General features: G+C 37.6%; 1 protein-coding gene across 2 annotated transcripts; it reads left to right on the forward strand.

Annotated features, from left to right (window-relative positions):
• Positions 1-23,948: 23,948 nt before the first annotated feature.
• EXT2 (exostosin glycosyltransferase 2) lies at positions 23,949-90,660 on the forward strand. 2 transcript variants are annotated; one of them, XM_070936008.1, is made up of 14 exons: positions 23,949-24,041; positions 29,525-30,089; positions 31,713-31,802; positions 39,194-39,310; positions 41,580-41,775; positions 42,934-43,073; positions 44,318-44,411; positions 65,505-65,636; positions 73,326-73,515; positions 79,676-79,842; positions 84,173-84,316; positions 86,135-86,263; positions 87,331-87,413; positions 89,857-90,660. In XM_070936008.1, the coding sequence occupies exons 2-14, from the start codon at positions 29,554-29,556 to the stop codon at positions 89,993-89,995; spliced, it is 2,157 nt and encodes a 718-aa protein (XP_070792109.1). In that variant the 5' UTR covers positions 23,949-24,041; positions 29,525-29,553; the 3' UTR covers positions 89,996-90,660. The 2 variants fall into 2 exon arrangements, with proteins under 2 accessions (XP_070792109.1, XP_070792117.1); XM_070936016.1 differs by lacking the exon at positions 23,949-24,041 and adding an exon at positions 27,758-27,790.
• Positions 90,661-112,090: the final 21,430 nt, after the last annotated feature.

Here is a 112,090-nt window from a genome sequence, read left to right on the forward strand (position 1 = left end):
ATAATTAACAATAATTTCTGATAATTATTATTCTTTCTAATAATTTCCAAAGATGATAAATGTATGTTAGGGTTAGTGTCTTCTGGGAGATACGTTTAGAGAGACTAGTCTTAGGATTCTTCTTCCTGCTCCTAGAGATGAGTTTCCACCCATTTTTGAGTTATGGGGTAACTATACTGCCCTTACATGGTTGCTGTTGCTGCTATTGGGGGTTCTTGCTGCCTGCTTCATTCCCCACCAAGCTTGGATATTGGTTTTCCACCAAGAAACACGGTTGCTGGCTCCAATAAGCAGCAGCAAGTTGGACCCAAGTCAAGTAGGTCCATCCAAGGATTGTTGTTGGAAGTAGTGGCCGTGCTCTCCAGCAATCACAGATGATCAGGACAATGCGATAAAGGGGAAAGCAGCAAGGAGATGAAAAAAAAAATGGTCTGTGGGTAGAGATAATACCAGCCTCATGGAGGGCATCCATAAATTGTTATTCCCTGACCCCCACACTCCCCTCCTAATAAATGACTGCTGGGTAATCTACTCATCAGCCAAAGAAGAAATAGCCATGGAGGCACAGAACCTTGGGGATGGAAAGGAGATGGGATGATCTCAAAGCAGGCTTTAAATTTGATCTTGTTTCATCCTGCCTTTGTGCCAGGCTGGCATTAAAATGGAGACTATGTTGTAAAGACCTATCCTCAATAAACAATAAGCAGCTCATCTCAAACCCAAGGTAAAGATGGTGTGGGAATGACCATTCGTCAAGTCAATGGATACTTCAAAGGGATGATTTGAAAATAGCATTTCCTTGAACTATACATTATCATTGTCAATCCATCTCCGCTGATAACTAGCTAGGAGTTCCTGCTAAGCTCTGTTGTCATTTTGCTGTCCCCTCCGGCATCAGCTTTGTATAATAAATATTATAGAGCACCAGTAAGCAGGAATGTGTTGGCTGCAGAATATGAATGAACAGCAAGAGAGTAATTGGCTTCGAGCTGAAAATTCTTCACTTGTAATCTAAAATTAATTCCCATCTGCCTTATGCTGCACATGAAAGATCAAAATGGGGGGGAGGAAAGCCCTGCTCTGACGTAATTATACAAATAAATAGCCTGTCACCTGAAGCTGTGAATAATTGTGCAGGATATAAATGGCAAGGCAGAATCTAAAAATAAACTGGTTTGCTGCATACTTGCCTGCCTTGACTGTACTATGAGAATACAAACAAGCTCTCTTCTGCAAAGAGCCAAGAAAAGGTACATGCTTATATTTTTAAAAGATGTCCTTGGAATTAAGTGCCATGGAAAGCAGTATTTACTGAATTTACATTCTAGATAAAATTTCTATTTTATCTCAATAACACAATTGAATGAAAAACCTCCTTTGAATTGTGCGTGGCTCCTACTGATTTCATGCAGACATTCATTTGTCCTTCCTTCTCAGTTTTTTTTTTTTAACTTCCCAATCTAACCTACAGTCCTAAAATTTCTTGGTGATGTCTCATTATTTTATTTATTTTATTTTATCATATTTGTATACCGCCCTACTCCCGAAGGACTTAGGGCGGTGAACAGCCAAAATAAAATACAAAGACATACAAAAGTTAAAAACTATTAAAAACAGATTAAATAATTTAGGCTCAAAAAACAAATTAAGACATCCAATTTATCTAAAAAACATTTAAAACCCAATTTAAAAGGGAGAGTTAGGCCAGACCAGCCTGTTGGAATAAAAACGTTTTTAGGGCGCGGCGGAAGATGCGTAAGTCTTGGATCCTCCGTATCTCCGGGGGGAGCTCGTTCCAGATGGCAGGTGCCCCCACAGAGAAGGCTCTCCCCCTGGGGGCCGCCAGTCGACATTGTTTGGCCAACGGCACCCTGAGGAGCCCCCCTCATGCCAGCACTAATCAGCACCTTACTTTAGGTTTTTTTCTACATCAGTTCAGGTAGTGTAAGTGCATTGATTTCTATCAATACTCAATTATTACTTTTGGAATTAACCTGATGCAGTTGATAAATTTGGGGAAAAAGCACAGACACACCCTGGATTAGATGTAGTTTATTACTTGGAGACAATGTGGAAGTAGGTTGAAGGCTGGCATGGAAAGCAAAGAAAGAAAAAAGAAAAATTCTCCAGATGCAAGGCACATCACTTCTATACTGTTGTAAAGTAAATGACGTATGCATTTATGTAGTCACCAGAAATTAAGTTCAATACAAGAGAACACACAGTGTTCCATGCACCCTGGAGTATAGTAACACTGGCCACATGACCACTGCAGACAATGCTGGCTTTCTTGGCTAGGAAACAGAGATGAGCATTGCCCCACTAGAATTGGATAGAACTGGACAGGGCAAACCTTTACCTTTTCATTTTACTAACATAGCCCTTGTAAATTTTATAGCGATAAGCATGTTCAGCTGTCATGACCTATATCTTGTAGACACTTAATTTAACTCTCTTAGCATCGTTCCAGAAGTGATATGATATTGTACTAAATACAGAGATTGCTTTAGCTATGCAATAAGTAATATCGTCTTCCACTGAGAGGACAGTCAGTGAGAACATGTTCCCTTAAATAACTGGATATGATTAAAATGAGCATTATTAATACAGTAGGGCAGCATGAACACACACGTTCCCAGAGAGAAGTCCTTGTTTCCCTAACTGATTTGGGAAAGAGAACACATGGCTAGTTGAGCCAAGCAATTGGTTCATCACAAGCTTCTTTGGAAATACGTTCCATTGTGTTCAACAGAATAAATCTAATCCAATTAAAAGTCACTACATTAACCCCATCAATGCAGCAAGATGGCAGCAAATTTAATAAAAAGTAAATACTAAATATAAAATATTGAATGAATGGGTATTCATGCAAAACTGAAAAAACAAATTAAATGCATACGACCATCCCATCGTTTACTGAAGGGATAAGCAAATTTTCCATGGCCAAGAGCCATTACTATTATTTTGAGGGAGTCTAAGGTCACAAAGGGACTGTTTTGGGGTTTTCTTTCTTCAATTATTTAAGGCTTGCACTTAAGGTTTGTTTCTGTGTTTTTGAAATTCCTGTGTCAAAAGAATTTCAAGAGCAAAAGTTTCTTACATTTCGGTTTACAGCCTTCAGATAATTCAGTCATGCTAATTTAATCCAATGCATGCATACATGGCAGTATTTCCCAATTTAGGATTATTTCAAGCAAAAAGCAAAGAAGACTGTAATCTAATGTAAACTTAGGTGTGCCTAACTCTCCCTAATCTATGTATCCATAAAGAGAGATGTCTTGCAATTATGTCTAAACTGTCCAGGTTAATCATAGATCTCAAGCGCTGTTCCACTGAGATAATGGTATATTGAAAATTTTTAGGATTTCCCCAAATCTGCTATTTTGCTACCTGGAATATTTGCAATTGAATGCCGTATCCCCCAAATCTTCTAAATATGTGTATATTTTAAATAGTTTTCTAGATTTCAGTGATGTACAATTTTACTTTTGAAAAAAAAATGTAAGCAAGGTTAATAATCATATATTGGGGATATATTTATTTATTAAAGTATTTACATGTCATAACATCCACAATCCTGAAGGATTTACTCATTAGTTTTCAGTTGATAAAACTGGGCATAATGATTCCCCTTACTAGTCAAAAACAATAAAGACATAGATATTGAAGTACAACCAAGAAATCCTTAGCGGAATCAACATTAAACAATTCTTTATAAAGTGCTCTTCTGTATTCAAAATTACTTCACCATGAGATTTTCCTCCTTTCCATCAACCCTCTCCACCTGATTTGTCCATGAAGATTTTGAAGAAAATTCCCTTAAAAAAACACTAAAAATGCTCCTTTCATTTATGCTGAATCACAAATCAACTGACAAGATATTGGAATTTGCCACACTCAGTTTGCTTAGCAAATTCTTCTAGGCTTATTGATTGCTTCGAGTGCCTCTGTATAGGTTAGGGTGACCATGTTTTATTGGAAAAAAATAAAGGACAATGAGCACATTTGAAAGAGGTTCATAAAGATAAAATAATGTTTATATGTTGCTTTATAAAAGAAAATTATAGAGCAAAACTAAGAAAAACTATACAAAATGGATAGTTTAATAAAGATCATATGGCTACTGTAAATAAACTCTCTTATTTTCTCCAGTGCTTCTATTCATATATCCTTTACCATAGGTAAAGGTAAAGGTTCCCTTCGCACATATGTACTAGTCGTTCCCGACTCTAGGGGGCGGTGCTCATCTCCGTTTCAAAGCCGAAGAGCCAGCGCTGTCCGAAGACATCTCCGTGGTCATGTGACTGGTAAACGCCAGAGGTGTACGGAATGCTGTTACCTTCTCACCAAAGGTGGTTCCTATTTTTCTACTTGCATTTTTTACGTGTTTTCGAACTGCTAGGTTGGCAGAAACTGGGACAAGTAATGGGAGCTCACCCCCTTACGCGGCACTAGGGATTCGAACCACTGAACGCCGACCTTTCGATTGACAAGCTCAGCGTCTTAGCCACTGAGCCACCGCATCCCTTGAACCCTTTACCATACCAGAATATAAATCTTTTCTTTCTTATTTTTCATACATCTCCGTGGTCATGTGGCTGGTAAACGCCAGAAGTGCACGGAATGCTGTTACCTTCCCACCAAAGGTGGTTCCTATTATTCTACTTGCATTTTTTTTTTTTTATTGAAAAAGTTTTTCAAATACAAGTTTTTCCCCCTTTTCCTCCCTTCTTCCCTAACCCCCCCTCACCACCCATCCCCCCCGTGACTTCTTCTTCACAACAATAAGCTAATTCATAATTAATTACATAATATTTTACCATGCCCTTACTCACTCCTCAAAGTACTGACCCTTAGCAAAGTATTCTTATAACTCCGCTTTTCTCCGCTTTTCACAATCTACCCTTTTTCTCCTCCCCCAAACTTATAAAATATTATTATTATTACAACAACATAACCTTTACTTTTATATATATTAATTTAACATTTCAAAGCAGCCTTCTCCAAATTTAACATTTGTTCAGTTCTATCCGATTCTTCCACTCCCCAAAATATATGACTTAAAAATCCTTTTTCTTAAACTAATCAATCACTAAACTAGCCTATTTCAACCCAGTTTCCTGCAAGATTACCATGCACTACAATTCTAAATATAATCCACTGCCCACTCTGCTAAAATATACATATGTCTATATATACATTCCATTTTATAAAAAAAGACAATAACTTTAAATTTATAATTCATTTAGTATCTTCTTTGATGTCTTTCCACTAGATTGTTAAATCCATCATCCATAATAGGGTAACACAGCATCCTGGTGCAACAGTTTATTCAAAATCTTCAGTCATCTTCTGCCCCCATCAATAATGAATATCCTCCTGAACCCATCCCTCCCCCTATATAATTTTTCCTCTTTATCCCTTTGCATTAAAATATTTCTAATACATTATTTTCAAATAAAAGCTATTTGATACTTTCTGGTTTGATATTTGTTCTGAACATATTCTATCCACCTTTTCCATTCCCATTCATAAGTCTCTTGTGAACAGTCTTTTAAATACGCTGAAATCTTCGCCATCTCTGCAAAACTGGCCATCTTCACAGTCCATTCCTCGATAGTGGGCAAAGCTTCATTCTTCCAGTATTTACCTATCAACAGTCTTGCTGCTGTTATCATATACAATATCAATTTTGTTTCACCCAGTGTAAAACCCTTAACTATACCCAATAAAAACAATTGTGGAGAAAACTGAATTTTTTTCTTCAAAACATTCTGCATGACCCACCAAATTTTTATCCAAAAAGCCTTAACTTTCCTACAGGTCCACCAAACATGATAATACGTAGCATCCAAACATTCGCATCTCCAACATTTTGGCTGAACATTAGGGTACATACATGACAACTTTTTGGGATCTAAATGCCATCTATAAAACATTTTATAGAAATTTTCCCTCAGATTCTGCGACTGTGTAAATTTAACATTCTGAACCCAAATTTTTTCCCATGTTTCCAACATCACTGGTTCTTCAAAATTTTGTGCCCACTTAATCATACAATCTTTAACTAATTCGGTTTCTGAGTCCCTTTCTAGCAAAACATTATAAAGCCTTTTAATATGCATTGGACCTTTCTCTTTTATGTGTCTAACCAATTCTTCCTCATGCAACATAATACCAGTTTTTTGGTCCTCTTTCCATCTCGATTGTAATTGATTATATTGTAACCAAGTTAGATTAAGTCCTTCATCCAACAGTGTCTGTAATGTCTTCAGCTGCCATCTGCCCGCATCTGTAAAAAGAACCTCTTTGTATAAAAACCCCCCGAGTGACATTATATTTGTATTCCACAAAGTATGACCAAGATCCAGCCATAGCGGTATTTTGTAATCCCATTTGAGTCGGTGCTTCTTCCAAACTCTCATCAAGGAATCTCTAAGTATATGGCTTTTAAATACTTTATCTACTTTGTCGTCATAAAATAAATAAGCATGCCATCCAAATTCAAGATCAAAACTTTCTGCGTTTAGTATTCCAGTCTTTTTACTTCCAAACCAATCACTTGTTAAAGTTAAAGCTGCAGCATCATAATATAACTGTAGGTTTGGGAGTTTAAGGCCTCCTCTTTCTGGAACATCTTGCATAATTTTCAGTTTCACTCTCGGCTTCTTCTCGTTCCAGACAAACTTATTCACACCAGACTGCCAAACTTTCAATTGTTTATCATTTTTAAGCACCGGAATCATTTGAAACAAAAACAGAAATCTTGGCAAGGTTTATATATTAGTGTTATTAGTTATGAGTATGTAATAGGGAAGTCTGGGGGGGGGAGGGTTAGGGAGGGTTAGGGAGGATGGGAAGTTTGGGGAGGGAGGTGGGGGGTGAAAAAAGGGGTGAAAATGTAATTGTAAAACTTTTGCAATAAAAAAAAATAATAATGAATATCCTCATGTATATATAAAAATAAAAACAACCACCCGAGTGACATTATAATTATATTCCATATAGTTGTAATTGTGGTTTTCATCAGGATTATAAATCCCCATCATCTTTGTGGGTAACAGCCAGATCTTCTGCATGCCCCAGCATGACTCTCTTGCCTTGTAACTCAAAATAGTTATAATATATTTATCGGTAAGAGAAATCCAAAATAGATAGTTCAAGTTCAAATCCAACAATGTAAGGCTCTTTCCACATCCCAAAATCACGGCATTGCAGAGATCTGCCACTTTCCTCAAGATAGTATTAAACAATAATTCGCCTCCAATATCTTTTCACATATTCATTTATTTTTTTTTTAAAATCCCTGGCTTCACTGTTGCTTGGTTTAGAAACTACTATTTCTACGAGATCTGTTTCTTTTCTTTTTCTTTTGCGGGTTGCATTTCCATCCAGATTTCCTTCCTACAAGTTGTGTATCAGCTGATCGGTTGTCATTCTGCTTTGTAAATTGATCTTGTTGGTTTTGTTTTATTATCTCATATGTCTTTTCCTTCACTTGTATATCAACTGGTTGATTTACGCACTTGTCTGTAAGTTGATAGTTCATCACATTAATATCAGATGACACTGCTCTCAAATTTATAGACAGTCCAGCTGGGGTATCCAAGGAGTCCAAAGACAGTTTATCTATCACAGCCTCTGTAATTTGATGTTTTCCCTTTATTTCCAACTCCTTTTGCTTGTCCTGTGTTATGCCTAAAGATGTTAAATTTATTTTTAAAATTTTTTGATAAAATTCTTCCGCTTTTTCGACTGTATCCAGTTGGTATCTTACTCCTTGGTGTCTCAATATTAAACCAACTGGGACGTCCCACCTAAATAGAATATTCCTTTTTTTTAACTCATTCACTAGAAAACCAAATTTCTTCCTCTCCATTAACATCTTGGGCGGGAGTTCCTTAAAAATCCAAATCTTTCTTCCACGAAATTGCAAAGCAGAGTCATAAGAATTCTGGACAATATTATTTCTAATTTCTTTGTCTGTAAAATAAATCACCACATCTCTAGGCAATTGCCTTTGTTTTGCCAACCAGGAGTTTATTCTATAAATTCTGTCAATCCTGCAAAACACTTCATCAGGTTGAACCTTTAAAATCCCAGCCAGAATTTCAGAAGATATCTTCCTTAAATCATCTCTGTCATCTTCCTGCAAACCTCTCAGTCTAATTGCATATTCTGTAAAATTGTATTGGATCATTAAAACTTCTCTTTCAATCCTCTGTTGTACATTTTCTTCAATAACAGTCTTTTGATCAGCCTCCATTTTAAGTTTGTCTTCTGAACTATTATCCTGAATGTTTGCCAAATCCTTTTTAATTTTTTGGATCTTGTCATCCAAATTCTCCTCAGTTTCTTTCATTTTAGAGTTAGTATTTGCTTCCAACTGAGTCATAAAGTCTGCTAAGCCATTAGCTACTTTTAAAATCTTTCGATCCAAAAAGCCAAACTTAGATTTCACCAGTTCACCAATTTCTTTGATTTCCAACTTAAATTTTTCACGTTGCTGATTCACAATCTCATCCCTTCTTACAATCTCCTCAAGAAGAAATTCTATTATATTAAAGTCAGGTTTCTGTGACTGGAGAGTTAAAACTTGTTGATGTAATTTATTAATGGGGGAATCCCCCCCCACTGCCTGTTTGTCTAGTTTTATAAGTCTCAGTGCCATTTTTCCACGCAGACAAAATTTACTGGAAAAGAAAGAAAAAAAAAACTTTTTTCCAACCAAGATCAATATCAAATCCTCAAAGAGAAAAAAGAAAAAAGAAAAAAAAAACAGAAATGAGAGTGAGATTTTGCCTTCAGTTACAGCCAAAAGTATTCATTCTGCTACTTTGTAATTGAAAACGGAAGGAGTTTCCCTTTCAGCCTCTCTTCAAGCCGCAGCAGCAATCGCCATTTTAAAAATAAACTTTTTTCCCTTCACTTCACTTCTTAGGCAAAATAGAATAAAAGGAATACTTGCGCTTCAGGATCAAAGATCCAGCTCATATCTTCTTTAATTAATTTATTTGACAGATTTACAGGCTTGCTTTTGCCCCCTAGCTCTGCATGTAGCAGAGATTTCCCAGAGCCCGGAGCGTCGGCTGGGGATACGGGGAGTCTCTTCCGCTCCCTCCCAAAAGTAAATAAAAAACTTTTGGGATTAGGCAGAGGACTCTACCCACCCCAGCCGGCTCTATCTCCGTTTCCTAATGGAAACGGAGTTTTTTCGAGCCGCCATTCCGCTGAAAAAGGCGGCTCTTACAGGCAGTGGGTTCGACGATCCCAGAGGAGCGTCCAGCGGGGACAAACAGCAAACAGGAAGTCCTCTACTTGCATTTTTTATGTGCTTTGGAACTGCTAGGTTGGCAGAAGCTGGGATAAGTAACTGGAGCTCACCCCCTTACGCGGCACTAGGGATTCGAACCACTGAACTGCCGACCTTTCGATCGACAAGCTCAGCATCTTATCCACTGAGCCTCCACATCCCTTGAACCTTTTACCATACCAGAATATAAATCTTTTCTTATTTTTCATACTTGGAAATAATTAGGGGGGGGGGAATCAAACCAGACAGTTCTAATCACTAGTGAGATCCTGATAGTCAAGAGAAATTTATGCACCTCCTTCTGTCACCATAGAAGGGCATGCTAATTGATCTGCTTAGCTTTGGATGGTCTACTTCAGTACCTGCAAAGCCTCACAGGCCAGGTTTTTCTTTCAACAAGCATATAATGTACTGTACATTTTTAGATTTCAGTGGAACAGCACTGCCCTCTGCTGTTGGAGCCAAGCCTTCAAAAGCGATGTCTTTGAAACATGGACAAAATGATAACCTTGAACCCTTATTTTTACTTCAAGTATATTGGCTGAGTTTATTACTGTGATGGATAAGACCTAGACAATACAGCTGAAATGTGAGACACTGGAAATAGCAATAAATTCTGAAAACTGAAAGACAGAGACATTGTTTCTAAAAATAGATGGCAGAGTCTTAATGTTAGGGAAAAGGCCAAACAGAGAAGCAAATTGTAGACCAAACAGTCTGAATGGAAGTTGTGAATTATTAGAATGTGTTATGTCTCTGTTGCTTGTTAAACAAAAGATCACTGCAATCTGCCTGCACCCTTGCAACTCTAGGCTCTACAAATCCCACATTTGCTATTTTAACACTTCAGGGAGTGTTTCAACTTGTTTTACTGTGAAGATATGGTTAAAAAGTAATTTTAAAGAATTTTTAAAGAAAACAAAAAAAAACCCCAAAGATAATAGCAATAGTAATAGGTGCCTTGGAGGTAATCCCAAAACAATTGGAGCATCACTTGAACACCATTTGTATTGACAAAATCAAATTGGTCAATTGCAAAAGGCAGCTTTACTTGGAACAGCTTATATCCTATGACAATAATGTTAACATCATTGGACATCTGCCTAACCCAGATCCTTAGGAAGGATTCAATAAGTGGATAAAAATGTCAAATTCAGTCTAAACATCTGGCTGTGTGAGCAACTATAAGAATAATAATTAGCCATATTTTTATCCCACCTTTTTAAAAATATTGGTCAATTCAAGGCAGCAAACATATCCAATATTCCTGCTTCCTATTTTTTTCTACAACAACCCTGGGAAGTGGTTTGTGCTATGACATATGGTATAAGAGCCTTGGTGGCACAGCAGACTAAAGCACTGTTAAGTAACACCAGCTGCCTGCAATTACTGCAAGTTCAAATCTCACCAGGCTCAAGGTTGACTCAGCCTTCCATCCTTTCGAGGTAGGTAAAATGACCCGGTTTGTGGGGGCAATAAGCTGACTTTGTATAAAAAAGAACACCGCTTAGGGGGGCCCCGAAAGCCCTACTAAGCAGGTATATACAAAAGTATGAAGGCTATTGCTTAACACCTTGTAAGCCGCCCTGAGTCTCCGGAAAAGGGCGGCATATAAATCGAACCAATAAATAAATAAATAAATAAAATGACAGGGTGATTGGCCCAAAGTCACTCACCTAGCTTTCAAACCTAATATGGCTGTGCACGCTGCAAAAATTCCTTAAAGAGATTGTGACTGTTTTAAAAATCAAAATTACTCTAATTCAGTGGTTCTCAACCTTCCTAATGCCGCGACCCTTTAATACAGTTCCTCATGTTGTGGTGACCCCCAACCAGGGGTGGGTTCTAAATTTTTTTACTACCGGTTCCGAGGGTGTGGCTTATTTTGTGGGCGTGGCTTGGAGGTCATGTGACTGGGTGGGTGTGGCTAGCTGGTCATGTGACCGGGTGGCCATGGTTATGTGTATAGGGACTACTCAGAGGGCTGAAAAAAGTCATTTCTGACAGGTCCTCACACTTTTGACTGGTCCTCACACTTATGACCATCCTCACATTTATGCCCATGCAGCATTCTTAACAACCATGTCACTCATTTCACAACTGCTTCTTTTCACCATGGTGATAAGATAGGGCAAAAAACGTAAAATGTGAGGATAGTCGTAAATTCGAGATCTGGTCAAAAGTGCAAGGACCAGTCAAAAATAACTTTTTCAGCCCTCTGAGTAGTCCATGTGCACAAAAGGACTACCCAGAGGGCTGAAAAAAGTGATTTCTGACAGGTACTCGCACTTTTGACCGGTCTTCGCACTTATGACTGGTCATCATTTATGCCCATTGTAGCATTCTTAACAACCGTGTCACTCATTTCACAACTGCTTCTCTTCACCATGGTAAAATGTGAGGACAGTCGTAAGTTCGAGGACTGGTCAAAAGTGCGAGGACCAGTCAGAAATAACTTTTTCAGCCCTTGAGTAGTCCATATGCATAAAAGGATACAGCAATAGAGAGGGATGAAGGAAGGGAAGGGAAATTAGAGTAGGAGTGAGGATAAGAGAGGGAGGAAGAGAGGAGGAGAAGGAGAAAGGAAGAGGAAGTAGGAAGGAGAAGAAGACGGGGAGGAAGAGAAAGTAAGAAGGAAAGAAAAGAGAGGGGTGGTAGGTTTGAGGAGAAAGATTGCTGTACAATAAAAAAGATGAAAGGGAAGAAAGCCAATCCCAAACAAATATAAAGATATTAAGATAAAGAATGAATTGTTAAACTTTAAAGAATAAAAGAGAACAAATATGAATAAATAGCAATAATTAGAAACACACATACAAACATACAATGTATTTTCTTTGAACAGAGTATTTGGCCGGTTCACAAATTTAAACAGTGTTTAGTCATTTCAATTAAATTTACAATTTCTATATGTCCTTTTTGCCATATTTATTCCTCATCTATTTTTGTAAAAAACCAATATTACCCTTCATCCTCATCTCTAATCTTAATCAAATTCAATTTTTCCCTTCTATTCTATATTATACCCCTTCCCATTGTCATCTATTTTTATATCCATCCTCACATTGGTTAATTATGTAATATTACAGTTGTTTAATATAAATTCAACATTTTAATATAAATCAATTAGTTATATAACTACCTTTTTTGTATATTAATCAATATGAACATGAATATTCCAATTATTTCCATGCAATCCAATTTCTTACAAATCAGTTAATTATATTTACCAATAATAATAAACCAAATAATTTTCCCCATATATTCCTCCAAACCACAACTTAACCATTTCTGCTTTCAACACAATATACAATTAATAGTATCTCTTTTATTACAATTCCCTAGTTAAATAGAGCTTTTTAAAATCTTGAACTCTCCTCTTTTTCCCTAAATTTCCCATTGTTTGCACCTACCTTTTTTGGTGAGGAAAAAGAAAAGAAATCTGCCTGCCTAATTTTCCAACGTTGTAGCAACAGCAAAGCCAACAGCCTGCTTTACTTTCAGTTTCATTTTTCAGCATAGCTAGGGGAAAAAAAATCTGCTCCAGCAAGCAGCAGAGCCCTGAGCAAAACAGCTGAGAGCAAATCAGTTGAGAGTCGGGAGCCGATCTAATCAAGGGCTAATTAGCCTATGCTGAAGCTCCGCAGGCCAATAAAATTACAAAAAAACACCGAACCATTTGTTAAATTGCTGGCTCGCCCACCCCTCACCCACCACTATTTATTGGCAATAAATAGTGGTGTGGAGGAGCGGGGCGAGCCAGCAATTTAACCAATGGTTCGGCCGAACCCCCTAGAACCGACAGAATCCCACCACTGGCTATAGGGCAGCCCTTTGAAGCCCCGCGGCAAGAATTTAAACAGTTTTTTTTCTTCTAGCCATCAGCTGGGACTCAGGAGGCAGCAATAGATTGGGAGTGGGCGGGGTAAGCGAACAGCCGGCGATCCAACAGCGCAGAGAGTGAGGGTGAGTGAAGGTGTGGGGGAGGCAGAGAGGGCTTTGGCGACCCCTGTGAAATGGCCGTTCGACCCCCAAAGGGGTCGCGACCCCCAGGTTGAAAACCGCTGCTCTAATTAATTATCTTCTTAAATCAGCTGAATTTTGTATAAGTTTTCTTCAAGTAGCTGCAGTGAATGCACCACAGAAATAAGCATCAGATTGCACTGGATCGCACAGCAAGGATGAACATGAGCCGAATATGGAAACGTCATATGTTTATAACAACAACAATAATAATATTTACCTATTACAAAAACTGAATTTGTTGCCTCTATAGTAGATGCTAATTGTTTTAAGATACTGCGTGATTAAAAAGGAAAAGTCAAATTTTCTTCCATCCTGCGAGCTCTGTTTAAGTTGCATGTTATAGAATATACTATTACTGTTCTTTATGACCACAATGAGGCATATAGCTAGTTAATGCCTTTTTTGTTCATGCAATAAACATGATTTCTATTGCTCCGATTACAACTGAAGATAAAAACTTTCAATCCAAATGGCACCTACCAATGTATACATAATACACCAATGTATACATCACACCTCATGAAACCAATATATATATATAAATCTTATATAAAAAGTCTGCTTCTTCGGTAACTTTAATATAGGTTCTAATATTTACTGATCATACAAACTGTCCTAATCTTCCGACTGCTATATTTCACCTGTGGAGTTCTACATGGCACAAATCCTAGGTTAGTTTAGAAACCATCAAGATAAGATTTTTGTCTCTTCTAGGTGAACAATAAACTCAAAATCACATCTTCATTTTTGTAATCCCGGTATTTTGAACATTTGCTGCCAAAATTACAATTACACTGTGTACACACAAGCAGTTATCATGCCATATGTGGTTGGGAAGGGTAATCCAGTTGTGTCCGTTTTAAAATATATATATATTGTGTGTGTGTGTACACACATACATAATTATAATTATAATTATATATATATATATGTGTGTGTGTGTGTGTGTGTGTGTAGGTCTTTGGTTATTCGGGTTTTCTCCTGCGTAAAATTGGAAGTGTCTTGGCGACGTTTCGACAAAGTCTCATTCGTCATCTTCAGGCTGATGTTTTTGGCTTCGTGCTTCTAGGAGCAATGTGTGATCGCAGCTGTTTCTTCCTTTTAACTGCCAGTGGGGGTGTGAACTGATTGGGTGGGAGCTTGGCTGTGTTCTGATTGGGTGGAGGTGTGTTCTGATTGGGTGGGGGTTTGGCTGTGTTGATTGCATGGGGGTGTGTTCTGTTTAGGTGGGGGCTTGGTTGTGCTCCAGTTAGTCTGAGTTGCAGGGGGATTTGAACTGGTGAGCTGCGTTGCTGTTGTTTGGCTTCACGTTCGTGGTCGTGCCACATCTTCATGGTGGGTATCAGTTTGCTTCATGTATGGATTGGAGGGGTTTAAAGCAGAGCTGTGGAGTCGGGAGATAAATGTTCCGACTCCGACTCCGACTCCGACTCCGACTCCTCAGTTTTTTGTACTTCTGACTCCGACTCCGACTCCGACTCCCCGACTCCGACTCCTCTGTATTAATATGCGAATGTATTTTATACATTCCTTGAAGGAAAGAAAGGCAACATACATGTCATTACCACAGGACTACTGGCTGGGAAGCCAACAGTCTACTGTATTGAACAGTTTAAGCAAAAGACAAACACAATGAAAACAACAAAGTTTTATTAATTTTTTTTATTAATTTAATTAATCAAGTTGCTGGATAGTAGCAGCAGGCATAAACATCAGGAACAGGAACTTTACCAGTTCAAAAATACAAACCACATTATTTGGTTGTTTTAGAACAAAAACAAAGCTTATCTATATGAACCAAAAACAAAATCTGTAAAACCTAGAAATGGTTTATATTAATCTTGAAATGTAGTTATAGGCTTAGCAAATGCAAATCAATTCAATGTAGAGTTCTAAGGAAGAGAATTGCCTCTGCCAGATCCTCTTTCATAGAGGCTCTTAAGTCAGACTTTATTATTTTTAGGGCTGAAAATAATCTTTCGACACTGACTTGGGTGGGTGGCATTGCAGTAACTATTCTGGCCACATCACTAACGATCTCTGGATAAACAAGGATGGCTTCTTCAACAGTAAGTTTTGATGAGCGATCATACTTTTCAACTTCTTTTAGTGCTTTATAAAACTCCTGTTGGAATTTTTTTATTTGGACATTTACTGGTTCTGTAACGCTTATGCGACGTCGCTTTCCTTTAGCAACTTCCATTTTGTCTAAGAAGGAATCAAAGTCTAATTCTTCGTTTGAAGAAGATGATTCTGAGTTACCACTATTGCTTAAAAGAACTCCATCCTCCTGTGGAGGTATTTCAGGTCGTAATCCCTTCATGCGAACTGCTACATCATAGAGGGCCTTTTTCCCAGTAGCAATCTGTTTACTGTTCAATAAAAGTCGGCTCATTGGGTCGACATAAATAGCCGCTAACAAGATTTCATTTTCCAGCAAAAGACTCTCTCTTTTCATCATTGAAGATGCAATGCCCTCAGCTATTAACCCTCCATTTTTGTTCAGGCGATATAACAGGCTCTTCCATTCCAAGAGGAATTTACCCGGGGTTAGATCATCACATTGCAACCTCTTGGTGACAGTGAAGGGGTGAGAAAGAAGGTTCTCCAGCTCTTTTGTTTGTGTCCACTGGCTTGCAGTTAATGCAAGATTTTCATTGTCCATTTCTTCTATGAAGTCTTTAAGTTCAAGCAAACGCTTCACCATTAAATAAGTGCTTCCCCAGCGAGTTGTTTGATCCAAAATGGCTCCTTTTCCTGCACGTCTTTTCAAAATTGCATCTGTTTTTGGGGCCCTGGCTGCAACAGTTACTTGCCGTAATTTGCCAATTAATGTAGCTGCATGGCGATCTTTTAATCCATCTCTTATGGCAAGTTGCAGTGTATGAACAGCACATCGCATATGATGAATAGTAGCAAGCTTCAATGCTTCTTCAACAAAGTTGTCTAAAAAAATGTCAGCATTCTCTTCAGTTTCTAAACTTTCTCTAATACTTGCAGAGCTGTCTTCCTCTAAGTCTAATATCTGTTTGATACCTTCTTCATCTGCCTTCATCTTCTCAATTGTGCTCAACATGTTAGAAGCGTTATCTGTCACAACACATAAAATCTGTTCCTTTTTAATTTCAAAATCTTCTAGAACACCCTCCACTAACTTCTGAAGGTAATCACTGGTGTGATGTGCCTGAGTGTCCTTTACTCCGAGGGTCCGTGTTATTGTTTTGTTATTTTCATCCACAAATCTAACATTAATAGCGAAATAATTGACTCTGTGACGTGTGCATGCATCCATTTTAAGGAAGACAAAACGTCCTTTCATAACTTTCTGTAGTTCTTCCTTTTTACATTTGGCCTCCTCAATTATAAGTTTCCTTATACTTTCTCTTTCCAGAGAAACACCAAGTTTTTTTGCCATTTCTCCATTTAGGCCTAAAAAGGCTGTCTGTGAAAAGAAGGATAGTGGTACACTATTCTTTACTACCATTTCAATAATGTGGTGTTTGAATTTTTCTGGTGTCATCCTTATGGTAACTTTGTCAGATATAAAGAATTTTCTTATCTGTGATTGTTCTCCAGTAGATTTCTGAACGTTTTTTGTCACAGAAGTAGATGCAATGTTTTCATTGCTATCTTTCTCATTCACGGCTTCTAACACTTTGGGATGAAAACGCTGTAAGTGTCTTTTCAAATTTGATGCTCTTGTAGGTGCATTTTTATCAGGCCCACTGAAACTGCTAATTTTTGCATCACATTGTTTTTCACCATCATCATCTTTTCTAATACATTGGCACACGTAATGTTTTCCATCACTTGATAATGCAAAGTGCTCATAAACAGTAGACTTTGTTGTGTTTGTTGTTAGCAGTCTTTTTGCCATTGTTTAGGATGCCTCTTTCCCTAAAATATAAAATATGTTATACTAACTGGCATATAATTAGATTTTTAATATCAACATACACAGTCTTGTAAGTTGTACGTACATGGCTTTATACAAACAAATAAGCTATATATCCCAGCACTAAACCTAGACATGATTTGTCCTATACAATATAAACACTTACAGTTGAATCCAAGAAGCTGTTCCACCAAGTTCTTCTAAGCCAGTGGTTCTCAACCTTCCTAATGCCGCGACCCTTTAATACAGTTCCTCATGTTGTGGTGACCCCCAACCAGGGGTGGGTTCTAAATTTTTTTACTACCGGTTCTGTGGGCGTGGCTTATTTTGTGGGCATGGCTTGGAGGTTATGTGACTGGGTGGGTGTGGCTAGCTGGTCATGTGACCGGGTGGCCATGGCTATGTGTATAGAGGGCTGAAAAAAGTCATTTCTGACAGGTCCTCGCACTTTTGACTGGTCCTCACACTTATGACCATCCTCACATTTATGCCCGTGCAGCATTTTTAACAACCATGTCACTCATTTCACAACTGCTTCTCTTCACCATGGTGACAAGATAGGGCAAAAACGTAAAATGTGAGGACAGTCGTAAGTTCGAGGACTGGTCAAAAGGGAGAGGACCAGTCAGAAATAACTTTTTCAGCCCTCTGAGTAGTCCATATACATAAAAGGATACAGCAATAGAGAGGGATGAAGGAAGGGAAGGGAAATTAGAGTAGGAGTGAGGGTAAGAGAGGGAGGAAGAGAGGAGGAGAAGGAGAAAGGAAGAGGAAGTAGGGAGGAGAAGAAGAGGGTGAGGAAGAGAAAGTAAGAAGGAAAGAAAAGAGAGAGGTGGTAGGTTTGAGGAGAAAGATTGCTGTACAATAAAAAAGATGAAAGGGAAGAAAGCCAACCCCAAACAAATATAAAGATATTAAGATAAAGAATGAATTGTTAAACTTTAAAGAATAAAAGAGAACAAATATGAATAAATAACAATAATTAGAAACACACATACAAACATACAATGTATTTTCTTTGAACAGAGTATTTGGCCGGTTCATAAATTTAAACAGTGTTTAGTCATGTTTAAAGTTTAAGCTAACAATCAGAGTTACAAGTTTTTATAGCCTTAGCTGAATGACAGCAGTTTTTCCAATGGTTTACAGCTTCAGTCTTGAACTATTGACCCTCCATTCCCTTCACTTATGCAAGTGTCTCTAGTCCTGCAAAAAACATATTTACTTAATCCCTTATCAGTGAGAGGCTAGGTTACCCATGGGCGCTGCGTTCCCTGTAACAGCAGAACACAACACTATGGAAAGTATAAGTATTGCCACTCCTAATTGTGCGTTGCGTGCCTTATAGTGAAGCACATGAAAAGCATGCTTCTTCACGGTCACTTAACGTGTTCATTTTGCGGTTACGTGAGGCACTGCATGCATTGGTCTTTATTCTTACAGTAGAGAAGTCATTAATTATAACTTTTTGTGAATTGGGACATTTAAACTTGCTTTTTTTAAAATTCCAATCTAAATTTAGTAGGAGTCGGAGTCGGAGTCGGTGCATTGTTTGCCGACTCCGACTCCGACTCCAGGTACCCAAAATTTCCTCCGACTCCGACTCCTCGACTCCGACTCCGACTCCGACTCCACAGCACTGGTTTAAAGTGGCTAATGATGCAGCTGTGGTCTGGCTTCTGGTTTAAGATCGTGCCTCATTGGTGTGGTTTTGCTTTTTGCGTGGATGTGTGGTGGTGACATCCTGTGTGGTTTTTGTGAGTGTGGATCTGGTGTCACTCTTTGTGTTAGGGACTCGTTTGTCAATGAGGGCAGGTTTCCAAATGGCTGGTAGGCGGAAGGTATCATCTCGTTTATTCATGCTGTGTGGGCGTTTTTCTATCTTGATGGCTTCTCTGATTATTCTGTTGTTAAAGTGTTCAGTTTTGGCGATAGTTCTGGTCTTTTTAAAGTCAATATCATGTCCTATGGCTTTAAGGTGTTGGACCAGGGAAGAAGTTGGTTCCTCTTTTCTGATTGAGTTCTTGTGTTCTTCAATGCGTGCACTTATTCTTCTGTTGGTTTGTCCGATGTATGTGGTGGGGCAGGCGGTGCATGGGATTTCATATACTCCTTGATTTTCTAACTCAATTTTGTCTTTGGGGTTTCTTAGGATGGTGGATATTTTTCGGATATTTTTCTTGATGTTGTGTTTGTGGAGGATCTTGCTGATTCTGTCTGTGGTGCCTTTTATGTATGGGAGGAGGGCTTTGCCGTTTTCTTGTTCTCTGTCTTGGATTTTAGTGGGGGTTTCTTTTTAGATTAGGTTGGTAATCTTATTTCTTTGGAATCCGTTGGATGTTGGTATGTTAGTGATTGTGTGTAGTTCGGTTTTTAGGTGTTTTTCGTCAGCTAAGCATTTTGTTCTGGAGATGAGTGTCTTGGCTATGGAGTTGATCTGTGCTGGGTGGTGGTGTGAGAGTGCGTGCAGATAGCGGTTTGTGTGTGTTTTCTTCTGGTAGATGGTGTGTCCTAGGGAGCCATTGGATTTCTTGTAGACTAAGACATCCAGGAAGGGAAGTTGGTTGTTAGCTTCTGTTTCCATGGTGAGCTGTATTTTGGGGTGTAGGCTGTTTAGGTGTGTGAGGAAGTTGTCCAGTTTTTCTTTCCCATGTGGCCAGATTATGAAGGTGTCATCTACGTATCTGAGCCAGAGTTTGGATTTGTGATCAGATTTTTCTAGAGCTTGGGTTTCAAAGTGTTCCATGTAGAGGTTTGCAATGACAGGTGAGAGGGGTGATCCCATGGGTGCTCCTTCTATTTGTTTGTATTTTTGTCCATTATAGATGAAGTATGTGTTGGATAGGCAGTGGTTGGTCAGATCTAAGATGTGCTTGGGGGGAGTTATATTTGTTTTGGATAGCTGTCAAGGCTTCTTTGATTGGCACTTGGGTGAAGAGGGATATGACATTGAAGCTCACAAGTAGGTCGCTGGGCTGTAAGTTTTGTTTCTTTATGATCTCTATGAACTGGAATGAGTTTTTTACGTGTGAGGTGATGGGTTCTGCATAGGGCTGTAGTTGTTTGGTGAGAAATTTGGCTAGGTTTTGTAGAGGTGAGCCTATGGAGCTGACTATGGGTCTAAGTGGGGTTCCTTCTTTGTGTATCTTGGGGAGACCATAGAGCTTAGGGCATCTGGATGATTTCTCTCTGGGAATGATTCTTTGCTGGATCTCTTCGCTGATGGGGGAGGCTTTTATTTTGGATCTAGTAGTTTTTTCCAGGTAGGTGGTGGGATCTGTGTTTAGGGGTTTGTATGTGGAGTCTTGGAGTAAGTTGGTTAATTTGGTTTGGTAGTCAGATGTGTTCATAACCACCGTGGCGTTTCCCTTGTCTGCTGGTAGGATTATTATGCTGGTGTCTTCTTTCAGGTTAAGTAGTGCTGTCTGTTCCTCTTTGGGTAAGTTGCTTTTGGGTGGCTTGCTGGTGCAGAGGATGTTGGTGATTTTGAGTCTGATTCTGTTAGCGTGTCAGGGTTGATTTTGGTCAGGCTGGTTTCAACTCCGCATACAATGGTTTCAGTGGGGATATGTTTGGGAGTGACTGCAAAGTTGAATCCTTTGGAAAGGACATTGGTTTCAGCTTTGGTGAGGATCCTATCTGAGATGTTATGCACTGTTTGTTTCATGTGTGGCTGTGAGGGGGGAGGGGTTTGTTTTTGGCGTTCTTGTAGACTTCGGAGTTTGTTGGTGTGTATGTCTGTCTTGAGGGTGGTCTGTGTTTCGGCTCTCCAGACGGCGAGTTGTTTGGATTTGTCTCAAAGTGCGGACTGGATCTTGTTGCTGAGTTTGAGGTGAAGTGTGAAGAGATCTTTATTGATTCGGTCTAGGAGGAATCTTTTTGTGTGAAGTTCATTTCTGATTAGGGCCAATTCTGTTCTTTTCAGGATGCGTTTGGTGGCTGCAGAGTTGGACTGGTATTTCAATTGGAAGCATGTGGGGATTAAATTTTGATCACGGCAGTTGCGTAGGAATTCGAGGTCACATAAAATGGAAGCTCTTCAAGTTTTTCGTAGGTCCTGGTCAGATGGTGGATATCCTCCCCATAGAGGTACAATATTTGTTTTCTGAAGTTTTCACGGGTGTTTGTATGTAGGTCTTTGATTATTCGGGTTTTCTCCCGCGTAAAGTTGGAAGTGTCTTGGCAACGTTTCGACGTTTCGAAGACACTTCCAATTTTACGCGGGAGAAAACCCGAATAACCAAAGACCTACAAACACCTGCGAAAACCTCAGAAAACATATATATATATGTATATGTATATGTATATGTGTATATGTATATATATATATATTTGTCTATGTAAGTTTTCATGGGTATATATGTGTGTACAGTTAATATCTCGGGTTTCTTCCCGTGTAATTGTAAACATATCTTTAAAAGGGTAGTAGCGACATTTTGACGAAATCGCATTCGTCATCTTCTGGCTAATGTTCTCGGTTTGGTGCTTATGGGCAAACTGTGTGATCGTAACTGTGTGATATATATAGCTGTCTTCTTAAGTTTTCGCAGGTGTGTGTATGTAAAAAGTTAAAATCTTGGGAGTTTTCCCGCGTCATTATAAGTTTGTTAGTTAAAATGTTTAAAATCCTGGCTAAGATCACAGCTCAGAATCCTCTAAATTCCCAAACAAACACCTTTTTAAGGTCTTTCAAAAACTCTGGTTGAAATCCTAACAAACACTTTAAGGTTAGGCAACGTTTCGACAAGCTCTCTACCTTATCATCTTCGGGCCTTTATTATCAGTTTAGAAGTTGTGGGTCATGCTTCATTATACTAGCTGCAGCCTGAATGTGTGTTAACGGTCCAGTTTTCTCTGGCTCCCTATTACCAACTGTATATATATAATACATATATATATTAAGAAAACAGACACAACTGGATTCCTCTTCCTGACCACATATGGCATGATAATTGCTTGTGTGTACACAAAATGCAATTGTCCTAAAGGTGCTTTTTCAGGTGGCAACTGGACTTTGGTTTTTTTCCCGTTGAAGACGGTTCGCATCTCATCCAAGAAGCTTCTTTAGCTCTGACATGATAGTGGAGAATGGAAGGATTTATATTCCTTGCAGACAGCTGGTCATTTGCATCTTTTTAGAGGATAGTTGAAGCACTTGGAGGTTTATCTGTGTCCTCAGGTCACCTGAGATCCTGTAGTCTGCAATTTTAATCCAGAAATCCATTCTTGCTCCCACACCATTCAAAATGTTCATTCCAAATTGTATATCAAATGTATGTAGAGATTCTCAGTCATCCAGGTCATAGTTGTCCCAATCCTTCCATTCCCCACTATCCTGTCAGAGCTGAAGAAGCTTCTTGGATGAGAAGCGCAATGTCTTCAAAGAAAAAAACAAAGTCCAGTTGCCTCCTGAAAAATCACCTTTGGAACAATTGCACTTTGTGTACATACAAGCAGTTATCAAGCCATATGTGGTCGGGAAGGGTAATCCCGTTGTGTGCGTTTTCTTAACATGTATGTATGTATGTATGTATGTGTATATCTATATATGTACATATCTCTATCTCTATCTATCTATCTATCTATCTATCTATCTATCTATCTATCTATCTATCTAAAATAATATCTCCCAATGGGCAGCTGGCTGCCAGAAAAAAAAGCCTAGAAACTAGTGGATTGTGATTTCACTGAACTAGGGCTGCATAAAAATCTTGGCTAAAGAGAAATACACATAAAGCCTACGAAAATACACACACACACACACACACACACATTGATATTTCGCTGATAAAGAAATGAAGAGAGAGTAGATTAGATCTATTTCAAGCTATTTAGCTCTCATCAGCTAGCCATACCTTTACTCGGATTCGAACTTGGGCTGACATAAATAGCTTGAAACAGATCTATACTAGTCTCCGTTTATTTTTTTATCAGCGAAATATAAATTTGATATAAAAAATGTTTGTTGTGAATGCGACTGCTTGAGGGCTCCTGGATTGGAGCTGAAAGGCGAAAGGGAAGCAGTATGCTCCCTCGCACATGTTGGGGTAGACCAGGTGCCTCGATAGAAAAGCCCTACTAAGCAGGTATATACAAAAGTATGAAGGCTATTGCTTAATGCATTGTAAGCCGCCCTGAGTCTCCAGAGAAGGGCGGCATATAAATCGAACTAATAAATAAATAATATTGTATGTATTGTAATATATATATAATTGTATTAAATATATAAATGTATTAAATATATATATATATATATATAATTATAATATTGTATGTGTGTAAAATACATATATTTTAAAACGGATACAACTGGATTACCTTTCCCGACCAATATGGCCTGATAACTGCCTGTGTGTACACAGTGTAGTTATACTTTTGGCGGCAAATGTTCCAAATACCGGCACTACTTAAGACAACTGCTTATGTACATAACACTACACACACATCCCCTAAATCTAGCGTTTGCCCTCTTTCGGTAGCGACCTTTGAGGGGCGGTGGCTGGGTCGCTGCCGAAGGGCGGGAAAAATCTCTGACCAGGAGTTTCGATAACGTGCCCTTCCTCTTGGCCCCCCCTCCCCGCCCCCTCCCCCTCCGCTCGTTGCAGTCGACTTTAAACAAGACTAGGCGGCTTCCAGATCTCGAGACGCTGTCACTCACGGGGGAACTGAATGCGCGCAGGAAATAACGTCATGCTCAGCCGGAAGCCGGAAGCGTCGGCCGTGGCTGGCGAAGACGGAGGGGTCGAGGGGGACGTCTGCCCATCGCGGTCCCCTCCGCCGAGCCTCCGTCGGGCGGAAGGTCCGCAGGTGAGAGAAGTATCCCCGGCGACTCGAGGTTGCTCTGGGCCCGGCTCTTACGGACGGTGCTTCTAACCCGGTTTCTCAGAGGTTGGGAGAGAGGTTCTGGGGGTAGGCAGAGCGGGGCGTCAGGTGCCCTAAGAGCAGCGAGAGGTGAAAGGCCCCCACTTCTCCTCCTTCCAGACCCCGAAACCGCCCTGCGTGGTGTCGGCGTCTGCGTGATAGAAAGGCTTACTTGGTTTCTGTCCTGCGAATGCCTTCACCCATCTCGCTTCTTCCTCCAGCCACGAAGTACTTCGTGCTTCTCTGTCAAAAGGGATAACGCATCAGTTCAGAAATACACTTCTGGGTAGTTAAGCCTCAAACCCTATAAACTAAGGGTTACAAAACCCCAGCAGCGGTTGATTGGCAAAGATTATGAGAACTCCGTTTTAATCCAAGGAAGAGTTTGAAATTGATCAACAAGGTGGAAAAACTAATAAAGATGGATAAAGCCAGCCAGCGTTTGTGTGTCTGTTGTCTTTTTTTATTAGCTTTATTTGTGCAACATATCATTGATAAACTATTGTTAACAAATTAACTAAGCAAAGCCAAATCACATCATGGCTTAAAATCATGGCTTGGCTAATACAGCACGCTCGATTTTATAGTTATTGTGCTTGGTGTAGTTTAGCCCTTGTCGTTGAAAGTTTATAGTTAACGGTTTAGCCTGTTGTGTGAATCCAGCTATTGAATTTCAGTGGCTTAATGTTGAGGATTTGAAGGTGAAGCCTTGAATTATAAATATGTACTGTGTTTTCCTGAAAACAAGACCCTGCCTTATATTTTTTTGAACCCTGAAATAAGTGCTTGGCCTTATTGCCATGCACTCAAAACCCGATTAGGCTTATTATCAGGGTAAGTTTGTGCCAAATGTGTTCGTTCCAACAAATCCCAATTATATCACTCCTCCCATACATGGTTCATACCACTTTCATCCTAAATTTCCAGATTAAGGTCTGAAATCCTTGAATGTTTCTGTGCTTGCATTAGCCTAATATGTTCTATGAACCAATTCTGGGTGGCTAGTTATAATGTAGTCTGAATCAGAACATTGAGTTAATTCGATAGACCATGGTTAAATTGCTTATCGCAGTGTTACTCAACCTTGCAAATTTAAGACAGATGGACTTCAATTCCCAGAATTCTTCAGCCAGGACAGCTTGCTGGGAAATTCTGGGGGTTGAAGTCCACACTTCTTGAAAGTTGTGGAGGTTGAGAAACAGTGCCTTATAGTGAAGTGTGATATGTAAACAAAAGTTGCAAATCTTTCATTCTAAGTACAACTGTCTGGTACTGGAAATTGCAGAAGCAGTTGTTGATCAAATTTCAGTCGATTTCTCCACTAAGTCCTTGCTGATATTGAAATAATTTGTTCAACAGTTTTAACAACAGTAAAATTCTTTTATATTATCTATAATTTGATTGATGCAGAATTCCATTGCTATGGAACTATACAATCATCTCTATATGGATTATTACTCATTTGTGAATTTACTGCAATAGAAGAAATCTTTTTCTTCTGTCCAATAATATATAGATGATTGAGAATTTCCATGACAGTATACTCAGAGGAAGAAACTATCTTCCTTAGCAAATTAAAATTTGTCTTGGATATCTGATCTTAATATGAAACCTGCTTATTCTACTGTGTATATGAATGAGAGAATGGGAGATTAGTTTCATTACTATGTTAAGATTTATAGTGGCAGGATATTAACTATTAAACAGTCTTCATGAAGAAAATATTGACAAGATCAAGGAGCTTTTTGGAGAAATTCTGTACTATATTAACCAACAGAGGTAATGATTCTGTTTTATAATTCATTTGATAGCAGACTGCAAAAATGTTTTAAAAAGGCGTAAGGTAGCTAGAAATATGATTTAAAGTTACTTACTAGCACAAATGTATCTTTAGTAATTTTACTTTGGATATGTTGAAGTTATGGGTAGTTTAGAAATTTCCCTATGTATCATGGAATTGTTTATTTTTTGAAAGAAATACATAACAATATACTAGTATGGAGTTCCTTTTAACACGTTTTTACAAAAACCACTTTTAACAAAGTTTGAAATCATCTTGTCTGGGAAGTTGAGTAGCAAATGTCTTTTAGGCTTTTCTTATAACATATTTCTCATTTATGTATACGATTTTACATAAATCTTGTTTCAAATTTATTTTCATTGTCTTTTGGGGGGGATTACACATAGTTCTGTGACTACAGTAAAATTTGATGGTTGCTGGAACAATCTAAATAGTTCTTCTTTTTCCCGAGTGTAAATTGAAAATTCTTGGGAAGAGAATAGAGTTCACCACAAGTAATTACAATGTATTTAATTGAGTATAATTAGAAAGTCTTAATTCAAAGCATGAATATTTCCTAATTTTAAAAAATGGCAAGACTCTCAAAGTAAAAAAAAATCCTGAACTTTTATTTTATTGCAAACCATTATTGAAATTCTAAATGACATAAATAAAAATATAACTGGGAAAATGTAATGGTTTGTGAGTTAATTTTATTACTTGAATTATTTAGAGAAGACATCTGTTTCAGCTCCTGAATATATTATACAAAATGTTCCCCATATGGTCTATTCATCCAGTTCTTCTGCTTTGCCATTTTGTATTTGAAGGTCACTTTGTCATCTAGTACCTGTTTTTAAGTACAAATTTTCATGCATCATATTGGAAAGATTTGTACAATATAATATTTCTGTTACCGCTTTTACAGTTCACAAGTCAAACTTTTGCTTATATATACTTTGGGGAAATATTACTTAATTATATTGATGTCCCGCTTCAAATATATAAATTCAACTTATATTTGGAAAAAAGTTTTCAGGTAAATGAAGCCTGAAAAATATTTGTAAGTTGGGACTCTATTTCTTACCTAAAACTAAAACAGTTTGTTTTTCTTAATTTAAGTGGCTAAAGTTCAAAACCTTTCCAAATGTCCTTATCCTTTCCAATATTTATATCCAGTTGTTTAGTGTTGTACTGTGTGGTGTGCAAATTCCTTAAATCTTCTTTTTCACCTCTGTAAATTGAGTTTTACCAACAGCCATAGTAACTCCATAATAACTTCATGAGATTCCGTATGCTAACAGAATAATAGAGTTGGAAGGGACTTGGAGGTGGTCTAGTCAAAGCTCCTGTTCAAATAGGAAACCCTTTTCAGACAAATGGCTGCCCAACTCTTCTTAAAAACCTCCAGGGTTGAAATACATAGAACTTCTGGAGGCAAATTGTTCCACTGATTAATTGTTCTAACTGTCAGGAAATTTCTCCTTAGTTCTAGGTTGGGTCCTTGATTAGTTTCCCTCCATTGCTTCTTCTTCTGCCTTCAGGTACTTTGGAAAACAGGTTGACTCCCTTTTTTTTGTGGCAGCCCCTCAAATATTGGAACCCTGCTATCATGTCACCCCAAGTCCTTCTTTTCATTAAATTAGACTTACCCAATTCCTGTAACAGTTCTTCATATGTTTTAGCTTCTAGTCTCCTAATCATCTTTGTTGCTCTTCTCTGCACTCTTTCTAGAGACTTAGCATCTTTTTTTACATCATGGCGACCAAAACTGGATTCAGTATTCCAAGTGTGGGTTTACCAAGGCACAATTAAGTGGTATTAACACTTCATGTGATCTTGATTCTATGTCTCTGTTAATGCAGGCTGGGACTGCTTCTGATGCAATAATTGTGAACTGAAGGATGTCAATAAGGTACTCGATAGTATGAGCTCCACCTCCTGTGATCTACAAGTAGTCCTCGACTTACAATCATTCATTTAGTGACTGTTCAAAGTTATAATGGCACTGAAAAAAGTGACTTGACCATTTTTCACATTTATTACCATTGAGCATCCCTATGGTCACGTGATCAAATTTGGACTCTGGCAAATGACATATATTTTTTATAGTTGTATTCTCTGGAGATCACATGATCACCATTTGCAACCTTACCGGATGGTTCTGACAAGCAAAGTCAATGTGGGAAACCAGATTCAGTTAAAGACCACATGATTCACTTAACAACTCTGGCAAAAAAGGTTGTAAAATAGGGAAAACTCACTTAACAACTACCTTGCTTAGCAACAGAAATTTAGGGCCCAATTGCAGTCATAAATCAAGGATCAGCTGTAGATCTATATGCCTCTTGGCTATTCCTTCACACAGATAAGAGGTTATCTGGATGGATTTGAGTAATTATTCTTTGAATGAAAGAATAGTTCCCACTACCTTGAAGAAAGCAATGGTGTGCCCTCTCCTGTAAAAAAAATCATGTTCTTGATTGTGTTGTATAGCTTTCACCTAGTATCCAATCAAAGTGAATAAGAAAACTATATGATTCCTAGTCTTAGAACTATTCCTTGGGAGAGGGGAATAACAGATTTATCCTTTTATTAACACATTGTTTTAGATTATAAATTGATAATTTATGAGCTGTGTAGAGTCTCTAAATAAGCGGGATGCCAATTTTGTAACAAATGTAATAAATCATCCTGGCCATGTGGGAAGCTATCTTTTGTTTCACTTAAATTTAACTGAAGTGGCTTCTATAAGTACAAAACTATTTTTAGTTCACTATAACTGTATGAATAATGTACGCTGAAATTATACATTTAAGCAGGTAGTCATTGACTCAGACTTTAACTTGGCCGTACATTTGCAAAGTGGCTTTGAGAAGGTTGCTATGTGTTAGCCTTGACCCTCCATTTATAATATGTGTAAAATAATTACTCTGCAATTTTCCAAGGAAGATAGTGTGTTGGTTTTTGAGCTATAGGACTACACTCCATATACTGTATCTATAGTATATAGTATATGAGAACCCACAGAAGTTCATAAGTTAGCTTGAAGATACCACAATATGACTCTTGTGGTGTTTTAATTTTATGGGGTAATTAAAAGGATTTTTGAGGAAATATTATTTATTAAATTTATATACTGCATATCTTGCCATTAAACACTGCACATCAACATATGTGTGTATTACTTGAAATGGTCTTAAATTAGTATGTGTTATATTGATAATTTATGTTTCCCTATTTAGGGTAGAAAATGGCTTATTTTTTTGGTCTGCTTTAGCAAAAAATCCTAAACTTAGATAGGAACCTCATATGTCCAGTATAATATTGGAATCAGAACTAAACAATAGTAGATGACAATCAGAATTTGGGATGTATACTTTATTAGGGTATATAGTCAGTAAATTCCATGTTGTTGCATATCCTGTTTGCTTTGTTGTCTGTTTTCCTAGTTGATACTATATGAGATAGAGTTCCAGAAAAATAGATATATAAAGCGAAATCAGAAGTGCTTTTTTAAAAAAGAAAGAAATTGGATAGGAGAATGGAAACATCTATGTAATATTTATTTTATCCGCAAACTTATTTTACTGGTTTAATAATAAAATACTCCCTTTTAATTTTTCTTTATATGTGCTCTATTCTACAGAAGCTTGTGGGAAGGTGGCTTTTTTCATTATGTGTGCGTCAGTCAAATACAACACTCGGGGTCCAGCCCTCATCCCAAGAATGAAGACCAAACATCGCATCTACTACATTGCTCTATTTTCTGTTGTGCTACTGGGGTTAATTGCCACTGGCATGTTCCAGTTCTGGCCTCACTCCATTGAATCCTCAAATGAATGGACCCTTGAGAAGCGCAGCATTCATGATGTACCTATAATCAAGATTCCTACAGACAGTGCCATTCCAGAACGGGGAGATCTTAGTTGCAGGATGCACACATGTTTTGATGTTTATCGCTGTGGCTTCAATCCGAAGAATAAGATCAAAGTCTATATTTATTCCCTAAAGAAGTATATGGATGAATACAACATGCCAGTCAGTCACACCATTTCCAAGGAATACAATGAACTATTAACTGCTATTTCTGATAGTGACTTTTACACAGATGACATCAATCGTGCTTGTCTATTTGTACCATCCATTGATGTTCTCAACCAGAACACACTGCGTATCAAGGAAACCGCTCAGGCTTTGGCACAATTATCCCGGTACCTCCCTCAGAAACCTTATAGTAACTTCCAAAACTAAAATAGGAATTCAAGAATAGGGATTATGAGAAACTGTTACAGCCAGGATATAAATATTGTGTCTTTTTCTCCCAAAGGTTAATAATTAAATCTATGATCCTGTATTCATACACTAGATATACATTCAATTGGATTCTTATGCTTGCTTAATAGTTTTGTATAAGATTGAGAACAGACTAATTATTAGTTGCTGCAGAAATCAGACAAATAAAAATAGCTGGGATATTTTAATTTTGTTTACCGCATTTTCCGGCGTATAAGACGACTGGGCGTATAAGACGACCCCTGACTTTTCCTGTTAAAATAGGAGCCTTGGTAGTACAGTGGTCTAAAGCACCCTGTTATTAAGACCAGCTGCCTGCAATTACTGCAGGTTCAAATCTCGCCAGGCTCAAGGTTGACTCAGCCTTCCATCCTTTCTAAGGTAGGTAAATTGAGGACCCAGTTGTGGGGGCAATAAGCTGACTTTGTATAAATATACAAAAGGATGAAGGCTATTGCTTAGCACATTGTAAGCTGCCCTGAGTCTCCGGAGAAGGGCGGCATATAAATCAAATTTTAAAAATACATATATATATAGGGTTTGGGCTATACTCGCCGTATAAGACTACCCCTTTTCCAACGCACACTAAATGAAAATTAAAAAACATCAACTGGCTCACCCACAATGTAAAAGCAGATGTGCTAGACCCAAAATGGCCCCTGCAACAAGCAGGAACCTCACACAGCCACAAAAAGCCCAAAAAAACAACTTTCACACTTTACACACACAAAATTCCACATACAGCTTTGTGAGATTTTGTGTGCTTGTGTAGTTAGAGTGAAACACTACAGAAACACACAAAATCTCAGAAAGCTGCACAAATATTATTTTATTTTATTTTTGTTTTTATATGAAAGCTAAATTTAAAACTTCCTAAACTTTAAATGGCTAGGTCTAAAAAAGAACAATTAAAAAAACTCCCAATTAACTATTTTTTTTAAAGCTCCCAAAGGGGAAAAAAACTTACCCAATAGAACAGGGGTCTCCAACCTTGGCAACTTTAAGACTTGTAGACTTCAACTCCCAGAATTCCTCAGCCAGCTTTGTTTTGCTGGCTGAGGAATTCTGGGAGTTGAAGTCCACAACTCCCTGCCTGCTTGATTGCAGGCAGGGAGTGGCTTGCTGATGGAATGGATTCAGGCAAGCGAAGCAAGGCAAGCATTGCGACTAGCAGCTAAGGTAAGCAAGCTGGAGGGGGAAAACTTTTTTCCTTTAACATGGCTCTGGCGATCCCAGCTGAGTTGCCTGATTAGCAGGCAACTCCGCTGAGATCATCAGAGCTTGGATCGCCAGAGCCATTTAAGGCTCGTCAGAGCCTTTCGGGCTGGTCTGCCTGGTTACAGGAGAACGACACCCGGCGTATAAGACGACCCCCGATTTTTGAGAAGATTTTCATGTGTTAAAAAGTTGTCTTATACACCGGAAAATACGGTAGCTGTTTTGTTGTAGAATTGCTTTGATTTTTGTTTTATGTCCAAAATTCAAGTACATGTTCTGTGTGGTGCTCAGATTTTTTTTTTTCATTTCCTTTATCTTCTTAGTTGGGATAGAGGCACCAATCATCTCTTGTTCAATATGTTGCCTGGAGGACCACCTGACTATAACACAGCGTTAGATGTTCCAAGGGACAGGTAGGTAATTTTTGCTGTTGTTCATGTCTTTTTTTGGTTAGGTGACTTATAGAAAGTTAGATAAAGAAGTGGAAGACTTCGTGCATATGCTTGGCTTGGGATATTCCATAAATGAGATGACTTTTCTGCTTGATTTTTTTCCCTCCACCATTTCTAAATGAAAAACTAGACATGGGACATATTGATGTAACTATGCTGCTTTCTAAAAACATTACTCTACCTAGATTTAAAGTATTTGTTCCAATTTACTGATGTCCCAAATGCATATTTTTATTAAAGATGAAAAGTAAAACTTTTCAAAACTTAAAGCCCCCTAGATATGAGTCATGGGGATGTCTAGTGCTAGCTATCCTTAGTATGTCATTATATTTATATAGATAATCGTGTGTTGTGGTCTGTCGGTGGACTGTGGAGCTGGCAGCAGAGTTGGACAGTGAGGAGGTTGGGGAGGAACATGGGCCAGTCCTGGAGTCTGGGGAAGGCTCGGACGAGGGCTCTGTGTTGGAGGCAGCCAAAGGGCCATCTGGGAGGTATGTGTTGCCTCTGGAGCTCCAGAGTCGGACCTCAGCGAGGCAGAGGAATAGCAGACTTATAATGCCGAAATTGATCTATCTTAGTCTCCCAATGGGCAGCAAAGGGTCTGCTGGCTGCCAGAAGAAAAAAAAGCCCAGAAACTAGTGAATTGTGATTTCACTGAAGTAGGGCTGTATTATATCTTGGTTTACGTAGGTAGAACCTGGCTAAAGAGAAATACACATAAAACCTATGAAAAAGGAAGAAAAACAAATATTGTACCTTTACAGGGAGGATACATGAGATGAGGGTGTGGCTAACTGATGAGGCCTTATAAGGCCGAAATAGATCTATCTTAATCTCCCAATGGGCAGCAAAGGGTCTGCTGGCTGCCAGAAGGAAAAAAAAGCCCAGAAACTAGTGAATTGTGATTTCACTGAACTAGGGCTGCATAATAATATCTTGGTTTACATAGGTAGAACCTGGCTAAAGAAAGATATATGTATGTATGTATGTATGTATGTATGTATGTATGTATGTATGTATATGTATATGTATATGTATATGTATATGTATATGTATATGTATATGTATATATATGTATATATTTGCTGATAAAGAAATAAAGGTAGACTTTATCTTTATCAGCAAATATAAATTTGATACAGAGGTCGACTTCGAGGTGCCTCGCATGGGGAGTGCCGCAGGGGTCGGTCCTCTCGCCCCTTCTGTTCAACATTTATGTGAAGCTGCTGGGTGAGATCATCTGTGGTTTTGGGGTGAGAGTCCATCTGTACACTGATGATACTCAGCTGTACATCTCCACCCCAGACCACCCAAACGATGCCCTTGATGTGATGTCTCGCTGCCTGGAGGCCGTGCGGGTCTGGATGGGGAGAAATAGGCTCAGATTCAACCCCTCCAAGACCAAGTGGCTGTGGTTTCCGGCGCCGCGATATAGTCAGCTGGTGTCATCGCTGACTATTGGGGGTGAGTCTTTACCCCCCACAGAGAGGGCCCGCAATCTGGGCGTCCTCCTGGACGCACGGCTGTCTTTAGAAGAACATATGAGGGCCGTGGCCAGGGGGGCTTTTTATCAGGTTCGCCTGATCCGCCAGTTGTGGCCCTTTCTGGACCGCGACGCCTTGCACACAGTCACTCACGCCCTTGTCACCTCCTGACTGGACTACTGCAATGCCCTCTACATGGAGCTCCCCTTGAAAAGCACCCGGAGGCTCCAACTGGTCCAGAATGCGGCCGCGCAGGTGGTTATGGGCGCAACTCGTTGTGCCCACGTGACACCCCTCCTGCGCGAGCTGCACTGGCTCCCAGTGGTCTTCCGGGTGCGATTCAAGGTGTTGGTTACCACCTTTTAAGCGCTCCATGGTATTGGACCTGGGTATCTTCGAGACCGTCTTCTGCCACCAGTAGCCTCCCACTGGTCAGTCCGCTCCCACAGAGAGGGTCTCCTCAGGGTGCCATCAGCCAAATTATATCGGCTGGTGACACCCAGGGGGAGGGCCTTCTCTGTGGGAGCCCCTGCCCTTTGGAATGAACTCCCCCCAGAAATTTGTAAAATCTCTGATCTCCATGTATTTCGCTGTGCCCTCAAAACCATGTTGTTCCGCCAGGCTGGGCTATCAATATAAAGATTTTAATTTGGTTTTAAATGGGATTTTAAATTTGGGGTTTTATAAATTGGGCCTATTATTTAATAATTTTAATTATTTTTAAATATTGTTTGTCTTTGTGTTTTTAATTAGGCTGTACACCGCCCTGAGTCCTTCGGGAGAAGGGCAGTATAGAAAATAAATAAATAAATAAATAAATAAATAAATAAATAAATAAATAAATAAATAAATAAATACATACATACATACATACATACATACATACATACATACATACATACAAAATAGTTGTCGTGATAGCTGAAAGGCGAAAGGGAAGTAGTATGTTCCCTCCCATATTGGGGTATACCAGGTAGACAGAAAAAACACTTCACACACACACACACACACACACACACACACACACACTAGTAAAAACTGAAAAAAAAAACTTTTAATAAAAAAAATCAAATCCTATGTGTAGCTGAACCATAGCTAGCCTGCAGAGGGCAGTCATGTATAATTGTTTTGCAGTCTTAAGGCCTTCAAGTGTTTCTTCTCAAAACCCCACTCCAATTTTCCTAAAAACAATCAAAGACATTAGTAAAGAAAATGTAGGCCAAAAGTCTTTGTCATATGTTTATTTCTCTTCAAGTATGGGTAGCCAAATCTTTCTAGCAAGTTTGTGATCAAGCGACAATGAACGTTTATGTCTTGTATTGTTTGTCTTCTACTTTTGTTAATTTGGCACTCACAAAATTTATATAAATAAAAGCACAGCTTTTCTCTCCTTCATCCCAAATATACTCTCTGGATGTAGTCCAAAGGTTTGTGGCAAATGTTGAGGATACCTATGAGTTGGTAAGGGAGGGGGAATCTTATGCCCTTCTTCTCTCAGAAAAAGTGTTAAATTTGGTGTCACCCACAGCTAACAAATTGTAAGTCTACTTTCTCAGAATGAAATTTTAAATCATCTTTTAAAATACCATAGAAAAGCTGAAGCTGGTGAAGTGGAAACCAACAGTTATCAGACTATATTTGATAACAAATATCTACTACTGCCCAGAGCATGAACAAAGCATCCAAATTACTGTTTATCTGTAAAAAATAGTATTTCAATTTTAGAACTTATCTTTAAGGCAGGATTTTGGTATATTGCAATCGGTTGACTTTTTCCCCATATATATGACTTCTGTCTTGCTAGCAGTAAAGCAACTACTTAACCATGTTGAGTTTATAAAACGTCTGTTATAAAAAACATTTTGAATGAGGGATTGAGTGTCTAAAGAATTGAGATTTATAGCCATGCCTTTAATAAAATCTCACATTTATAAATCTTCATGAATTTGTATAAATTTAAAATCTGTGTCAAAATGCTACAATGTGGCAACTAGATTTATGAATTGTGTAAATTGCTTAGAATTTCTAAGGTTAATTGCAGTAAAAAATTAATAGTCAATGGCTATAATAAAACAATAATAATGTGATCATACTAATTAATTCCCATTAACAATATAACTGTCCTGTGTGGAGTGACTGAAGCTTCCAAAAGATTAATTTATAGTAGCCACATATATGTGTAAAACACGCTGTAGTAATCCAAGTTAGAGATTGCTAAAGGCTGAGTAATTATTGCAAGATTACCTGTGTCCCATAAATTCAAACTTATTGGCTCAGTCTAAGATATAAAAAATATGTTGAGCCAGGTGTGATCCAAGGATAGTCTCAGTCAATATTCCTGATTCTGAAAGTGGGGATAGTAATAAAATTGGCAACCTGGGTGCCCTCCATATATTTTGGATTCAACTCCCATAACCCCTAACTTGTCAGAATGTTGGAGGAGCACATGTGAAAGATATTAGCCCACATATTCACTTACTTAGGCCAATGAATTATCCACACTGTTGATATTTTGTCTGCATTTAACACCTCTATTATTGCCATCTCGTCTATATTTTGTGTCAGTTAATTAGTCTTCCTTGTTTCTTTTTTCTTTTTATTATGTTTTTATAAATCGTCATAAATTATGTTTCCATACATAGATGTTCATTTAATACTCTGGTTTCTCTTCAGATCGTATAAATCTTTCACCGTGTTTCTGTAATCCTGCCCTTATACTGGTTCAGTGTGTACATTGCTTGAACTATCTAGACTAGAGCATGTTGGCGGAGAATTCTGAGAGTTGAAGTTCACACATCTTAAAACTGCTGAAATTGGGAAATGCTGATCTAGAGGGAAGAAATGAATGCATATTAGTCCACCCTCTCTAGGATGAATGGGAATGTTGATGTGTGGAACATATGGTATTCTTGCAGCAAACTGGGGAGAAATGATAATTCCAAAGCAGCCTTTTCTGTAACTCTTCAAATGTGTAGGAGATATAATATATTGCGCTTCAGGGGTGAAATCTAAAAATTGTTGCTACCGGTTCTGTGGGCATGGCTTGATTAGTGGGCATGGCTTGGTGGTCAGCTGACTGGGTGGGCGTGGCTTGTTGGTCAGGTGGGCGTGGCCAAGTCGACGTCACTTCTTTGCTCTTTTTTAACCTACAAAACACAACACAACACAACTGGCTCACCCACAATGTAAAAGCAGCTGTGCTAGACCCAAAATGGCCCCTGCAACAAGCAGGAAACTCACACAGCCACAAAAAGCCCCAAAAACCAACTTTCACACTTTACACAAACAAAATTACACATATAGCTTTGTGAGATTTTGTGTGTTTGTGTAGTTAGTGAAACACTACAGAAACACACAAAATCTCAGAAAGCTGCACAAATATTATTTTATTTTATTTTATTTTTATTTTTATATAAAAGCAGCTAAATTTAAAACTTCCTAAACTTTAAATGGCTAGGTCTAAAAAAAGAACGACTAAAAAAATCCCCAATTAACTTTTTTTTTTAAAGCTCCCAAAGGGGAAAAAAACTGGCAGGCAGGCAGGCAGGCAGGCAGGCAGGCAGGCAGGCAGGCAGGCAGGCAGGCAGGCAGGCAGATAGAACTGCTCACCGATGAGCTTGATTGCAGGCAGGGAGATTCAGTTGCTTGCTGATTCAATGGATTGCAGGGATTACAGCAAGCGAAGCAAGGCAGGTGTGCGAAGGTAAGCAAGCTGGAGGCTCGGGGGGGGGGAGGGATTTTTGCTACCGGTTCTCCGAACTGCCCGCCGCCATCACTGCCTACTCACCCGAGCCGGTCTGAACCAGGAGTGTTGTAGTTCCGTTGCCTGAGCCTGGGTTATCGACAGATGCAGACTCTGAGAGTGCGGAAGAGGAGTTGGCAAGGCCTCCCTCTCCAGGATCCTCCTCTCTGGCAATGCCTCCGGAGGAAACCAAAGGCCAAAAGATAGACTCAGAGCCAAGCACGTCCCCGCAGCCACAGGTGGACAGCGACGAAGGAGATAAGTGCTGGCTGGACCCTCACCAGAGGTGCAGGAAGAAGCGTGCGCAGCAGAGGGGAAGGCGTGCCAGAGATTAGCTGAGTCACTGGACCACACCCCACAGGGTATAAATGTGGGTGTGGTGGCCGGTCCAGTTTGTGACGAGCAAAAACTAGAAATAATCCATGATCTCTGCATTACTGGACTTTGCCTGCTTTATCGGACTGCATTTGGATTAATCCTTGTATTGTTGAAAACTCTGCCTGTTTTATCGGAATGCTGGCAGCCTAATCTTTGTTTTGTGTGAGTAAAGTCTGAATTGGCAGCTAGCCACTGGGTTGCTGCCAGCTTTATTTTCAAAGAATTTTGTCGTGTGGCTTATTAACTCCGGGCCATCTGTGGGGGTGCGTGAGTGGAACGGGGACAGAACAGGGAGCATTTCACCCCTGCTTCAATGTGTTCTCAGCAGTATCCTGGAACCATTAATATTTTTATTTATTGGTTTGTTTGTATCCCACCTTTATTATTTTTACAAACAACTCAAGGTGGTGAACATATTCAACACATCTTCCTCCTATTTTATTTTATAATATTTTATATTGAAAGCTGCTGAAATGTCAAAAAGAACTAGTAAATTCATTCCCCCTTTCTTTCCTGACACAAGTTATCCTATTAAGAAAATATAGTGATAACATTCTATTGTAATAGATGGTGAAGGCAGCCAGATTTCATATCAATTTTGGGGGACTCTTTATTTACCATTTTGTGTTTAGCATCCTGAATTTAAGATGAAGAACGTGAAATCCTCGTCTGGTTCAATTTTTAGACACTATACATATGAATATTAGTCCATTTACTGAATTTGCTTTAGAATTTTTTTGTAATAGAAAAGATAATTTACAAAACAATGGATAATGAAAAATAATGCAATTATTTAAAAAAAACTCTACTAAATTCTTTTCCATTAATCTAGCATACGTTTCGATTCTGGATGTATCTAGTGCGGAGTGGAAATTTATGTTGCAAAAGGTCATGTTATTTTCTTTCTTGAAAGGGACAATTAAAATATTTGCAAATTGGAAGTTTGCTGTCTTTTCATGCTCATTTACAAGTAGTTCTCAACTTATAACCACAGTTGAGCCCAAAATTTCTGTTGCTAAGCAAGACGGTTGTTAAATGGGTTTTGCCCTATTTTACAACCTTTCTTGCCACAGCTCTAAGTGAATCACTACAGTGGTTAAGTTAGTAACACAATTGTTAAGTGAATCTGACTTCCCCATTGACTTTATTTATCAGAAGATCGCAAATGGTGATCACATGATCCCAGGACACTATAATTGTCATAAATATGAGTCGATTGCCAAGCATCACAATATTGATCATGTGACCATGGGATGCTAAAATGGTTGTGAAAAACTGAGAAGTCACTTTTTTCAGTGCCATTGTAACTTTGAATGGTCACTTAACTGTTGTAAATCAAGGACTACCTGTATTAAACTACCAATATACAGCTTTTCATTTAAGTCAGGGGTGACAAACTCGCGGCCCGTGGGTCAGATGTGTCATGCGCTGGCCACGCCCAGTTTAGCAAAGGAGCAAAAAGTTGTGATACGTCACGTGACGACACTGTGACAACACGAGTTTGACACCCCTGATTTAACTACTATCCATAGCAGTTGAAAGAGATAGAAAATGTTCAGTTACACAGATACCTAAATTTCTGGCTTAAGTTTTAGTTAAATTGTCTTTTGTTGTATACTTATTGTCTTTTAATTAGTATTTTTCTGTCCTAAACTTTATCTTACCTCCCTGATCATCTCTAATCCTTTGAATGAATGAACATTTGAAGAAAACATCTGAATCTGGTATTTTCTTTCTATCATCCTCAGAGCTCTTTTGGCAGGAGGTGGTTTTTCTACATGGACCTATCGGCAAGGATATGATGTCAGTATTCCAGTTTATAGTCCCCTATCTGCAGAAGTGCAACTGCTAAATAAAGGACAAGGGTAAGCTAAGATGTTAATTGTGCTTTTGCTTACAGTGCTAAGAAATTCAACCAGCCAGCTCAGAATTTGGTAAAATTCTCTCCATATTGATACTCCTCCATTCATTTAAAAGCTGAAATATTCAATATATTCCAGACTTCTTAAATATTATGTCAGAATGACTGATTGTGTAAACTCTGGATTCTCTACCCGCCTTTGAAAGTGGGAACAGTATTTGCCTTTTATTCATTTTCCATGAATTGTCCAAGATAATATATAACCATTTGACTGGTTCATCAGCAAATTTCTATTGCAGTGTAAAGATTCAATATAGTTTTCATTATTATTCAATGGGATTTTTTAATCTAAAAAAATGCACCATGAAAGAAGGAATATCTGGCTTCTTTCTACTTGGACTTGCATATTCTGAGTGGTTCAGTTTTTTATTGGAAACTGAGCTTTATCTCTTACTCAGGGCAGGTTTGATAGATTATTTTGAAAAAGTGATTTCCATCATATGCCTCTTAGTTAATACTTGTGTTTGTAGCTCCATATTTTATTTATTATTTGTTTTGAAAATTTATGAGTTCAGTTTTATTTTTTTTTATAAATTTTGACTTTTAAGTGCCAGTAGCTGCAAACCTAATTTACTGATATGTTTTACATGAGTCCAAGTAACAAGACAGTGGCATTTAATAGTACAATAAAAAAGAAATTGCCTACAGGTGACTTATAAAGTTGTAAATTTAAGCAACAGACAGCTATTAAAGAAAGATGATAGAATAGGAAATACTTGATATCTTGCCCCATTTTCATAGACAATCCACTGTTACATGGAAAACTGATCTGGCTTAAATTAAATGAGTTTCATATGCCCGGAGGGAAGAATAGATGTCTTTTCTAGTAGACTGACCTGTCGTCTTTTGAGAATATACTAATATGTTGGTTTGTTTACGAAATTTATAAATCATTTCAATCTGAGCTAGTTTCTCAAGATGAATCAAGAAGCATACTATCAGAATGGTATGATCTCAAAACTGACAACAAGCTAAACCACTTTATAAGACAAACATGTGACTGCTGATAGTATTGTCATGTGGCAATGTTCTGCAAATTAAATTACGTTACTTCTAAAGCTCTAGTTTCCCATCTGAAAATTGGAACTTAATTTTTACTGTATTTGTAACTTCCTGTTATTGGTATTGGTTAAATATTAGAAACTCCCTCTAAGTATGAATTGGTATGTATTCAGTTTTAATGGTGATGATACATTTTTAATTATGTTTATAGATCGCATTTGCCACCTACATTTTTTGTTAAAAAAATAAATCGCCTGATTAAAAGTTAGTTTTTGGTTTTTGGAATAGAATTATTGCTGAACAAAACTGGGATAATTCAGCTATAACCAGGAAAACAACTTCCATCTTCTATTGCCCATATAATATTTACTAGTTGGTAACTAACCCAAAGAAAAAATAATAAAAGAGTTTAAGAGAAAGCGTAGAAATCCAGGGCTAATATGATGCATGTTATGTTAGTCCTTTCAAAACCACTTCTAAACTCAATCTTTACCATATTTATTGGAGAATGTTCTATTTATTTGAATATAGCTAGTTTTCAAATAATGGTGCAACCATAGATTGTGTTTCAGTGCATCCTTAAAAATAAGTTTAATTGAATAAATTGAGAATGACACCAGTAAATTCAGAGGGTGAGATAGTTTGCCTGCAATCCCATCATACTTATTCATGATTCATTGATGTTAGTGGCTCACATTGTGTTCAAGTCTGAAGATCAAATGTATGTATTTTAAAACTGCGCTACCTACTGCATTTCGCTTATTCAGCTTCTTTAATAATGTCTTCACAATTGGGTTGATACATAATTTTTCCAACTATCATATTGTTAGTGCACCAAAAACCAAAGAAGGCAAACAAATATATAAGACTATGTTTGTGTAATAGCAATAGCACTCAGACTTATATACTGCTTCATAGTACTTTACAGCCCTCTCTAAGCTGTTTACAGAGTCAGCATATTTCCCCCAACAATCTGGGTCCTCATTTTACTAACCTCAGAAGGATGGAAGACCCAGTCAACCTTAAGTCTAGTGGGAATCGAGCTGCCAAATTGCTGGCAATCAGCAGCAATTAGCCTGCAATATTAACATTGTAGCCACTGAGCCACTGCCATGCTCAAGTCCTTGGCAGCATAAAGAGAAATGTATTTTCAATTGCCTAATGAATACACTTCTAAACTTGTATGGTTCCAATTGTTGTGTATTCTTCAGTCTCCGCAGATATTTTCTCCTCTCCTCCCAAATTGCTCTTCATCCTGAATACCGTTCAGAACTGGAGGCTCTTCAAGCAGAGAATACAGAATCTGTGCTAATCTTGGACAAGTGTACCAACCTTTCAGAGGGAATTCCATTTATTCGAAAACGTTGCCATAAAAACCTGATGTTTGATTACCCTCAGGTCCTTCAGGTAATGCTGCATTTTGCTCCTATTCTTATTGGTTACAAGAGAGTATGATTTATTTTTTAAAATATGAGGGCTTCTGTAGATAAATATCTGAAGCATTAGATTTATTATACAGACTTTCACTGATTATACATGATGAGTTTGGTGCATTGTTACCTTTCTAGGAGTGTAAAAGTTTTATGGATGGGCAGATGTTTCTGAGACCTAATTAAGGAGTCTGGCAGAATATGGAATTGACAGGATCCTTCCAACCTAGTCTTTCTGTCATTTTTTATATTCTTATGAGGGATTCCAGCTATCTTCTGGAGCAGAATTTTGAGAGAAAAGGAAAGATTACTGAAATATAAATTTCTCCCAACTCCAAAAAACAAACACTCAATTGTTTTAAGTCACATCCTGAACTTCCATTAAAAAAAAATACCTCTGCTCTTGAGTCATTCACTGAGTAGGGTGAATGAGTCACGAGCAGAACTTCTTTTTTTTCCATGAAAGGTCTGGATCTGAAGAAAGTAATCGAGTGTTTGTTTTTGTACTTTCAACTTAGTTGTTGACCCCAGAGACTGCTTGGGATTTGCCATTGCCTTCTTCCTAGGGCTGAGAGAAGTGATTGGCCTAAGGTTATCCAATTGGCTTTATGCCCAGAGTGAGACTAGAAATTACAGTCTCCTGGTTTATAGCCTGACTCTTAACCTCTGCACCAAACTGCCTTTCTTATGTTTTCAACATTGCAACCCTGACTCAGACACTAGTATTTACGGTATGTGTTTAAAAATGCAAATCTACAGGCATCTTATGAGCTTTTTAAATACAATATGTTTAATACAGGAGAAACTGGTGTACATGTTTGCCATGTAGGTATGGGTTTTTTTTTCCTGGTGAGATAGGAGCATCTGAGAGACAAATGGTGTCACTTGAAGAGACTGAAATAATTCTGGAAAAGGATGGTTGGATTATTTGTTTAGTATTTCAAAGTTGTAATTAACATTTATCATAATTAATATGAAGAAGGAAAACCCTGTATGTATTTGAGATATATATATATATATATAATCATGAAATCCAGTTTCCTAACATAAGATGGTGAATAAACCAGGCATTAGTTTTAATTTAATAAGATAATACAAACACAATTGTGACTATTTTGTGGGTCTCTGTCCATAGGAAGCCACATTCTGTATTGTTCTGCGGGGAGCACGTTTAGGACAAGCTGTTTTGAGTGATGTTCTTCAGGCTGGTTGCATCCCTGTTGTCATAGCGGATTCTTATGTTCTTCCTTTCTCTGAAGTTTTGGACTGGAAGAGGTACATACATACATTTTTGTCTTTGTTGCTTGAAATTCTGGACTAGAAGATTTACATTCTGTTATTATCACTGTGTGGCTTATTTGGAGACTGCATGATTCTGAGAAAAATATCAAAAAATTATATAGATTGAATCCATTTGTCTTATTTCCAAGATATACCAGTACAAGAATAGTGGGTTGAGTGTTTGAGCAGTCAGGCAATTTTTGATAAAGTTGCAGGCTTCATTTAGACCACAGATTGTTCAACCCACTACAGCATAACCAACAGAAGCTATGAAAAGGAATACACTACCATACATTAAAAAAGAATCACAGAAACAGCCAACAGACTATTACTACCAAACAACATCACTGTACAACACAAACCAACTAAAACCCTCCAAAAGATTTTAAGTAAACCAAAAGATCAAGTAGCTCAAGAACAAAAAGCAGGCGTCATCTACAACATACAGTGTAAGAACTATAATTATGTTATATTATATTATATTATACACTATGATGTTTGTGTGTCTATATTTTTCTTGACTGTACACCGCCTTGAGTCCTACGGGAGAAAGGCGGTATAGAAATATAATAAATAAATAAATAAATATAACAGATAACTATGTAGGACAGATATTCTGAAGATTAGCAGAGGAATCCATTAACACCAACTAGCACTCAGAAGACAGACTCTACCATAGTTTCAGCTGGGAAACTAAGCATCTTAGACCAAGCTAAATCCAAAAATGCTAGGGAATTTCTGGAAGTTCATTTTTTCTGTGATTAAGAGATGCATAAAAGCAAAAGGTAATGTTACATTTTTGGATTTCTCTGTTATACCATCCAGATACTGAAAACTAATTTTCATCAACATTGTAGTTAAACAAAGAAAATGTTGTATTCTAGGCTTTCTCCTTTGTTATGTTAAGCAGGTACAAAAAACATTAGAGGGTCTGCATGAAATAGAAAATGTTTTGACATTCAAAACAAATAGATTCTGTACCAGAAGTTTTGCCAAATTTCTGGAACAGCTATGGTTCAGCAGAAGCAAAATCCAAATTATGGATTTCAGCCAGTATGAAATTTACAAGGATGGTATGTGCCAGCCTTGCTCTGCTGACTCCATAAAATAATAACAATGGTTTTATGGTGTGTACATGCCACCCCTCCTTTATCACCTCCTCTCAGCAGCTCTCACTGTGTTCCTGGCTTAAGTTTTCAAAGTATTTCTTCTTTTTCTTTTCCTATATCTACATTTAGAGCTTCTGTGGTGATACCTGAGGAGAAGATGCCTGAGCTATACAATATTCTACAGAGCATACCCCAGCGGCAGATTGAAGAGATGCAGAGACAGGTACAATTAATATTCATTAATCTGAAGAAATAGGTGTAATATAAATCATTGTTTTGCTGTGAGTCTAATGTGTGCATATATGTTGGATAACTTTATATGGGGTAAATGTTAAAATGTTTTGTACGTTTCTAAATGTTAATGGTTTCTTCAAAGGAGGTGCACAGCATTCCCTATTGGTAAATTATGCCATATAGGTACACTAACATTACACAAACATAATATTCTATACTTCTTTTGGAAAATGAAATGAATGATATGAAATGGTAAATGAATTAGAATGAATAAAAAAGACATTTGATTACTTGCTTATGGGAGTTCTGAATGATTTTCACACTTTCATTAAAGTTAGGACTCTCAATTAATGTATTTATATGTTTATTTTATTTATTCATTAAATGTAATTGCTGCCTTTCATCCAGGAATTAAAAACTGCATACATAGCCCTTTCTTCTCTAATTTTATTTTTGGCACATCTATGCAAGCTACCCCATTTGTCCAGGCCAGAGAACATTACAAAATAATATTGTAACCTATGACAATACTGTTTTTAATTTGATTATTGTTTAGCTTGATAATGATGGTGATTTTTAATGGACTTTGTTTCTTTGTTTCTGTACTGATTTACCTGTTTGAACTATGAGTAAAACATATTGGGAATCCAGTTAGTGCTCAGATGACAGACTTCTAAAAATATCAGGGCTGTAGGTTAGTTGGAAAATGTAAAGCTAACATGTAGAAAGAAAACAGTAGGAATTCTTTTCTATATTATTGTCAAGAAAACTACGTGGATATACTTATAAAGTTATGAGGAGTCAAACTTTACTTTGAGACCTTGGTCACATTACTTCACTCTGCTCTCCTCCTGTAAATTATTATTATATTTTTATCCTTTAAAAAAAATAATTCAAGGGGGCAAACATACCTAATATTCCTGCCTCTTATTTTCTTCACAACAACAAAACTGTTAGGTGGGTTGGGCTGAGAGAGAGTGACTGGCCCAAGGTCATCAAGCTGACTTTTATGCCTAAAGTGGGACTATAACTCCCAAGTCTCCTGGTTTCTAGGCCACGACCTTAACCACTACACCAAACTTGCTCTCCATAACTCAATAACTATGGACTCCTCTGGGAAAGAATGATAGCACAGACACCTAAATAAATGTTGGTCTGTATATTAAACAATTTGAATTTTGTCATGCTGAAGATTATTTTACATACTTTATTTATAGATTATGTAAAACAGACTGTGGCTTTGTTAGCATAGTAAATGAATGAATAAAAGATTAAATAAATAAATATAACACTTATAACACTTCACAGATACTTTTAAGAAGGTGATAGACAGCCATATTCTGCATTACAAAATGGAAGCCAGCATTTTAATGTGCAGGCAGTCTCAGGTTAAGAATGAGATGCATTCCTAAATCTGTCTTTAAGTTGAAATTTTATTAAGTTGTAACTTGAACTTATGAATGGGTTGCTTATTACTAATAATGGCAGATAGCATTCTGCTTCCTTTCATTAACTGTTGAAAACAGGGTATGCATTAAAAACATTCTGCTTCAGGTTTTCATGAAAACACCACACAGCTTCATTACGTTATCAGCTTGAAGGAAGAGAATACCATTCTTAGTTTTTAGTAATTGATAATCCTTTCGTAAGTACAAGTTTTCTATAAGTCAAACATTCTTAACCTGGGGACTGCCTTTATGTGCTATCCAAATTCTGGGAGCAGTGAGATACCTGCGTCTCTGTTTATCTTCTATATTTACGCAGACATGTTCTTATGACTGTTATTATTGTCTATACTAAGTGTTCAATGAAAAAGAGGAAGAGAATAAGTGAGTAATTATCTAAAAATGTAGATAAAAGGAAAATTGGGTAAATAGCAATAGCACTTAAATTTATATACTGCTTCATAGTGCTTTTCATCCCTCTCTAAGTGGTTTACAATGTCAGCACATTGCCCCAAACAATCTGGGTCCTCATTTTACCAAACTCAGAAGGATGGAAGGCCAAGTCAATCTTGAGCCGGTCAGGATGGAACTTCTGGTAGTGGGCAGAGATGGCCTGCAGTACTGCAAAATTGCATTCTAACCATTGAGCCACCAATAAATGATAAATGCATGTGATTTAGGAGAACTGATATTTAAAGTTCAGACATAAAGTCTGTTGGAACTTTAAAACAAGTTTGCTTCTTTTTAGAATGATAATCCAGCATTAGTTTTAAAATGTGAACCTTCTGTTTTGGACTGTAGATCAGTTGAATGCTCAAAATTTCTTTGGAAAAACAAAGCCTGGAACTTGTTTTAAAGAACTTTAATGAGGAATCAATCTATCAATCCTATTCATTATAAAAATAAAAAGTGTCTAGGGAATGTAATCAAGGTTACAAGGAGGATATTGAAGTATATGAAATCAAGCATAAATATCAGGAAAACTCATTCTGTAAGGTAAGGGCCAAATTTATGAGGAGGTAATAGTTTTCCTACTCAAGTCAATTGACATGAGGCAGTCCTGGAAACTAATATGGACTTGGATTATTTATGAGGTAATTAGATTACTTAAGTCTGAGAGAGAGATCCCACTGAGGTTTTTGTTTTGCTATGAATTTTTGCCAATATGACAAATAACCAGAAGAGGTCTCTGCTCCCTTGATTCATTATGATTTTCATAGCCTTTGCTAGACTCTCTATTTGGAGATTGTGCTACAATTGTGCTAGAAATGGTTAACTTCTGAGTACTATTGAAAATAGCAAAGAAGAGTTGATCTTAATGTGATCAGGTATCCATATTATTTAGCATTCTACTTTTTTATTATACTATTACATATTATACATACCCTGCAAGAGTAATGCATAGAACTGTAAATACATATCCTTAAATTTGTAATTATGTTTATAGATACTTCCCTTCCCTGTTTCTTTTCTTTTAGTCTATTGAGGATGCAACATCTGGCAAAAATGTAGGAATGAAATTAGAGCCACATCTGTCAGTGTTCTGAAATCACAGAATTGTAGAATTGGAAGGGCTCCAATGGTTCATCTAATCAACCCCCACCCTGTCAATTCCAACATAGGCTATTCCAGACCTGTGTGAGTCCATTTTTGAGCACTCTTTATAACAATGAGATTCCTCACCTTCCACATGTAATTTGTTCTTCTGCTGAACTCTTCTTTTAGTCTGAAACTTTTGTTCAAAACTGTTAGGATTTAACAAAATAATTTCTTTATTTGTATACTCAAAAGTATTATTAATGGGTACAACATTGCAAATGTTGATCTTTGAATCAATCTGTTACTCTTTTTTTTTGCAACATTCTTGGAGGGCAATATTCTGACTACTGTATTGTTCAATTAAATTTTTAGTTTCATTTTACATTGCAGGATATATATACTAGTTGAAGCTGCAAATAAGAGTATATTCTTAAAATCTTATTTTTATATATGGGTTTAAATATTTAAAGATTAAATACTTTCCTAAAAATTAATGCTAATTAATGCTAGGTTTTCTTAAAATAGTGAGTTTTACATCCTTTTCAGTAGCTTAAATATAATATTTCTTTTACTTGTATTTTGGTATATAATGCTTACAGTTTCATTATATGGTATTTTAAAAATGGATTATTAATCAGCTTAGTTATTTAGTCAGTAAAGAACCTTATTTACCTTTTTTCTAAATCAATATGTGCTAATTTGTTTCTACTGAAAAGGATAAATTAGTAGAATGAATTCTAGAGCATAGTACAGTCAATGTCAGTTGACTTGACGTACATTATAAAAAAAAACCCTCAGAATGTGACTAATTTTAGTGTAACAAAAAACTCATGAATTTTTTTTTAATGTTAATTTTTTAATGTTGTTTAACTTACCTGGAAATCACTGTATGGGGATTTCTCCTAAATTCTACAATAACTACCAATATTTGTATCTATGGATTGTCTTGGATTATTATTAATACATTTTTAATCTAGTTCAAAATTTCTAGTATTAATTAAAAAATTAAATCCCCATATCTTTGTTGTGTTAATAATATAAAGTAGTAGGTTTACTGAAATTTGATTTAACAGACTTCAGATACAGTATCATCCCACTGTTACTTAATTAACTAGAATCCATTAAATCAAGAGTGAATCTATTATTGGATATTTATTGAAAACAAAATCTTTTATGTCAGTGACACAGTTATGCAATTGGCTAAGCTGACACAAATTACTTAAATTCATATTAAACAGATTTTGGATTTAACTGATAATCCCTTCCCATTCCCATGAATGATCCATTAACCGAAGGTTTTATTGTAATTGAGTCTACTTTCATTTGGACTCCCAATATACTGTGTGTGTGTGTCAATATATCAATAAAGCCAAAAGCATATCTTTGAATACTTGTTAGATAGAATGTATTGTATTTTTTCTAGAATAAGTATTCTCATTTTATAAAGCATAACAATATATTCTATATTTTATATAACAGTATATAAAATATACTGGTTTGCTAAACATATCTGCTACTTCGTGCACAGAATACACACATTTCATTTATGATCAGTCTTATTTATTAATAAGATTTTATATTAAGGCATCTGTGGAATCTTAGAAGTGACATAAAGTTATTTGATATTTGTTAAGAAATACATATTCAGAAAAATTGTCTCCAGCATAGATATTAAATGGAAAAATAGTCCGTGGATGCAAATGTTTAATTTGTGTGAAGATGTGTGAAAACTTCTACCACCTGCTCAGCAGCTGTTCATTTTTTCTTTCTTTTTTCTGTCTCTTTTGCTATGGAACTAAATGATTGGTTAAAGATGGCCCTTGACACAGAGGTTAAAAACATACTTGTTTTCTATCTAATATGAAGTGGATGAGGTGAGGATAACAAAGGAAGTGTTATGGTTCTTTAGGCTATTGACTGCAGATCCTTGCTGGATTCTGTTCTTTCCTTTCATACTTGTCTTAGAAGAGTTATACTTCCTTGCTGTTGTGGAAGCATCCATGGTTAAACAAAAGAATAGGTTATAAAGCTTTAGGAGCTGAGTTGAGACAATTCATAACTTAAACCCGATACTTGGGGCTGGTAAGAAGCAAAGATACTACCGTGTTTCCCTGAAAATAAGACCCTGTCTTATATTTTTTTGAACCCTGAAATAAGCACTTGGCCTTATTGCCATGCGCTCAAAAGCCCGATTGGGCCTATTATCAGGGGATGTCTTATTTTGGGGGAAATGGTATTATTTGATGGAATGAGAACCCTTAGAGAAAATTATTCTTTTGTGTAGTTTTAGAATATTTTCTTCTATATCGTTTATGTATGTGATTTGATGTCTACTATATTTGTGTCCCCACTTCCTGAACTATTTTTAAAACTAATGTAATGTGCTTAACGTCCAGATATAACTTCAAAAGAAACATCATACGTGGCTGAACAATTTTTGAATTGCATCAAAATTTCATCCCTGCAGCAATGGATGGAAACTAATTAAGAAGAGAACCAACCTAGAACTAAGGAAACATTCCTTATAGTTAGAACAATTAATTTGTGAAACAAGTTGCCTCCAGAAGTTGTGGGTGCTCCATCACATGAGATTTTTAAGAAGAGATTGGACAATCATTTGTCTGAAATGGTCTAGGGTTTCCTGCTTGAGTAGGGGATTAGAAAACTTCCAAAGTCCCTTCCAATTCTATTATTCATTATTTTAGATTTTTCTGGTTCATTTAATGTAATGTAATATTTAATCTATGACATTATTTTCATGACTATTTGTGATTGGCTACAAGCAGATACGTTTCTTGGTTAGAACACAATTATTTGCACAAGTTTATGTAATTATTTTCAGTCCCTTGCTTCTGCTTTACTCCTCAATTTGTGCAAGAAGCAAAATAAAGTAGGAAACCACAGCTAAGCATAGTTGCCTCCAGAGATTGCTTTGTCTTGCTGCTCAATTGAAGGATAGCAAAAGACTAGCATGCACAGGCATGAAATTCACGCATATTATAACTTATTTATATTTCCATGTTCTGCTTTTTATTTTATTTTTTATTTTTTTATTTTTGTGGGAAAAAAGGAAGCAGGAATATTGAGTGTGTTCACTGCCTTGAGCTATATATAAAAAAGTGGATTAAATATCCTGCAACAATACCTTTAACACCATCAAACAAAACATTAGCCTATGCCAGATTCTTTGATAGGTGGCTAAAAATGTTAAATCCAGTTTAAATATCCGGTTGACCATGTGACCAACCATAATGATAACTGTATGACCAACCATAATAATAAGAATTCAAATAGACAATATAGCACCATGGATTTACAATTCTTGATAAGAAAGACAAAAAAAAGTCTGGATTGTGGACATTATAGTAACTGGAGTCAACAGAAGAGAAAGAACTGGAGAAAATTAGAAAATACAAAAATCTGCGAATAAGAGTATTATGACTCTGGCAAAAGAAAGCAAAGATAATGCCAATAATAATAGGCACCTTGGGTGCAATCCCAAAACAACTAGAGCACTACTTGAACACCTTCAGTATTGACAAAATAATCAGTCAATTGCAAAAGGCAGCTTTGCTTGGAACAGTTTGCATCCTGAGGCGATACACTTAAACACCATCAAACGACATCTGCCTATCCCAGGTCCTTGGGAAGGACTTGATAGGTAGACAAAAATGCCAGATTCATTCATGATACTGTGATGAATCATAATATTAATAATAAATATCTGGCTGACTATGTGATCAACCATAATAATAATTAATTTGAACAGGCAGTGAGCTTTATGGGAGAAGTTCTAGTGAAGCACTATACTTAATACTTTTAAGTTTTGAACACTGAAAACACAGGAAAAGCCACTGCCTGCATAATTCTGATCCTTGTATATATAAGGACATTTTAGCATCTAAATATTTTTTCTAAAGCCTTCATGGCTACTCTAACAAAGTGCTAGCCTGCAGCATATTTTTTGATTGCAGGCTCTTTACCCTTGTTGGTTAGGATAATTGGGCATAAGCCATTCAACATTTCAGTATCTTCATTGTGAATTCTAAGATTGGTGGTGTTTGTCACTAGTTTGTTCTTCTTTATATTTAATCTCATTTTTTCATTGTCCTCCGCTGCGCTTACAGAGTCAATCAGTCAGTCAGTCAATCTGTTTGCTGCCCATCTTGCCGTAATAATACTGTTCATGGTACTACTGTATGATTTGGGAAAGTTAAATGTAACACTTAACCGTATATCCCTTTGTGTTTGAGGTGTCATAATTTAAAACCAGTTTGATATTCCATTCGAAAATAGTATTTGATAATCCACATATAGTGTAGTATTAGAATACGTTCAAACATATGTATGTGCATGTTTGTAATATTTGTACTGCAACCATGTAGAGTAACATAGATTTAAAGCAGCTATTTGTGGCTATAAAATGCCTGAGAAAAGTCTGAAATTAGAAGTGAGTTATTTGCACTGAGATATGTTCTAATTTAAGCACTTTCTTGACTATTTGATGACTACTACATTAAATTTCTATAGTTCATACATTAAAACATATTGGTTCTAATGTTGAAATAATTTCTAAACTGTACTATTTTTGTTAAAATTGTTTTATATATTTTAAATGGTTGTGTCTCATAAACAAAAGAAACCTTTAATGAAGAAACAGCATAAATCCACACACACACACACACAAAACTTACTGGCAAAATGCTTTTGGATAGGTATATGAGTTTCTGCTGCTGAGGGAAAATGCATTCCATACTGTATTGGAACTAATCATTGCTGTTAAGATTGGTGTGCAGTATTTTCTCATGGGTGGACTTGAGTTGTTTAGAAGCAAACATTATTCAATGTCACCTCACTTTTGAGAGCAGCCAAAAAACACCTTGAAATCTATAAACCAGAAATAAGAAGCTGTGGTATTTTGTGATTTGAAATATTTTGTGGTGTTAAAATGTGGAAGGTGGAAGATTTTCTTTTCCTTTTCCTTTATCTCTGACTTGCACTGAGATCTTAAGCAAGTCCTACAATTCAGATTTTCAAATAGGCTAAACATTTAGCCATACAAATCTACTTGGAAATTTAATTACTAATCTACTTGATCTAAATCTGCCCGATACCCCACCACTAATTCTGCAATCTGATTTGTGTTCAGGCTTAATCCATGCATTTATGCCTTTAAAAGAATAAAAATATGGTGACCATGTGTGCATGAAGAGTGTAAATGTCCTTCTTCTGCCCCCCATCTCCTCAAACAAAGCTCCTTCTTCTAGTTTTACAGAAACCAGAGGCTTCTTCTGGCTTTATCTAGCCCCAGCAGACTTGCTGCTTGGAAGAGGCAAGAGCCAATTGAATTTAAGAAAGTTAAAGCATGCTGGCTGAACACATGGATATTTCAAGACCACCCCATGTCTGTTAAGAAGCTCTATAGCCAGTCTGATTTCTATAAAAGCCCCTTAGTAAGCATTCTTCTCCAACTTGCCCGCCCTTATGTTAAATCCACATGGAGCCTGAAAACTAAACTCTCGAGTATGCCTGAAGTAGTCCTATAAAGCTATCCTTAGTGGTGATGATTATCCCATAATCATTGTTTGACCTTTGTAAAAATAAAAGATCAAGATAGCAGGTATGCAAGAATACAAAATAAAATCTTAATACAAACTTTATTTGTTTTTCTATTCTAATATTTTTTTTCCTTCTTACAATAGCAACATAGGAAAACTAGTTAGGAAAACACGTTTTGCTTTTGCCTATTTTTTTCTTCCCATATCAAATTTGGCCCCGTTTTGTTTTTGGAGAGTTTTCCTTTTGATGGCTGGTTCTTACATATTTCTTTTCACATTTATTCTAAAAAGAATAAATAAAGATGTTCTGTGGTTTAAGAACTGTCCATAGTTTTCCTTTTTTTGATACTATTGGTATGTGTTGTGTTTTATAGATGTAAGACAGGTGGACAACTTTTTTAGACGAGCAGATTTGGGATTTTGAGAGCATGAACTGGATATAATGAGAACATTTTTTGCTATGGGATACTTGTCTGCTCACAAAGTAATCATACAGCAGGCGTGCTGGTCCCCAAAAAACTGGCTCTCTGAAGTCCAGTGGAGCCTAAAGAAATTTTCACGCATAATTATGGTGTGGAAGGATACGGCTTTATTTTGAGGCATGTCAGTTTCCTATGATATTTCATTCATTCAATTTTTTAAAATGTTGGATGGCTGAAGAGTCTGGTGGCACTAGCAAGTTGTCGGGATGCCCAATAGTGTGTCAGCACCAGGTTGTCTGAACCCAGTATGACAAAACAAAGGTCTGTTCGAAGTGTAGGCTTTAGTATAGACTGAATTCTCGTGAGAGAATAGGAACTATGAATTTTAACTGATGTTTTCTTGAAATGGGTACATTTTGAGAAGGAATTTAGAGGATACCAAAATGTGACAACAGTACATAAGGGGGTGGGGTGGGGGAGAATGGTACAAAGAAATAGTAGGAAATGAGTTAAAAGCTTTGCCAAAAAAACAGAAATGTATTGTTTTATCATTTCAAAGGGAAAAACAACAGAAGTGAATTACAGGCTGACTATGAGAAAAAACATAATAGTAAAACCAAAGCAGCATCACTGAAAGAAAAATTGTGTAGTTTCTGTGTGGGTGGTTCAGGGAATCATGAGACTTGAAGAAGTCATTCATCAATAGTGAGCAGAGAATAGAGTCTGAGAACTCCTATACACGGAATAACATGAAGTGTTACCACACATGAAAATATTAGAGAACAGCTGCAGAAAGGAGGAGCTGATAACAGGTTCCTAGAGATATATAGTATGAAGTGATTAAGTCTCAAAGATTCAAGGAGCATAAAGGGGGATATTAGTCTTTAGATACATTTGGTTTTATTATTTTGAATTACAGTAATTTATTGGTGAGCCAGAAGCGTTTTGGGGAAAGTGTATCTAGATCAGGATGGGCAGAAGCTAGTTCAGGTAATACTGCTAGACCGCTGGGCAATTTGCAGTAGTTTGGTAGTGATTTCTGGTTCCCAAATGTCTAATAACAGAAATGATATACATAAAGGCTCCCTCAGTATAACATTAGATTTGAAGACAGAATCAGGAGTGCTTCTTGATTTCTAGGTTGTATCTTTTCTTACCTGAGTCATTATTTTTCAGCAGTATCTACTTTATGGGCATAATGTATTCTGCAGTACTGAAATATGGCCACCTGTGTTATTTTTGATAGGTTTTTGGTTGATATTTAATCTGGAAATAGACAAATATTAGATTTAAATTGAAATAAATGGAAATGTATTTACCTTCCATCTAAATTGCTGATATTTGTTAACATCTTGGTTTTCATTGCTAAGCTGGGATAAGGACACAATGATGTGGAATATAGAAAGACTTCCCCTTATGTGCATCCCACAGTACTCTTATCTGTTCAGAGATGCTGACAGGCTCAAGCAGATGATGGAAAACATACTGTTATTTCATCAAGCATCTAATGAAGTGAGCTGTAGCTCATATAAGCTTGTGCTTTTTAATAAAATTGTTTAGATGGAAAAGGTACGACCAGATCCTGATTTGCCATCAGAGACTAACAGGGCTTTTTCCCACAATGTGAAGAACTATTTCAATAACATTCCATGCCATTGTAATATTTATTTCATTTGGGGGTGGGGGCTTGGGTGCATTTTGAGTAGTAGCAGTTGAATCTTATTTTCTAGTAGCCATCTTAACCATATTACTGTGCAATGAGCAAAACAAGCTGTAGGCTTTAATGGGGAAATAATTCCATCTTCCCCCTTCTCCTCCATCTTTGCTGTTGTTATTGTCATGCCATTCTCATTTTAATACCAAAAAGGAGAGTGAAGTTAGTGCTTTTCTAACCTTTTCATTCAGGAAAAAAACCCAAAAAGGAGAATTTTTACTTTTCCAAATGCTTCAACTCTGACCTCCAAGTGGGCTTCAATCTCCAGGTCAAAGCAGACATTTGCTGGAGTAAATAATATATGTATTTGTTTTTAATGCTACATTAACAGCATGAGTGACTAGTTTCTGTGACCCTTCCCCCTTTTAATTTAATGGGCTGCTTTTGGCTCTTCTTTAAAGAGGACTCTGCGGAGTAATTTTGGCTCTTATCAGTTTGCTGACAGCTATATAAGCTATTACTGGCTCCAGGCAATGTGCGCAGGCATGAGAAATCTTCTGTTTTTAAACTCAAGGGGGAAAAATCGTATTAGGTAGATTGTGAGCAAATCAGACTGAGGTCTAAGGGAAAACTATCTAATAGGGCTGCATACCAGCCTTTCTTTTGCCCTGTATGTAATAACAGGATTTACCGCTAGTCAGACTACAATGTATTTGATCCATGATTCTAAAAATGTAATTTTAAAAATCATTATGAGCAAATTCTAGGTTTTCAAATGGTTTTTAATTAGTATATTTGACTTTTAACCATCCATCTTTTCTCCTGAAAAAAACATGTTTCTCTCTGGGGGTTTATTAGAATTCTTATTACATTGAAAAGCACTTTTATCCAACTGCCATTTGTAGTATTTTAGTCTGTGTAACTTGAACATCTAACCTCACATTAATCCTTTCTAGGCTGCCTTTCTAGAATTCTTTCTTCGTTAATGTCAGGCCTTGACATTTTTTCCCCCAGCTTATCAAATATATGAAGCAGAAACCATTTTTTCCCATTCTAAAAGATCCTTAGCAGCAAGAAAATAGTTCTGTATTGGAAAATAGTTCTGATAACTGCCACTTACTAGGAAGATTTAAGTGGAATTGTAGAATCTTAGGCATTAATTTGGATGCCTTTTAAAAAGATCTATTAAACAACTGTCTTCTAGAAAGATAGAGCATTCTATATTGTGTTGTTCAGGTCACATCTGTAATTCTTTGTCCAATTCTGATATCAAACTATTACATAGACAAGGATAAGATAAATGGTTAAAGATAAGCTCCACAGAGCTCAGGGCTATCTCTGTTATTTTTTAACATCTGCATGAAACCGCTGGGTGAGATCATCCATCACCACAGGATGAGTTATCAGCAATATGCTGATGATACCCAGTTATATAACTCCATCATGGATGAAGTGAGTGATGCTATTTCATGGTGCCTGGAGGCTGTGGCCTGGATGGGGAACAATAGATATCTGCTGACCCCAGGTCAGCTGAAGTGGGTTGGCCTCTCTGTATCCAGGAGTTTTATCATCTTTGGTCTTGGATGGGGTTTGCCTTGCATGGAGATCCATGCAACCAGCCATGGGGCTGGTTGGTGCCCTGAGAACCCTCCCTTTGCCTTTTTAATTATTTTTTTAACAGAGTTCATCCTTGCCACCTTCTAAATTTTAAATTTTTAGCTTTTATATGGTGATTTTATATTTTAATATTTTTAATATTTTATTGTACATTGTTCAGAGTCCCTTTCTGAGGGAGATGGGTGGTTCAGAAATGTGAAAAATAAGTAAATAGATAAATCTATAAAAAAGAGTAGTGCAGATAATAATGAACTATTAAAAAACAATTATGGGAAGTGTTGAAAGTGCTGGATAGGTTTAGCCTGAAGGAGAGAAAACAAATACTTTACATTTTACAAATTGCTTAGCTTCACTGTCCTATAAAACAGTACCATTATCTATTGTCATCTATTATGAGAATTCTATTCTTTAAAACTAGAAGTTTATTTTTTAGAAAAGAATAAAATTTATATTTATTTATATATCATCTTTAAAAATTGATTTATAACCCATATTCTGAGTATTGATCATAGTAGTACAGGAACATTTCACATCCTCAGTGATGCTCTTGCATATTTCATGAAATAGGATTAGGTCCAATTTCTGCTAATTCTAGATTTCAAATCTGAAGGTCTCTAAATCTCTTTTAGAGGGAAACTATATTAATTTGATTCACAGAAACCTCAGGAAGTTTAGTACTTACTTTACTGGAATAGAATAAAGAGCAGCTCAAACAATCACCAGCATAAGAGATTTTCAGAAGTAAGAAGGCCCTGGAGGTCTATGTGTATTAGAGCCAGTGAATTTGCTTTGTCTCTCTCTCCCCATGGGAAATCTTCTATTTTGTTAGTTTAGTGATAAATCAATTTTGTGACAGTGGGTGCTTATTTATTTATTTATGATGTTGGAAACTGATTAAAAGTTTCCAGCCACATTTAAACTGCCCACGTCTAGAGTCAGGCAGCTTGTAACTAAGGTAGATGCTAGGGACATTGTACTAAATCACAGTGGGAAGCATCAGTATGCAGCTAAGAAAGCTGGGAAAGGTGTAAGCAGATCCTCAATTTATCTGCCAAGTAGGTTTTCTAAACACTGTTTTATTGGACAGTGGCTCCTGCTTTACTAACCTCTAACCTCTATGGTGCTTGGAGGTGCTACCCACTGACCAGCCTTGTCTTTGAACCTCCCTTGGTTCCTGCCACCTCAAAGCCTTGCTGCCGGATTCCTATATTTTTCTTGGGACTTCACCTCTCAGCAGGATGCCTACAGCAGGGAAAACTGATCCACCCTTAGAACATTGATATATTTGAAAGTGATACTCTCGAGACTAGAAACCTATTGCTTTCTATTTCAGGAGCTGTCCATCACCTGTCAAAAAATGTAGCTGAATCCTTTTCACCTTATATTCAGTTGGCAATCATATTGTAACAGATAGACTACACAGTTGTGGGCAATACGGAATATTGCCTCCTCATCTATAATTATATTTGCAGTAATTTTGGGCAATGTGAATATATTGTGTGGATTTGGCTTTGTAAGATAACTAATGTAATTTGAGGTTGGTAGAATACTTAGTCAAAATAAGTTCTAGAATTTGGGGGGATTGGGTTATTTATTGGCTCCCTGATTTCTGAACAATTTCCACATTGTTCTATCCAATTGTTCTTGAACACTGTTGTTCTCAGGTAAGTGCATGGAATTCCATGTCCCAAAGATGCTTTTTCAAGCGGCAATTGGACTTTTTTTTTCTTTGAAGATATTTTGCTTCTCATCCAAGAAGCTTCTTCAGCTCTGACTGGATGGTGAGGAATTTTGTTCCTGAAAGGAGATCTTTCAGTCAGGGCATTTGTTTATTTAGTTCATCAGTTGGTTCTGAAGGCCTGAAAATACTTGATCCTTGTTTTATGACCATGGAGATGCTGAAATGACTTAGGACAGGTCATAAGTTTCTATTTTCCATGTAATTGTAAGTTTGAATGGCCACCAAACAAGATGTAAGTAAATGAGGACTACCTGTAGTTCCAATATAAATAATCTGAATAAGGTCTGACTATGTGGCTGCTAAGAGTCAAGTCTGACTTATTTCTTTATTTCAATGATTCATAAAGACCACCTATCTCATGACAATGATTCTGGATGGCACGCAAGGATTAAAACCACAGCTACAACCAAAAACTCACAGTGCCCGAGGTAAATCAATACATCTCAATGATAAAAAGCCGTATCAGCAATAGAGCTTGTTTAACCTCCTGGCCCAAATGCCTGGGGAAACAGCCGGGTCTTCAGACTTGGGACTTGAAGGAACAAAATCAAAATATTAGCATATAATCCTAAACAAACAGTGCAAGCAGAAAGAAAGAATGAGCGAATTTATATCATCCTTTTCTTTTTGTTATTCTAAATCCACCTAGAAGCTACTTTTGTAGAAATAACAATGGCAGATCAGTGACTAAATCAATAATTCTGGTGACCAATAATTTCTGATTATTGTGTTGAGGAGTCAGTATAGTACTTAGTATTCTGTCTGAGCTGACAATTCCTTACTAGCCCAGCATAATTTTTGGTTAACAGCTACTACTGCATTTTATACCTTTGTTTGGAATGAGAGAAATGAAAATGCAGCAACTGTCTTGGATTTTGTCAACTTTTTTTGCCTTGGATGTTTGAGACAAATGGGCATCAAGGAATTAAACATCAAATGAGATTAATTTTTCACAAAGTCCTCAATATTTCTTCTTCTTCCTCTTCCTCCTCCTCCTCCTCTCTTCCTCCTCCTCTCCTCCTCCTTTAAACATGAAACTCAGTCAACTGAACATTTAAAAATGTATCACAAATATCATTGATTGGTGCTGGTGGTTGATAAGGACTTGGTAAGGACTCGATAGGTAGACAAAAATGCCAAATCCAGTCTGAACATCTAGCTGACTGTGCGATGATTATTATTAATAATAATAATAGCACAGTCAGCCAGATGTTCAGACTAGGTTTGGCATCTCTGTCCACCTATCGAGTGCTTACCAAGGACCTGGGATAGGCAAATCTGGATGTTTGACAGTGTTACAGATACCGTTGCAGGATGGCGCTGTTCCAAGTAAAGCCACCTTCTGCAATTGACTGATGGCGAATTTGTCAATGCCAATGGTGTTCAAGTGGTGCTCCAGTTGTTTTGGGATTGTACCCAGGGCGCCTATTACTATTGGCACTACCTTTGCTTACTTTGCCACAGTGTTCTATCATCATCATCATCATCATCATCATCATCATCATCATCATCATCAATTGTTGCTCCTCTATCCTGGTCCTGTTAGACCTCTCAGCGGCTTTTGATACCATCGACCATGGTATCATGTTGCACCGGTTGGCGGGGTTGGGGGTGGGAGGCACCGTTCTGCGGTGGTTCTCCTCCTACCTCTCTGACCGGTCGCAATCTGTGTTGACAGGGGGGCAGCGGTCGACCCCGAGGCACCTTGCTTGTGGGGTGCCACAAGGATCGGTCCTCTCGCCCCTTCTGTTCAACATTTATGTAAAGCCGCTGGGTGAGATCATCCGTGGCTTCGGGGTGGAGTTCCATCAGTACGCTGATGACACCCAGCTGTACATCTCCACCCCAGGCCACCCCAATGATGCCCTTGAAGTGATGTCCCAGTGCCTGGAGGCCGTGCGGGCCTGGATGGGGAGAAACAGGCTCCGACTCAACCCCTCCAAGACCGAGTGGCTGTGGCTTCCGGCGTCCCGATATAGCCAGCTGATGCCATCGCTGGCTATTGGGGGTGAATCACTCACCCCCACGGAGAGGGCTCGTAACTTGGGCGTCCTCCTGGACGCACGGCTGTCTTTAGAAGATCATTTGGCGGCCGTGGCCAGGGGGGCTTTCTATCAGGTTCGCCTGATACGCCAGTTGCGCCCCTTTCTAGATCAGGACTCCTTACGCACAGTCACTCAGGCACTCGTCACTTCCCGCCTGGACTACTGCAACGCTCTCTACATGGGGCTCCCCCTGGGGTGCACCCGGAGGCTCCAGCTGGTCCAGAACGCGGCCGCGCGGGGGATTATGGGGGCGACGAGGCGCTCCCATGTGACACCTCTCCTGCGCGAGCTGCACTGGCTCCCGGTGGTCTTCCGGGTGCGCTTCAAGGTGTTGTTGACCACCTTTAAAGCGCTCCATGGCTTAGGGCCGGGGTACTTACGAGACCGCCTTCTGCCACCAATAACCTCCCACCGGCCAGTACGCTCACACAGAGTAGGCCTCCTCAGGGTGCCGTCCGCCAGACAATGTCGGCTGGCGACCCCCAGGGGGAGAGCCTTCTCTGTGGTGGCGCCCACCCTCTGGAACAACCTCCCCCCAGAGTTACGTACAATAACAGACCTCCGGATTTTTCGTCGGGCCCTGAAAACCCATTTATTTCAACTAGCTGGGCTGGCTTGAGTCAAATTTTAAATTGATTTTAAATTGGAACAGTTTTAATTATGGCCAAGATATTTAATTATTTTAATCAGTTTTTTAGATTTTGTATGTTTTGTATGTATGTCTTGTTTTTACTTTGGCTGTTCACCGCCCTGAGTCCTATATTGGAGAAGGGTGGTATAGAAATTTAAACAAATAAATAAATAAATAAATAAATTGTAGGGAATAAAATACAAAACAGTAAAACAAACAAACAAAATGAAACAAAACAAAAGCATACATTCAATACCCCTCAATATTTTCTACTTCTACAGTATGTAGAGTTTATATGACTAGGAAAGCACAAGCATTGGGCAAGGAGAAGATGGACCCTTTATACTATCACCAGGAAATCCCTCAGAAGAAAGATGATAACTTCAGAAGAACTTTTATTTTTCAGGTGTACATACTTATTCTTTTACATCTTAAATTTGTGAATGACTATTTCCTTACATAAATATATAGATCAGTCTTAACACTGCTGTATGCATAAACAAATACAACTGGTAGATATTATATAATGCCTATTTATTGTTATCCATTTGAATAAAAATGCAAAAAGTAGAAACCGGTTTGTTGATTTTTAGCAAAGTTAATGTAATAAAGCATTTTATTTTTCCTTCTTAATGTCACCACTGGGAGTCATATCAGTGAGCCAGATGTATTTCAGCAATCCATGGAGAAGCCATAGAAAGTGGTCCCGGATGACAAATATTAGAAAGGTCATACAATGGTTTTGAACTAAGGACTTTGTGATTCTTGTAAATTTGAAACTGAAAAAGAAATGAAAATAATAGATTTTGTTTTCTACATCCAATTAATTTTAAGATCAGATGATCTAGATTAAATACATTGTAATAATGAATTCTGTAGTAGAGTAAGTTGTGGTATGTAAACTTGCTAAATATTGCCAACAGTATTGTTTAATATACTTAAAATGGAAAGGCTTTAAGAATAGTTTTAATGCCCAGTTGTTGTTCAACTTTTTCCACATGAAAATGAAATGAGCAATATCTGCCCATTAGAATCATGTGAAAAGAAGACTGGTAAAAATTTTTTTAAAATAATTTATTTAGGGGACTTCCATCTCTTCCCAAATTCCTAGGAGACATTGTAATGTGTCCAGACATATCACTTGGGAAAGAATAAAGAGTTTTTTAAAATAAAAAAACTTAGAGCTTTATCTTTCATCATGTATCTAGTATCATTATTTCAAAGTAGTCAATTTAAACATTTAATTGATTCCAAAGCCTGCATAGACAAACTAAAAAGCCATCCAAAAATATTAATCTGGAACACTTATATTCAGCACACTTAATGCAAGTTTGAGAATGTATTTTATAATATTTAGATTATTTAAATATTGGGTACTAGCATGCTGTTAATGGCAGAAGGGAAGTTGATAATTTCATGGCTAGGAAAAATAAGCAAAAGTTTAAATTCATCACGTTCTTTGCAAGTCCTGAAACTTAAATTAAAGGCAAAACTAATTTAAAAATTGGATGAAGTGTAATTCTGCTAGAACTAACTGAGCTAAAGATAATAAAATATATACGAGTACTCTGTAACTTATTTTCAAAAGCAAAGCTTTCAAAATAATGTCTGTCAACATGAAAATAGCAATACTTCAAGGCCTCATAAACTGTGTGAAGTGTGTCACTCTGGGAACACTTGACTCTTGCAGTGGGGCAAAATGTTACAACACCATGGCGCCTGACATTTTAGCTTAGACAGTTAACTTTTACTGCCCTTTCAGAAGGCCATCGTCTTCTTTTCTCTTAACATTTTATTTTCTTCCCAGTTAGAAGTTGTAAGTGATTAAATGAAAATCAAAGATTTTTTCCAGACGAAACATAGCGTCCTCGTGTTTAATATGTTTCTATTAATTTTGCTGTTTTTTGCAACTTAATATTTACTGATTTTGGCATGCTAACTTGAACATCTGTCATTGGTGCAATATGGAGTGTTCATGTATTTTAGAGATGCAGTATGCTATGGTATAACCTGATGCTCCTTATTCTTAAATGAAATACTTGTAATAGAGTTTCCATATAGTTAAAGAATGTAACAATTTGCCTCAATAAATGTCCCTTTAAGTAGATAAGTTTCTGCTGATGCTTCTTTCAGTAAGAAGCTTTTTGCTCTGATAGCCTATAGGTTTGCATAGCCTCTTAGAATATCTTATCACTGTCCAATATTAACATACAGTTCATTTGTTTATGTCAATGTAATATGAAATATCAAACTTCATCAATAAAGGAGAATATTTGTAGCTCGGGGTTGAAAAGTTACCAAGTTAGGGTAATGAAACGTCTGCAAGAAAAGAGCCTCGGTGATGCAGCAGACTAAAGTGCTGTTAAGTGCTAGCACTTAGCTGCCAGCTGCCTGCAATTAGTGCAAGTTTGAATCTCACCAGACTCAAGGTTGACTCAGCCTTCCATCCTTTTGAGGTAGGTAAATTGAGGACCCGGATTGTGGGGGCAATAAGCCAACTTTGTATAGAACAACATCGCTTGGGGGGGCCGAAAGCCCTAATAAGCAGGTATATACAAAAAAGTATGCAGGCTATTGCTATAATGCATTGTAAGCCACCCTGAGTCTACAGAGAAGGGCGGCATATAAATTGGACAAATAATAAATAAATAAATAAATAAATAAATAAATAAATAAATAAATAAATAAATAAATGAATGAATGAATGAATGAATGAATGAATGAATGAATGAATGAATGAAAACAAGCAAGCTCAGAGAGCACCAAGGACACCTCATATCAAACTTCAGTGGGCCAAATATTCATTAACAGCTCCTGCTTTATTAGAATCTGAAAGCATTGGCTGATATCTAATATTTAGGCTGCCATCCTGCTTCCAAAACTGTTCAACATCTCCACAAAACTACCTGGGGAAACTATTTGGCGCTTTAGAGATGATTCCATTAATATCAGCCAAGCTAAACATGCTGTGCCGCTTGCCTTAATTTGGAAAACACGAAGAGATTCAAGTTCAGAAGCAGTCCGGAACTGTTTATCTGCTATTCCCGGGAGAGGGTGAATTTATACAGAACAGACTAATTTGTCATTAGTGACAAATTGTCATTAGTATACAAATAGCACCCAGCTCCTCCAGGGCTTTTAAGTAACTATGGAAAAACTTTAGGATTAAATAGAGTCTCAAGAGACACCATAAAATAGTTTCACTATTTTAAGAATCACTTCCTTTAAACCAGGAAGTTTCCTGTTTTATATAAAGTGTGACTAGAAGTTATAAATCAGATTGGGACAGTTCCAGAGGACAGTTGACCATACCATGCAGTTTGTCCATATCCATGGATAGCTTAAACTAATATTGATCCTAGCTATATAAGAGAAAGTTTAGATACCCCTAGATACTCTCATAGTTGAATTAAAGATGGCATCCAGAGATTTTACCCCACCCCCTCCAAATTGTAATTTGAAAGCATTATAACATGCTTCTGAGAGTTTTGTAATAAAACCACTTATTGTATCAACCACTTTTTCAGCGACCATTCAAAGTTGCAGCAGTGCTGAAAAGGAGGCATACAACTGTCTTTCAAAGTTGCGGGTGTCACAATGTCCACACAGTCATGTCACAATTCTTGTACTTGGCATTTATGATAGTTGCGATGTCCAGCAGTTATATGATTGTCAGTTGTGACTTTGATAGATGGCTTTCAGAAGCAAAGTCAGTTGGGAAGCCAGTTACAAGTTGTGGACATATGACATCACCATGGGGGATTTGCTTAATGACCCCGAACTGGAACTGATTAAGTGATGTTGTAAGTTGGACACATTTTATGTTATGATCATGTCACTTAGCAATGGAGTTGCCAGTCCTAATGGCAGTCACTAAATGAGGACTACCTGTATACATAAAAGAAGAGATGAAAGAGATAAGTCAATCCCCTTATAATACAAGACAAGATGGAAGAGATTAATCCAAAAGAAACTTTACAAGGTATTTCTCAAATCTTAGCAATTGGGGATCAATAAGTAATCTGCTTATGGTGCTTCATACCTTATACCTCAAATAAAAAGATGTTATAATTTCTGAATTTATTCTGATGCACTTTTGAAATGTACATGGTACACGGTTGCTTCTATAATGTGTCAACATATTGATTATAAATTGTTATTGCATCTTGAATTATGAGTTAGGCAGTATAGATATGTTGAAATAAACTAATTAACTAATTGAATGGTAATCCAGATTTTAGATTGTTTACTTTTTTATTTTTAATATGGCAGAGCTATTGTAACTAAATCTACTTTGATTTCAACAAATTCAGCTTCTTAATAACAGTAGCTTAGATTTAAATATTAATAGGTGACAGCCATATACAAATGATTAAAATTTGCTATCTGGGAAACAACCAATGTGACATAATATTAATTATTCTTTGCAGGCAAGGTGGTTCTGGGAAGCTTACTTTCAATCAATGAAAGCTATTGCTATGGCAACTCTTAAGATTATCAATGACCGAATCTATCCGTATGCTGCCACATCATATGAAGAATGGAATGATCCCCCAGAAATTGTAAGTGAGATTATTTATTTATTTATTAAATTTAATATGCTGAACCGCTCTATAACAAAATATAATTTATTAAATTAAGACAATGTAATCATTTGTCAGATACATAAAATAACCAGTTTTTATTTAACTGTAATTTATCTAGAACAATAGAAATATTATTCATTTATATGAGATTTGGCTAATAATCAGTATCCTGGTAGATTGAAGCACTGATGAAAACGCTAAAGATTGGTTATATTTCTGAAAATAATTTCACAGTTTAACTAATTTTACACAAATCATGGAATTAGTATTATTGCTGTTAAATAAATCAGAACTTTTAAAACATAAAATTGCAGGATCCAATCTGAGTTGGTCCACAGGGCCAAAGGTTTATTCTTTCAAACCTTCAGGCTTGGAATGTCAGTTTATTTCATCCTTAGGAAATTTTATATTATGAGCTAATATATAGAATGTGTAACTCAATGTTATGGATAATTTTGAGTTTTAATGGGTAGCATAAACATTAGTTTATGCACCACTATTTAGTAATCACCTGGAGAATCACTGCATTTAATAAATTTAAATTTGTAGATTGTTGTCATAAAGCAAACTGTTGCAAGACAGAAAATGAACCCCTGATAAATAAAAATATATTAAGTTGTATAAAATTGAATTGTGTCAAGTATTGGAGTATAGCAGGAAATGATCAAAATACATAATAACATGGTTTTGTTACTGGAGCTAGACTGATCTGAGTTTGTGAGTCTCCTTGGAAAGACTGAGTCCACAGGTAAATACTTCTTAAAAAGGAGAATCAGATTATAAATGAATGAATGAATGAATCCAATTAAAGGTAAATTTATATTTGGTTGGTCCTATACTCACCTTCTGTATTCTGTTGTAACCAGAGAATTTGTCCATTTGTTTTTTTTCCCCCTCTTCTAGGTTTCATTATACCTGACACTGCACCTTCTGTTGCTTGCAATCATATTTAAGGACAAATGTAATGTCTTTAATATATTGACTTTTTCCTTATGAAATAGTTTTTGTTTGTCTTGGAAAACTGCTTGAACTCTTTTCCAGCCATAAGGGAGCTTTTGTGTGTGTGAGTGTATGTTATTGTTGTTGTTGATTTAGCCCTCAGAAGTTTGACTAATATGCCTGTATGATTAGATCAACCTATTGTGTTAAGTTTAATGTTAAGAAAGCATTTTATTGAAAAGCAATTGTATTTTGGGTGTTGCATGAAAAAAAAAACAATTTATCAGAAATTTTGAAAATAAAATTAAGATCATCAAAAATATTGAATTTTTCATATATGTTTCCAGGGAGAATTTTATAACACACATTGCTATGATCTTGTCGCATGTCTTGTAGAGTGGTCCTTGAAAACATAATTGCCTTATGTTATTTTATATGAAAAAATATCTCCTACATAGGGTAGAAGAAGCCTAATTAAATTGTATTAGTTAATGTGAAATACTGAGGTGGGTTTTTTTTCTTTATTGATACTTCAGTATACCAACTCAAACATTTGAAGTATTCAGTTATTCTTACAACTTTCCCACTTAAGTAGGTTGAATAATAATACTTTTCATGTTGGTAGATCTGACCTGAAATTCAGTGTTTGAATAGCTCATATATTTGATTTTTGAAGTATTATTACATTGAATTTAGATAAGACCTGTATAAAATTAAGACTAATAGCAGTTAAGATAAAAATGTGGATTATTTCTGTCAGTCTCATCACAACCTAGTTACCGGTAAGTCTATTTTTGACAGCTGAATATAGAAATAAAAAATTTAAGAGGGTTGTACTGATGTTACTTGAGAACCAGTATAGTGGTTAAGGCATCAAACTATAAATAAGGAGACTGTGAGTTCTAGTCCTTCCTTGGGCACAAGGCCACCTGGGTGACCCTGCGCCAGTCATTTTCTCTCAGCCCTAGGAAGATCACTTCTGAAAAACCACTTCTGGTCACAAATCACAAATCACTTCTGAAAAACCTTACAAGAAAGCTTATCCTGGCACACTCTGAGAACTGGACATGATTAAATGAAAAAAAAAAAAAAAAACAACTCACTATTCATTCAGTGCCATTGTAATTTCCCTATATATGTTGAAAGGGAAAGTGAGAAATGTGACTTGTGCAGTTTGGATGCGGTTACATTATTTTTTTCAGAAGTTTTTCCAGATATATAAATATCTAAAAATTTGTGGATCAGTGTATAATACTTGCTAAACTCAAATTATGTTTTAATGATAGGTTATGTTTTAGAGCTTATTAGAATATGTGACAATTGAATCAATTGTTTTCTAAAATGGTAAACTTTAGATATTAGCAAACAGAAGAATTGAAGCAAATTAAAGTTGCCAATGTTTTCCTCCTGATCAGTTGTGGATAAGAAACATGATAAATATTCACTTGAAGCATCCAATAAAAGAGCATTTGTAATCATCATGTATAAATTAAAATTTTCTTATTTATTATTTTCTTATACTTAATTCTAGTATGCTATTTTTGTCTTTTTTTCTTAAAATTCTAATCACATGTATACTCTGTAGATTGCTAGTGAAATGTCTACTGGATTGTAGGAAATTATTTTGCAATATACAGCACGAAAATTGGCTGTAACTACATGGGCAGGCAAGAGCAAATCTAAATAAGACTTCTGACTTTGTTCCACTGTTCCTATTTTTAACCTTTTTAAAATGCGTACTGAATGTTCCTTGAAGTCAGTGTTGACTCCTGGCAACTGCCTGGACTAATCCCTGCAATTTTCTTGACAAGATTTTTGGAAGGAGTTTGCCATTATCTTCTTCCTAGGATGTCAGAATGACTTACCCAATATCAGCCAGATGGCTTGATGCCTAATGTGGGACTAGAACTCACAGTCAATGCAGTTTCTATTCTGGTGCCTTACACACTACAACAAAGTGGCTGTCTTTTAACCTTTAGTTTCTTTTAAATTTTCCTGTGCCTCCTATTTCTCTTCATATACCTCTCTCATCCTTTCTTCATTTTCTGGTACATTCATTTCCCCCCTCCCCCTTCATCTCTGCTAGCTGGTCCAGATTTTACATTCCGTTGACACCAGCCTCCCCTAACTCAATGATCTTCAGATGTGCTAGGATTGCAACTACAAGAATTCCCATCTTTCAAGAATTCTGGTTTAGAATTTGGGACTTGCAGTGCTCTCACATCAGACATGTGACTTTGATACATGAAGCACGTACAGTACAGGCAGTCATTGAATTATGACCACTCATTAAGTTATTGTTCAAAGTTACGATGGTGCTGAATTACGACCAGCACTCCATGGTCATGTGATTGTGACTCAGGCACTTGGCAACCAGCTCATACTTGCATGATCACTATTTGTGACCTTCCCTGCTGGCTTCCCACAAGCAAAATCAGTTCCCGCACTCCATCACATGCATGTAACCACATTCTGTAGTGCCTGCTGTGGTACCCCCCTCAACCCCCTCTCCTTACCTGGGATTCCTGCCTCTTCTTATCTAACAACCTGCATGGTTCTGGGATTTTGATGACAACTGGGTTTGCCAGGATTGATATTAGGCTTTACAATCACATCACTTAGTGATGAAGTGATCCAGTCCCAATTGCCATTGAAACCCAAGGACTTAAGTTGATAGTTAAAATTATGACTTTTAAGAAGAAGATGGCCAGTAATAATCTCTAATGGGTCTTTTTACTTGTATAAGAGTTTATTTTACCTGTGATATTTCTGTTAGGTATCAGGCAATTTCCATGTTAGTACCATTATTCATCATTGTGGTAAACTTAAATACTTCAACTATTATGGTTAAGCTGTTTATATCAGAAGGATTACGTTGATATTTTCAGAAGAAATTAGCTTATTATATGTCACATTAATCCTACATGATTCTTGTTTTCTTTTTTCTTGCTGATAATGCTTTTCTCTTTCCCTTGAATCTGCTCCAAACTTTTATTTTTGAGAAAAGAAATAGTACTAATTCCCTTACTGGTGTTTACATAGATTCATTTTGTCTGCAGTTAAAAGAGAAAAAATAATTTTTTATCAGGTCTTAAACAAATTAAAGTATTGGTAAATGGCAAATTTATGGAAATGTGATATAGCTTGTGGAGCTGTACCTTTTTCTTTTAATCTCACCCCCAAAATAGTCAGATTTCTCAGTCTCACGTTCTGATTCTAGAACTTTGGCTTCGTTTGCTGTTGGCAGAAAGGAGATACTATCAAACAGCCAGGAATGTGAGATCATTTTTGCAGGGTTGACACTTGCAACTTGTTATGGCTCATGCACAAAACTGATTCACAATAAGAGGTCTATCAGTCTTCAGTTACTGTGGCTCATGTAATGAATATCAGCCAGCTGATGGTGGCAAAAGGGGAATGGGATAGGATTGCCTCAGCCATAGCTGAATGTCAGCACTTTGTCAAAGAAAGTGATGGATGATTACATCATGAACACCATTTGCTTTAGTGGGAAAGCTAGATGAAGATTCAATTGGGTCTCTTCAAGGACTGGATATCCCCGAAACAAATGGTAGCTGTCACATTTCCATTTCTGCGAAGAACTATCCTTATGTCACCATCAATTTCATGCCCTGTTTCTATAATAGTGATTTAATTAGGCTTCTGTTGAGATAATCACCTGCATTGTTTGCCTTTCTTCAACAGAAGTTTAAAAGACCCAAGTAAATCATGGAAGTTTGAATTTGCTCAATTTCCTGCAGAAGGAGAGGTCAAGAGGTCCCAGACTGTAGACACACTTTTCAGGCAGGCAGCAGGGGGTTGGCTCTTAATGGTGCTTCTGCCGTGCCTAAATGCTCTTTTGAAATGTTATTCTCAAATAAAGGAACTTGATTTTTGAGGAGTTCACTCTTGGGTGTCAAAAAGTTAAATGTATTCTTTAACTTTTTTTTCCATTTCTGTAGGATTTTTACTTTTTTTTTATGACTAGATGATAGCACAACCCATCAAGGCCTGTGCAAAATATATTTTTCAGTGAGCATTCCTGCAAAAAAAGTCCCTCTCTCTCTTCAAATAGTTAAAGCATCTGTATCTTTTGCAAGGCTTGCAGAGTTGCCTTAAAAATTGGCTCCTGTTATTTCCTCATGTTTCCTTATGAAAATGATCCAATCCAAGCAACTGTTAACATGGGTGGGACAGTGTATTTTGAGTTCATTCTACTGCCAAATAAACAGTGGGTCTATTTAAGGAAGCTTTGGAGGTGATAGTATGGCTGCATTATTTCTTTATAAGTGTGAAGTACTAGATCAGAGTTGATCTAGTACTACGTTTTTGTTTTTTTTTGTTTTTTTGCATTATAGCAGGGGTGTCAAACTTGCGGCCTGCGGGCCGGATGCGTCATGTGCTGGCCCCACTGCTGCCTGGTTTAGCAAATGGGAAAAAAGTCCCGATACATCACATGTACCCCTGCATTATAGCAACCTGAGATAGGTACTGGTTCCCTCCAGATGTTTTGGATTACAGTTCTCATAAACTGCAGCCATCAAGGCCAGTGGTCAGGTATGATGTAATTCATAATCCAGAGCATCTGGAAGCTACGTTTCTATTGTAGCATTAGCTTTTGCTGATCTCTTTTAATTGCTCTTGGGATTTTTAATTAATAGTTGATTTTATGAGGAAAAGAAGAATAGAGAATTATAGAGTCTGAAGAGGCTTCAAAGGTCATTAGTTCAAGCTTGCTTATGCAAAAATTGGTTACTATAAAGTGGATGAAAATTGGTTACTATAAGCGGATGATTTAAAATTCTGTTTAAAACTATTTACCAACAATTATCAAAAAATCCATAAACTGATCTTCCTGCATCAAACAAGCCTTACTTTTAAAATATTCTTTCTAATCCTTAATCATATGTCCAGAACATCACAAACCACTTCCTGTTTGGGAAGAAAACACTTCTGGAAATGAATAATCCAGCCTCAGTTCATCCTGTTACAAGGATAAACCATGAATTTCTGCACACAGCTGGAATCATATGGACCACGTATCAGCATTTAAAATGAGGATCTAGTCATTTATCTTCTAAAGCAAATTATTTTACTATATTTGGTCAAAGCTATTTCCACGCATCTTTTAAGGGCCAACATGCACATTTATGCCTCTGAAGGTAGCAGCATGTCTCTCCTTGGCTGATCTTAGAAGCGAAGTACTGTCCGCTCTGGGTAATTTTTGGATGAAGCACCACTGGGTAATTATAGAGTTTTTGGTTAGACTGAGAAATTGAAAACTCTGTTTCAATAGGGCTGCTGAGGGGGGGGGAGGGGATAGCATAGTTGCAGTTACCAGGAGTGAAGATCTACTGTGAGGAATCTTCTCCTTGACATTTTTATTCATATTCAGCAAAATACATTGCATGTCCCTTTTCAGGCTCTACTGAATTTAAAAAAGAGGGATTGCATAATTGCTGTTTCATTTTTTTTAAAAAAAACCCCAAGTCTTCCTGTATACAGTATTACCGAGGGGAAAAAGGAAGTAATCAGAGGAAATACGAAGATTTTTACAGTATATTATTTCACCTTCCTATTGGTCTTAAGACCGATAGCACTATACTGTTCAAGTCACTAATTTTCTAACAATACAGTTTGTATGTATTCTTTATCCTCTCCACATATGGACATTGTCATGCACTTTGGAGTGTAATCCCATGTACTTTGAGGGTTTTAACATGGAACTGAAATTTAAGACAATCTCATATGTTAAGCAAAGAAATTTATTTGCCCAGATCTTTTAGATATATATTTTATAGTATTTTGGATAATTGTGACTTTTAAAAAAAGTGAAAACCCTTTTTGAACAGCCACAGTTTTCCTAGTGTTTTTATTGAGTCCAGATTCAGTGATCTCCATTAATAATCTGCTTTTTCTATACTTATATTAAGCTATTACTTTTGTCTTTCATCATACCAGTATAGTAAGTAGGAATGGAAAGGTATTCATAAATGTCTTCTGTAATTCCATGTTATTGTGCTAATAGCGTCTGTATCCTGTGTTTAGTTATATTGGCAGCACCAAAAACTTAACCTTTTAAAGTATTTAGAGGTTATTCTTAATGAAGCCAAAGGACACTAAATAAGTGTGAAGTTTTATGTATTTTCTTGTGTTCTTTTACTTAAGTAGTTAATATTTAGAACAACGAAACAAGTCTATTTTTGTTAAGTTAATATTTTTTCTTCTATACAGGACAAAGAAGGTCTTTCCCTTTTGTTTGTGCCTACTTTCTGCCAGATTTATGAAATTGCCTCTCTGTATTTCATGTTCTTCCAAAATTGTGGCATTCAGATTCTTATTGACCTAGTTTTAGTTAATATACAGAGTATAGTTAATATAGCAGCCATTTTAGAAGAGAGATGTTGGACAGAAGCCATCCAAAGTAGCTAAACTTTAAAACCTTCTAGTGTGTCTTCCACTAATCTTTCAGCATTTCCCAGCTTATTTAAATATACTTAATGGTTTGTTCATGAACTAAAATATATATAAAACGTAATGTTTAATGGCCTCCTGCTTGTGATAGCAATAGCTGTTGAAAGATATGTTTCTTTGATTTCTTTGATTTGTTGTTTGGCTCAATTAAGATATTCATTAAAATGATCTCCTTTGTGTCCCCGTTTTGATTTTTTTTTCTATTATAATTAATCTGACTTTTACTTTGATTTTCTGTGTTTCGTTTTCTAGAAATGGAGCAGTGTAAGCAATCCACTGTTTCTCCCATTGATCCCACCTCAGTCACAAGGCTTCACTGCTATTGTCTTGACATATGATCGTGTTGAAAGTCTCTTTCGAGTGATCACTGAAGTTTCAAAGGTTCCAAGTCTTTCCAAATTGTTAGTTGTTTGGAACAATCAGAATAAAGTTCCACCAGAAGGTAAGTCCGATACATACCTGAAAAGTTTGGGAGGACACTTCTAATTCTAGTAGTAATGGGCCAAATTCTGAATGAAGTGAGTTTGAACTTCATTTGAACTGAAAATGAGAATGTTTCTAGAAATAGAAATAGATTGTACAGTGGTGTGTGAATATTCGGAGCAAGAAAAAAATGGCTGCCCTCATTTTTATGATGGGATTTGGAACTATATTTGTTAACTGCTTAGAATAACCAGTTTCACTGGGTCACTCCTGACCCAATGTATCATGAGTGCTTATTTTTAAAGCTTCTAAGGAAGAAATGATTCTTGCTGTCTCAGTTTTACTTGTTAATTGACTTAGTCAGAAGGCTTTCTTGTGAATTGAGTTGAATACCTATCAGATAGTGTTCTGACTGGAACATTTTTCCAAGCCATGCTCACTGGACAGCTCTATATACAGATAAAGACCTGCCTATTTTCTGAGAATTTTGACCTTTTCTAAAGCATGGGGGGGGGGGGGGGAGGACAGAACCTGCTGTCTTCTTGGGTTTACCATATTTTTTAGTTGTTGTTTTGTGGGGGTGGAATGTTTTCTTGACGAATATTTGCCAGACGCCAACATTGATTTGTTTTAGGCACCAGGCTAAAATGTTTTTATGCTTCTAGCTTCTAGCAGTTGTTTTTTAAAGCCTTGTAGAATAGGTTTGCTATTTGTATTCCTGCCATTTTAACAGTTATTTGCTACGTTGCTGATTTCTCTTTTATATCCTCTTTGTATACTACATGTGGGTTATACAGACCTTTTAAAAAATAAATAAACAACATATAAATGCTCAGGTTTTCTCAGCTAGGCTGTTTCCATATCACTGATAGGCAAAAATGATTTAAAAAACCACCCCAACCATAGGTTGGGAAGTTGGAAGCATTTTAGTGGCTTCTTACAATGGCTTCTGTACTGCTGTGCGTTTATATTTAAGTAGCTGAACTTGCAACGTGTCCACAATAACTAATAGCAACATGGTTGTTTTAAAAATAAGATTTTTCTATTTGCTATGTTGAAAATATTGCCCATTACGATAATTCTTAGAATAGCCATTAAGTTAGCTGCTGATGAAAAATCTGAATTTGTTGGTGTGAGAAGTAATGGCTTTGAAGGTCATAGGTTTGCTTCTTACAGAGATTTGGTTATCTATAGGTATATATTTTAATAACTTTCTTATGTGACCGCCAGCTACCCCCTTCATCTGTGTATTTTTAACACTTGGATAGCTTGTGGAATCTTTTGGTCTGCTATTGAAGGGTTTAATTTAATTTGTTTTAATTCAAATGCATACAGTTCATTCCACCTAGCTTTTTGGTAGGACAGCAGAAGTTGACTTCACTAAGGCTTTCATTGGGTCTGTCTCTTGTAGCTCTTAATCCTTGGACTTCAAAGCCTCTACCATTTATAGCCTATTAAAGCCAGGAAATTTCTGATGGATTAGGACAAGGAATGAGTTTGAAGTTAGTAATGCACACTGCTGTCAACGATAAGGTCTTGTTTATTTCCCTACGGTAGTATCTGCATTTTATGGCTATTTTCTTTTAATTGGTAATAGTAAAGCTGGGACTGTTAACCTGGTTGAGTATCCAAGCAGGATATCCTGGCTATTGCTATGTAAGGAACATATTTCTGACTTGGAGCAAATCAGATCTGGATTCTGTTGTTCTGTTGTTGTATTTTTTGCTATGCATAGAAAGGACTTATAAGCAGATATCAGATATGCTCATTATGGGCTACAATAAATTGCATTTGACTACTGCATTAGTAGTGATAACGTCTCTTAGTTATTCACACTAGTATTATAAGGCTGCCGTATCTCTGTAAACAGAACTCTTTCTGTGTTATTACTCCTTAATTATAATCAAGAGGTCAATCATATCAAGAGGTCAAAAATATCAATCATATTTATATAGTAAAAATATATGTGCAAACTGTAGGTATAATGATAAAAAAAACAAAACTAATGATAGTGTTCATTAGAATAGATGGAGAATAGTTTAAAGACACTTTGAGCCTGTTAGGTTCATGATCTTGTTTTTCTTTTCTTTTTTTGTAAGAAGGCATATAATCCTGGGCTTCTCAGAACTCAGGCAATTTCATGTAAGTGTAAGTAGTTTTTCAGATAACTTGATTCTAAACTGAATCTTTAAACATAACCATCAAAAATTCTTAAGTGCAATCCAGAAAATGTACTACCCTCTCATGTAGCCAGTACAGAATAGATGTTATGTACTACTTGGATACACAAGAAATAGGCAGCTGCATTTGGTACCAGACAGAGCTTCTGAGTCATGTTTACAGACACTACCATGCAAATCTAAACTGAGTATAATAAATACATAAATAACTATGATTAGTTTTGCTTTTTCTACATATAGCCAAAGCTGATAGAAGTTCATCTTTGCCTCTACTGATAGTATGAAATACCAGAGAATGACCAAATTTGTGCATTCAGTCAGGCCTTTCCAAAGGATATACTTCCTTCCAGTGTGGCATTTGCATGTGAATTTGGGAATATTGCAGGGGATAAACTTAATTGTCTCTGTGCCTGCTTCCTAATTTATAATTTTCTGATCCAATGTTGGCAGTATAGGTAATCCTCTACTTATGATCACAATTGAGCCCAAATTTTCCATTGCTAAGCAAGACAGTTATTAAGTGAGTTTGGTCCCATTTTACGATCTTTCTTGCCCTAGTTGTTAAGTGAATCACTGCAGTTAACTTAATAGCATGTTGTTAAGTGAATCTGGCTTCTGCATTGACTCATTGAAGTTCGCAAAAGGTCATCTATATACCCCCAGATAATGCAACCATCATAAATACATGCCAGTTGCCAAGCATCTGAATTTTGGCATGCTAAAACAATCACAAGTGTTAAAAATGATAATATGTGACTTTTTTCACTGTCCTTGTAATCTCGAACGTTTACTAAACAAATGGTTGTAGAACTACCTATATTTCCCCATTCTGATTGATATCCTTTATGTAGCAAATAGAGGAGTTGCTACTGAAAATAATATCAGTGGTAGTAAATCACATTCCATATACAAAGCTTTGTCTGTTACTGTCATTGGGATCTAGGAAGGGGTCTTTACTGTGACAGCCCCTGCCTTGTGAAATACTCTTTATCATGAAGTTTGGCAGTCCACTACCATCCTAGCCATCCAAAAAGCACTTAAGATCTGGCATCCACCCCCCACCCCCACCCCCAAGCACTGGCATAGAATGAGGTGGATGAGAGGATTTAAGGAAGATGTTGGAGGTATAACTTTGGTGGCACTTTTTTATTTTAATTATTTGTATCTGTTCATTATTGTTTTTACAAATAACTCAAGGCAGTGAACATATCTGACACATCTTTCTTCTCCTATTTTTTCCCACAACAGCAACCTTGTGAGGTAAATTGGGCTGAGAGAGAGAGAAAGTAACTGGCCCAGAGACATCCCGCCAACTTTCATGGCTAAGGCAGGACAAGGACTCACGGTCTCCTACTTCCTAGCCTGGTGCCTTAACCATTAGACCAAACTGGTTCTTTTCATATTTATGAGTCACCTTGTAGGAGAGACTGGTAGCATATAAATTTAATAAATAAATAATAAATGGTTTTTAGAGATGTATGAATTATGCTATTATTACTGATGCTGTTGTTGATTGGGAGCTACCCAGAGTTTGACATATGATGGGCGGCTATAGAAATGTTTTAAATAAAAAATAAATAAACCTTAAAAATTGGACTAAGACCTCACTGACAGTACTAAAAAACATTTTAAAGCAATTTTCTAGGGGCCACCTACAAAAGTAGGTGGAGTAAGAAACTGAAATGATATTTCCAAACCTTTTCACTCTGTACTTTTTACTTTTTTTGTTACCAAGCCAAAAAGCCCTCCAAATTCTTCCAAGGTAAACTTTCTTTACATAGTTTTTAGTGCGGTTTGGAAAATGATACAGTTTTCCTAAGGAAGCTGTCTCCGGTATTATGTTTGGATGCCAACATCAGAAGTGTGTAGAACATTATATGCTCATTAAGAGTACTCTATGTAAGTTATAGAACCATAATTTTCCTAGCAGCAAACGTGGATATCATACCATGCTGTTTTTGCCAGCATTTCTTTCATGATGGAGCTTAGATTGTTCTATGCATATTATGTTCATTTAATGGTAATCTGTGACCTCTGCCAGCTTTACATAAAGTTAGTTGCAGTCGTTACTTAGAATGGCGTTCACGTTTTCATATCCAAATGTGAAATGGTATAGGAAAAAAAATCTTATTTGGGATAGGGTCTCCATGTTCCATAAATCAGTGTTAGCCCAGTATAGGATGCACCTTTTGTTGATTTATGTTGAATATTTTAGTCTATAAACCAGTGTTATTATGCAAATAGTCGTCAATTTGCATGGCATGTTTTCTTGTTGCTCCTCATTCTCTCATACCCACTGAACAGATATGACTGAGACAGTACAGAGCTCGAATTGAATTGAATAGGAAAATGTCCTTCATTCTTGAAGTATACATTTAATATTTGGAAAGAGATTTCTAGAATAGCTTCATTCATCATCTATTGACAGTCTGCTATATTACCAAAGAATTGTGTGGTCATATGTACCATAAGTGTGAAGCCATTCTGAAATCAAAAGAACTTATTTTTATATGTTGAAATTTTATTTTTAATGAATTGCATCTTACTCTGTGTAGGACTCAATTTATGACTATCTAGAAACTTCAGTTCAAATGCTGCTAGGTTCTTCTGATGAGGATACCCTGATTATAGAACTCATGCCATATATGGGTGCAACAATCTCTTTGCTGCCATCTTGTGATTGTCCAGATTTTTGCAACCCAGCCATGGTAGCCCTAATTCTAGTCTCTCCCCAGTACCAGCATTGACTTGATTTAATAGGGGGCTCGCAACTTGGGTGTCTTCCTGGACACATGGCTGTCTTTAGAAGAGCATATGACGGACGTGACCAGGGGGGCTTTTTATCAGGTCCGCCTGATACGCCAGTTGCGTCCCTTTCTGGATCGGGACTCCTTGTGCATGGTCACTCATGCCCTGGTCACGTCACGCCTGGACTATTGCAACGCTCTCTACATGGGGCTCCCCTTGAGGAGCACCCGGAGGCTCCAGCTGGTGCAGAATGTGGCCGCGCGGGTGATTATGGGAGCGACGTGGCGCTCCCACGTAACACCTCTCCTGCGCGAGCTGCATTGGCTCCCGGTGGTCTTCCGGGTGCGCTTTAAGGTGTTGGTTCTCATCTTTAAAGCCCTCCATGGCTTAGGGCCAGGATATTTGCGAGACCGCCTGCTGCTACCGATAACCTCCCACCGGCCAATACGCTCTCACAGAGAGGGCCTCCTCAGGGTGCCGTCGGTCAGGCAATGTCGGCTGGCGGCCCCCAGGGGGAGAGCCTTCTCTGTGGGGGCACCCGCCCTGTGGAACGAGCTGCCTCCTGGAATATGATTGATCCCAGACCTCCGTACCTTCCGTAAAGCCCTGAAGACGTTTTTATTCCACCAAGCCGGCCTAGCCTAAATGGTTTTTAATTGGGATTTTAAATTTTATGGATTTGGGGGTCTTAAATTGGGAAGCTAATGATTTAATTCTTTTTTAATTATCTTAACGTTTGTATTTGTATGTTTTTTAATTTTGGCTGTTCACCGCCCTGCGTCCCCTCTGGGAGAAGGGCGGTATACAAACAAACAAACAAACAAACAAACAAACAAACAAACAAACAATAAATAAATAAATAAATAAATAAATAAATAAATAAATAACTTTATTGTCATTATACGTGTATATACAGTATACCCATACAACAAAATTCACTTAACACCCGAAGACCAGGTCCAACACACATAACAATCCCCAAACACACTCCCACTCACCACAGATTCCCCATCCCTAAACCACCCAAACATCCACACAACAGACCAAGTAATGCTGTCCAACAGCTCACTGATGGTGGCCCTTTAGTTCTTTGTTGAGTGCAATTATAGCTCTGGGATAAAAACTATTCAGAAAATGGGTGGTCCGAGTTTTAATTGTTTTGGAGTTTTAATTGATTTGGAGAGAGTTATGCTAATAACTATAGCTAAACATAGGAATGCAAAGAAACTACTTCTGATTTTTATTTTGCAGAAACTGTTTGGCCTAAAGTTCGAGTTCCATTAACAGTTGTACGAACCACAGAAAATAAACTGAGTAATCGATTCTTCCCCTATGCTGAGATTGAAACAGAGGCTGTGTTAGCCATTGATGATGATATCATCATGTTGACCTCGGATGAGCTGCAGTTTGGCTATGAGGTAAGAAGGCTGCTAATTTTATGTGGTATAAATTCCTAGAATAAATTCTGCACTTGGAGAGCCCTACACTGCCCTGCACTGCACCACCTCAGCTAACCTTCAATATCTTCTTGCTCTTGCTCTTGATGAGGCATGCCTGACTTGGCCCTTGGCAAGGCTGCTGCTGGCCACATGAAACCACCCAGGTCTCTCAAGGAAACCACCGTGCACGGTTTAGGGAAGACAGCCTTGTGTTGCCAGCAGCTGCTTTTGCAAAGGGCCAGGCTGGGCATGCTTAGTTAACAGTGAGAGCCAGAAGATGACATGGTCAGTTAAGAGGACAGGGGCAGTGGAGGTGAGTGGGCCTAAAGGGCATGAAGGGAGGGGAAGATAGGCAGCTGGGGAGAGTTGAAGTGCTCCTGTAGTCCTAAGTGTGGGCGGGCTGCCAAGTGTCTGAATTTTGATCATGTGGCTGTAGGACACTAGAATGGTTGTAACTTTGGGGACCAGTCATAAGTGCCTTCATTAAGTTCTTCCATAACTTTGAATGATCATTGACTGAACAGTTGTGGATCAAGACAACCTATAATAATAAGGAATTTTTCTCTACATTTCTTATGCTCATATCCTTATTGTATGTGCATTGTATACTGTGTTTAGGTTGCCTTTGTTTGACGCAAGTTGGTATGTCTCTATTTCATTAAGCTCTCTCTGTCTTTCTCTCTCACACATTGTGTCTCTCTTGCCCACACAAACTCTAGCTAGCTAACTAGCTATCTAAATAATAATTCATTTTAAAAGGGAATAAGATATTTCAATAATATGGATATTTTGAATGTACATTGATCTAATTTGAACAAGCCACTTGTACATTAAGAAAGTGTAGTAATAGGCATCGGTCTGTCTTATATTGAAAACGTTAAATTACTTTTCCAAGGTATTACAATAATTCATCAACTGAATCAGTGAACTGCAGTTCCAAGCCTTGCACTTGAACTTCTGGGACCTTTTCGCCTATTTTGTCTGAAGTGTGTTGTCCAGATGCTTAGATTGTGCAAATGCCTAACAATCTGGATAATCCTTGAATGAACTTGGTGTCCCTTGGATTCAGCTTCTTCTTCCTTGAGTGGTGCACCTTACAGAAGTTGTTTTTGAAAATAATGAATTCCAGTTTATAAAATAGTGTCGCTCTCTAAGGCAATAATATACAGAAAGCATTTCAAATAACTTCATTAAAAAATCTGGATAGATGCAAAATTCCAGTAATGTGAATTCTCCAAATTAAAAATATCAAATGCCAATATAACAGAAGGTGTTTTTTTCAATAGTAGGGATAAAGTGTGCTCTCTAGAAAAGTATAAAAGGAAACATGTATAAATGTATTTTCTACCTTCAACTACAAATCAGTGACTGCAGATCAATCTTTCTCAGACCAGAGTGTCTTTGACCTGTTTGACAGGTCTGAGCTGGCTGCCAGATGTTTAACTTGTCCTCAGCCTATAGTAATTTATTTATCTGTTTATATATTTCCCCATGAAAGTGTCTAATGCATTTCTTAGTTTTTTGCAAAGGAAATCTGTAAGAACGGTAGCAGTCTGTAATGTTACAAGGAGGATTTCTTTTTTTTTGGGGGGGGGGAGTTCTTCATTCAGGAGAAATATTTGGAATTGGATATTGGCAAAGTTCTTCCCCTCCTTATTCTCCAGACCCTATTTTTAAACATATGGTTGAACTTTGTATCAGCGCAGACATGTCTGGCTCTATCGATCAAGCTTACTTATAAAAAAGAAGAAAAGAAGAGGCGCTTTGATCTCTGTACACTTTCAGCCATAAAAATTAAAGTAACACTCAAAGTGTCAGACATTTTTTACTTGTTAAGAGTGAACTATTAGGATTCCTAATAATTTATTGCGTAGTGCAAAACTACTGAACTAAGAGCAACACAGGCTTTATAGGCTGTTTTGTTTAAAGATGCAGAAGCATATTTATAGCTCCGTGATTTTAAGTGGAAGTTTTGCGTGAAGGAAAAAGACACTTCTCAGAGTTGTGTTGATAGAAGATAATGCATTGGGCTCTTAAGCAGTTAGGACTATGCAACATTTCTGCCAATCACCAGCAATTTTTGTTTTACTTCACAAGAAGGTAAAAGCAAATGTGCAAAAAAAAAAAAAGAAGAAGAAGAAGAAGCATGTATTGAAATATTTAACAATTTTTAAAGTAAAGAGAATGAATCTAGTATTGCTCTCAACCAGGTTTTTGCGATTCGAAGTCTGGAAATTACTCTTTTAAAAAAATCTTAACGCCCTGTGTAAAACAGGGGATTGAAATGGCTTCTTTCCTGAAAGCAGTATATCAATTTATTGATCTTCGATTTGTCCCAAAATGTAACTTTGATAATTGGTGTTTTTGATGAATCTATGTCCATTTATCTTTCGCAGAGTCGGTCATGCTAGCTTAATGCTTTGAAAAGCAAGTTACCTGCCTTTGTATACTGCCAAGAAAGCAATCCTAACTCCCAGACTATCAGCTAGAAATTAGGACAGGGAACAGATACCTTCCTACCAGTTAGTGAAAGGAATTATGACCATCAAATGGCCTCAGTTTTTTCCTAGAGAAACTCATTCGTGTGGTTGCTAAGAGTTGGCATTGATTTGATGGCACATAATCATAATCATCAAAGCCCCAATAATTTATTTGTTTGTTTGTTTGTTTGTTTGTTTGTTTGTTTGTTTGTTTGTTCAACGTGTATGCCGCCTTTCTCCGAAGACTCAAGGCGGCTTACAATGCATTTAAAAACCATATATAAAAACATTAAAAATTAAAACATTAAAAACAATTAAAACCCATTCACACCATTCATGGCCGGATCTCGCCAGATCACAACAGCGAGATCAACGGCCCCAGGCCTGCCGGAAAAGCCAGGTCTTCACCACTTTTCAGAAGGCCAATTCCTAGAGTAAATCGGCTGCTTATAATAAGGACTATTGCAAGACAGTCAGGGCTGAGTCAGAGATGCCCTTGGATCTACTGGATGAAAAGTCTCTGCAATCCCTTAAGTGATACTCCTTTCCCAACTTTTCCATAACCACTGATGATGTGTTTGGCTTTTTCTTATCTCTCTCCTTCCTTCTCTGCCTAAAACTGTTTCTGCTGAACTTGTTGCATTCTGATCTCTTTTGGGAATTAAGCTTTCTAGTATTAATGGTTTTATTACAGGTAGTCCTCAACTTATGACCACAACTGAGCCCAGAATTTTTGTTGCTCAGTCAGAAAATTGTTAAGTGAGTTTTGTCCCATTTTACGACTTTTCTTGCCACATTTGTAAGTGAATCACTGCAGATGTTAAATTAATAATCTGGTTGTTAAATGAATCTGGCTTCCCCATTGACTTTGCTTGTCAGAAGATCTCAAAAGAGGGTCACATGACCATGGGACACTGCAACTGTAATAAATACGAGTCAGTTGTTAAGCATATGAATGTAAATCACATGACCATGGGGATGTTGCAATGGTCATAAGTGTGAAAAATGGTGATATGTCACTTTTTTAGAATGGTCACTAAACAAACTTGTAAATCGAGGACTACCTGTACTTTTAATGTTATTATAATTTTATTTCTATACCGCCCTTCTCCCAGAGGACTTTAATGTAAAGGTGTTTAATGCTTTTTGTTGTATTTTTATATTATTTGTTGTTTTTTGTTATTTCTTTTCTAACTTTGTCTATGGCCCCGAATCACGTTTGTGAGATGGGCAGCTAGATAAATTTATCAAATAAATAAGTAAATAAATACATTGCCACAGTTGTGGAGACACATTTCCCTTTTGTACAAGAGCAGAAGATTCAAAAACAAGAGCTTGTGGATCATTGCTCTATAAAAAAAACAGAGTCATTCTTAAGATGCCTTCTTGAAGAACAGTATAAATCAGATGGGTGGGTATATGGTAGAGAAAGAGATGCTATCTGTGTTAACTGAGCTGCGGTGGCACAGTGGTTAGAGTGCAGTACTGCAGGCTACAACTGTTGACTGCCGGCTGCCTGCAATTTGACAGTTTAGATCTCACCAGGCTCAAGGCTGACTCAGTCTTCCATCCTTCTGAGGTGGATAAAATGAGGACCCAAATTGTTGGGGGCAATATGCTGATTCTGTAAACTGCTTAGAGAGGGCTGTAAAGCACTGTTAAGTGGTATATAAGTGCTAAGTCTAAGTGCTATTGCTAACTACATTGGCAATACATTGTCATTTCTTGCTTGCTGCTCCAACACCCTCTATCATATATTCAATCTTAATTTGTTCTTGTAATGTTTTTATGCTACTAAAATATATTGATTCACTTACTGTATTCTGCAGGTGTGGAGAGAGTTCCCTGACAGATTAGTTGGCTATCCTGGCCGCCTGCATTTGTGGGACCATGAAACAAGTAAATGGAAGTATGAATCAGAGTGGACCAATGAAGTCTCAATGGTGCTAACAGGGGCAGCCTTTTATCACAAGGTAGAGGTGATTCCAAAAACTGATGGGAAGCTGAAATTATGAACTCACTTAGCATTGACTAGGGCAGTATTTCTACCTCAACAACTTTAAGATGTATGGACTTCAAACCCAGAAATGTAGCTGGATAATTCTGGGAGTTGATATCGATACATCTTAAAGTTGTTAAGGTTGTCAAGGGAAAAGGATCCTTATATTCAAAAAGTGGGAAAATAAGGGTTTATAGCAAAATGTGGCATTGATCTTTATATGTTCTTGGACATGTGAAATATAATCATGATATATGGACATATGATATGTAAAGATCGTTAATTGTATTTTGATAAAATACTTAAACCTCTTTCTACATCTCAAATATTATATTTTTCTTGGTTCCCACTTGTGCAGGTAGTCTCATTTAGTGAGCATAATTAGGACCAGCAACTGTCTGGCACAAGAAATCAGGAACCAGGATTGTTCAAATGAGTACAAGTTTATTCCATGTTATCTTTCTACAAGAATCTAAACTTCTAAAGGTCAAGGCAAATTGGTGGTAGATAAGAATCAATGGAATTGATTCTGGACTTGCCGTAGATCTCTTGTGGGGACAAAGGGATTCCAAGCTGATGATGTGCTTGACCCCTCTCTCAGATTCAGCCTGATCATCTCCTATAGGAACTTGCTCATTAAGCAAAGCTGTTGCTAAGTAAAACTGTCTCTGTGCTTATGATTGTACAGTTTTCCTTCTTTTACACACCTGTGTAGATTGTAAATGCAAGGAATGACTATAAAAATTATTGTTACTGTCATAACAGGACAATCACTAACTGGGGCAGTTACTAAACAAGGACTACCAATAGTTTCTTAATGATTGCTAGCTGATCTGGATGTAGAAGCAGAGGTGTCTTTTTAAAATCAATTTAACGCTTAAACTTTACATGTTGGTTTTGATTTTTAAATAAATTATCATAGTATAGAATTAAATTCAACAAGAGTTACATTGTTATGGGTATTACAGCAAAGGCAAAGATTATTATATCTCCCCATGATGGCATTTCTTATCTTTGAATGATAGAAAGATGCCTTATACACTCTACAGTTAGAAATACTTCTGAAAATTTTAAAATCCACTTGGGAGGTAGCATATAGGAAGCTACATTCAAAGCAGCTCAAATTCAGCGCTTCAAATAGAGCTAATGTTATGGGTTGGTGGGTGGGGTCACTTTTCCCTCGCCCTATTAACAATTCTCAGAAAATTTTTTAAAAAAACTATTTATAGTCATTTACACATTTCAAAGCTGTTTTGCTGAGAGGAAGGATTATTATTCATTTTTAGTAACACATTGATGCGTTTGATAGCATCTTCCCTAAATTACTAAACAGGAGTAAATTCTAAGTAGCATGATATACTAACTCAAAAAAAACAAGTTATACTTAAAAATGAAAATTATATGAAATGTTTTAACAAAAAGTTTTAAAAGATTTGTTCTGTTAAACACCTTCTATTCCCACATAGATCTGCCCCATCCAGTAGTTATTTGCATTGTCTGATTTTGATAAAAGGGATCTGTGTCTTTCAAATACTTGTCTAGCTGTTTTCTTACCATCATCTGCATAAAACATCACCCTCCTTTGGTTTGATTCTTTGGTATTATATACCTCAGTGATGTACCTATACCACTCGTTGGAACTATAGAACTGCACCTAATAGGATGCATTAAAATTGTTTTAAATAAACTAGCACATTAAATACTCATTTCACATAAAGTTTTATTAGTGCCTCAATGTCGTTCATATCAAAACTAAACTTTTCCTTTCTATGTTATTTTTCTTATTCTTCAGTATTTTAATTACTTATATACATATAAAATGCCTGGGGACATCAAAAACTGGGTGGATGCGCATATGAATTGTGAAGACATTGCCATGAATTTTCTAGTGGCCAATGTAACTGGGAAAGCGGTTATTAAGGTGAGTTTTTATTCAATTGTTCCTCAGGATCTATCACGTAGCAGCAGACTCAAAGATCGCATGATTATATAGTTTAAACATAGCTTTTTAGAGCTCTGTGCCTCTTTTCTCATCCATTTTGAAGATGATTCCATCTATTTGTAAAAGACTCAACTCTCCACATCCATACATTTTTTTGCTTATGAGTATACTCTATTGCTTGTGACCATTATGACCAGATAGTTGAAGAAATCAGTTTCCTTAATAATTGCAGAAAATTAAGCCGTTTTAAAAAAAAGTAAAATAAACAAGATTTAAGAGAGGTGGGGAATGTGAAGGAACAATCCATCCCTGCCTATTTCAGCTGCAAAAGCTGATTTATTAGACTGTTCACTGCAAAAACATTAATTGCAAGATCAGTTTTTATATGAACTTTTATCCCTGAATGAATTTCCTGATACGCTTCAATAACTTTTTGGCCTAGAACCTTTCAGTTCATTTTGAAATGTGACAACTTGGAATGAGATTTAGAGGTCTCAAGGCATTTCTTCAGTTAGCAAGGTCTGTTTTCCTGCCTGCCCATCAACTTTTGCCCAAACCAGTGGTTATGATTTTGAGAAAAGCCTTAAAAGATAAAGCATGTGTGTTTGTTGTAAGAGTTGTACAGTTGGGAGAGCCTCTCAGAGTTTGCCACTCAGCTATTAAATGAGCAAAGTGTGTCTGTTGGATTAAGGTTACGGTGAAGTATGGGAAGCTATATTTCATCACTTTTATGCTGTGAAAACAAATAGTGTTTATACAGGAAACTTGGCAGTGAGAAAACAGTCATTAAACAGGAATTAAGAAGTTGTCATCACTGCTACTTTCCACTTACAGCAGGCAAAACCCCTCCAAGAATATTTTTTTAAAAAATTGGGCTACTTTGAGTTTTGCAGTCAGCTAAGTAAATGGTATGGATATATTTTTTTCCTCCATATTCAAGAATTTGATTTTCACTTTGACACATAGATTGCATTTCAAAAATTGCATTTTTAGTAGTGAGATTAATGTCTGATTGTTAAGTCTATAGTTATACTGTCTTTATATAGGTGACACCCAGAAAGAAATTCAAATGTCCAGAATGCACAGCCATTGATGGGTTATCCTTAGATCAGACACACATGGTAGAAAGGTGAGTGCCTCATCCTGTTCTTTTCTCATTTCCAGTATTTAATGTACTGTCTTATTATCCTCTAAAAGATTAGCTGGTTGTGTCCAAATTTCAGCTAAATCCATTGGTCTATGTAGAAAAACCATATTGGAGTGAGAGAATTGGTAAAATGTATAAATGTATACCTAAATATATTCCTAAAATATATTCCTAAAATAATATCTGCATATTATGGTTTCTCAGTTTGGGTATTATTGCTTTTTGAAAGAGAGTTAATTTTTTTTAAAACCAATTTTTCATTTTAGATTTTTGGGGCAGTTTCAGCAAGCTTTAATTGACAAGTGTTTGCCATCATAAACAAGAATAAATATGAAGAGTAATTTTCAGTACAGATATTCAAGAAAAACAGTAACAGTTTTCACACTACAAAGGGATATTACTATATATCACTAAAAAAAAAAGGTGAAAAGGATGTTAATGCAATTGCCTTGCCTTTTGGTTATTGAATTGCAGCAACTAGGCGCTTCATCTTAAAACTGCCTTTGCTTTGACAACGATTTGACAAGTATGCTGGGAAAATCTGTTATGCGTGAAGCACAAGGCTGGAACATAGTCCTTTTTGGGTTCTTGATTTCTAAGTGGTGATCCAACTATCCTGTTTCAGCCATTGGAAAACTAAGAAAAAAAATCTAAATTTGTTTTCCACTAATGAGATATAATAAACATAGTTTCTTCAGCTATAAATTTCATGAATAAATTAACTAACTTGCTTCCCTTGTTTGCATGATTAAAAAGTATAATTCTGTAACAATTCTGAGAGAGGTTCTTGAGGGCCTCACTGGGCATCATGTGGAACAGGGGTGAAATGCTCCCGGTTCGGACCAGATTGCCCGATCTGGTAGTGATGGCGGAGGGTGGTTCGGAGAACGGTAGCAAAAATCCCTGCCCCCCCTCCCACCATGCCCAGCTGAGCCGCAGGATCATCAGAGGCTTTTTTTTTTTACTTTTAAAAGCATTTTTTCTACAACCTCTTCCGAAGAAAAAATGCTTTTAAAAGTTAAAAAAAAAAAGCCTCTGATGATCGCGCGGCTCAACTGGGATCATCAGAGGCTTTTCAAAGCATTTTTTTCTGCAACCTCTTTAGCGGAAGAGGTGGTAAAAAAAATGCTTTGAAAAGCTGAGTTGCCTGATCGGCAGAGAGGTATTTTTTAAAATGCCTCTCTGACGATCCAGCTGAGTTGCCTGATTGGCAGAGGCTTTTCAGAGCATTAGAAAAAATGCTTTGAAAAGTTTTTTTAAAAAAAAGTTAGCCACGCCCACCCAGTCACATTAACCCACCACCACCAAGCCACGCCCACAGAACCGGTAGTAACAAATTTTACATTTCACCCCTGATGTGGAGCCTTTTGTTTGCTTTTGGATATCAATTTTAGGTTTGAAAGCATCAACTACTTAAAGATATTTGGGACAGATTTTGCAGATAAATAAGTTTATTAAAGTGGACAATTTTTAGGAAAGACTAACGTATCTGCTCCTTAGCAGATATGTACCTTTTGCCATATTATTTCATAGTCACTGAAATGTACCCTTCAAACTGATAGCTGAAATGTGTTACATCCTCTAACATGTATGTGTTTTCTTATTTCGGTCACCCACTAGTCTTATAGAGAGAAGTGAGATGATAAGTAGGGTGAATAAGAATCCAACATGCTTTTTAAAAATGTGGACACTTGCATGTTTTTGAATTTAAAAAAACCCTCATGTCATTGAGTTTGGACAATGAAAATAAACTAGTCACTTTAGGGTTTTAGCTCTTAAAGAAATGTTGTAACTTAAGCTTTCAAGCACAGGCATTAGTGTAGATAACATAAAGGAAGTAAATTCCAGTAGTTATTTTCAAAAAAATAAAAAGCCAAAGAAGTATTTTTGTATGTCTTTTGTTACCTACAGGCTTATTTTTGCAAGCCCTGTATAGTGCCAAATTTGACCTGGCAGAGACTGTTTAAGAGATATTTTGGCAATTAATCCACTGTAGTTTGCAGCATGCGCACCACTTTAAGAATCTCTGGAATTCTGCTGGAGAGGGGCTAATGAAACTTTGACCATGCTGCATACATGTGCAGCTGATAGCATCTCTTTATATCTTTGCCTTGGTTATATACATCAGTCATAGAGATTCATATCTTTCCAGCATGAGAGGTTCTTTGTCCCATTTCCTACTTCTAACAGTAGGAAGGCATCATAATAGCATTAATCTTTTAAATGCTACCTTTACTGCATTTGCAGTGCCTTAACAGAAACCACATTGTATTTGCTTCGTGTTTGCTTTGCTGCTATTTAATTAAATATTAAATAATTGGGGAGAAAATGAAAGGGGGAGCTGCAAACAACAAGTTGTTAAATAAACATACAGTGGGGCAATCTGTTTATAAGCATTTCATTTATTCCCCCCTCCTCCCCTTAGGTCCGAATGCATTAACAAATTTGCCTCTGTCTTTGGGACCATGCCTCTGAAAGTGGTGGAGCACCGGGCTGATCCAGTCTTGTACAAAGATGACTTTCCCGAAAAGCTGAAGAGCTTTCCTAACATTGGAAGCTTGTGAAGAGCAGCCATAAGTGAAGTTGGCAATTGGAATCCAGCACCCCAGGCAGCAGCTGATGCTAGGAAAAATCTTCGGGACTGAAAGAATCATGCCAGGGAGCATTACAGAGAGAGGTCACAAAAAAAAAAATAACGCTTTGTTCCTGAAAAGCTTTTCAACAGAGAGTAAAACTCAGTGGAAAAAGAAGCAGTGGAGGTGAATTGCTGCATTGGTCTACTGAAATGTTTGTTGGCTGTATAAAGATTGTGTGTATACGAATATACACAATGCAAAGTTTTTGAGCACAGAGCAAAAAATATTTCTTCTCTAAGGGCTGCTAGTTACCACATCTCTTGTTGGTCCATTTTCAGACTGCTTTCTAGATTTGCTGCCCAGATGCCCTCTTTGGCTGGTGTGCAAGACCTGCTTTAGCATCTTTTCAAGTACATTATAAGCATTAATTCTGCCATAGAATTGGCAGAAAATGTGTATTGATGTTGGGTTCATTTTTAACGTTATAAGATAATTGAAGTTGAATAAAGCAGCAGTTCTTATTTTTCTTTTTATTAAGGTATCTAGTTGTTAGCAAATGAACACATTTCATATTTTCTATTATTTCTGCTGAACAGAATCCTGAATAGGATTAGACTGCATTTTTAAGTATATAGAATGACTATTCCATTCTTAGCCTATTTTGATATTTCAATCTGCTTTCCATACCATATTGTGATGGTTTTCAGTTGACCAATCATTAATTAGGAATACATAAAAATGCCTTTTGTACTTTGGAGCTCTTGATAAAAAATACTGAGCTCAACACTAATTTCTTTTTTTTTTTTTGAAGGGAGCTATACATGATAATTTGAATTGTGTAATTGTACAATAGATTAATGATTCATAGAAAGCAATTTATCATCTTCTGAAACAATTTACATCCTGATGTGTATAACTCATTATCACAAAATAATGAATATCCATCATGTAAGCAATTGATGCTGAAGTAAGCATAAAGAACATACACTAGGGAATGAGAGTGACACCTTTGCGTTTCAAGTCTGTTTCACAAAATAAAAGCAACTTTACTGTCAATTTGAAATCAAAAGAACCCTGCATGAAGAAATTTTAAATCTTTCTTCTCCGGGCTGAAAATTGTTTAACTGAAAAACCATTAACAGGGAAGATTAAGAATAATTATTTCTTTGTTGCTTAAATCTTAATAAAAATATTCACTAACCTAAGATAGCTGATCAGTATCTGCAGTAGGAATCAGTTCTCTTTACATCAGCACTGTGATATTCCAGTTAGGTGCAATGTGGAATGTTAACATATTTCTGCAAGGCCTGTTTGAGTTTTTAGTGACTACTCAGTCTGTAATTTCAACTCCTTAGATGCAGATTCTGCTGACAAGTAGGACATTTCTTCACTTAAGTCTGAAAGAGGAAAAAATATAGGTTTTTAAATATAAATTATAGTAAAATCATAAAATGCAAGAAGTACTGCATTACCAAGATTTAGAGCATCCTGGTAAAATATTCTTACTGCCATGATAACACAGATAGAACACAAAATTTGGGGGTGGCAGCCACAGCATTTCTGATTCAATTGCTCAGGGAAAATACAAAGCAAATTGTCTTAACGGTTAAAATACTGGACCTAAATTACAGCACCTCCATTATTTTAAATTTGACATTAAATAAACTGCGGTATTGATTGGAATGTCAGGACTTTTCTTCTACAGTACATGTTTGAGTGCTCTTCTGAGGAGGCCTAATTTTGCCTCTCTTCTGAGTAGAAGTCATCTCTGACTTTTATTCCTCCATCATCTAAATTCCTTATATAAATTCTTCAATTAAGTTGCTTCTGCCATGGGAGCAGGCTTCTTTGGGGCAGCCAAGGCAAAGTTGGTTTGTTTTGCTTGTCCTCATTCTTCAGTAACTAATTGAATGTGTGAAGGAGGTTTTACCCTGCTGTGAAATGTTATTAATGATATTAAGAATTAAGCTCAACTATCTCGGCGTGTATAATTTATATGCTGATTGATCTTGATGGTTGTAAACCTCTTTACATTTCCTTCCTAAGAATGCAGGTAAGAGTTCCTTAAATATCTGTCCTGTTCTCCAGCTGTGAAAGTGCAGTATGGATGCCTCTTATTTTAAATCTGATTCTATTAATTGCTTCCAGTGTTTGAAGCTGAAGCTCAGATTGCACTTGACTCTTGTCCCCTGTTGTTTCTGTGGGCTCAGGGCTGCACAGCTGATTTTGTTTTACCTATTCCTTGCCAAAACTTTTTTCTTCAATGTGTTTTTTCAATGTTAGCAGGAACAATTTTCCATACAATTAGTTGTGCAGATTATTTCTAAAGGAGGGGCAAGTTTGCCTCAGATTTTGTTCAGTTGCATCATGGTTAATTATTTGGTTTGCAATTTGCCATGATTTAAATTTTTTTATCCAACATTTGGATTAGCAGGGAACAGCATATTACTGGCACAATTTTCTACAAGTTGGAAATGTTCAGTATGTATGATCAGTGTGCCTTCTCTTGTTGATTGCTCTTTGTTTTCAGCAGGATAATCATGCTAGTATAGTATTATCCCAAATTTTCCTTCCACCTGATCTTTTTACCATAGTGGTTTATATATTTCTTTGAGGATGCCAATTAGGCATTCAATTGTATCTGCAGTTTCTACTTTTGGGAATATAAGTGAAACAGCAACATTTGAAGCAAATTTCAGTTGGTAAATTGTTCTTAGTTACCTGTTTCCATTTTGCAGAAGACACTTTTGAAAGACAATTAGAGGCAGACTCTTAAAATTAACCTTTGATCCATAGTTCAAAAATATATTTGAGTATGTCCAATGTTAAAATATTTTGCTTCATTCTGTATTAGTCAAATTTAAGTGTTCTTCTCCCTTAATTGTAATATTTAGTTCCTTCTGCTTCCCTTTAGTGTCCAACCTTCAAAGTCTCATCCTATCCTAGTTTTTAAAGAGATTTCAAAACAAACATTTATCATTGAAAGGTTTCTTATAATTAATTCCAAAATTTTATTTAGAATCCATCCGTACCTTTAGTCAATTTGTAACTTTCCAAAATAAAAGCTGTAATCACCTTTTTGTTGTTTATTGCAAAAAAGGATTTTTTTTAAAAAAAATCATTAAATTTGTACAGGTAATCCTTGATTTACAACAGTTCGTTTAGTGGCTGTTCAAAGTTAGAACAGCACTGAAAAAAGTGACTTATGGCGGTTTTTCACATGGCCATTGCAGCATCCCAATGGTTAGGGGATCAAAATTTGGAAGCTTGGAAACTGGTTCATATTTATGACGATTGTCATGTCCCAGGGTCATTTTATCACCTTTTGGGATCTTCTTACAAGCAAAGTCAATAGGAGAGCCAGATTCACTTAATAGCCATGTTATTAACTTAACAACAGCAGTGATTCACTTAAGAACTGTGGCAAGAAAGGTGATAAACCGAGTCAAAATCCATTTAAGAAGTGTTTGGCTTAGAAACGGAAAGTTGGGGCTCAATTGTGGTTGTAAGTTGAGGACCACTTGTGATAAAAAATTCTTTCACTGAGAATCGAAGGAAACTCATCCAATACTGTCAAAACTTTACTGGCTGAAAAGCAATTTCTGAAAGTGTTTAGAAAAGAATGTATGCAAAGCCTATGTCCATAAAGACCAACCAACCACGGTCTGAGCAACGATAGCGTTGCCTTGTCTCCCACGGCTCTAAACCTGCCAGAAACTGTCTTCAAATTCCTCACAAGGAACAAATATCTGGAGCACCTGTGGGCAATCTCAAACCCTTTCCTTGTCCTGAAAGGAATAACAAAAAGCCGGTCTATTTGCTGGTGCTTGATTCCACTGCAGTCGGATTCTTCAGTTCCCCATTTCTTCTCTGGAACTTGTATAAGACACTTTTAAAGGTATATGCCAAGAGGAAAAAAAGGATCACAATGCAGTTTTAAGTATTTTGAATTCTAACTTCTGTTGTAGTCACACAGCGGACGGTAAGGGATTGTAGGCCATAACATGAGCAGAAGAACACACTGCTTTTCTACGATGTACATCTATGACGTTTCAAATATGTATAAAATGTGAATATAATGTGTACGTTTGTATACTTGTCTAAGAACTGTTGCTGATTATAGCTCTTTGTTAAACATATACTCAGTTGCAAAGCCAATTTTGCAGCTGTGTCATGAGAAAATAATGAGGCATGGTCTAAATATCTACCTCTGTCCACTGGATTCTACAAATATTAACTGAACACACATTTGTATATTTGCAGATATAAGAAAGTTCAGTGAATGTTCCACTTTGATATGAACTGTACATAGGTATTTCGTATTGGTTTCCATACTGTAGTCTGTGTGTTTCCGCCCCCATAATACAGAGGTTATCCAGGGACTATATTTCTCAATGTTTGTGTGCACTTGTTTTCTTTTGAAAAATAATATTTGTAAAAGCATGTGGCAGTCAATTCTATTTTACTTATATACTTGCTACATTGTTAGCTGCCCAATCATACAATTGTAGGCATTGTATAAAGCAAAATTCTTGGTTTTATAAAATGAAATGATATAAAAGCACAAATTGATATAAAAGCGCAAATTGATATAAAATTGCAACATGATGTATGTTGGATTGGTGTTGAAGATAATTCAGAAACTATAGCAAGTGTACGACACAGAACTAGAATATTACGTAGAGGTAGAGCACACAGTTAGTGCAGAAAAATACATATTTTGAAACTGCTATACCGGTGAACTTCTGGAACCAATTCAAAATGATGCTGGTCACTTTTAAACCTACACTGCATAGTGTCAGGTTACATTAGAAATTGCCTCAGCAGAACAGAAACTGCCTGCCTAGTTCAATCATCTCAACAGCATCCCCTGATAATCCTTACCCCACTTCTTTAGACGACCATGGGCTATGGACAATGCTGCCAATTTTCCCAGGAATAGCATCCACATGGATTTTCATAAAAAAGTGAATATGGATATAATTCATTCTCCTTTGTTCTAAGCTGAATGGGGGCACATGATGGGCATTATTATTATTATTTACTTTATTCATTAAACATGAAACTCAGTCAACTGAACATTCAAAAATGCATCACAAATACCATTGACTGGCGCTAATGGTTGATACGGGTTGCTGCCAGTGTCCTAGGTATCAACCAAGTACCTTCTTAAAGATGTTCCGAATAGTGCAGGTTTTTGCAGTTCCACTGGTGTTATTGCAGGAAGCTGCAATTTCTTGATGCATTTTATAAAATTATTGGACATGGTACCAAGTGCCCCGATGACAATGGGTATCACTGTTACTTTTTTATTATTTTATTTAATTATTTATTTAATAATAATAATAATAATAATAATAATAATAATAATAATAATAATAATAATTTTATTATTACATTTGTTTTTTTCAAGTGTATTGCAATTGTTTTGCCCAGAGAGCATTGAAAGTAGAATGACCTCCAAATGCCATAAGATAAATTAAAAGTGAAGATTGGACAGAAGCTCTCAAAAAATGGCTGGATCCAAAAGAGGCTATAGGCAGGCAGCATTATCCCCTCTCTCAAAGAAGCATCGACAATCTCCTGGATTCAGCAACTGAAAGAATATGAATGAAATACACCAGTGGTGATGTTCACATCACAAGAGAATCCTACCCGCCCTCAGATGTTAATTTTACAAAACACTGTATTGCTCACCATTACAGACTCTGGGAACAACTTAAAGCATAAAGAAATCCACAAATCTAATATGTCAGCAGATACTTTGTCTTGCCCATTTTTTCCCAAAATGGTCCAGGTAATTCTGAGCAAGATTGCTAGATGGGAATCTGCAGACACAATAGGCACAAAAACAGGCAGTTCGTTCCTCCTACAACCACCAGATAGGTCCATACTTAACACTGCCTGGTTTAGTAACATTTATTAAAATGGTCAACATTTATTAAAATGGTCAACCTTTTCACCAATAAAGACTTTTCTTCCAGTCACTTCTTCATCTTTAGCCCATTGGTAAATTAGAGAGCGTTTGGGATTGGCAGTTGGGCAAAGGCCTTATAAAAGCATTCTTATTCAATGCTTTGGTTGTCTCTCTACTATGGGAATCAAGATAATTGAATTGTGTGCCAATTTATAAGGATATATCCCTATGTATAAAAAGGGATGAGGTGGCTCAGTGGCTAAGACACTGAGCTTGTCGATCGAAAGGTTGGCAGTTCAGCGGTTCGAATCCCTAGTGCTGCGTAATGGGGTAAGCTCCCGTTACTTGTCCTAGCTTCTGCCAACCTAGCAGTTTGAAAGAACGTAAAAAATGCAAGTAGAAAAATGGGGATCACCTTTGGTGGGAAGGTAACAGCATTCCATGCGCCTTTGGTGTTTAGTCATGCTGGCCACATGACCACAGAGACGTCTTTGGACAGCGCTGGCTCTTCGGCTTTGAAACGGAGATGAGCACCGCCCCCTAGAGTCGGGAACGACTAGCACATATATGCGAGGGAAAGCTTTACCTTTTTCCCTCTCTAGGTCCCCTCTGATTCCCATAGGATCTGGATAGAACAACCTAAGAGTCCAATTCCACATGCAGAGGGCAGGACATCTGTGATCTGCAGCCCAACAAGAAAGACCCACAACAAACAATAGATGTTTGTCTTTCATGTCAGAATCATCTCCAGTGTAAGGACAAGATCAAAGGTATGTGTTTTGTGCTATTAATTTAAAAGCCCACAAATGCTAATGGGAGTCATAAACTCACTATACTGTGACATGATGATTCTTCTGGGGTGTGGATGTTAATATCCCCCAAAACTGGAATTCAGGAATTTCAACACCAGTGTTAATATTTCCATCCATGAGCTCAGGATGGTACATGAGCAACGGCTCCAGCTTGTCCTTGTGGTTCAAGTACATACATACAAAGGCATTCATAACTGCTCACCTGTGGGCAGCATTCTTTGCAATGGTTCCAATCTCAGAAACCACATTTTCATCTTTTCAATGTTGCAGTTGGTGCATGACTTGAAAGTAGAAGGCAAGTCAACTAGGCTACATCCCCAGGATACTGCCTTAGGCCAACCTCCAGCCATATCACAAATAGATGTGGTTTTATTTCATGCAGTCCTGGCATTTATATATTCTCAGTTGCTACCATGTTATGATAAATTATTTTCTAAAAAGAAAAAGAATGTGTTAAAGAGGGAAGGCTCTTCAGTTACAGATAAATAATTTATGGGGGTCTGTAACCAGTGCCCTTCGATCTCTTACAACACATGTGTACAAGCTTAGTTCTTTCCTAACTTTGCACCCATCAGGTAAATTGGCCTTATTAATCCCAGTAGCTGTCTTTCTCTCCACATAAATACACTTATGAGTAGACCCTACTTCTGGAAGTTCTAGCATAGAACTTGTATGCATAGGGCTTTATATCGACTGCTATCATATTCATTCATTAGACTTTCATTCCTAAGGAGCTGCCTCTTGGACTCAAAATGGAGTGCTGGTCCTGTTAATGGACTGGATGTTTGATCTTGAACAGAAACCTGAACCCAAAGTTCCAAGTCAATGCAGGCTGATTGATTCTAACTTTGATCCTGTGCTAAAGTCTGGCTGAATTGCTGTGGAGGGTTAGGTGGATTGTCCTTATCTGATGTGATTAATCACTGGACTGTGCTCACAACAGACAAGTAACTTTGTTCTTTTAAAAATGGAAAAGATGGACAAAACATGGCCTAAAGTAATCAGTCTCAGGGAATGTACTACAATATTACTTTACTTTCCCTGATTGGAAATGTTAGAAGATTGCAAATCTCATAGTGAAATGATCATATTTAACTTAGTTTCTTTTGAAGTTCTCAAAATCCAGGAACTATGACAACTGAAATTAGCGGGACATAATCAGTTTGTTGTTTGATTGTTTCTGATTCTTCATAACCCAATGCACATAATTTCAGAAGAATTGTTTTCTGAATCCCTGCTTTCTTGAGTTCTTATAAATGCGTGCATTTGTCATCAATTCTAGCCACTTTTTCTTTTATTGCCTTCAATCCCCCCCCCCAAGCATCAGAGTCTCTTCCAGTCTATTTAACTAATTTATCTGAATTTGGTTCAAAGTTCCACATTTGCTAGAGAACTAAAATTCATGGCAATTTCATAAAATAGATACTTATGTGCAAGAGAGAAATTTTTAAGCATGTATTTTATTGTAGAACATATTTTTCAAACAGTTCCCTTGTTCTCTTGGCCACATCTTATTGGGGAAAAAATGCAGCTGAGTACTGGGAAACTATATTAGTTTGAAACTGGTTAAATTATAAGAATCATATAATTTTCCAAGGCACCAAGGAGAGAAAAACATTTGAACAACAAAAAGATGGGGAAAGAGAGAAAGGAGTTATTCCTCCCTCAAAAGAAATCACTACAGTGATTATAACTATTAGTATTAAATTCACTGTAGCATTGTGATTCTCCTCACTTACAGAATGGTAAGACACAGACTGCTTATTATGTTTTTATCCTGCAGGACATATTACAGTATATAATAAATTGTGTGTGTGTGTGTGTGTGTGTGTGTGTGTGTGTATGTATGATGTATGTTATAAATGTATACACAAAGCCATAAATCATGGCCTATGATATAAATAAAGAGAATGACCACAGGGCAAAAAAGCAGTGGGAGCAGGGGTTTTGCCAATTTCCCCACTGAGTTTCCTTGTAGGAATTGCAAGCGGCATTGGAAATTAACCTTCTTCCCTCCTTCCTTTTCAGCAGGCAGGTAAGCTGGGTGGAGGTGGGAGCAAGGGATTGCAAAACTGGCTGGGAAACTGTCATGAAACATTGAAAAAAAAATTACATGACAGTAGCAGTACTAAAGCAACCACAACTTTTCCAAATTTTATTCCCTCAGGAATCCTAAATCCAATCCTGAACATATTCCATATTGGAATATGTCCAATCCTATTTTGGACATATTCTGTAAATTAGCCCATTTGAGGTGCCTTGGATCAAAAATTGTTGCCCTATGATGCGCTGCTTCACTCAGTTAAAAGTCATGACGTCAAGAGTTTTAATAGTATATAGATATTCTGCTTATCGATAGCTAAATTTTTGAATCAGGCCTAAGAATGGAATGAAAGACATCTGAGATTAAGTGCCACCCAACACTACAGGAAACATCTGAACCAAGATGGCAGTTCTTATAGCAACCAACTTTTGCCTTAAGCACTAGATAACAGTGCTAGGTCTTTAGTCTTTCTATATATATATATTTTATATATTGAAGTGGGTATGGTTGTTTTCAAGCTAACTTGAGTTTGATGCTGTTTGGAATCACATGCCTTCTCTGTGTAATTTCAGTTCGGAACAAACTGCTGTTTTACAGACCTGCATCTGCTGATCTTCAGGATTCTGTGGCCTGCCAGGTCCTTGCATTGGTGGTTGTGCAGGAAAGTTGTGTTTCTCATTAAGAGGATAACAAATAGCAACATATGAGACAATTAGCTGAAATGGAGCAGTGATGGCGAGTGGCTGAGACATAATCCACTGGAGGAAACACAGCACAGTTCTGATAGGTATTCCCAGCAGAAATCCCCACAGGATTTCTGAGAAAGGATAGTGAATGGAGAGAGGCCCCTGTTTGCCAGGTTCATTTTCCGGAGTTGGTTCCAATAATTCCTCTCTGAGTGTCCTTGACTTTATCCTCATTTGCCTTGATTGTCAGTTTGCTTGGAGTAAGAAGGAAAGTTTAACTCCTTCATTGCCTGTGAAACAGTTTTTTATTGGGTAGCCTAAATAAGATTGGAGACGTTAGTGGCATCTGTGAGCCGATACTTTTATTTAATCTTAAGAATCTTTGGGAAGTAGGGAACAAGAAGGCAACCTACTAAAATGTGATTAATTTCATTAATTACATAGAAAATCATTTTTATTGAGAGGCCTTTCTGTTTACGCAAATGGACAAAGATGACTTTGTGAAAGGCAGCAATCCCTTAGGAGCTTTGCAATATCAATATAGCAGATGTGGTATTCTTAGACATTCTAACACAGGGATGTCAAACTGAAGGCCCAGGGGCCAGATCCGACCCGTGGGGTGCTTAGATCTGGCCTGTGGGGCTGCCCTGGAAACAGCGAAGGACTGGCCTGCGGTGCCTCTGCCAACGAAAACGGAGCTCGGGAGGGCCACATGTGGCTCTCCCGAGCTCCATTTTCTCTGGCAAAGGATTACAGGAGGCCGTTGCAGCTCATTTTTTCTGGCAGAGTGCTCGGGCCAGCACAGGCGCCCCCGATATGAGTGATGTCAAGCTGGCCATGCCCCCCCCCCGGCCATGCCCACTCCACCTCCCCAGGTCAAACACAACCGGGATGCAACCCTCAATGAAATCGAGTTTGATACCCCTGTTCTAACAATATATTCATGAATACATTCACTCAGTATTTCCAGCAGAGACCAATGCAGCTTCAAGATGGGTTGATTATTACTATTCCAAATTGAATCTGATGTTGAACTTTTTACAGTGAACAATCCAATTGGCTGCAAAAAATGAATGATCTGTAAGGAACAAGAAAAAAGAAGGGCTCGTGAAGCTTTTCATGGAGTTTATAGAAAAAAAGGCAGCAAAGACTACCACAAATTCCAAAGAAGTAAAAAATGAAGTTTCCTAGAATAAATATTTTGTTCTATTAAAAAGAAAATAATTAGAATAAGCCTCATGTACTGTAGCTAAATGTGTACACAGGATTGAAGCCCAGTTGTAAATGGGAAATGAGGGTATGAGCCTCTTATTTTCTTAGATTAAATGCAACACCTACCCACAGTCTTTTTAAAAAGAACTTTGCTGTTCTCATATAAATAACGTTATAGTTGTGCTTTGTTTCTAAAAGATCGGTTTTTCAATGCAAAAACTATCCTCTCCCTGGATGTGCATACTAAATATTGCTTTTCCATAATGAAATTTAGCACCATGCCTAAGTGGAGTCAGGTTACAAAATAACTCACTGAAGTGCAGCATCTATTGGATTTTGAGTCAGTGTCCCCTGCTCTATTTGCTCATTGTCTGGAATGGTGTAATGTCTCCTGCCTGGGGAGGTGAACTAAAAGACCTGCAAGGACTATTTATTCTATTCTATTCTATTCTATTCTATTCTATTCTATTCTATTCTATTCTATTCTATTCTATTCTATTCTATTCTATTCTATTCTATTCTATTATTTCATCCCATCCCATCCCATCCCAGCTTTTGCTCCTAACTTCCCCTATAAGTATATAGAGCCCTGTAGGACATTCAGATGACATTTCCATATCCTTTTTGGCTGTAAAATGTAACTATATAGCCGTAAAAGTAGCCCCATGTTCCTGGCCAATGCAGCCTATATCGATTCCCTCCCCTGCCCTCTTATGTCTATCATAACTTTGCAAGATTTTGAGGAATCAGAAGTCTTGGCCAGACATTAAAGAAAGTGTGTGTGGGGGGTTATTCCTGTCAAAGTGGCACCCCTGGATCTGGTCATTAGTGAGTATAGTGGGCTATTATACCACTGTTTAAGCTCAAACAGTTTGAGAAATCTTAGGCAGCTATCATATGGGGGCAAGGGGTGATGAAAATGTGTTTTTAAAAACTGTTACATGATCCTGAATAAGTTGAGGGGCTACCTTCTCTCAGTGCCAGATGTTTGTTTCCCTTGAAACTCTGTTTCTATATAAAACTCTCAATCAGTTCGTCCCCAAAATGCTACCCTATTCTAGAGTCTCATGGTGAGATCCAAGAAAAGCTTCCCTTAATATCACCAGTCTTGGGCCTACAATAGAATTAACTAATAAAATTCCCCACAATTGCCCCATACTTGAAAATTTTCCTTCTTTGGAGGAGTGTATTCTCTAGGCGTATCTACACTTACCATTTAGGTTGATGCTGTTCTGACCTCATGCCAGCTTGATTCTAAGCTGGTTTAAGAAAATCCTGTCCAGATGGAGGTAACTTTGGCAAAAGCTTGCAAGGAATTCTGTCTGGACCTCTGGCTACCCCTGGACAATTCTTCGGCTGCTTTTCTTTTTTTCCAGGAAAGCGCCTGCCAAAGTGTGTGCTCTTTCCTCTATGCATTTGTGCATATCCATCCATCTACATAGATTTAAACCTCTCCCTCTCCATCCCTCCTTCCTGCCTCCCTCCCTCTCCCTCTCTTTCTCCCTCCATCCCTCCCCCCCTCTCTGAAAATACAGATATGTACAATCATGTACATGTAGTTATCTTAAAAGATTTAAATATCAAAATGCAGATATTTGCATTCATTTTTTTTCTTTAAAAATGTTCCTTCTTCCTAGCTTGCAGTCTAGTTGTTTCTATACTTCCTTTTGCTAGCACTCTGAAGTAACAGAGTGATTTTTTTTTTAACATCCAGGGGAAAACTACTCAAGAAAAAAATGTCAAGGGGGTTTTAAAGTTTCTGCCAGATTTCAGTCTGGTAATTTTCTCTACGTTAAATGAAGTTCTTAAGTATTACAGTATACTATTTCAGCAACGCTGGTAATGTGAAGCATGGAAATGCATGAGAAGCACTGGTTCAGTTAACTTCCACCAATTGCTCTAGCCCAGATAGATAGCAAGCATTTAAGATGAGAAAACATAGAAAAAGTGTACTTTGGTACTGAAGTATGCAAATATACTATAATGTCAACTTTGAGAGAGAGTGTGGTAGATTAACAAAGGCAGCGTTTTCCATTCCTGTTCTCTAGAAACTGTGTCCATCTGTTGTGGCAATGGAGCAACTGGGCTTTGTGTGAAAGTTCTGCATCCCAGAGATTGGGGGTGGAAGAAGGACTTGGACTATATCATTGAACTGGGCACAGGGGAGTGAATGCCTATTCTTGCTGTGCTATGACTTTAGTAAGTTGTTTTACTATTTCTTTAATGTTTCCATTCCTTTAGGGCAGGGGTATCAAGCCGCATTAGGGTTGTGTTGACCTCAGGAGGATGGGGGGAGGAGGGCATGGCCAGGGGGGTTGGCCAGCTTGACATCACTCATGTCAGGGGTACCTGTGGTGGCACAAGTGCTCTGCCAGTGAAAACCAACTCCCAATCTCCATTTTCAGCTGGGACGGCCTCCTACAACCCTCTGCCAGTGAAACCGCCTTCCTAAACTCTGTTTTCACTGGCAGAGGGTTGCAGGAAGCCGTCCCAGCAGAAAATGAAGATTGGGAGTCTGTTTTTGCTGGCAGAGGCACTGTGGGCCGGTCCTTTGCTGTTTCTGGAGCAGCCCCTCAGGCCAGATCTAAGCACCCCACGGGTCAGATCCGGCCTGTGGGCCTTGAGTTTGACACCCCTGCTTTAGGGCAATACAATTGTTTGTATCTTGTGTCTTGGTCATGCAGTTTCTTATACAATATAGTTTATGTTCAACCTTCTCTATCTTGGTGCTCTACAGCTGCTATACTTTGCTCTCTGCAAATTATGGGATTATATGGCATGGATTATGGGATATGTTATTCAATCTATCTAAGGAGCATCAAACTAGCAAAAATTGGTGTTATTTAACCACAGAACTGGAAATGCTAAATTTTCTACCTAGTTTGCTGGGAAGGGGATGTTGTTTATATGTTTACATTTGTAATCCATTCAATGGCCTAGCAAACCTTTGTTTTTAATGGTTTCAATCATTGAGCTATCCAATATTTCCTGGTAGATTCCGGGTAGGTAAAATTTGACTGATAATCTAATTGGGATTGTCACTTAACCACTTAATCATAGTGATTGCCATATTTGATTAAAATTCAACATAGAATTTAACAGGCCACAAAGATTCCCATTAGAGAGTGCTAGTGTGGTAAAATCCAAGGAATATGAAGAAAAGGATTTGGGCAGTGGTGGGTTGCCCCCGGTTCGCACCGGTTCTATAGAACCGGTAGTAAAACCGGCGGGAGGCCCTGCCCACTGACCCTGACGTCATGAAAACGCTTCTGTGCTTGTGCAGAAGAGCGCATGTGTGCGGCCCCATTGCGAACCGGTAGTAAAGGTAAGTAGAACCACCCCTGGATTTGGGGCCTTCTAAATCAGAGATCATAACTAAGAGAACGAGGTCCCATCTAGTGAGACAATCTAGTCATTCTCTTCTTTCAATTGCTAACAAACACACATGAGCTTTTAAGAGTTTAATACTGATCTCTTCTAAACACTTTAGGAGAAAGCAATATATATCTTTATGTATAGCATATCACCTTCTTCTAAAAAGTTGTTTTTCTTTTTTTACTTTCCAATCCAGTCAATCTCCCTGTACCCTCTGGAAGTTTTCCATTCAGATTCTAATCAATTTCAATCCTATTTAAGCTTCTAATGAATAGACAAAGTTTGGTATAGTGCAGGGATGGGTTCTAATTTTTTTTACTGCTGGTTCTGTGGGTGTGGCTTATTTTATGGACGTGGCTTGATGGTCATGTGATACTTCTTTAGGATTTAGCAGAGGTACTGGTCTACCAGGCTTTTAACTGCTTGCAGAGCTGTACCGGTCTACTCATTTGTTTTTGGAGGCACTGGTCTACCCATTTATTTTTGCAGGCACCGGTCTACTCATTTGTTTTTGGAGGTACTGGTCTACTCATTTGTTTTTGGAGGCACCGGTCTACCACTAAACTGCCTTTTACCACTGATCAGCTGTAGGGTGGCCCTTTGAAGCCCCAGGGCAAGAGTTTAAACAGTTCTTTTCCTTCTAGCCGATCAGCTGGGACTCAGGAGGCAGCAATAGATTGGGGGTGGGGCCAAATAAAAGGTAAGAATAACGTGGGGGGGGCGGGAGGGCACAACCGGTTCGGTGACATCATATCGTCACCGCTGCTGGCTCGGCAGAACCGGGCTGAACCAGGAAGAACCCACCATTGATCTAGTGGTGAAGATACCAGGCTAGAAAACAGGAAACAGTGAGTTCTAGACCTGCCTTAGGTATGAAAGCTGGCTGAGTGACTTAGTCTCTCAGACCAAGGGTTCAAAGGGTTGTTGTGGACAAAATCAGGGAGGAAGGCATGTTAAGTATGTTCATTTTGAGTTATTTATCAAAACAATAATGCAGGATTCAATAAATAAATAAAGGATGAGACTAAAAGACCAAAAGCTAAGCTTTGTGTTATACTAATATGAGGCATTCATGAACAGTTGTTCCTTTTCTGTCCAATGCAGAGACCCATTAGTAGACAATTGGTAGACAGGGAAAGGAATAACTCTCTGACCCAAATTAAACAGGTGGACCACCCCACCCCACATGGGAACCACATTTCATCCAACTGCCTACGGTCGAAAGATGCGTCTCCACATTGCATTCAGGATCTAAGGTAGTCAAGATGCTTTAAGTCATTCCCTATCCAAAGCCAGACCAGTAGCCTCAACAGCACGGGCAGGTATGGCCCCATGACAACTTCTGGAGGAGAACCTAATGGAAAACAACTGTCAAAAGTGATTAGTTGTATATTGTTTCAAAGATGAGTCCTGAGAATAAACACCTATCTTATTTTTAGTCACTAAAGCCAAGTTTGGCTTGTAAAAATGAATAAGTAAACCAGCCTGGACCTGTTTCCAAGGATACATGTGTTTTGGAATATTGATTTGTGAATAGCAATGCCACCTCCAAATCCTATGCCACAACTTGGAAAAAATAGTTTTGTGATCAAATCGTCCCTTAATTTACCAGCAGTCTAATTTCCAGCCACTTATTGGCTGCTCAGACTTTGCCTCTAGGATGTTCTCATCATTGCTTCTTGGTTGCTAAGACTCTCTAGAGGCAGTAGGTCTGGGAGCTGCCACCTGTTGTTAATCTAGCCTTGTTTAATCCATTCTGCTCTGTGTCAGCAGTTCAAAAGGGCACTGTTAGTATTTTTTGCCAACTTCAATTAACATGAGCTTTTGGAGGCCCCCCTCTGATCGCATTTCATTTGCCATGAGTCAGGCACAAAATAGACAGATTTCAGTTCAGAGTAGAGAAGAGACAGTTTATTGCAACTAGGAATGACAACAATAATAATATTTATGTGGCTCTCCTCTGCCTGCGCTCTAGATGTTTGTTCATTCTTTTCCAGCAATTTTTTGCCTGTTTAATTTTTGTTTGCAGCACTAAAAAAAATTCACACTACCACCCTCAGCTCCAGGACAGGAAAAGTTGATACATGCAATGATTTATTTCTCTCAAAAATTAAAGGGGGGGGGGGGGAAAGAGCAACCAAGAAAGAAAGACAAGATACAAAGCAATCTGTTCTTTTTTTTTTTTTAATATTACAATGTAATGAATTTGCAGTACATATCTGTATAGGCAGTAAAATTGTATGGCACAACCTCACACTGCAATTTTGTAGGCTTTCCTCTCAATCCATTGCTTTACTTGTCAACATTTTTGAATGTATATTTTCATATATTCTGCCTCAGGCCATAAAGCTAAAGGGAAAAAAAAGTTGCACTTATACAAGGTTACAATATTTTACAACGATGCAATTGACTGAGGTTTTTTTCTTATGATTTCTTTTTCTCCCATTCTCCTTTTCAGTCACTGCACACCCCAAAACAGATATATTATTACACATTGAAAACTGCCCTTCAAGATCAGTAGTACAAAGGTCCTAGCACTATCTATTTATGTGGAAGGAGGACTGGATAGTGGATCGTCCACAATTTGTTAAGAAGAGTTGGGGCAGGATAAAAAGTCACCTTGACTTCCCTGAAATGCCAGCCACGAAGCTGAAAGCAGTGAAAAAGCTTTCATCTAAGTTTCCATTTCGGCTGATTTTTTTTTTTTAAAAAAAAACAACCTCCAAATGTTTGTTTTTTTCCTGTGTCAGTCAAAGCAGCAAAATAAACAAAGTTCTCAGCAGCTGTGTCTTGTTGATTATTTTTTCAAACCACTTTCCAGGAAACTACCTTTTTTCACTGTTGTTTGTTTTCAAAATGCTTTGCAATTTTGCAAACCTTGGGGTATGATTTGAGACAAGGCAAAATCATTAAATGAGTGAAAGAAAAAAAAAAAGACAGATACAAGAATGCTCTGTAAAAAAAAAAAAGCAAGGGGAAAAAAAACTCCTTAACTCCTTCATTTAGCCCAGAGGTGTCCAACCTTGGCCACTTTTAAGACTCGTGGACTTCAACTCCCAGAATTCCCCAGCCAGCCAGGCCATGCCAGCTGGAGAATTCTGGAAGTTGAAGTCCACAAGTCTTACAGTTGGCTAGGTTGGACACCACTATGCTTTGTTGCCTTTACCAGCATTTACCATTGCAATAGAATGTAAGATAGGCCCATCTTTCCTCTTCCCCAAGGAAATTTCTTATTAATTGCTCCCTCTACCCAACCTCCTGGCCTATGGTTTGACAATTGGAAACCAGCTGCTGCTGTTGAGCATTCAGAAAGCCTCTGGTGCTCACAATCAATATACCGTATAGCCTCACATCTTGTGCTGTTGCCATCAATGGAGTTCTCTTGTTCAGGAGGCATTTCAACAAAAGGTTTTCACTGACGTTATGATACAGTTAAATGCTATGTTTGATATCATGGGCACACATGCACAAGGTACTCCTATGTTGAATTTCTCCTCTCTTCCCATGTTTCTCATATGTATATCATTTCTTTGTCCATCATTCACTGTCAGCCAGTGTTGTGGATTGAAGGGCAAAGACTCCTAGGTAATTCTGCCTATTATTGAGAGGAAGGCGGAGAATTAATATAATGGGCTATTCCATCATTGGTTTTTGAAGGAATTGATGCATACGGATCATATTGGGTTGAACATCACAGAGATCCTGAAACACCTTTTGAACAGTGGTGAAATCCAATTTTTTTACTACTGGTTCTGTGGGCGTGGTTTGGTGGGCGTGGTGTGGCTTGGTGGGCGTGGTTTGGTGGGCATGGCAGGAGAAAGATAGTGCAAAATCTCCATTCCCACCCCATTCTGGGGCCAGCCAGAGGTGGTATTTGCCAGTTCTCTGAACTACTCAAAATTTCTGTTACGGGTTCTCCAGAACCTATCAGAACCTGCTGGATTTCACCCCTGCTTTTGAAGTATATGTTGTTGATGTACACTTGTATTGTTCACATTCAAAGCCACTTGGGAACTAACATTAACATGAGATGAACAGATAGTAAAAGAAAACTATTCTTGTCTGCTTTAAAGCTTTGAAAAGCTGCAATGGCAGTTTTAAGGGCTGCTGATTTAGCCTGAACAGCTCAAGTAGCAGCATGATTCTACTTCCAGTCCTTTTTACCAGCTGAAACAAAGAAATTTGGGCCTAGAGAGCTAGCATCTCCCTGTTATGAGTGATCCTCTCCTTCGTTCCAAAGATGGCAAACCTAGCTGTTATAAAATAAACATACCTGGAGTCAGCATGCACACAAATGTGTTTTCCTAGGAATGCACACTCAGGAACACAAAAACATGATTAGGCATGGATCATCATGCCTGTTATGCAATCATATCATCATCACTTTCATGAGTGTTCGGGGTCTGATTCTCATGGATAGCCTTAAAATCATTTGATGGCTCATTGATCTCCAGTCATGGAAAGTAATGACATCACTGCTTGGGATGGTTCAATCTTGACTTCATAGATTAAAAAAAAAAAAGAAAAAAGAATGGTGGGAGTTTTTTTGTGGGGGGGGACAGTCTTTAAACACAGCACAACATGTATAAAAGGGTTGCTCTTTCATTTTATGAGGACCTTAAATGCCTTTCTGAAGGTTGCACTACTATTGATAGCTTACAACATTTTCTTTATACTTACCCTACGGGGCAACAAGTCTAACGATGTTTTGCCTTCCCACTGAATCCAATGGAACTTCAGAGTATTGACTAATTTGATTTTTTAAAATATTTTTTAAATGTGGGTTTTGACTTGAAAAATGCACCTGGGTCTCTAAAAGCATAAAAGTTTAGGCCTTTTTACTCTGCATGCTACAGGCAGGTGTCTTATTCCCACAGCTGGTCAGAAATACCGGGGCTCCTAAGAAATGTTCTGGGATTAACAATGCATGTGAGAGGAGGAGAAGATGCCTCCTTAACCCACAAGTGTGCCATTGCTTTTTCTACCCCATTCCTATCAAATGAATGCATCGTCTCTCTTGCCCCTCTTCAGATTTGTCACAGAGTTTTTCGTCCTTCTGGAATTCTATGTACTTGGTGTATTATGCCTATTTCTTTATTTGCATCCCCAGCTGCAGGTTTCTCTTTCCAGCATGGTTTATAGGTGCACATTCATGATAGCATGGCCATATGCACATCAGACCCCCCCCCAGGTGGTTTATGTTTGTGCCAGGGGTTGGTTCTAAATTTTTTTACTACCGGTTCTGTGGCCATGGCTTGATGGTCATGTGACAATTCTTTAGGATTTAGCAGAGGTACTGGTCTACCAGGCTTTTAACTGCTTGCAGAGTTGTACCAGTCTACTCATTTGTTTTTGGAGGCACCAGTCTACCCATTTATTTTTGCAGGCATCGGTCTACTCATTTGTTTTTGGAGGCACTGGTCTACCCATTTATTTTTGGAGGCACCGGTCTACTCATTTGTTTTTGGAGGAATTGGTCTACCCAATTATTTTTGCAGGCACCAGTCTACTCATTTGTTTTTGGAGGCACTGGTCTACCACCACACTGCCTTTTAACACTGATCAGCTGTAGGGCGGCCCTTTGAAGCCCCGCGGCAAGAGTTTAAACAGTTTTTTTTCCTTCTAGCTGATCAGCTGGGACTCAGGAGGCAGCAATAGATTGGGGGTGGGGCCAAATAAAAGGTAAGAATAACATGGGGGGGGGTTGCGGGGGGGGGCAGAACCAGTTTGGTGACATCATATCGTCACCGCTACCGGCTCGGCAGAATCGGGCTGAACCGGGAGGAGCCCACCACTGGTTTGTGCCCTAACGATGGTGAAAGTCTTGCTTTTCCTCTGAAGCCCATTAAAAGCTACACTATCTGAATGGCAAAGCCTGCAAAGCAACCGCTCGCCAGAAAAAGGAAAGCCCAGTAGTTACTAACCCAACAAACACTCCTTAAAAGCCAGTTAAGACAGCTTTAAGCATTCAGTTTCTCTCCTCTAGTGGATGTGAATGCCTGTTGGAGAAACCGCAAAATCCAAGCACCGTTTCAGCTTTTTGAACAGAATCTCAGCTTGGCTGGACCTAAATCCTCTTTGATCCTTTTTTAAAGAGGGCAAACATATGGAAATTGGGAAAATGTGATTATCCTGATGAATGGGAACAACATGAGGCAGGCCTGTGTCTGCTACTTCGCTTTGGGCTGGAAAAAAAAGAATTTCCAACTAAGAGAGGGAAAATAACCCTCTTGCTTTATTTCTTCAAGATAGGCCTTTGAGTTACTTCCACTGAGCAGAGAGGAACCAGAGTTGAAGAAAGAACAACTTGATAGCGACAGCAGAAAGGCAATATTTGAAGTGAGTGCATTGCTCATGACAGTGGGCAGACAATTTCTTTGGAACCATCAAACTCTTTAGTTATTATTCCAAAGTTTGCATGTCAAATATCAATCTAAAAGAGTAAATCCTATAAATTGGTCTTCTTTCAGAACTGAGTTTAACTGCAAGAGCAGGCCGATGTGAGAAATTAGGGAGACGTTTTCCTTTATTGCCCACAGATTTTCTCCCTGTTTTGTTCATCATTGAAACCAAACATCAGGCAACCCTTAATTTATGGATAATTAATTAATTTCCATAACTGGTTTTACTGATGTTGCAATAAATGCATTGGTGTGATGGGGATGGGGTACCAAAGTCAGAGTGTTTCAAACATTAGGTAGCATATAAAAAAGGTTGATTTGGTTTACACAGCCTGGGAGTCCTTGGCCTGCTGTCAGAATCAGTTCATGGGGTTATGATTACAAAGTGGCCCTATGGTGATGTACATCTCTTTTTGTAATTTCTGCTTAAAGGTAAAGGTTTCCTCTGTCCAGGCGTGTCTAGGAAACGGTGCTCACCTCTGTTTCTTAGACCAAGGGAGCCAGAACAGTCTAAAAACACCTCTTGGGCCAGCATGACTATACGCTGAGGCTAGGGGTGGGTTCTACTTATCTTTACTACCAGTTTGCAATGGGATCGTGGGTGCGCATGCTCAGAAGCTTCTACACATGCGCAGAAGTTTCCTCATGATGTCAGGGTCAGCGGGTGGAGCCTCCCACTGGTTTTACTACCAGTTCTTGCAAACCGGTCCGAACCGGGGGCAACCCACCACTAGCTGAGGTGCCTTTCCACTGAAACCTATTTATCTACTCGCATTTGCATGTTTTCAAACTGTTCAGTGGCCAAGAATTGGGGCACATAATGGGAGCTCAGCTCACCCCATCGTGTGACACTCTGAATCCAGGCTGTCAGCTTTCTATCTGACAAGCTCAACGTCTTTAACCACTGAGTCATCGCCCTCCCCCCCACATTTCTGTTTAGGGACAGTATATTCTTAGAATGCCTTTCATTGAACCCACAGTTGACTCAAGCCTTCATTATTGCATCCCTTGGCTATGCATTATTGCATTGCAGGAGATTGAAGGCAGGAAAATGTCAGGATAAAAGAAAAATGACATAAAGCAACTCAGCAACACACACAATTCACGTGGAGGATAAGGTGTGGACATGTTTCCTGTTGCAGTATGGCAACTTTGGTATAGGGTACCCCAATCAAAATGCACCCCGTCTCCCCAGACTTTGGCACCAGCCATCTACAGTGATAGCAACCACATGCCTTTTGGTGCTGGAGATCATATATAAACCCCTTCTGTTCCATTAAAATATGAGGGTTTCAAAAGAGCTCACATGGGAGCAATTAGCCAGAAATTGTGGGTTGGCCTTTGTTTTCTTGTTTGTTTGACAAAAAGACAGAGCGAGCGAGAGAGAAAGAAATCAGATGAACTTCCAGATGGAGGGCTCCTAATGCTACCAATCAAGGAACCCTATGTAGCTATTTCTCCCCCCCACAACCTTCACTTTAATAGACTTTCTGTAGTCAAAAATGTGAGGGGGGGGAGGGGAGAAGGGAGGGAGGATGTCATGGGAAAATACAGGACTATTTAAAAAGAAAGACGGCACACTTTGGAATCCTCCCTCATCCCCACCCCGATATTTCTGTGGAAAAGGCCAACAATC

This window comes from Pituophis catenifer, unplaced genomic scaffold, assembly GCF_029215685.1.
Source record: "Pituophis catenifer annectens isolate HBS135680 unplaced genomic scaffold, rPitCat1.0.hap2 SCAF_1, whole genome shotgun sequence".
Classification (NCBI taxonomy): Eukaryota; Metazoa; Chordata; class Lepidosauria; order Squamata; family Colubridae; genus Pituophis; species Pituophis catenifer.

Coding starts and splice junctions, on each gene's coding strand:
- EXT2 (XM_070936008.1), top strand. CDS start 29,554: ATGTGTGCGTCAGTCAAATACAACACTCGGGGTCCAGCCCTCATCCCA. Junction 39,311..41,579: donor CTGCTAAATAAAGGACAAGG/GTAAGCTAAGAT, acceptor TGTATTCTTCAG/TCTCCGCAGATATTTTCTCC. Junction 87,414..89,856: donor CAGACACACATGGTAGAAAG/GTGAGTGCCTCA, acceptor TCCTCCCCTTAG/GTCCGAATGCATTAACAAAT.